The sequence below is a fragment of the Dermacentor albipictus genome, chromosome 1, assembly GCF_038994185.2.
Source record: "Dermacentor albipictus isolate Rhodes 1998 colony chromosome 1, USDA_Dalb.pri_finalv2, whole genome shotgun sequence".
Taxonomy (NCBI): Eukaryota; Metazoa; Arthropoda; class Arachnida; order Ixodida; family Ixodidae; genus Dermacentor; species Dermacentor albipictus.
This window is the reverse complement of record NC_091821.1, coordinates 503,601,901-503,741,348: the sequence shown is the minus strand read 5'-3', so window position 1 is coordinate 503,741,348 and position 139,448 is coordinate 503,601,901. Positions and strand designations below refer to the sequence as shown.

General features: G+C 46.6%; 1 protein-coding gene, 1 long non-coding RNA gene and 1 pseudogene across 3 annotated transcripts; 2 read left to right on the top strand and 1 right to left on the bottom strand.

The window, feature by feature from the left end:
- The first annotated feature begins 36,460 nt into the window (after window positions 1–36,460).
- Window positions 36,461–119,027, top strand: LOC139054887 (uncharacterized). 2 transcript variants are annotated; one of them, XM_070532584.1, is made up of 3 exons: window positions 36,461–36,698; window positions 82,126–82,403; window positions 118,804–119,027. In XM_070532584.1, the coding sequence occupies exons 1-3, from the start codon at window positions 36,486–36,488 to the stop codon at window positions 118,934–118,936; spliced, it is 624 nt and encodes a 207-aa protein (XP_070388685.1). In that variant the 5' UTR covers window positions 36,461–36,485; the 3' UTR covers window positions 118,937–119,027. The 2 variants fall into 2 exon arrangements, with proteins under 2 accessions (XP_070388685.1, XP_070388684.1); XM_070532583.1 differs by having other exon boundaries at window positions 82,126–82,428.
- Window positions 53,580–55,998, top strand: LOC139054888 (uncharacterized). The gene is made up of 3 exons (XR_011511588.1): window positions 53,580–53,857; window positions 54,456–54,641; window positions 55,642–55,998. It is a non-coding gene; the product is annotated as an uncharacterized lncRNA (long non-coding RNA).
- On the bottom strand, window positions 94,544–95,343 carry LOC139055022 (uncharacterized; annotated as a pseudogene).
- Window positions 119,028–139,448: the final 20,421 nt, after the last annotated feature.

The window sequence follows — 139,448 nt, the reverse complement described above, 5'->3', positions numbered from 1 at the left end:
TCCCAAAATGCCATTATTCTCTGTCCATGCTTGAAGCTTTAATTTGATTGCCTGCATTGCTAGCCTGTATATTACCGATGTAATGGTCAACGGTCTATACGAGTGAATTCTGTCTTTCTCCCCCTTTCCTTTATAAATCAAATTCATTCTACTTTGTCGCCAACTGTCTGGTATTCGGCTATCTTTTAAAGTTCTTTCCATTGCTTTCACCAGAGCTTCCTTACTTTTTGGTCCTAGTTCATTTATCAGCCTAATGGGAACCTCGTCTAGCCCTGTGGCTGTACGCTTAGGTATTTTCTCTTCCGCTTTCTTCCAGTTTAAATTTGTTAGCACCAGGTGCTTTTCCCTTTGGGTCTCTTTCATGCTCTTTTTTTCAACAAGTACAACCTCGTCATTGCCTTGTAAAGATTCGGCTGTTGCTTTTCGGATGTAATTTATTGCCGCTTCTCCTTCGAGTCTGTTTTCATCTTCGTCTAGGATATGTTGTTGTATTGTTGTTGACTTCCTGCCTAATAATTTTATGTGGTTCCAAAATATTCTAGGTGCGGCCTTCTGTTTCTCACGTATTTCTGACAACCAACGCTCACTTTCACCTTTTAATTTCGCTTGCACCAGTATTTGAACCATGGACTTTTTCTCCCGGTATATTTCCCATTTACTAGTTACTTCATCATGTGGCAACTGCGCCTTCTTTGCCTGCCTGTGCTCTCGAGATGCTTTCTGTCGTTCGGCGATCGCTTCTCGTATCTCCTTGTTCCACCAGCTTTTCGGTTTCTTTTTTCCTTTCCAACGAACATGTTGGTTCCCTTTCCGTATTTCTGTCTTTATTACACTTATAAGCTAACCGTATTCCCACTCTTGGCCATTTGACAAGTTCTTCCTCAACTCTAGTGACTGCATTTGCTATTTGTTCAGCGTTCAAATTTGGACTGGCCATTTTGCTCTCCTTGCTCTCTTTCCCAACTACATATCCCATTTTCAATATGATGCGTTTATGGTCACTCCCTATGCTGTTAAACCCTTCCTCATCGATGACCATTCCTCTAAACTTGTCATGAATTCCTTCTGTCATCAGACAGTAATCAATGGTCGATTGCCGGTTTCCCACTTCCCACGTGATCTGTCCTTCACACTTAGGCCCTGTATTCATGATCACGAGGGTATTTTGCTCACAAAGGTCCAGCATTTACTTACCGTTATTGTCGGTATAGCCATCTAAATCCTGTATGTGGGCATTCATGTTACCTAACAGGACAATTTCAGCACCCCTCCCGAAACCCTTAATATCAGCGCTTATGCATTCCACTAACTCTTTATTTTTCTCTGTGCAATTTTTTCCGGTCCACAAATACGTAACGCCCAGCCAAGTTTCTTTCCCACTTATTGTACCTGATAACCAAAGATGCTCTTGACATTGTGAATTTACTCTTTTCCATTTGGCTCCCTGATGGATGAGCGTTCCGACTCCCCCTCCCTTTCTTTCCGACTTAGTTCTGTTGCTCCCTTCCCAAACATAATTGTCAATAACTGGTGGTTCTTCTGAGTCTCTAAGGTGCGTTTCTGTAACCGCATACACCCCTATTTGTTCTCTGTGTAACTGCTCCTCAATCTCTGCCCACTTTTCCTTTCTTCTGCCTCCCTGCATGTTTATGTAACCTATTGCATGGCGAGCTCGTTTTCTTGTTTTCCTCCTTTTTCTATTATCGACGGCGATGCTCTTCTGATGTTCCCCTAGGGGACCTTCTTCATTACTATCTACTCCCACCTCCTGAGTGCCCGCGGGCCCCCTAAATAAGCAACAGCGCGACCACCAAGTCGCCACCCCACTTCTCGTGCTAACCTGTAATTGAAGTGGATCCCGTCTCGTTTAAAACCACCGCAACTTCTCACTTCCCTGTTTACTTCGACAACCTCGAAGCTTTTCTCTCGGCTCATTTTCCATATTGCCTCATTAGCAGCCACTACGGCTCTTTGTACGTGACTGTCACGCACAGGCACCTCCGGCACCGTGCACACCACGATCTGCACCTGAGAGGATAGATAGCTCACGCAAGTCGTCCACCCCCTTCGCCAAGCGCTGGGGTAGTCCTGGCCCTTTTCTGTTTAGGACGTCATTTAGCCCACCTGCTACTATGACGAGGTTGCGCACGTTGGCATTTTCCGCGAGCTTTTCTTTTGCTCGCTCCATGACAGAACCCAGTGTGCGCCCTGGAAATGTCCCTACCGCCACTCTTTTGTCCCCTTTCACCCTCTTCACAATTGCTTTTGAGCACCCAGCCAGGTTTGAATCGCCTGCAATAATCACCCTTTCACTCTCTCCTACCTCTGCCAGCTTCCCTTTGTCATTTTCCGTGTGATTCGGGCTCGACAAGGGGCATTGTCCCCTCGGCTCCTGCTTTTTCCACGTAGCGGCCTCAAGGTAGTTGCTGCTCTTTCCAGCTAACCCATCATCGCCCTGCCTGCGTTCCGCGTATTTTTCTGACCCTCCCGCGCCTGTCGCGTTGGGTGTCTGCGTTCCATTGTCACGCACATTCTCGGTCACAATGGCGGTCCTGTTCAGCTTTTCTTCGGCTGCTTCCAGTCTCTTTTCAACAACCTTCCGTGCCTCACGCTCCGTGTTTAGATCATTTTTGAGCTCTTGCACCTGTTTGAGAAGCTCTTCCTGGAAACTCTCCATTTTCTGAATCCTAGTATCGACATCACATTGTGTGCCGGTTGATTCGACGCCCTCTCCATTCTCACCCGTCTCCTCATCTGCCTTGAGGGTCGCCCCCCGTACTGCCTGCTTTACCGGCTTTCTCGCCATGTATTGCACGGCTTTTTGCAAATACTATAATACTATATCAATGCAGAGCACGTGCCTTCTAGAAAAAACCGATACGCACAGGATCCAAATCCTCAAAATGCCGCAAAGCAACTCTCACCACTGTTTCAAAAACAATCAATGCCGCGGAGACCAAAGGTATGACGCGCTCAACCACGCGGTCACGCTCTCACTTTTCTACCAAACACGCACAGTAAAACCACTAATAGCTATTTCTCTTGCCACTTACAAGCTACTACTTAAAGACTACAAACACTCAACGTCCCAATAGGCTGCACATGTTGGAACACGTGGCACGAAAGGACGCTCTAATCATCCTGCAAACAAACGTACACGAAGCACACCCGCGCACCCGAAATACGAGAGACAAATAAAAAAAGGAAAGAAACGGAAAAACCCCCAATTACTAATTAAATGCAAAAAAACAGCAAATAAAAACAGAAGCAAGCTCAAAGCATGCACAAAAACATGATTTCGTCGTCGCCACGGAGCCCCGAAAAGCACATCCATTCGCCACAAAATCCAAACCAACTCCGCTGCGCACACGCAGAGCCATCTAGCGGCAAACACAGAACACTCCCTCCACGCAATGTACGGCGCTGCCCCGACATGTGGCGCGCCACTCGCTCCATGATATACCCATGATCGCGTCCGCCTTCATGGCGCGTCGCGGCCCGGCTGTCCTTGCCGATCGCGACGTTTGGCTCGCGTAGATCGTTAGAGTGGGCGGTGCGAACGGGGTGCGATAATGCTATCGCGTTCCACTCTTGAAGGCGAAGCTTAAACGTCCTGCAATTTTTTTTGCAGATGCTTTATTTGATCCACACACATATTTCTTCGCATACCGATTTGCCATAGCGGTTCCCCCGTATCCGTGAGTTTGGTCTCGGCAGCATTTGTAGGGCTGCGTGCACAATTTGGCGCCGCCCATAAATGTCTCTTGTAACGCTTCTGAACGCTTCCATACGCTATTCCAAGGAACGCAATTAACCCAAACACTTTCAACTTTGTCTATGGATAACCCTTGAAATGCCTCTTACTTTGACGAAATATAAACTTCGTGTGACGTAGTTTCCTCGGGTCATTGGAAAACAGGGGAAAATGGTCATATAATGGTTTCAAGCGCTTGCCAAATAACTTTTTTTAGAAAGGCTATTTTATCTACACATATTTATCTTTGCATGCAAATATTCTATGGAGTTTCCCTGCATGTTCGTCGAGTTTGATCTCAGTGGCATTTGTTTAGTCAGCCGGGAGCGGGCTTTATTTGGCAGGGCTCGTGAAACACGCATAAGTGCTCCACCAGGGCTCCTTCATTTGTAATTTGTTCCAGAGGTTGTGATGAAACCAAGTACCTTGAACTATGCGTACACATAACCCACATCGCTTCCTTTAATTTCAGCCGTTATAAACTTGGTATAACATTGAGTTCCCTCGGGACAGTTGGAAACATAACGTAATATGACCAAATAGCGCTTTGAAGCACTTGTTAAAAATTTCTTTTATTTTCGAAAGGCTCTATTTGAAGCGCGCGCATTTTTCTCAGCATAGCGATGTGCTGTACATTTCCTCACATTTTGGCTGTTTGATCTCATTGGCATGATTAGTTATGTCAGGGGGGCGGAATAAATTTAACAGCGTCCTGATAAGCTCTGTAGATTATCTATGCGTCAGCAGGCCGTCTGTGGCATTATCATCTACAGAGCTTGAATTCATGGCATGACGGCATGTGGCGTTTTTCGTCAAGCTTTTATGTCCTTCTTTCCCTTAGTAGAATCCGTTGCGTATATATGCTTCTGTTCCACAATAAACGCTGAGTTGAAAGTTAGCGCTTGTCCTGTCTGACCTTTGTGGATCGTTCTTTGCGCGCTATGCTTCCAGGGTAACTATTTCTATCAAGTGATAGCAAGCTCATCGGCATGAGGCACGAACTTTGTCACAAGTTAGATTATATCTCAACAGCTGGTAAGTCAACCTCAACTGCCCTGACACACTCTCAGCCCACGCACAACGCTTCAGTGTTGCGTTTCACTGATTTAAAGAGTTTATTTTGGTGTGGGTGAGGCACCTGCATCTCGGCCTCAGCCAACACCGTTTTTTCAGCTCAAGCTCCTTCAAAGCGGTGGCGGCACGCTTCCTTTCCGCTCATTCCTCAATGTGTAGGTCCTTTCTGTTCTTGTACTCCTTCCACCGCGCGTTTGCCCAACGGACCGGTCCATTTGAAACATCCCCTTGGTCAGTTGTACAGCCAACGTCCAATTTTTCGGACTCCCCAGGGGCCGCGGAAACGTCAGGAAAATCGGGCAGCTCGGAAAAATCAATGCATGTTTTTCAATGAAGAATAAGAAGCCGGAGGAAGCGGGTGCACATCATGTCGGCTCCGTATTCCACGAATGTTTTTGTAGTGTAAATTGCCAAAAATCCACCCGCTATTGCACACCAATGGACTCGGCTCGTTCCCAGGAACAAGTGGATGCTGAAAACCAGGTGGGATTCCCATTTTTCAAGCCTCTACGACAATTTTTTGGCCGGCCCTCGTGGAGGGAGAGCCGCGAGGCCGCGCGCCGGAGCCGGCTTCCTCAACAATCGCCGATCATTTTCACAGTAATGGAAGTCCCCGTAGAGGGGCGCAGCGTATCCCAGGAAGAAACGGATACAAGCAAGGGATGGAAGGAGGTCAGGCACAGATCAGACCGGCAAACCTCCCAACATCGCGAGCGCGCCTTGTCGCCGACGCGGCTCGACAAGCGCAACTATAACCCGAGGAGAGGCAGGCTAGAGCAAGTACACACGGCAAGCAGAATGCCACATTTACCAAGAGGGGTTACAAGATTCTGATCAGACAACGTGGAGGACTCAAAATATCCGAGCACGGTATAGTTCACCTCCCAGCGGCAGTACAAGATGCGGCAGGCATCCCTCGAGATGAAAGGCATGAGGATATCGTCTGCCCCAACAATTATCAAAATATCCTGATTGTCAGTACATCGGATCAAGACCTTGCAAACAAATATCAGGAAGTAGCCCGTATCATGATTCAAGACACATTTTACGGGACAGCGCCGGACATGACGGCCAAGGAAGTCATCAGAGGAATCCCACTCGACCAAAGAGACATCACAGCAGCGGCGGTTACGAGCAAAAGCCCAATGGGTGATAGCAGCAGAGACTCATTAATACTACCACAGTGATTGAGCTCCTTGAAGGACACAAAGTGCCCACGTACGTCCGATACAGGGCAGCGCTACTCGGATGCTCCCTGTGCAGGAAACGAGTAGATTTCTGTCGCCAATGCAACAGACTTGGACACAGATGAGATGTATGTCTTAAACCCGACAACAAGATTCCTGCGGGATGTGGAACACCAAACCCAGATAAAGACCATAGGTGCCACCCTAAATGTCACTTATGCGGCGAGGACCATCCGACCGCAGACAAGACGTGCAAAGCCAAATTCAAGAAGCCCTTCATCGTTAAACAGAGACAATGGCACAGACTGTAACGCGAACGACAAAGAGAACATGAAGACGCTACCTCAAGAGAAGACAGGGCAAAGCCTCGTGGAACGCCTGGCTCCAGATCGAGAACGACGCTCCAGATCGAGAACAAGGTCTCCATCCACCACCAGATCCTTATCCCGGTCCGGCTCCAGGACACCGGGGACACGACCCGCATCCAGATCAAGGTCCAGAACTAGGCCATCCTCTTCAGCAAACCAGACAATCACGGTGAGCTGGGCAGACGTGGTCGATGGCGTGCGCCCGGGGACTGGCGGCGACACTGCCGTTAATAACGGGATAAAGCAGCTAAAACACGAGAACGCGCAGTTGAGGATTGTGCTAGCACGTATGAGCAATGAAATAAAAATTCTCAAGGAAGGACAAATCCAAATAAATCAGGTAACTCCCGCTCGACACGCGAGCACGAAAGAGCCTTCTGAAATCAAGGACAATAAGATGGACGAAGCGGATGACCCCCCTCCATCTCAAACGCAAGGCCCTAGCCAGAAGTGATAAACAAGATAACACATTGGCATATAAAGCATTAGTGGATATTCAAAAGACCCTAGTAGATATATACAAGTCAAGTGAAACGTGGGACGGAATGATGAACCAAATGACTAAGGCAATAGCAGCAGTTGTGAGTAGATAAAACATCCTACAGGCAAAACAGTCACCAGGTAATGGACTCCCCTCCGTTGCATCAAACGCACCACAATCCTTACCCACTTCACAACCACATAATTATATAAGATCAGCTTCTCTCCAACCTTCCGCCTCCCTCCCATGGTCGCACCCGAAATGAAGCGCGCTAAAAAAGGGTTCAGGATATGTAAATGGAATTGTAGAAGTTAAGAAAACAGAAAGTCAGTTTTGCAGCAGTATTTAAAAGGCAAGGATACACCGGACGTCATAATTCTGCAGGAATCACACGGGATCGCAAAGCTAGCAGCATACAGATCTTTTGGCTATGCCGAAGGGGAGACCAGGACATTAACCACGCTGGTAAAAAAATATATAACGTGCATGCAACACAACACAGGCATAACGCACATTGACAATATTCTATTGGAACTCATTCCGCAAAAGAAGACAGGACGTAGCTTATTTATTATGAACATTTGTAACAACCCCACGCTACATAAACACAAATTCAAGAACCTATTCCAGGAAAAACTCAAACTTGCTGGAGAAAATCCGGTAGTTGTAGGAGGAGACTAACGCCCCACACATCCACGTGGGGATATTTATATAACAGAGCAAAACGAAAAGACTTATGGAACGACTCGCAATAATTAGGCCTCACGCTCGTCATACATCCCGCCATGCATTCCAACCAGAGTAGGAACCATGTTAAACAGGGACACAACCCCACACCTAACCTTTACAAAAATATTGAAAAGGCGACGTGGCACAACACACTGGAAGATTTGGGTAGCGACCACCGCACATCGGAGTGACACGTCAGATAAGGGCGACAGATCAAAGTAGTAGACTGGGAACTATTTCGTAGAACGCTAGAGACAACACAGCAACGATGCATCAAAGACATAGAACAATGCACTGAGAATCTCAGCGATGACGTCAAAGCTGCCACAAAAATAGCACCACCTGAATCTAACTTGTAGAAATGCGACAGCAGACTTCTCTACATGGGAAAAGCAAAGCAGTCGCTTCCGAACAGACTTAGAGGTCAGAAGCATAACAGAAAGTTAAGAAAGCACATAGCGCTCGAGAACAAAAAAATAGAAGCGCATGCTAAGCAATTGACCAAACAACAATGGAACGAGACACGTAATTTCTTGGACGGGCAATTAACCATTTACTGCACAATTTTTAGTTTCCTCAAAATATTATTCATGGAGTTGTAGGAAAGCATAACAGTATAGCTGTGCTCCCATGGAAACTTAATTTAGCGAATTTCTGTGGTTTGAATTTGCAGAAAACGAATATGTTGCGTATTTGCAACAATGTGCAAATAAAGAAGTTGAAAGGCAAAGATAGACTTATTGCGATTCATACTCAGATGCTTATTTGCACGTAACAATCATTGGTGCACGTGTTTGCTTGTGCGCGACAGGTGGTTCGCACACTTCGTGCAATATGTCATGCAGATTCCCGTGCAGCCAGGAAACAATGCAGAGTTTTCGCATTATGGTCAACATTTAGAACATAGAAGCACAGCCGTAAGGCTGTGCACTTGACGACGCGACACGGCAATGGGCGAATGCACAGCATCCTTTTGAAAAGAAAAAAGGAAATTCAACCAGAAAACATCTTGCCCACATGTTGAATCGAAACGGACTTACACTCGTGGTTGTCGTGACTAACTGAAAGGTCGCTGCCTTCACTATCACGAGGAATTGCTTGGCCATACCAGCGTTTGGGAGCCATTTCACTTTTCCAAAGAAAATAAACCATGTACAGGCTGTTGCATTTGCGCAACATAGCAACGTTCCGTCGCGAAGAACAAACTATTCCAAGATAACAATGTTTTTTTTTTTAATCTGCAGGGTCAGGAGGATGTAGAGCTTAGCGCAAGACATTTTTTTCGGTTTGTCTTATGGATAAATACATTTACAATTGGCAAAACTTACCTGTATCACTGCTCGCGGGTGCGCGCAGCCTCCGCTGCGTTTGTTTTGGTAGAAGACGCGAAGGATGAGCACAAGGGGGCGCGCTTTACAGACCAATGTTGCGGAAATGCAACAACGTGTACAGGGAGCCCCAAACAGACTTTGCTTCAGGTTTTAACGCGGTTCATCAGAATGTTGCGTAAAAGCGACAAGGTGCAGTAAAGGGTTAAGCACTGGCAAAACCTGCACATGCTTGACCCGGAGAATAGCAAGAAAACCCACAGGCAAGCCATTAATAAGTTAATACAGGCACATGAGGGCACAGAAGAGGAATTTCTCAATAAAATAAAGCAGAAATACGCAGCGCAGGTACCCCCTTGCAGCTATCCTAGCTACAATGGAAATATAAACGCAAAATTAGACGAGGAGCTCACGGAGGCAGAAATCCGTGCGGCCTTACAAAGGGTAAATATCAAATCGGCCGACTACGAGCAACACTAAGGTCAGTAAACAAGGAAATAGAATGATATTCCAGACAACTAGTCCTAGCAACAGTGGGACGAGACATGCAACGAAACAGACTGTCGCATGAGAAGAGGTAGTAAGTGGAATCTGCTTAAAAGCCTCCTCAACGACAAACAGTCCAGGAATGCGTTAAATCTCGCTGTCCATAGGCTCATACATAAACAGGTCACCTCGGGCCTCACAGACGAAGTAATTGTCAACGACCTGGCTAGAAGTTACCTGCCCGTCAAGGAAGGAGATTCGCAAGGCATAAGCGCGAGAGCGGGTTACACGGGGCTACACAGGCCAGAATTAGACGAACCTTTCACAATTTCAGAAATCAGACAACGTACTCTTCAACTTCAATGGAAGATCGGCGCCGGGGCCAGACGGGGCCACCAACAAGCTCCTCCGGAACCTGGACGACAAGGCCATCGAAATCCTAACGACAGAGATAAACGAGGTGTGCAGCTCGGGGCAGGTCCCGTCGCAATGGCGCACCGCCAAGGTGGTGCTCATCCCCAAACCGGGGAAATCTCCGCACATAAATATATCCTGCGTCCCATCTCTCCAACATCGTGCATTTGCAAAGTGGCCGAACATGCAGTACACAACCGAATCCTCGAACACATAGAAAACCACGAACTATTTAGGCATAATCTAATAGGTTTGAGAAAGGGACTCTCTACACAGGAAGCAATCATCCTCCTGAAAAGATCCATATTCGAGAACGAGACGCGAGACGTACAAGGTATCATTGTACTCGACCTCGCTAAGGCCTTTTATAAGGTGGCTCACGAACACATCTTGAACAAAATTTCCTATCTAAACATAGGGAGGAAATTCTTTAATTTCACTCTCTCGTTCCTATCGGAAAGGAAAGCGTTCCTTTCCGAAAACTGGGCAACTGCGGAACCCCTTAAGACTCGGTCCTATACCCGCTACTGTTTAATATCGCCATGCATAAACTCTCCGAAAGGCTGGCCGAACTCCCGAAAATAGGCCACGCAATCTATGCAGACGATATCACAATCTGTTCCCCGGGGGAATCTCTGGCCGATCTAGAGCAATCTCTCCAGGCGGCTGTAGATGTAACGGAAGAATTTCTTACATGCATGGGTTTCAAGCTTTCACCGACCAAATCCGAACTCCTCTACAGACAGTTGAGGCAGGGCGTTAGGAACCTCGAGCTTCTGGAAACGCTGCCAGTCGAAATTACGACACAAGAAGGGCACCCCATTCCGAGGGTGAACTCCAATAAAATTTTAGGACTTTTAATCAACGCCAAAGGCTGTAATGCAGAAGCTCTAAACAAGCTAGGCGCGCAGGCGAAAAATATACTGACTCATCACTAGAATCACAAGCAAAAGGGGGCGACTCAAGGAGGACAACCTACCCAGGGTCTTCCAAGTTTTTTAATCAGTCATACTACTTACACGGCACCGTACATCAAATGAAGCAAAATCGAAAAGAACAAATTCGACACGCTCATCAGGTCCGGCGTCAAAAGAATACTTCGTATTCCACAGTCCGCTAGCACGGTAAAACTACTTAAACTCTGAATTCACAATACCGTAGACGAATTAATCTAAGCACAGTTTATTGCACAGATCTCCAGGTATTCGTCAACAGCCGGGAATTCAGATTCTTGATGAAGCTGGTATACTCCGTATACAGGCACCACTCGACAGCCACCCCCTATCTAAATTAGCCCGGGAAGGTGTAAAGGTTGAGCCCGTACCGAGGAACATCCACCCAATATATAACGAAGGTGGTAGAAGAGCGCAGGCTAGAACCATCCTTCAATGAATCGATCCTTAAGGGGCAGATGCATTCTTCGTCGACGCCGCCAAATATGGCAGTGAAGATAGGTTGACAATCTCGGTCGTTTACGCGCACGGAACACTTATCAGCGCCGGGTAAATCTACGCTAAACACGCGAACGAGGCAGAGAAAACCGCGATAGCCTTGGCTCTTCGAGCCACAAAAGGCCCGACGGCTACTCTTTCCGACTCGCGCACGGCGGTCAGGGCTTTCTCGTTTGCTCTAGTTTCTAAACACGCAGCCGACATCGTCAATAGATCCTTTCGGATTACTACGGGCGAAGAAATTGGAGGTCATACCATAATGTGGTCCCCGGCCCACGTGAACGATGTAACTAACCAAGCGGGTTGCAACCTTAACGAGCGGGGCAACTGCCTGGCGCGTGAATTCACGAATCGCAGCCCGAGCTAACGGTCCGGCTCTCCCACAGGATTGCCCTTTCAGAGAGCCCCTTACCACCTTTCATGAAATTACGTCGCATTGCAGACACAGCAGTAGGAAATTCCCTCCTCCCAGCCCGAAACTGAACAGGGCTCAGGCCGTTACTTTCAGGCTCTTACAGACTAGGTCCTAGCTCACCCTCAGAGCGCTTAGTTGGATAGACCCCAACTTCCCGCAGTCGTGCTCCAAATGCGGTCACGCGTGCTGCTCCGTCGATCACATGCTCTGGCTGTGCCCGCACAATGCGGGATACGACCTTCAATACAAGTCCAAGTGTGACGCCTTGCTGAAGAGCTCGGATTTCACGAACCAACTACAGGTCGTCCAAAGGGCCCGCGACGTCGCGGTGAGTCATCACCTCCCTTTGCCGTCGTTGGCGGGGTGGAGCCACCAACTTGATTGGGGAGCCTTCGGTTCCCCCCAATCAAGTTCCTCAGGGCACTGCAACAAAGTTCTTGTCATGTCAGCAAATCAGCCCCATGCCCGGATGGTATAACCAGCAAGACTTTCAGGAACCTCGATGATCAATCGATCGCCAAACTAACAGAATACATAAACGATCGAGTGCCCGGCACGCCGCAAAGCGCTGTCATCTCTCCGATGCTGTTTAATCTCGTCTTGATGAGACCCCACGAAAAATTAAATCACGTAGAGTCCCTGAATCACACAATCTACGCGGACAATATTACTATATGGATCTGTAATGGCAGCGATAATCAACAGAACGACTCCAGACTGCAATAAACGCAGTAGAGGAACACCTAATTGGAACAGGCCTTACATGATCTGCAGTGAAATCTGAAATTCTCTTATAGCGCCCCAGTCTTAGGGGCAGGCCTCGCAAATGATATGGCAGAAACGAGGCTCTTGAGGAAATCAAGCTAAACCAAGAACGGGCGGAATATCCCAATAGTCGACCAGCTCAAGGTGCTGGATCTAGTAATCGAGAACAAAGGCACAAATGGGGAAACCATAAAGAAGTTAGAGACGAAAGTAACAAACTCCATGAGATTAATCAAATGAATTACTAACAAACACTAGGGTATGGAGGAGGAAAGTATCATACGGCTGATACAGTCATTCGTAATCAATCAGATCACATACATATAGCCTTCCACACATTTGGTTTGCAGCTGAAAAGACTAAATTTAACAACCTGATAAAAAGGCATACAATCTAGCGCTAGTAATTTCAATTAGCACGTGCATGGATCTCTTGGAAAAGTTAGGACTCCACAACACACTGGACGAACTCATAGAAGCACAACAAACATCTCAGGCAGAACGACTAACCAAAACCAAAACGGGATGGCATATACTACACAAGCTTGGAATGAATTACCACAATCTATACGGGGAAAAAAGGACGACAACGAGAGAAATTCGTGATAAACTCCTATTACCAAATATACCCAAGATTATGCATCCAGGTTACAAAATGATACGAAGCTTGAGTCAGACTACAGAGCAACCTTCGTAAACGCGGCTGCATACCCACGCAGGAAGAGCTACGTGGCCGTAGTCATAGATCACACCCAGAAACTCCTTACAAGCGTGTCATTTAATACCAAACATTCCGAGACAGCAGAGGAGGTAGCTATTGCACTAGCATTGGTCTCTACGAATGCTCAATACATCATTAGCGATTCTCAGGCGGCCAATAGAAATTATGCAAAAGGTAGGATCTCTCCTCAGGCCTGGCACTTCATGAGAGTCAATGACGCAAAATTCTCCAACGCGAAGAAAAACGGCAGGCAATTGCCCTGGTTCCCAGCGCATACGACTCCAGGCATAATTCCCGCATTCAACCCCAACTAGGTAGCACACCGCGAAGCTCGAGTTCTTACTCGCCGAGCTGAGCGAAGAGCGACTTCCATCGGTCAGGAGAACGCGGAGGAGGAGATCTGGAGAGAAAAAGATAGATTAACAAGATTTGGCAATATTACCAAATTCTATCAAAATCGGAGGCGAGTATTACCACCGCCTCACACTAAACCGAATAGAGCTGAGTTCGTTACTTGGAGGCTATTGCAAACAAACTTATACGAATCCCCGTGCAACTAAAACCTTTCTACCTCGATATATACGAGAGCGATATATGCAAGCTATGCAAGTCTGCTAGGGCCACCCTTCAACACCATGTTGTGGGGATATAAAATATATCAAGATAAAATGGCAGTCTCCCCGGAACATCTACGGGCGTGGTGGTCGGCCGCGCTCCTCAGCTTTGGGCCTTTCAGCGAGCCATGGAGGGCGCACGGGAGCAGCAGCTACCAGTCGCCCTCTAGGCAGCCCCAGGCCCGGGCCTCCTAATCGCCGGGTTCCAAGTATAGTTATCTCGCTCGCTCATTTTTCACTTCCCTTAAGGGCTCAAATCGCCACAGGCACATACAAAAACGCCTACCAGTACACTTATTAGGCATATCGGTGCTCGTACTGTGACAGGAGATGGCGAGTGGGCACGTGTATAATTAAGGAATACGCAGTGCGTCCCGTGACAATTGCCCCTTCTCACGCTTGTTATGCTTCACCGCAATACTTTTGTGTATCGCTCACTGCGTAACATCGTTGTATTGAGGCGACACTGACTTTCGGTAATCGGCATTATGCAACGCGCCGTGCTTTCCGAGCTTCAAAGTCAATTGCGAGGATTATAAAGACAGGCGGAGTTGGCGCCATTGCTGACTGCAGCGAGTTTTTTCAATGAAAAACATGGCACCGAAGGGCAAGAAGCTTAACAACGAACGCTGAAGCAGCTAGACCTAGCGTTTGCCGCGGTTGTGGCCATGGCTGCCAGCGTGCGAGAGCGCCGGTTCGAGGCTGCGAGGTAATCGAAACGGTGGCGGCGGTGGCTTTGATTAATGCCGTTTCGGACCTTCGGTCCGGGCAAAAAGTACGGAAAATTGATCGGCTAAGGGCACTTGCGTCGGGAAATTCAGACGTCTTGTGGAGTACGTGGTGGTGTCTCCAAACCGTCCGAATTATCTGGCGTCCAGAAAGTCGGTCGTTGACTGTGCAGTGGTGGCGTAGAGGTAGAGTATCCGCCTCGCATGCAAAAGGACCGTGGTTTGAATCGCAGTGCCGCGCAATTTTCTACCGGATAAAAAAAAAAATCCGCGTATTGATTAAATTGCATAAACAGGTTTGGAGTGCGGCCTGATTCAGGTGACCAGAACCGGTAATGCACTCCCTCACCAGAGCAGGATTGGCCACCCTGGTGCAGTACTTGGCCACAACCTCCTATATGAATACAACAATCAAACCCCGGCGCTCAGTCCCCAGCAGCTGCAAAGCAACTGACCACGGCGGTGGTCAGACCTGTGACTCAGCAGAGGGGGCTAAGAATCTCTGGATCTGGACAGGCCGCTATTGTAATCTGAACCTGGCAACGTTTAACGCTAGAACGTTATGTATTGAGGCGAGTCTAGCAGTGCTATTGGAGGAATTAGAGTGCAATAAATGGGGTATAATTGGGCTCAGTGAAGTTAGAAGGACAAAATAAGCACATACAGTGCTCAAAAAAGGGCACGTCCTGTGCTACCGGGGCGTAGAGGAGAGACGAGAACTAGGAGTCGGATTCCTGATTAATAAGGATATAGCTGGTAACATACAGGAATTCTATAGCATTAACGAGAGGGTGGCAGGGCTTGTTCTAAAACATAAGAGGTACAAATTACAGGTCGTACAGGTCTACGCCCCTACATCCCGTCATGACGACCAAGAGGTGCAAAGCTTCTATGAAGACGTGGAATCGGCGATGGGTAAAGCCAAAACAAAATACACTATACTGATGGGTGACTTCAATGCCAGGGTAGGCAAGAAGCAGGCTGGAGACAAGTCAGTGGGGGAATATGGCATAGGTTCTAGGAATACCAGGGGAGAGTTATTAGTAGAATTTGCAGAACAGAATAATATGCGGATAATGAGCACCTTCTTCCGCAAGTGGGATAACCGAAAGTAGACGTGGAGGAGCTCGAATGGCGAGACTAGAAATGAAATAAACCTTATACTCTGCGCTAACCCTGGTATCATACAAGATGTGGAAGTGCTCGGCAAGGTGCGCTGCAGTGACCATAGGATGATAAGAACTCGAATTAGCCTAGACTTGAGGAGGAAACGGAAGAAACTGGTACATAAGAAGCCGATCAATGAGTTAGCGGTTAGAGGGAAAATAGAAAAATTCCGGATCAAGCTACTAAACAGGTATTCGGCTTTAACTCAGGAAGAGGACCTTAGTGTTGAAGCAATAAACGACAATCTTATGGGCATCATTAAGGAGTGTGCAATAGAAGTCGGTGGTAACTTCATTACACAGGATACCAGTCAGCTATCGCAGGAGACGGAAGATCTGATCAAGAAACGCCAATGTATGAAAGCCTCTAACCCTACAGCTAGAATAGAACTGGCAGAAGCTCCCAAGTAAATCAACTCGCGTAAGACAGTTGACATAAAACAGTATAATATGGATAGAATTGGACATGCTCTCAGGAACGGAGGAAGCCTAAAAGCAGTGAAGAATAAACAAGGAATAGGCAAGAATCAGATGTATGCGTTAAGAGACAAAACCGGCAGTATCAATACTAATATAGATGAGATAATTCAAGTGGCTGAGGAGTTCTATAAAGATTTATACAGTACCAGTGGCACCCACGGCGATAATGGAAGCGAGAATAGTCTAGAGGAATTTGAAATCCCACAAGTAACGTCGGAAGAAGTAAAGAAAGCCTTCGGAGCTATGCAAAGGGGAAAGGCAGCTGGAGAGGACCAGGTAACAGCAGATTTGTTGAAGGATGGTGGGCAGATCGTTCAAGAGAAACTCTCCACCCTGTATACGCCATGCCTCATGACCTCGGGCGTACCGGAATCTTGGAAGAACGCTAACATAATCCTAATCTATAAGAAAGGGGATGCCAAAGACTTGAAAAATTAGAGACCGATCAGCTTACTGTCCGTTGCCTACAAAGTATTACCTAAGGTAATTGCAAATAGAATCAGGAACAACTTAGACTTCTGTCAACCAAAGGACCAGGCAGGATTCCGTAAAAGCTACTGAACAATAAGCCATATTCACACTATCAATCAGGTGATAGTGAAATGTGCGGAAAATAAGCAACCCTTTAAATAGGTTTCGTTGATTACAAGAAAGCGTTTGATTCAGTCGAAACCTCAGCAGTCATGGAGGCATTACGGAATCAGGGTGTAGACGAGCCGTACGTAAAAATACTGAAAGATATCTATAGCGGCTCCACAGCCACCGTAGTTCTCCATAAAGAAAGCAACAAAATCCCAATAAAGAAAGGCGTCAGACAGAGAGATACGATCTCTCCCATGCTATTGACAGCGTGTTTACAGGATGTATTCAAAGACCTGGGTTGGGAAGAATTGGGGATAAGAGGTAATGGAGAATACCTTATTAACTTGCGATTCGCTGATGATATTACCTTCCTTAGTAACTCAGGGGATCAGTTGCAATGCATGCTCACTGACCTGGAGAGGCACAGAAGAAGGGTGGGTCTAAAAATTAATCTGCAGAAAACTAAGGTAATGTTTAACAGTCTCGGAAGAGAACAGCAGTTTATGATATGTAGCAAGGCACTGGAAGTGGAAGGGAATACATCTACTTATGGCAGGTAGTGACCGCGGATCCGGGTCGTGAGACAGAAATAATCAGAAGAATAAGAATGGGCTGGGGTGCGTTTGGCAGGCATTCTCAGATCATGAACAGCAGGTCGCCATTATCCCTCAAGAGAAAAGTATATAATAGCTGTGTCTTACCAATACTCACGTACGGGGCAAAAACATGGAGGCTTACGAAAAGGTTTCTACTTAAATTGAGGACGACGCAACGAGCTATGGAAAGAAGAATGATTTGTGTGACGTTAAGGGATAAGAAAAGACCAGATTGGTGGAGGGAAAAAACGCGAGTTAACGATATCTTAGTCGAGAAGGACCAATGAAGTAGAGTTCTATTGTAGCGAAAAACTCTCTCTGATCTCTAGACCGGGTTGGAGCATAAACATTAACAATTCGAAAGCCACAATTAAGATCCACCGACAAGACACGGCCTTTGGCATCCCTGGCATGACGAATAACAAGGCCGTCGAAATTCGGCATCAAAACTATGACCCTACCTCCGCTGCCCGTATCGCCATAACTCCAGAAAGACCTGGTGCGGAAAATCCTGTCAAATTGGCTGATCTTGCTTAGCCTATGGACATAACTATCTTGGGGTACGAGAACATTTACCTTTGTGGATTTAGCCAAGTTGACAACCTCTAACTGTTTGGAAGCTCGGGACAAACCTCGACAATTCAAAGTAGCTATAGTGAGAGAAGGAGCCATATTGGCGGAGAGAAAATTCAACGGAAAGATAGGTAAAGCAATGGAAACAAGAAAAAGCTAGAGAAAGAAAGATCAGGCTATATTACGTAATACTATCCGCGGAAGACATATAAATTAGAACTACTTATGAGAGTCTCCGAAAATGGAGACCCCTCAATGGTAGAATCATATCTTTCTGACAGTTCGCAGTAGTCGTACCGAATCCCTTTGCATTGCAGACAAGGAGTGGAATCCTCCGTGTCCGAAGGGACCTCAGTATCGGAATGTGAAGGTTCCACGGCAGTGCGCTTAGATTCAGGAGTGCCAGGCTCCGAATCATGGGACCCACCGTCGTCCAAGCTCGACGCGCGCTCCGCGCGGCCGCTGCCCTGGAGGCAGAGCCAGCGAGGTGACCGCGCTGTTTATTACGCTTGCTGCTCGTCCGACGAACAACGCAGGTCGTGGCAGCCAGCAGCTTCGACACGCCAGAAACCGCGGACGGCGCAACGGGCGGCGCAACAGCCACGGAGGCGGCAACGACCACCACGTCAACCCCCTCGACCACTCCCCCATCGCACGTTGCCGTGACAGACGAGTGTTCGCCGCCGTCGGTGGCGTCGACCACGCTCAAAGAAGCCCGGCTGTTCTCGTTGTCCGAGGCAGCTACCGTGCTAGCTACCGGCGAAGCAACCGCGTCCTGTAAGGCAGGTTCCTGCTGCTCTGGCGTCGCGGTTACTGACGAGTAGGTGCGGACACTACACGCCGAGACCGCGTGATCTCCGCCACATCGTAAGCACGTCGCATCGCAGGCCACGTGGCCGAACTGCTCGTAGCGCGCGCACTTCGGCGTGTCGCACACGGCCGCGTGATGTCCTGCCAGGTTACACCTACGGCACAACCAAACGATTCCCTCGTACTCGCACTGGACGACACGCTCCCCTACACGAAGATGGTTACGAACGGGCCGCGCCATCTCTATCCGGATGCGCCGGTTCCCTGTGCCAATGGCAGGGAACCCGGGCACGCACTCTTCGGAGATACCGTGGACCTTTCCAAAGACCTCTAGCTCGGAGACAAGAGCTTGGTCTGGAAGATCCGCGGGGTAGCCAAATACCCTGACCATCTTCACACGAACACCTCGATACTCAAACCGAACCTCGATATCTCGAACCTTCAAAGCGGGATCACCTGAGAAGCGATCAACCGCTGCCTTATGCCTGTTTCACATGATGCGATTTTAGTCGCACCGGAAGTGTGATTTCCGTCGTTTTCGATGAAAATCGCAGTCGCAGTGCCGCCCCCCCCCCCCCCCCCCCCCGATTTTCGGCTGCGACCAACCGGTTGGTCGCACAGTCGCAGCAATCGCTGCGATTTTCCGTCGAAATAGCGCGGAGAGCTGTCAAGGAGCTCTTTCGCCGGTTTGTTTTGGAAAATGGCGTCTCGCACGACAAGTGCAATGCATGGAGACGTGGATTGTCGAACTCGGTACGTACGTGAAGGCAGAATAAAAAACTTGTACCGCACATTACAATCTCCCATTTCTATGCATTTGTTGACACGCTACGCAGCAAATAAAGTGCATTTTCACGTTTCCTTCGTACGCCTTTGCGAGTTGCCGCTAGACGACATGGCCTTTTGGGGTCTTGACAATTTTCTTTTGTTAAATAGCATACAAGATCGCGCGTACGGAGCAGCCTAAATAATTTCAAACTCGGCAAGGGCAAATGACAGGACAGCAAAGTACCCGATGTTTCAACGTTGTGCTGAACGCGGTACCGTTCAGTTGCATTTTCTTGTCGATTTTCAAGCGTGAAGTTTCCGATGCATCTTTAAACAGGTTATCTTACCTCACTTATTAAATTTGACAGAGCAAAAGTGTAAGCTATCGCAATGAATTTTCTACGATAGCATTAAATCCGTGGCTTGAATAAATAGCGTAGTTAATTTGTTTTCGAATATTACATGCACGTTAAGTAGCACCTCTTCTCTTGTTAATTTTTGTTCTTGCACAGAAACCAATAAATATTGAATATGTTGCGGACTTTGTATCCTTACTGCACCTGTATTAACATTTGCTTTGAAAGGTAATTACGCTACAGCTAGTAAATTAGGTAAATTATTCGCTTGCTAGATTTACAGTGACAACGTACTCTCCTGCACCATCATGTAAAACTCGTGCAACAGTGCGAAAAGCAAGCATGCAGCCTGTTCTTGTGGGGATAAAACAGTAGAAAACGACACGTTAAAGAAAAGTAAGCCAAAATTGTCCAGTGAAGTCAGCCAGTTGCATCCCTTCCTGGGAAACATTGAATATTTTAAATACAAGCACTTCTTGCACGTTCACAGCTGATCAAGTGTGCAGAAACATTCATACCTTACATGTTTCTAATAAGTTTGTGATCACATACATTAGTGTGTAAACCCATATAATGATATCCGCTGTGATTACTATATTTATAAGTAATGAAATATCATGCTACTTGCAAGAACATATCGCCCGGAGATTTTAGAACAAATTTCAGCATTTCAACTATACACAATATGTGGTTTATTCATTAAAGGACAACAAACTGCTTTTTTGCAATGACACACTTATTGTAAGTTTTACCTACATACAGGCAAGAAAAAAAAATCTGCAGACAAATTGTTCAATTTATTCACCTGCCACTGTGGCTATAGCGTTCTGCTGCTGACACAAGACGAGGGGCTGAATTGCCAGCCATAGAAGTCGCGTTTCGATGGGAGTCATAAGTAAAAAAAGCTCTTGCAATTGATTTAGTTCATCTTTTATTGAACCCTTAAGCTTCCAAATACTATTGCATAGGGGGGGGGGGATGCTTACGCATAATCTAACACCAATCGAATGCAAAGGACACAATTGAAAAACAACCATCTTTCGCTATAATTCGAGTGTGTAAACATTCATTGCATCAATATGTATTGTTCAACAGCACTGCACAAATAAGCATAATCAGGTATAGCAAGTACCCTGTCAGAAAGCTGGTTCTACAGATGTATAAATGTCAAGACATGAATGCTCATACTACGTCGCACAGATAGCACAAAGAAAACCTTTTTCAAGAGTTGTACGTCCCTTCTGGCAGATATGAGTGGGCCATAAGCAGCAGAAACTTTATTGCAGGGCATTGTGTAATACCGCTTATGAAAGAATGAAGAGAGTAAAGAGGCTTTTAACTTCAGTACCTCATGCTACTCTAATAAGAGGAACAACGTGCAAAAAAAATTTCTGGTAGAGCACTTAAGTTAAACAGTAACTTTTTGAAAGACATAAAATTCCAGGTAAAAGTTGGAGGTACATTTCGCCCACCCACACCAACAACACAGACATACTACAAGTACTACAGCCTATGGTGAACTACTGCCTATGGGAACATACAGAAATCAAGAATGATGCAACAAGCCCTCAACAACACTGCAGACTTTATTGGCCAGTCTGGCTTGTCGCTTTCTGATAAGTTAGCTTACATCGACGTCGGAAAAAAGACTAGAATCAAGAACTACTCCAGATTGCATATTGTGCTCCCAATAGCTGGAGAAACATACCTGCAAGTCAACATCCACAAATCCTCAGCTTGTGTAATACCATGACAGCAGAGCCAGCACGTGGGTGAAACAGTTATGCCATGCCTGGACCCAAATTCTACACCTGGTGAAAAGAATAATCTTGAAATAATGGGGGGCGGACGAGTGGATACTATGGAAAATCGCAAGTGCTGTGCTTGTGTCCAAGGTATGGTACGGTATGAATTACCAGCAGCGCACAAAAAAAGACAACTCATCGAATACAGGCATCGGATAATAACAGGTCTTTCCGACTTTACCGTGCTTGAAGACCTCAATGAAAAAGAGAAAATGAAAAAGCATCTAGACAGAGTAGAGCTGCAGCCTGCAGCACTAATTCTTTGTCTCAAGAGCTCAGAACCTGGCCCCCAGATACTATGCCAGCTAGCATATGAGATGCAAAGACGGCTACCCTTCCCTTCAGAAACAACCTCGGGAGAACCTGAACTTGTAACACAACAGGCCCATACCGTCCAATATGGGGGCAAAGAATCAGGCCAGGAGAATATATGCAACTGCCAAACGCGTACAAGAGGTTGCTAATCATGAAGATGCAAGGAAACTTCAGGCACTTATAGTACACTGATGTGGCAACAGCAGTGTAACAGTAGTATGACACTACATAAAACTAAACCTCATTAGGTGAGTGCCATTCCAGGTCATCCTACACCTAGAAAAGCTGAACTGAAAGCAATCAAAGCAGCACTTGTAGTGCAAATTACACCCTGCACACCTGCATGGATTCACCAGAAACTGTCTGGGCCTGCACATCACATGAGATTGTCAGGAAAATCAGGAGATTGACACGCAACTTGAAAGCACATGGCCAAGAAATAAATTACAGGATACATAGCCATGCAGATATTGCAGGACACAAGCAGGCTTATAATCACGACATAAGAACTGAAAACTGGACGAGTTAGTGTGTATTTATTATTAACTAAAGTGCAATAGGTAGACAACAAACAAGAACAAAGCGCTCTGTGTGTTCACTTCGTTCTTGTCCATCGTATTTCTGTTGCACTATAGTTAATGAATTCATGAGGCTGCACAGTAGAAGAATTATGCCTCAGCCCAAGGGCCTGATTTCACATCCAAATAAATGCGTGCACACACACAAAAACACAAATGTTGCAAGGGTGCGAAGCATGAAGCAGTATTAACAGGATGACACTAGATGGATGAGGGCTAACTTTCAACTAAGGTTCATTGTAAAAATTTGGCGAGTTATACAAATTACCAGAAAAAAAGACATCTTCGAAGGCTAGATAAAAATTGGTGCTTGATGCAGCCAAACATAAATAAAAATGCTACAGAAAGAAAATACAGAAAAATCCCAAGTGCAGGAAAAAGATCACTACAATTGCCAATCCTGCATGCCAGCACCTATCAAGAAATGCTGTTATTTTTCCAATAACAGACTGACAGCTTGCTTATGCAAGCACACTCTTCCAGTTCTACGCCATTGAAAAAAAAAAAAGTTTCTTGGAAGGTAGCCACATGCGCACTTGGCGATCACAATGTCCTTTTTTCCCTGGACTTGTATATTTATATGTATTTTTCCCTTTTCCATTTTTCTGCTTGGTTTCATCTAGTACTAGTTTTTATCAGGTTTTATTGCTGTACTATTTTCTGGTAACCTTTATAAATCACTGCATTTTCACAATAAGCCTTTTAAATAGAAGTTAGCATACCCTGTTCTTACTGCTTCGCACTATACATTCTTGCTACATTGACCAAATAAAAGATTTTATAAGGTACACGAAGCATCATAAGGGCCACTAAAGTGACTTGTTGCAATCTAAAGAAATAAAGAATAGCCTGGCTGCAAACTGCACTAGAGAACACATAGGGCGAACAAGAAAACCGAGATGATCTAACAACCAAAAGTTTGATGTACACGCCGAATAAATGCTGGCTGACAAGCAATAAACCGAACATACACAAAAACGAGAAGCAAAAATTAATGCGTGTTTCCTGACAGGAAATGCATCCATTTCTAACGGAGGTCATGTTGACAAGATTCTCCCAGCGTTTTTAGATCTACAGCGTCCACAATTTCTCTGTGCAGCCGATCTGCACAGAATGCTGGCTTCCTCCTTTACAATGCATGCTCAGATGTCGAGAGTGCATTGTAGAGGAAGAAGCTAGCATTCTGTGGAGATCGGCTGCCTAGAGAAATTATGGAAGCTGTAGATCAAAAAACGCTGGGAGAATCTTGTCAGCATGGCCTCTGTTAGAAATAGATGCATTTCCTGTGAAGACAATGAGGCAGAAATTGGAGGACGCTTAAGCTTCACCTTCAAGAGTGGAACGCGATAGCGTTATCGCACCCCGTTCGCACCGCCCACTCATTCATTCGGCATGCTCTTGAGTCACACAAAGACATAGTTTGCATATACAACACTTCTAAGTCCACAGCACAACTTACGAGGTGCCCCGCATCGCACATTGCACCCACCAATCACGCTGTGAGCGCCGAGCGACGCAGCATTCGATGCGGCAACGAAACGTGCGCTAGCAAGCGGAACGAACCAAAGAACTCGGTATCTCGGAGAGAGAAACGATCTACGCGAGCCAAGCGTCGTGATCGGCACGGACGTCTCGATGGGAGCGTCCTCAATCTCGCCTGGGAGCGCCACGCAAACACATGACTCCTCGCCAGCAGCCCGTAACACATCGCAGGGGACGCTAAGTTACAGCTTGAAACATAACCAACATGAACTTAAATAAAACTAACATACAGTGAAACAAAGGCTTAGGCGCTCATCATCGCAATATGTAAACAGCGGCGCGAGCGCCTGCATGAAGTCACACGATGATGCATGCAACGTTACTGGTCAAACACACATAAAAAATTCGAAAATGAAGTCTTGGCCTCAGAGACTAGGTGATGCGTGGCAGCCATCTCGGAGTTGGGTGCGTTTCACCTAATCCGCTAGCTGCGCTGAGAACCAAAGTCCGCAAAAAAGTCGGCCGCAGTGGCCTACGGGAGTGTCCGTTCTTATCGTTTACTATATTGGCGGCGAGGAGTTACGGAGTCGCCATCTATCGGAAGCGCCTCGCTGGCGTAGTATGAGGGATCACGCGGTGCGCTCCTCATAGGTTTTGCTGTTAGCGCTCACCGAAAACACCACGCGCGGGCTCTCCCGGACATTTCTGTAAGTACTTTCGAAACGAGAGAAGTTTTTACTGTCTAAATAATAATCTTGGGCAAACTGAAAGCACAGAATCGTTTACAGACGCTATCTTTTTACCGAATACGTACAGTGAATGCCACTACGCGCGGTCGCCGCGATGGAGTCTCCCGAACCGGCTTCTTGCGTGAAAGGTAGGTAAACGCTGAAAGCAAACTATGTGAAATATGTTCTTATAGTGTTTGTATAACTAAATGGAGCGTAATGGAATGAAGCCTCAATGCAGTGATCGCGCAGATTCGCAGCGACCGACTGGGCGTCAATTCAGGTTTATTTGCATCTATACATGTACAGATGACTGAAGTACAGACAAAAAACCAAATGAATTCGGCTTGACGGGGTCTGTATCCCCTACAGAAATGGCACTGTGCACAATAAAGAGAACACAAGAGAACACGTCTGCATGCTAGTGCGCGCGCTGTTTCGCTTTCGCCGCGTGCGCGTTTTCGCACCGTGCCATGAGCTTTAGGCCGCAGAATAATGAGCATTTGACAGTATACAAGCAACCATTGTTGCGTGGGCGCTATCAGAGCTCTTCAAAAATAATTTTCATTGTAGAGACTTCGACGCCTACGGGGACTGTGATGTGCCGTCGCGAAGATTCAATCTTCTTTTTTTCTTCTAAATTCTTGGACATTTCAATATTATTTCTCGAGTTGCGGCGCACTGTATGCTTATCGCGGTGTTCTCAGCGTGCGATTTCCCGCTGCTTCTTTTTTGTGATCCAGTGCGTTAATTCATAAGACAAACATGACCATATGTCATACTTTTTATAATGTGCTTCTTACCGCTCCCTTTCCACTCCAGTGAACCTGCCAGTATCTATAGCATCGACAAGTTCATAGACCAAACCGTCATGACATTAGTTGGGCAGCGGACTCGGGCGAGCGTCTCAGTGCGCGTTTTCAGAAGATCGCAGACCCGGCGCCGTAGCAGAAATCTTCCCCGTGCCTGTGCTTGCTGCATACCCGAGTTGTGGCCGATGGCTGTTTGCCGGTTTTATGTTTCGTGAGCCAAGCTTCACGCGGCTTGTCCTGCGGCTACGTGCGAATAAGGCTGACACCGGGCTCCGTTGCGTACGTCCGGCATTGCGGCACCGAGCAGTAGCCTACCATGTGGCGCGCCTTCAAAGGCAGCCACTACCTATTATAGTGTTTTCAAGCGTTGTAACGGTGAGACTCGAAGCGGGAAAATCTCGCCACTAAATGAGGACCGCAGCGTACGAGGGAATTTAAACCCTCGTTTTCAGCTCGCTTCGGCGCTCCCGAAGCAGCCGACGCGGCCGCTATGTCCACGTGATCCCTATAATAGCACGTCACGCCGACGGTGGCACCAGCTTTTCCAGTGGTGGAGTTCGAAGCCAATACTCTACGGTGATACTTGCTGGCTTCTAAACAACCAAAATCGGACAATTACCAGCCGCACCTGTGCCAATATTGCTATGATAGCACGTACGCTGCTGATTTATAACCAACTTATAGCCAAATCCATCGCGGCTGGACTTTATAATAGATTCAAAGCGCCATTTGGTTTCGAGCACTTCGAGCTGATCTCGACGCCTCAGGCAGGACGGAGTCGCAGCTTTCTGTAGAGTCGCGCACGCATTTGCGGAAGTTAGGCGGGCACTGAAAGTTGAGTTCTTGCAACGCTGAGCTCTTGCAAGCTCACCGGTTGCAGTTGGTAAAATGCAATATGTGCCGTAATGTACCTACTTAAAAAGGTTATTCGTAAGTTTTTGTTAATTAGTTGAATATGTGTTCCGATATCTCGTGCTAGTAATGTGTGCCTCTTACCCAGCTCATCGATAAGAATTACAAATGTTATCTGCCACGCGAGCGATTTTTAAACATTCCAAATAAATGAAAGAATGATCAGTCCATATAGGTTCTTAAGAGCGGTCCTGCGCTGCTACGGGGATTTGTTCTATACTTTAAAATCTACGTACAAGCGTTAAACGTTATACGAAGGACCCTGGTTATACGCATGATTTTTCCGTGCCTTGGAAGAACAAAATGTAGCAGCATGCTTGAATTTCTCTGAAACAAGGGCCGCGTTTTTATATATAGACAATTTTTCATACTGTGTAGTTTAATTTCAGTGTTTGCAGTGAATTACTTATTCTACCGCTGGAACGCACTATACATGCATCGTATGCATCTTTGGCCGTTATTCTTTAGAACGCAATGTGACATCAACTTTAAGTATGCACCAAAAGGAAGGCATGCTAAGGTTCACGTGCGTACGATTTTTAATATGCGTGGTTTATTGCAGGATCTAAAAAGATTCCTAATACAACTCATAAAAATTCAGCAGCACTGGAATTTTCTTGTACTCCTGCAAGGTTGCTCAAGCATGCGCTTTGTCCTTTCTTTTGCCACACAATGCCAGCGGCAGAATGAGGGCATACTTGTGCTGAGCATACCTTTTTGTAGGTAACGCCGGCGGTTCCGCAAGCGCATCGTAGACTGAGAAAACGTCACTATACCTGTTTACTTTGTGGCTTTTCACAGTGCTTGTATGAGATGGGCTTCACGTTCGAATCGACAAATGCTACTGCGGTCCACTGACCGCATCTTAGCGTTTTTTTTTAGTGTTAACAAAATAAAAAAATAACAACCTGCGGCATATAGCACAGATCTACTCATCGATCCGTATTACTCGAAAGGCGGTCATAATTGCAGTGTAAATCAAAACGCATAATTGTCTATCCACAAAATAAGCTACTCAGCTTTTTAACTAATTGCTTTAGCCCACGTATTGTAATTAACAAATTAAAGCCCGTGATTTCACACGGTACTTTCGCTAAGAACGAATTTTAAAAATAACACAAGTGATGAGATAAGCGCCTGTGTTCTGAAATGCATCGGAAATTCTGGAAATTGGAATGTTCAAATGAAATCATAATCAGATTTTATTTATAATATCGTACTGTTAGATAGTTCCTAAGAGCTCGAAGGAGGCGTCTAGGTAACTTAACAAGGTTTGCTACTCGGCTAGTCGGTTCATGGTATTAGTAAAATAAAACACGCGAAAAAGGACACAGACAAGACTGAAAATTGAGCCTTTGTGCTTTTCAGTATTGTCCGTTTCCTTTCATTGCAATCTTTTATTTTCTATTTTGTCTATGTCCGCATTTCTGACACTTACTTTGCTTAGCTCAACCACAGCATTCGCTATTTCATGGAATCGGCCAGGTCTCATTTTATCCCTACTGTGCATAACTTTGCTCTCATTTTTGTTGAAGGGGCCGGTAGGCACGAACTAATGAGAAAACCATGCGATTCCAACAATTGCTTTTTGTTGCTATCTTGCAACGTGCAACCTTAAGGAATGGTTAAGTTTACGCATAACATGGGGACAACCTTAATTTCGTGCAGTGCTTCCATGCAGGCATTACAGCGGTCACAAGCTATGCCAAAATCCGAACGCGAACTCAGGTGAATTCGCACTGTGAAATGCTGAAGCAGCGATGTTTCATGTTTGTCGAGGGAAAAATGGTGAGGATAGGTGTATGGACAGAGAACTACTACACCTTACATAAATGCATTTGGGGCTTTTAAACTAGTCGTGTCACTGAGCCGCACAGCCACTGCTGAACCATGGGCCTGCAGGGGCTCAAACCCGGTGGCTCGAGAGTGGGGCAACCCAAAGAAACTACCGAAATTCAAAAGAACCATGGAATATGATACGCCATTTCATTAAGATGATTGTGCGTTTTTAGATTGCCTAGGGTTACATTATAGGCACATGTGATTTACTTGGAACAGAGGTGACCTTAGTGGCGCTCCATTATTAATAACAATTCTGCAGCGCCCTGCTAGGCATCGCCTACCCAGCAACCTCGGGAGAGGCCGGAGGGTGGTGGGGACTGAGGCAAAGGAAGCTGAGCTTTAGCTTTGTTTTGGTGGAAGGCTGAAGCATGACGCTTTCTTGTGTGTGAGGTACGAATGTGCATGTCTCTTTCATTGTAATTCACCTTACGAAATGCGACATGCTTGCACATGCCTAGTTCCCTCAGATCCCCCCCCCCGCATCTAGGTAGAGAAATTTAACGTAGTTCAAACGTGTAGAAAGATTGATTGAAATTTATTTGCATAAACTACTTAATTATAAACTTTTTTTAATTTGAAAACCATATCTTCTTGGTACGCCACACTCTGGAAGATCTTGTGCACCATGCTATCTATATTTTTCCTTCCTTTGTGTGTCATGATGGCGGATGCTCTGTATTCTGTGTAATACGCTGTGAGAACTAAAAACAGTCGTATTTTCTGTTTTACTCAACCTACCATGTGTATCGGCAGCGTGGTAGGCTTTTGTCGATACGGAGGGCTAGTTCATACTGGCAGTCACATGACCTCAAATTATACTATTGTTATGCCATTTCCTAAACATTTAATAATTGCCTAAATGAGTATTTAGGTCGCTGATGATGAAGCTGTTGCTACTTTAATGTAAGCGCTGAGAGTACTGCTTCAGACCGAGAAAACGAGAACAAAGGAAATACAACGGAACATTTCTCATTTTTGTGGAGCGCTTCAGTTTTGACCGAAAAGAGTGAGTGAACGCAAATTTGCAATAAAGCTAATGCGACAATCTGCACGCAGCCGCAAACTCCCACATGCGCTCCGATGAAAGCATCCTGACCAAGTTAGGGCCACGTGTTCGCTAGCGGCTCGAGCAATCTTTACTTGTTTTTTTCTCATCTGCGTCCGTTCTGCCTCCGTCTGCGAGCTAAACGAGAAGCAGGGAGGCAAGTAAATCGAAGGTGCGGGGGAGGAGTGGTACCAAATGCACAACTTCTGCAGTGGCTCGAATCGCGGTGGCGGTCGTGGTGCGCCGACTGGTGAAGCTTAGAATTAGGCCCTGACGACAACGGTTGGCGTAACAGAAAAGGCGGATGGGCAACCAAGCTTTTAGCACTTGACTGTGTAAAGCACTGCAGCGGCCAGTGTGGCTGATGTGGCATGGGCAAACCTACGTATTTCTCACTGCTAACCCAGACTGTGATGCGCAGCAAAATCTGACGTTTACGAATACCTGTCGTCACCGCGATTATCAAAATATCAACCTGTAAATGTACGTCTACGTAAGAGTTTTCTGACGTCTCTTTCTTCCTGGGGGTATAGGTCGTTTAGATAAAACGGGAGTGTGGAAGATTTGGCTGCAGTTGGACAGAAAAGTAATCCGTCGATATAATTTGTCTACATTTCCGATGACTTTGACCAACGCGCAAGTAAAAAATAATCGTATTTTTCAGAAAAAAATTGTAACCTTGCAATGTAGTTTGCACTTTTGTTTTACAAGGGCTGCTCTATGCTGTCAACCTTTCTAGCTAAGGTTGCAATTGCTTCGCCCAGCTTCTTAATGTACAGGTCAAGTTGACCATTCCCAAGCTTCTATTTCAACTTGCGTCATTAAATACTGTGCAGTTTTCTTCACCCCAGCAGGTCTTCCAAAATTATATAGGTTGTCTCATTCAACACACTACGCCAATCCTTGACTAGGCGGTATTTCTTTCATACATTATACGCACTCCGACATGTTTGTATCACTGACACGACAGTCCAGCGGCCACGCAAAAGTAATGCGAACAGTGCGAGGCTCCCCGCTGGTGTCACGTCTATAGCGGAGAGGGCTTCGGGAAAGCAAAGGCTTTCCCGATGTCGTGAGCTCTCCGGATGGCCAGGAGTTGATCTTGGAGGACTTCGCTGGATATGCGCCGACTCCAGTCCTCCTCACTGTTGAGATCCGAAGCCCTTTGGTTGGGGCACAGCCAGAACATATGATCAAATAGACACGGAGTGTGTCCACAACTTTTACATTTCGCGGGAAAATTCCGGTCAATTTTGTTAAGCGCATAAGATTTAGTTTGAATCATTCTTAATGTGACTGCCTGAGCTCGGTTGGGTTTCTGATGGGGGGGAGGAAAAAACCTCCTGCCGTCCCTATAGTGTGAGGTGATCTCGTGAAAAGTAGTAAGTGGGTCTTTGTAGGAGCCGCAGTCATCCTGGAGCAGTTCCTGATCTGATGCGCGGCATGTGAGATCTCGCACAGAAGAGTGAGCTTGCTCGTTAGGATTGCAGCCATTGGGGCTGACCGAGTGGCCCTGATGAGCTGGAAACCAGACTAGGTGTGAGCTATCCAGTTGGTCGTAATTATGAGTATTAATACTCTGTATAAGTAACTTGTGTGCTTCCACTGAGACGAAGCCGGCTGAGTAATTCCTAATAGCTGTACGGGAATCGGAGAAAATCGAGGAGCCTCTCCTCACTGTAATTGCAAGCAATCGTGCGGGCAATATTGAATTTTTTTTTTTACATCCGCTAGGCATAGACCTCCGCTAGGCATAGACAATAGGCATAGACCTCGAAATTGAGTTTGGCCACCTACTTCCAAACCATGATAAACTATTGCCAAGCAGACAATTAGTTGATATATTACAAGGCCACCTAAGCCAGCTAGCTACTGACAACGTTATAGCTACTGACGCTTTACTGTGCAATGCGAAAATAGGAGTGGAGATTTCATAATCTTTTTATGGCCGCCTTCACATTCCAGACTTTACGCCAATATTTCAGGCAGGCTTACTAGCGATTGTGTTGGCATTACGAAAACTCCCTAAAATGCATCGTTAGTTATTATTGGGACCGGCTCGCTTTCTGTATACACAGCAATTACTGCAACCTCAAATTCTAGAATTTGACGAGTATTTTGGTGAATCGTTCCTCCGTTCTTTCGGCAAGTTCAACTGCTTTGGCTGCGGGGTCATGCACCGTGGGTTGTACTTGAATGAAATTGCGCATTCACCTAAACGAGCATCCCTCAATGGCCCCCATCATCTCTGTCCTGCGAACATCGCTTTATGTAACCGTGGCTAGATACACAAATTTCGCCATATTGCGAAATCGCGCAAAACTCACTATGACATTGTCTACTGACTTTCAACGTATGTGTTTTCGATGGAAAAAATAATTGGTGCCTTTCAACAAAATTTGAAGTTTCCTTTACGACACTGGGATGCCGTATTCCGCAGTTAAATATTTACTTACGCAGGTTTGGTCTGGCTTTGTCGCCTGTATGTTGTTGTCGTTGTTTTCTTTTTTGCAATGAATCTGATCATACTAAGCATTTTCTCCTCTTCTGCCGCAAATATTTGAAACAAAAAAAAAAAAACACTTTTTTAATGATTTCGCCAACTTGGGCTTTCACTAACTTCGCCAGCCATTCTCTCGCTTCGGACGTTTCTCTGGGATTCAACTGCAAGAATACTTTTCTCGCAATTCAAAATTTTATTTGCGGCGCAATACGATTACCCTGGTAAATTAATAACATTATCATCCATTTTTGATTTTGTATGGACGTTAAATTATTTTAGCTCAAAATTATTTGCCGTTTTCTAATACCATTTCAGCAATCATGTTACCTTAACCTACGCTCTGATACGCCAAATTATATTTTGGTTACAATCCTCATTAAATAAAACTAGGAGGATGCTTAAGCTTTGCCTTTAGGAGCGGAACGCGATAGCATTCAATGATCCGTGTCAGCTTCTCACGATTCTCAGCAACTGTCACTGGCGTAGAGACAGGGGGGCCGTGTCCGGGGGGCCATAGGCCCCGGGTGCCAGGTTCCCGGTGGGGGGGAGATCATATATGTCTGAAGAACCCCCCCCCCTTTCTTTTTAGGCCGGCTTGACTGGGCGTAAATGTTAAAGAATGATCCGGTATCCAACAGCACAAGCTCTGTACCAGGTGTGTAGTGCCGCACAGTTGTCAGTTGCCGCATTATTAACATCCTACGTATTAATTAACTGCACGAATGCGTGGGCTAAAAGCTCGATTCGCCAAGTGGTCGATAAACTATTCGCCTTAGCGGAACGTTTCATGAGAGGTGCGCTCATGTCCTACGATGGTTTGTGTGTCGTGAGTATGTATATACAGTGTTCCATTTATCAATTTTGTATCGTTTGTATTAGTTTTGTATCAGTTTCGCGGTTCTGAATAAAAACACGTCTCCTAGTCATTGCTATCGTTTCCTTATCATTTTTGTTATTGTTGTCATGGTGGCGTCCCACAGGGCGGGGTATTGAGTCCTATCGTCTTTAACCGAACTATGGTGCGCCTTGCTGAAATATTACCCAAGACAATTCACCAATGTACGCTAATACGAATGTACCAATACCAATGTACGCTGATTATATTTGTCTTTGGTATTCTGCGATGACTCGTTTTCAAGTACGCGCAAGAATTTATCGGGCAGCCACCCGAACTTGTTCGTATCTCCGCAAACGAGGCCTGAGCGTGTCCATCGAAAAATGCGCGTTAATCGTGTTTATGCGCAAACCTATGGCACTATAGCTTGTTTGTCTCAATGGCCAGGGTATCAAATACCACAATTTCACCGCTTCTTGGGCGTGATTATTAACAAGGACCTTTCATAGAGCCCCACTGAAACTACCTGAAGCGCACACTAATTTCGTTTGTACATATAATCAGGTTCCTGTGTGGAAAAACCTGGGACACGTCGGTACGGTCCATGCCACAGCTGTACAGAGCACTGTTTCTGGGCTTCTTGCGGTACAGCTTGCCGGTTTTGGAGAACAGATGCAAAACAAACATTCCTACCCTCGAAAGTTTGCAACGTCAGGCTCTACGGACTACCACGATGTGCCTCGACTCATGCAACAATCATGAATGTTAGGCTACTTGGTTTCAACATATATAACGATTGACACCCTTAGAGCATACATTCGACATCTCTGTCGCGTACCCTGCCACTATATTGCTGCTCTGCCAGAACAAAAACCTCAAGCCACATTCTCTAAATGTTGCGACACATCAAGGCTACCTTCTGTCGGATTTTACACCAGCAGCAATAGCACTGTTACTCCTCTGGTGCCTACGACGCCCACAAGTACGCCTCACGATTCCGGGAATTACGAAGAAGACCCGTTAATCAACAGTGGCTCTACGTCAGTTCATACTGTCATTACTGAACGAGGCATAGGAACGAAGAACGCACATTTACACTGATGGATCTGACACAGCCACCAGCTCCACAGGCATTGTTATTAATCCGGCCCTACAAGTCACAATTACGTTCAATGTGGCCCATATAACAACCTCTACGGCAACAGAACTTGATTATCTACGTGTCGCTGTTAATTACATCGGACAAGCCAAACCTCGAAAGTGGGTCGTTTTCTTTTGTGACTCCAAGGCAGCCCTTCAGAGTCTGCAGTCAGCCTTACGACGCAAGACCCATGAACAAGTGGCATTTTACACCAGAGAGGTTCTCAATCAAGCCCTCATAAACGGACAAGACATCATCTTCCAATGGATTCCGGGACACTGTGGCGTCGTCGGAAATAACCTTGCGGATGATGCCGTCCAGTCACTATATAAAGAAACCGTGACACTTCCTACACCCTTATCGAAGACAGACGCTGAGAGGGGTCGTATACTTGCTCAAACCAAGGCTAAAACTTTGTGGGACACCCCGATTTTCCCCAACTGCCGTCTCCACCGGCTGGATCCTACATTGATGCAGCAGATTTCATCGAACTTCTCCCGCCGTGATTCAACTTTAATGTGCTGCCTCTGGTTAGGGGTGGATAGTACAAAAGCCTGCTCATTCCTTGTTGGAATGACCGACACACCGATTTGTTACTCGTGCAAATGTGAAGAGACGATCGAGCAGGTGTTGCGTTTTTGTAATCTCTATGAGATCGAACGCGAGGTTCTTCAGAGGTTGTTAAAGTGATTCGATAGCAGACCATTTTCACACACTAAGATTCTTGGACCATGGCACCACGCGTCGCGGGCTCACAGAGCGACGCGGGCACTGCTATGTTTCATGAAAGCGACTGGGCTCAGTGACCGATCATAGGCGCGAAGTTATGGACATGCGCACGGGCTCACACTGACAGTACCTTCTTCCCTCCTTCTCCTTCCCTTTTTTCCCTTACACACCGTTGCCTGTCTAGGGTAGCAAACTGGACGTGCGTCTGTTTGACCTTCCTTACTACCTTTCCGTCCTGTTTTTCCTCCTCCACCACTTCCTTCTGTTGTTGTTGCGTGACTTCATGTCACAAATACAGCGTCCTGTTTCAGCTACACGGAATTTACAAAAATTTTAATTTTGTGAGGATATCTCCCGATGTTTTGTGAGGTTGTGTGTCTTTGTGGCCACTAGGAACACGGTATCGTACAAAGTATGGCAGATAATTAATAAAGATATCTTAAATAAGCGCTTAATTAGTAATTATAGAGGAAACATTGCAATTCGGGAATTGAGGACCCAAAGTCGTATTATCCATTCGGCAAGAAGTTATCTAAACGAAATCTTCTTGGGTGCTAGAGCTCGCAGTACTTTGGCACTGCGGGCGACCCAGTATGGCAGTACCGAAAGAAATAGGAAATAGTGCACCAGTGACCTCGATCTCTCTAGCCTCTCCATTGCGTGTGCAGACGAACTGTTGCGCAAGCTTTCGCTGCCACGGGCTTCATCGCGGCCTTCTCGTTTTTTTCCATAGCGACGCCAGGAATCGACGCGGAGCGTGCTCTATTCCGTTCCCACTCTTGCGGCGGTACCGCAGCTCGGATGATCACGTTTGCCAATAGCAGCAAATAAAGAAAGTCTTTATGGATGAGAATGAAGAGAACTCGTAAGTCATAGCACTGGCGCCCGCGCAGCAAGGAAGCAGGTGGCATTTCGTGATAGGGTGGAGAGATCGGAGTCACTGACGCGCTATTTAATTTTCGTTTCAATTCCGGGCTGGAGACAGCCAAAATACTGCATGCCGTAGTACCTACGACGATTTTCGTGAAGTTATTGTTGGGCAACATATAACTGTCGGGCTTCAATATCTGACAGCAGATGGGGCAATGCGTTTATCACAAGTTATCAATGCAGCACCATGTGTTAGTGTTACATGGTGCGGAAAATAAAACAGCCTGTATACCTGCTACATTAGCGATCTCTGGGAACGAAAGTGAAGGGGGGGTCCAAGGCGGCTGTGCTGGTGCTTAAACATCACTCCCCTCATATTTCCCGGAAATTTGTGATATTCTTGCATTCGTGACTACATACGGGGGGAGGGGGGTTGACAGAAGACCTATGAGCCCTGGGTGCCAGACGACCTAGCTGCGCCACTGGTAACTGCAGCTTATGTAACCGCAATGTTTACTGGGAAACGTTCGCAACGAGCGCTATGCACGAGGGCGAGCTTTCTGATACAAATGGGGCCTCTTGCGTCGGCCGATCCCGGAGGTTGTGCGCAGCCGCTTAAAAAAAAAATCATACCATTTTCAAGTTTCTGTTATTGTTTCGCACTTCTTAATGTTTAAGTCTGAAAATATTTAACACAAAAGGCAGGCACCGTCGGTGTGTTGTTTCGTGACATTTTTTGTGCGCTGTCATTCTCTAAATTTCGAAGAATAGCTTCGTCAAGAATGTAAGACTAGGTATAATCAACTGTAGGGATGTAATGATTGGGCAATATAACCAGCATATACACCGCATGTCTTATAACAAGGTGTGATATATACATACACATAAATATATACGAAAATTTTCGCTCACGGACAACAATGCCAACACCGGATTTTCTGCGACACTGGGGGCCCTTAACGCTGTCGCGTTAACACGTGTCAAATCGTGTTCTCCTTGGCCGTAGTGGGCACGAGCCACTGACTTGGGACAGGAACATCGTCATGCCTCCTTGTGCCCACAATGGTTCTGGAACGGTGCCCCCGGCACCCGCAGCCAGCAGCACCGCGATGGCGTCCAAGGTGTCTGGCGGCTTCCTCGGCTGGACGCGACCCGTGCCGCCCGAGCAGTGGGACGCCCAGAGCCCCATCCTGCTGCAAGCGGCGCAAGCCTACCGGGAGGTCGAAGAGGCCATCAACTATACCTTCCGCGACAAGGTGACTTTCCCCGTACCCTTTCTCTGGCGAAAGTCAGTTAGCGTCGCATTATGGCACTGCCTTAGCCAGATTAGGCTTTTCGGGCCAGCGTTCTCCTTCTCCTCTTCTCTTTTACTTTCTTGATTTTTCTGTTTCCTCCGAAGCACTGGAAATACATAAGTTGATACGCCGGTTGCTTAGTGGATGTGGTGTTGCACTGCGAAGCACGAGGTCGCGGGATCAAATCTTGGTCACGGCGGCCCCATTTCGATGGGGGCGAAATTCAAAAACAACCGTATACGTCGATTTAGGTGGACGTCATTCAACCCCAGGTTGTCGAATTTAATCCAAAGACCCTCACAACGGCGAGCATCTTACTCAGATCGTAGTTTTGGCACGTAAAACTTAAGAATTTAATCTAAAATGCATCACTTACAAGACAATACTGCACTGCATTACTGTTTTAGAGCGCAGCTCCTAGGTGCGCGTTCATGGGGTGAGCATTGGCGTCGTACATTGCAACCGAGCGAACGAGTACAGCGAACGATGAAGGCGAACGCGGACTGCAGCCGGAGATGAAAGACGGCGATAGTGAAGAGAGCGTGGAGGATAGCGGGGAAGGAGGGTTCAGCGGAACCACGATGCCGAAAGCGGAGGAGGAGGGTATGGCGAACGCGTCAGAAGAAAAGTATGGTGCTGCACAAGACCGGATTTGCGACGACGATGGCTACGAGATGGCACCAGAGTAGCGCGCGTAGTTTGTATGGAAAGAAAGCACTGCATGACTGGAGGTCGTACTGCGGATGCTGCTGTTATTCACGCCCACGCGTCACCCACGTGCTGCTTCTCGCGATCTCCCGCCGAGGCAGTCGTGACAGAGTTCGCTCCGTTTGCAACGTGTTGCACACGACAGATTGTCCGCGCCAGACGATCAGTATATCGCGAAATGAAAACACATATAGAGCTGCGCTCAAATTTATTATTAAGGAGTATCGTAATCGTCGGTGAAATTTTACGCGCAAGCGTAATTGACCAGCTTGTGGAATCGGTGAATATATGTTTGAAGGCGCGAAGGAAGTGATGGAGAAAGGCGCCTGAAGGTGAAGAAACCTCCCGCCGGGAAAAGTACGAAGGAGCGCGCCGAGGATGGATGGATGGATGGATGTATGGATGGACGTTATGAGCGTCCCCTTTGGAACGGGGTGGGGGTTTGCGCCACCAAGATCTTCCTATTATACTGCCTAATGCCCTACTTCGGTTAAGCAAGAAAAAAAAAAAAACGTGAACTCCCACAACAAAATTTTCCGATCCCCTGCTGAAAACTGTGCTTTTGTACGTCCCGGTTTTTTGTCGTTTCCCTACTTTTCTTCAACCAATCCTCCAATCGCCTCTTACCAATGCCTATTGCGGACATGTTTAATTTTCCACTGCTCTCGCTGAACTCAAGGGCTTCAAGGAGGCCAGTGGTGCTAAATCGACCGCTGGATAGACGTCTTCATATTCTAATAAAACATGCTCCATAGTTTACCTAGCTTTACCGTAGCAAGTACACGCTTCTTCTTCCTTCTCATATCTCGCTTTATAGGTGCGTGTTCTAAGGCATTCCGATCTCGATTCGAAAACTCACCAGCTTCCCTTCAAATTATCATAAATTGTTTCTTTCCTGATATAGTTTTTTAATGTTAAGTAGTTACTCATGGCAGGTTTTTTTTCCATTGCCGCCACCCGTGAGATTATTTCAGCTTCTCTGACTTTCCGCTTGACCTTTTTATTGCTGTGCTGCCCACCCTAGAGGCCGCATACTTCCTGGTAAGCTTCCTTGTTCTTTTCCTCCACAGTGAATCAATATTTTTCCTGTACAGATACCTCAAAACTCTCCCAGCCCATTTACTTTCTTCCATATTCCTCAGCCGTTCTTCATAATGAATTTTAGTGCGAACTTCCCCCGTTTCATAACTTGTCCAGCCCATATTACCCTGCACAGCTTCATTTGTTGTCTTCCCGTGAGCGCCCAGTGCGAGGCGACCCACTGACCTTTGGTTCCCGTCGAGTCCTGATTGTACCGCTGATTTAAAGGAAACAACCGCATTTCCAAAAGTAAGTCCTGGAACCATTACACCTTTCCACATACCTCGGAGGACCTCGTACCTATTGTATCCCCATAGCGCTCTGTGCTTCATTATGGCTGAATTTCTCTTCCCCTTCACTGTTATTGTTTTTTCCTGTGTTTCCATATACCTATTGCCTTCGTTTATCCATATATCAAGGTATTTATATTCTGTTACCGAGGTATTTCCTGGCCCTGTATCTCCACTGTCTGTTCACTGCTTTCATTGAATACCATAACATCTGATTTTCTAACACTAAATTTGAAACCTAAATTGTTGCTGTCCTGTCTACAGATAGGTGCCAGACGTTGCAAATCGAGGATGGATGGGTGGATGTTATGAGCGTCCCCTTTGGAACAGGGCGGTGGGTTGTGCCACCAAGCTCTTGCTACTATAGGCACCGTGTACGCCGACGGACGCGCCACTGGTGGCGGCCTTGCGCAGAACACGCGGTAGCGGAGCCTGGCGCGCGCCGTAGTTTGTTGTGTCGTTGATCGTGCTTCTCTGTCTTATTCCCGTTTTCAGAGCAAGATAGGCAACACCATTCGCACCTGTGGGGTGGCCAAAGCTTCAGGGAATGTCGAAGAAGAATTGTTGCAGGGTGGGGGGCTCAAATACCGGTGAAAACGTGCCGGTGATACGGTTCTAATCATTCCCGGCAAAGCCCCATCAGCGGGAGCAACGGTAGCAAAAATTTATCGTCGCTTCGAGGGGAAATTTCTTGTTCTCATCCTTTCGTTTCCCACGAAACACAGAACCTCTTAAAAACTTCTTGAAACGGCTACAAACGGCTATAGACGTCTTGGTCTATAATAAGACTGAAAATAGAATTTCTTCTAAACAAAACCTCAGCACTTGGACTATGCTAGTGTATATTCTATCTGCGGCAAAACCCACTACTGGTGTCACTAGAGTCTGTTTTGGTAAATGCATTCAGAATGTCTTACTCAAGAACTTTTCTAGATCTTTTTGTCTAAAAGTGCATAAAATGCTAAACGACGTGTTAAATGCGCGGTTACCGTCGGCCGTCGGCGTTAGCGAATAAAAGACGCCACAGGCAAATCGAACTCGTTGGAAGCAACATAAGTTAATTGGCTTTAACATTAAATAATTTCACACCAGAACTTCAACAATCAAAGACGCCTGGAAACCATTCTATGCTCGCGCAGCCGGTGTTGCACAGCGGTGTCACAGAGCCACCGCGCTGCGATCATTTCGGCGGTGTAATCCAAATTTGTCAGAGATCTCATTCTGTGCTGGAAACACTGGGAGGCAGGAAGTTTGAAAAAAACGGCCACTGCCGCTCGCAATGTCTCGGTCGTGGGTTCGTTATCCTGTTGTGCGTCATTCTAAAAGCCGTTCTGTACGTTTATACTGGATATTAACTGGAGTCGTTTAGGTGTGCTGATGCTGTGTGCCGTGTGTTTTGCGTCAGTGCTTCGTGACATCGGCTGTATCGCGTGTTTTCGCGACGGCTTACTACCACAATGGCGGGATCTGCGTTCGCCGCCTTCGTGTCTCGGTGCGTCTTTTTACGTACGTCGCACGTTCGGATAACACTTTTTCCGGTAAGTGAAATGCATTGCGCTTCGTTTTTCGTCAACAATGTGAACATATTTAGGTGTTACCCGCGACAATTCTTGATGTATGGGCTCTTCTGCCCTGCGAGTTTTCGTCATTACTTTTATACGAGGGTTCTGCTTGTGTTCAGCCGTTCAGCACTACCGCGCTCCACGACTTCCGCAACAACAGTCAGAACTTTGCCCTGCTTGTTGGTCTTTGTGGTTAACGTAGCACCAACCGAAAGGAGTCCATTCGAAGACGACGCGCTGGCTGTAATGCTGAACCAGACTGAACTCGCCCTATTTTGTGTCCTTTTGTTCTTACGTGTGCGCGTGTGTGTCAGTGACTATGCAGTTTGTAGCGTTCCCACTTTATAGCAAAACAAAAAATATAACTGCAGTGTTTACTTCATCTATACAATTCCAAATTAAATCGTCTGCTGATGTACAAATTTCACTTGTGTTTTGTTCTAAATAAGCAGCAAAACCTTTAACCTAGTAGGTGCTTCATCTGAGAGTGAAATCACAACAGCTTGGCATTTATTAATGAATGACTGTGACTGGGTCACCTTATTTGTAATTGCAAATCTGCTTTCAACTGACTTGATGCTATCTTATGTTGTCCCTTTCACTCTATAGACGGCTGGACATCCTTCTTGTACCTTGGCACTAGCTGGATGACGGGACCTCATCATGATCAGTGTAAGCCAATGTACTGTACCCTCTCTGGTCCTCCCAGTGCTTTTTATATGGCTTAAGGCCAGGGAGCGCTTCGTGGTAAGATAGTTAGTTGGTGTCTCACAAACGGCCATTTTTTTTTCACTGATCCATTATAAGCTGCCACTATTATAACCAATTTCTCAGTGCCAGTGTACATACACAGTTCTACTAATAATTAGTTTCCCTAAGCCTTACAAAATTTACGTGTAGGTAGTCATTGCTATATATGTAAGAACTCACAAATTAACTCTGCTGTGTCATAGAAGTATTCCATACATGAGTAAAAATTTTGTACAACAGTGTACATTACACCTTGCTTCCCTAATGCACAAATGTATTCAAGCCAGTATTTGATTAGTTTGGTATTCTAAATGTTTTCTGTGTGATTTAGTTTCTTTACAGGAACTTACTGTACAGCATCAGCAAGCAGTCTAATTTAAGATTTATGTGTGCTGTAAAAGGTGTTCTTTGCCGCTAGAATTGACAAAACATGGGTCAAGGCTTCCATACAAGGACAAACTTCAATTTCGCTCTACCACCATCAGCACTTGGCTGGCGCTTGCAAAATGGATCACATCAAGTAGCTTGTGCCAGACTGTTTTTGAACCTTATTGTGAGGAGATCACAAAGAGATCTGTGGAGGCTCCTGCGTCTGAGATATAGATTGCGCTGCAACATATGTGCGTGTAGAACAGGCATGATGCTGAGGGTTCCAGCAGTTTGCAGAGGTGCTTTTAAAATTTTGTCATGACTGCAATTTTACCTGTGCTGTTTTTTATCACCTATTTCAATAATATCATTGGAGGTGTTATCAGAATTTATCAATCTCTTTGCTCTGGCCTGCCACATTTGCCTTTTCACTAGGTGGGCAATATTCTGCATGGACCATTACTTGGATACACCTTTTTGTGTGCAGTGGCTTCTCAGTTGCAAGTCAGCATAGATGCTCAGAATTACCTGAGGCTATAGATACACTGATGAATTTGCCACCTATACGAATCACTTTGCACTTTCTCACGCAAACAGCATGTTAACACTTCCAAGTCAGTGGGCAATGTTATCGTTCGATCACATCATGAGATACTTTCAACTTTGTATGACGCATCATCCAAGGTGTTGTGTCATTTGTGTGAGGTATTGCCCGAAGCCAATTAGGGTCACATGAAAATATATCAACAAAAGTGATTGATCCAGCTAGGAGTGTTGCTTTGGAACACTACTTTATCACCAGTCCTCCTTTGCATGCTACCTGCTTACTCTGTACTGTGTCATGTTTAAGTTTGAAAGAAAGGCAACAGCTAGGCAGCGCAAAATGCCAAACTTGCTTTTAGTTCAACAATATAAAACGCTATTTAACTTTTTAATTAAGTTAGTACATCATTTACCTGCAGAGTGAATTACTGTGTTAAACTGATTATATTTTGCAGGAAGCTTCTCAGACTTGCTTGACAGGTTGATAAGTGGCTTTTTAGCCACAATACACCATACAATAAAATAAAGGCTGACTTTGACTCTGCTATGCAACTCAATGACTATATGCCAGGAACAAGGGGTGCGATCTTGTACGCGTTCCAAAATAGAACGGAGGCGGTTCGTTCCACCGAGCCAAATACGGTTCGTCAATTTGAACCGTGCCGAACGCCATGACGTCGATTGTGACGTGATATCTGCTGTCAACCATTCCGTGTCGTCTGCTATCGGACGAACGGAACGGAACATACCGCCTATTTCGTGACGTAAAGAACGAACCGCCTCCGTTCTATTTTGGAACGCGTACAAGATCGCACCCGAGGTCTCTGAGTTGTGGCGCTGGCTAACACTCCCAGCGTTCTACTAGGACACACAAATACCCAAGAAAGTGAATGGGAAGACGACGCCGCTGTAGCTCAATTGGTAGAGCATAGCACGCGAAATGCGAAGGTTGTGGGTTCAGTTCCCACCTGCAGCAAGGTGTTTTTTCATCCACTTTAATTTCCATTAATTTATCGTTTCTTTATTTAATTTATTAAGCACAAGTAATTTCCCCTATGTTGTCCTTGGTGTCGGTGTTTGTTGGCTTCTTATGATAGGAAATATACTAGTCATTTTAAACATCATTGCATACATACCTTAAAATACCCGTAGTTTAAGAGAAAGGAGTGCTTAAATTTATTTTCAATGTGAGCCAAACTTCTTACTTAGCACATATTGCTAATTGAAGTTCCAACTTCAACATTCCCATTTCTTCCCTTGCCCTTTTTTTCCTGTTCTGTGCAGGTATTGCTTTCCTATGTCTACAAGAACCATCATGCGTGGCCTGTGACAGCAAGCTTTTGTGGGCAGCCAGTGCTCTCCTACGAAGGCTGGCCTACTCTGGCAGCGGCGGCAATCATCTTCAAGATTTATCCATGATCACCCTTGCTGCTATTTGTCACTCTTGTTAATTACACTTTCTGCATCTTTTCTAATTTATTAGGTAATAAAGTATGAGTATGTGACATGGGGTGAAGTTGATGCTTTGCTGCATTTTCGCTTGCAATCACCTTTTATGCATGAAAAGCTCATCATACAGTTTATGAAAAAAAATAACAGCATATTATGATTTATCTTTCAGTTCTTGTAACATGCAACGTACAAGGAATTCACTAATGGATGGTATGCCGAAGAACTCGCCATTATTTCTGCGTGATGCTGTGCAAGCATGTCGCGTTACCTTACAAGAGGCACCCACAAAGTAAGTTACAATTTACTTTTAAATGAAGCATGGACATCAGAAAAAATATATTTATATTGCTAGTTAGAGTGGTTCGCAGAGTGCTTTTTCAGATGCGTACTATCCTTTATTTCTTAACTCATTGCAGCACAGTGGCTATTGTGCCCCCTGTAGCTGAAACCAGGATGTAATTTTTGCCCGAACTGCAGCATCACTGACAAAATTTTTCTTTGATAGAAACTATTTCTATTTGGTGGAGACCCAGCAGGGCGAAGTTTTGGCAATAATGACGTGTTTCACGCAGAAATGTTCTTGTTTAGGTCAATGAGTGAACATTGGAATTATATCAGCATACAATACAGATCTTGTTTTATTTGCAAAATAATTCTGACAGGTGGCATTCAATTGGTTGGTCTAATTAAAAATTACAAATTGACCAATGAGGCTGTACTACACTATTCCCATGGTTCACATCTGGAAAAACTACCTCTGCATCACTCTATCCGACAATATAAACTTTTTTTTTCTGATGTCCATGCCTCATTTAAAATAAACTGTAACTGTGGGTAAACGTCGTGTTACTGTAACAGCTGCCACAAAAATTTGAGGGAATGTCTAATAAAAGTATTCAGTTGGTCTTGTAAAGCTGTCCATTAGCCAACTTTTAGCGTAACGTTAGCAGGGCTTACTGAAGTACTTCTAGATGTCCATGGCTACAAAATGTCTTGATCAAGACAGCTACTAGGCTTTTGAATTAGCCGTTCAAGACATCTTTTAGACATCAAATAGCTGCTTGCGTGTTTCATGGGTTGTCTCGTCGGTGTTTTTTTCCACTCGCTCATAGTTAGACGCGTGAGCAACGAAGTTCGTCTGCATTGAAGCATGAGGTGTAAAGGCATTTCGCTAAAGTTCGGAATGCTGTTTGCCGCTTATATTGTTTTCCGCTTCTTTACTGCGTTGCGCTAGCTAGGCAGCACGACGGCACGAGCGCATTGCGTTGTATGTTAAAGCTACAGAAGTTTGCAATAACTGAAATTGTTAGTTTTATGTGTCTCGGTAAATCCTCGCACCAGCTGTCGCGCACTTCATGTTTTTACGTCTATTTTATGCGTGGCTTCGCACATGTTTAACTGTTGCTAGTTGCTCCATGCATAACTCTTGTCGATTCTTCTGAGATGCGAAGCTTTCACCCTGCCTTGTTTGTAAAGGGTATAAATCACGCTGTGTCTTATCGGAATGATACCAAGGAAGTGCTTCTTTAACAGCTTTATTCTTTTCGCCCGAGGGCATCTTAGATATTGTTTGTGTTTTTGGAAATGTGTTTAGAAAATAGGTAGTTGAGGGCGAGAATTGCTAATAGCTGCTGCATATGGTATTTTTGTTCCATTTCTCGCTGAAAAGCTTGCGTCACGTTTGGAAAGTCATCACACCTCGATGCTGCCTGAGCAAACTTAACATGCCGAGTGATTTGTTTGTTTCACTACGTAGTCCTTTCTTGCATGTGAGTTTTGTACTCAACTGAATTATTTATAATACTTATGCTGCACGCGACTAAACCGGACCTTACCGCCAGCGCCCATCTACTTTGACTGGCGCTGCTCTGCCTTTAAATATATCACGTGACACCTCGCTCTAGTAATATAAATAAGTACTGAAAAGCTAGCCAGTCTTTAGCTTTGTACGTTTCCAAGCAGCTTCCTTGGGCAATTTAAAATTGCACAAACTGCAGTGGGAACGGTAGTTCATCGGCATATGCAGTAGAATTGCATCGGCGGTACAGCACTAACACGCACTTTTATTAACCCGTGTGTTTGGTGACTTCGTTGGCTAGTGTACGCATTTCCATCAATAAATTGGCAATTACTCTTCTTGAGGCGAGTTCGACTGCAGTTATTCGGCGATGTCACATGTATTCATCGGCGAAAAATCACAACGGCATATGCAGAGTATATGCCGTTGCAAAGTATATGCAGAGTATATGCAGGGTGCATATGCATATGCACCCTGCGGATTTGTTTGATATAAGTCTGCACTAACGACGGGAGCTTAGTATTGAGGTACACAAGCAGCATTGTGGCAAGCGTAGAATAAAAAAGAAACCATCGAGAGATCGCATCACTCAACAAAATTTATCGGCTAGTCAACGTGAGCTCCACGTCATGTAAATGGGGTTCATGGCGTTTGTCTGTGGGACACACCTTCTACGTATGTGAACCATGTTTTCCCAAACACCGGTAACATCGTGTTCATACCCGCTCGCACAGAGGTCAGCATCTTCCCTACAGCTGTCACCGCAGAAGAAGCAGCCCAGAAAAAGCCTCCGCTAGGTGGCTTTCAGTGGTGCCTCTATAGGCGGTGCACGAGGCGTATTGGCCTCGAGCTCCACCACTGGAAAAGCTGGCGCCACCGTCGGCGTGACGTGCTAGGAGGGATCACGTGGACATAGCGGCCGCGTCGGCTGCTTCGGGCGCGCCGAAGCGAGCTGAAAACGAGTTTAAATTCCCTTGTGCGCTGCGGTCCTCATTTAGTGGCGAAATTTTCCCGCTTCGAGTGTCTCCTTTACAACGCTTGAAAGTACTAAAATAGGTAGTGGCTGCATTTGAAGGCGCGCAACATGGTAGGCTACTGCTCGGTGCCGCAGGGCCGGACGCACGTAACGGAGGCCGGTGTCAGCCTTATTTACACGTAGCCGCAGGACAAGAAGCTGCGTGAAGCTTGGCTCGCGAAACATAAAACCGGCAAACAGTCATCGGCCACAACAGACGCGAGGACGATTTCTGCTACGGCGCCCGGTCTGCGATGTTCTGAAAACACGCACATAGACGCTCGCCCGAGTCCGCTGCCCGACTAATGTCATGACGGTTTGGTTTATGAACTTGTCGATGCTATAGATACTGGCAAGTTCAGTGGAGTGGAAAGGCAGTGGTAAGAAGCACATTTTAAAAAAAGCATGGCATATGGTCATGTTTCTGTTATGAATTAATGCACTGGATTACAAAAAAGGAGCAGCGGGAAATGGCACGCTGAGAACACCGATAAACATAGAGTGCGACGCTACTCGAGAAATAGTATTGAAAGATCAAAGCATTTAGAAGAAAAAAAAAGATTGAATCGTCGCGACGTCACATCCCCGTAGACGTCGAAGTCTCTACAATGAAATTATTTTTGAACAGCTCTGATAGCGCCCACGCAACAATGATTGCTTGTATACTGTCAAATGCTCATATTCTGCGGCCATCTGCGGCTCATGGCATGGAGCGACAACGCGCACGCGGCGAAAGCGAAACAGTTCGCAGACAAGCATGCAGACGTGCAGTCGGTCGCTGCGAATCTGCGCGATCGCTGCGTTGAGGCTTCGTTCTATTACACTCCATTTAGTTATACAAACACTATAAGAACATATTTTACATAGTTTGCTCCCAGCGTTTACCTACCTTTCACGCAAGAAGCGGGTTGGGGAGACACCATCGCGGCGACCGCGCGCAGTGGCGTTCACTGTACGTATTCGGTAAAGAGATAGCGTCCGTAAATGATTGTGTGCTTTCAATTTGCCCATGATTATTATTTACATAGTAAGAAACTTCTCTCGTTTCGAAAGTACTTACAGAAATGTCTGGGAGAGCTCGCGCATGGTGTTTTCAGTGAGCGCTGACAGCAAAACCTATGAGGAGCGCGCCACGTGATCCCTCATACTACGGCAGCGAGGCGCTTCCGATAGATGGCGACTCCGTAACTCCTCGCCGCCAATACTGCTTAAGATCCTACCTAGGTTAAACAATAAGCGCACGGTAAAGTAACGCCACCTAGAGGAAAGTGTAGGTAACGTTCAACGAAAGGGGGACTGAGAAATGAGGCGAAGCGTCGTGGAGGAGCAAGGTAGGCGGAGCCGCGCTGGGTTGACCTCCTCTAGCAATTGCTACAGGTTGTGTGAGCGCTTTGGGGGTAACGGGTTCGTCTCGTGATCGAGTGGCCGAGCGAGGACGGAGTAGCGACGCAAGCGGTGGCAGGCCCATCGTGAGTCGATCGACTGACCAACCGAACAATTCCGGCAAAAGGCGTGGACTTCGCGTGTTCAGGAGGCTCCCGAGGAACGTCGTTAGCGGCTTGCGTAATGCAGGTGCATCAGGCAAGACGCCGTATCTTAGAAATTCCCCAGCTATGTCAAGCCCGCTTAGGAACCTAGCGCAGTGTCTTGCGCGAAGAACGGAAGCGCAACACTGAGCAGGATGTATCGATCCCACTGAACGCACACTGGTCGATTAGCCGTCTACAAGACGCCTTGGCAAGATCAACAAGACGTCTTAAAAATCATAATAAACGTTTACAAGACGTCTTACCAAAACTTTGTCGGATGTCTTAAAACGCCTTGTAGTCGTCGTGAAGACCATTGTTACGAACGGCCGGCAAGGGTACTGGCTACAAAATTTTCCCAGCCAGCTGCAGCTGCGAGGGTGACGAGTTTCCGAGAACCGACCATGGAACCCTTCCCCACCTGCCGCAGCGACTCGTTTTGTAGGGACGATGGTGTGCCGCATCAACTCGGCTATAGCTCGGCGCCGCTATGACTAAACGCAGTCGGTGGACCAAGTACTGTTCGTGGATTCGCCGTGGCCGCCACGGGCTCTTTGAAGCAGGGGAGCCCCTGGAAGGTGTTTTGCGCTGCCGTCTCATGCAGCTATAGTAGCTGTGTAGCATGTAGTAGCGAAATGCAGCATTTTTTGTTTCTGCACTTCTGTTTTTTTTTGGAGCCTGGCGGGTCTAAAGTGAGATCCCAGATACGTTATCTCGGCGCAGAGCTGTGTTGTGGGGTTCGTTTTGCAGTTGCCTGTCCTTGTTGGATGTTTTGGGGTGGTGTCATCATTTCACAGTTGGTCGCTGTAAGCCAAGGCATCCCTTCCCTTGCCACCAGCTATTCTCTTCCTGCCCAGCGGTTATCAGCACTGGCCAGTCGAGATTTTCCGGTCCATGGGGGAGCTGTTACGAACGGCCTGCAAGGGTACCGACCTAACAAAGTTTCCCAGCCAGCCGCAGCTGCGAGGGTGGCGAGTTTCCGAGAAGCGACCATGGAACCCTTCCCCACGTGCCGCGGCGACTCGTTTTGTAGGGACGACGGTGTGCCGCATCAACTTACTCAAATTTACCCCCTTGGCGCCGCTGTGACTAAACGCGGTCGGCGGACCAAGGAATCCACTAGTTCGTGGATTCGCCATGGCCGCCACAGGCTGTTTGAAGCAGGGGAGCCCCTGGAAGGTATTTTGCGCTGCCGTCTCACGCAGTTTAGAAGTCATGGATAGACGCGGCGGCCATTGTCTGCGGGGTCAGCACTGGGATGAAGAGGCGCCTGCTCGGGTCAAGCACCATGTCTGCGCGAACCCACTCACCTCGGCGTGGTCAGTGAAGCCTGTGCGGAAGTATGTGTGTAACCCCCCCCCCCCTCTCAAAGGATGACGATGACGTTGAACGCTCCGAATTGGTAGCAGGTTGAACGGCCGTTTTTTCCTCACCTAGGAATCTAGGGAGGACAGAGTGCTTATAAGCAGCTGTTGTGCGGCTGCTGAAGGTGGATTCCACTTTCAGTCATGTTATACTGATGAACTGTAACGTTCTCATGTAGTTACTGTAAATAAATCCCATATTCCTCAATCTATATGAGAACAAGTATCTCCCTTCAACAACGTCCTCAACGTGGATAAGTTGGACGACGGCATGGGCCAGCTCCCATCTATTTCATGCCCGACCCCAACCATTACACCGCCTAATGCACCGCCAAATAAGGGATATAACACGTTTTGCGACACGTTGTTTAGCTGTTTTAGAAATGGCCAGATGTTTGCGAGACGTTTTGTAGCAGTCTTAAAAATGTTTTCACAGGACTTTTTAAGAGCAAGGTACGATAATTGCTAGTCAATATTTGTAACGTAGCCCTATGAATTCGTAAAGCAATTCATTGAGATTTATAAATTTGTTGAGTGACAGGTCATTGAGGCCCAAGGTAATATACGTACAAACTATTCAAAGCTCTTTTAAAATATAGCGGAACTTCTAGTCAGGAATGTAACATTCATTGCAAGCATCAGACCCTTAAAACTGTATCGAAAAGCAGTGGTTCATAGGGCTAGGGAGTAACAAAAATGACAGCATGAAGTACCAAACCTGTCGATTTAGTGGTAACACTGTTGCCAGGGGCATCACTAGCACATATTACATTTTAAGTGGGCTCTAGACGCTAAAATTAACTCATACCATTGCAATTCAGGGTGCCTCCTTCGAGATCAACTGTCCAACGAAATGTCACTGAGCTTGAGTGATCCGGGTAGAAACGGCGTACACTGCACATATGGGATGGTCTGCGGAAACCCACGATAATTTTCCTTACCTGCTCAATATTGTTCGAGATTTACGTATGGAATAATGTCAAGCACTCCTGCAACATTATCACGAACGTTCTTCTTACGTGAATATTTGGCACACATTAATTTATGAACACAATACACCCTTCCACTATAGCATTACCACTAAAGGAATTGTCTCCTGATACTTCCTGAATGGACAAATGAATGAAAATGTTCCTAATCCTCACAATATTGAAACAAGTTTGGCTGTACTGGCAGCACCAATGCCTATGGCTCATTTCTTACAACCCTGCACAGGATCACTGAAGTATTGGCAAGGCCACAAAAGTGAAAACGCATGTTGAAGCCATGCTTAACACAAACAATGATTAATCACATAAATGAAGCGCTAAAGTGGCCAAGTGTTTCAAAGAATTTTTAATAAATCAAATCAATAACACCACAACATAAGCAAACTGTTTCTAAAGCACCTTCTGGGAGTTTGCTTTGTGACTGCGTTATCAAACATTGGTCACTTCGGTTTTCAGGGAGCTGGCTTAGACAGTTACACAGACTGATGCACCCGCAGACAATGTAGCTTGTTCCTAATGTTGCTTCAGCTCAGATTTGTCAACTGTAATTAGAAGGGATGACACGATATTAAGAAATACAAGTTAGAGTGAAACGTAGTTATAACGAAACGGGACATAACGATTATTGTATTTAACAAAGTGAAATCCCCCTTGAAATCATCGTAGATATCCAGGTTTTAATATCTAGTTTCAACGAAGCAAAATTGTCCTGCCAATAGATTTGTCGAACTTGATTTGTCTCCGAAATACAAACATGGTTTATCTCCGAAACGAGAAATTCCCTACCTTTGCAGGCTCCATCGCATTCCGTCGGGTTCAGCACCCATGCGGTGCCAAAACTTGGGTACTTGCGTTAATGCGCCAATGAGCACTGGTCGTTTTCACCACTGCGCGTGGCTGCGCATAAGCAGAGGTTCATTATCGCCACCGCAATTTCTCCGACTGTGGCACCGCGAAGGGTTGTACAGCTACGCGTGGCCTCAGAGATTGTACCGGTGCAATCTCGGAGACCACGCCCCTCTGTGTGGCACGTGCTGCTGGAACACGAGAAAAAACGTTGGCGTCGCAGCGTGCAACCTATTCAACCGCGTCGCCATTTTGTGATATTAGAGACAAGCCAACTGAAAGCGAAAACGAACGACCATCACAATGAAACAGAAGGCTGCTATTGCAAACGCAATCGTATCAAATGCTAAGTTGTGTGTTGAGGACGTCGAAATTTATTTGTTTTTGTTCAGTGCACATGGTCATGTAGCGTTTCTACTGGCCGCAAGGCCGTCTTCTATGCAAGTTCAAAATTGTGCACTTCATTAAGCATGCATAACAGCGAAGGGCAGTAATGAATATAATTAATTTCGGTTCCCCTTCAGCGTCGTTATAAAGAGAATTGATAGCATATGACTGATAAGAGCTTCCAATCATTTGTACGGAAACTTTGTTTGCAAACAGTAAGTACTATAAATTCGACCAAGTCATCTTGCATACGCATACGGCATAATGTCATCGCTGCGATTCAGCCTTTTGTGTAGTCTGATAGGAACCACCCGGGATACTGACGTGAAATCCAGATTCTTGGCGATAACAAAAGCTTTATCCAAGGCCAATATCATGTTTAGAGGCTGCCACGACCTCCGCAAGTGCGTCGCAAGCGATATTTTTTGTTTTCGCATCACTCACATGCTGCTTCAATCACTTTTCGAAAATGCATCTTTTGTTCAGGTAAACGTGACAATTCGCGCACGATATATCTATACCAGGCCAAAAAAAAACATTTTACAGCATGTTCTTTACATGTACCAGTACATGCTGCAACGTGCAGGCAGCTACTACATGATATGCGTCATATTGACTTCATACGCTTTCAGAAAACGCATCGCGCTTATGAGCGCTCTGCCATTAAGGTATGTGGGCCATAATAACGGGTTGTGCGTAGTTTAGGATGTTCTGTCGGGCCTAGTAGTGCGTGCTCGGTCCATTATTCGTTGGTGGCGCGTCATGCATTCCTACTTCGTACTGGCGACGTGGCCTTGGTGGGAGCGCTGTTCGTTAACCAAGGACGTGCACATCGCACGTTCGGCACGGCAGCTGTATCATGGTGCACTCAGCAAACAAACTTCCTGGCTTGTTATCAGTTGTTTTGCTGTGTCGCATTTATCCGTGTGCGCTCATAACGATGCATACTTGTGGCTCGGCCACTTTACTAGCCGAACGACTTTGGGACGAAAGTGAAATTACTTCATTGACTGTTAGTATTCCACGTGTCTATGCCGCGTGCTTCTTTTTTTTGGGGGGGGAGGGGGGGGGGAACTTTATGTGTCTCGCTTTACTGCTCTGGAAGCGCAGTATTCTTTTTTCCGGGTGCGCTGGTTGACTCAGTGTGGCCGCGGATGGTAGTAATTTGTTCTAGAGTGGTCGCGTGCGACGGTTAACCTCCTCGATAATAACATCAATGGTGCGCGCCGATACTCTACAACCATTTTTGATGCTCATGAATAGCGTCCGGCCGATAACCATTCGAAATTATTGTTGACTGCTACAAAATCAGCTGCAAAGTTTGTGGCAATCCCCACCAGTGCACATAGAAGGCAGCTTAATAACGTAGCGGTTTGAAGTGATACGACTGACCCATTGCGCATGTCCACATTTAGTCTCAATTTAACTGAGTGCTCTTACCGGCAAGCTAAATCTACCGCTAAGTAGGCTGAGCTTACCATTGAGGCGAGGATACCAGGCGAAGGTAAGTACGTCATTGCGGCCTCGATGTATGTTTTTTTCCAGGACGTACATGTAGACGCTATGATGGGGTATCAAGAAGTGCACGTGTTTATGCGAGGTATAGTCATTTTGTGATATGCAACAGCCGTGTAAGACGATAAAAGCACCGACAATTCTCTTTACACATATCCAAAAGCAGATTATCAAGCATCTTCCATACGTTTACGTAAAACGTTCTCAAGCCGCTTTCTGACAACGCTTTGAAAACGCCTTAGGAAGATGTAAACAGAAGAAGTCTTAACAAGATGTCTCCTTGCCGTCTTTTGCAGAACGTCTTTTGCAGTATGGAAAAGAAGACGTCTTGTAGCTGTCTTAAATAGTTTCAGACTTTTAGTTCATTTTGGCTTGCCCAAGACGTCTTCAAAACGTCTTGCGATCACTGGGGTTGTGATAGCAAAATAGTAAACAGCTGTACGAAGTAAGGAGTGTAGCAGTGGGTGGACAGGGGACTAGTTTCGTTATTGGCAATAAATCATCACCATGACCCTAGTAGCAAAATGAAAAATCAGTAACCCTTCCATAATGGATCTATCTTTTCCAACTACACAACAGTAAAGTGAAGTGATGTAATTAGTGTAGAAATGAAATGTACTTTTGGGTTTTTTCTTTTTGGGCGTCTCACACATTCATTTGGTCGCTTCATTCATTGCGCCATCGGGCGGCGCTTTCACTCTTACGCTTCCCCTGCCACTCTCTTCGTCTGCTCCCGGCGCTTTCCATGCAGGTGCACATTTTTTTCGTGTGCTCTGCACTTTAACACTTTCTTTCTGTGCTACGAATGTTCCGGCAATGTCGGAAAAAGTAAGGAAAGGATACAAGGCTTGCTGCAAGGTTGTGTGATGTGGCAACGCGGGGAGCAACACAAGGGCGAAATTTTTCCGTTTCCCAGCGCACGAGAGGTAAGCACAATTTTACTGCAGTCGTTATGAAGTAACAAGCGCTCTGCTCATTAAAACAGATATAGGACGAAACGAAAGATCTTGCACGCTAGTTTTCAAGTCAATCTCTTTTTGGTTTGGCGCGGCGCATTTTTTTTGCTGAGTGGTAAGAAATTTAAACTACTTGGCCGATTGATGCTAGCTGGCGCGCAGACGGAAATTTCGCTTCGGCATATGTTAGCGGTTGCCCTTCCTTTTTTCCACGATTAGAAAACTTGCAATTTATATCTGCCGAAGGTATTTGAATGCTTGCTGCACAAACTGGTTACGCTGGAGAGTATTCCGGTGACCATGTTTTTTTGTGATTACATTATCACCTTTGAATGGCCATGAACACCGTAGAAGTAAAAGAAAGATAATACCAATTAAGTAGCAGTTATGCTTCGGTTTTCAATTACAAGAAGTTCGAGTTTCCCGTGTAACGACACAGGTTCGCTTCACTCTTCACCCTATGCCTAGATCGGCAGAATTTTTTAGTCCCTTCTTCGAACTGTGCATCTTGGTTTCGCTTTTAAGCGTTTTTAAATCATGACCACGCGTTATTTTGCCCATTTTTCAGATGTGACATATGGCGAAATGACGCTAAATGGGAAGTCCTAGCGGGGCTCACATGGCAGCAGATGTACAACGGCTACGGCCTCTGCTCGGACCACTTCAGAGGAAGGGACTGCTCCGACCCTGTCGTGGTCGGCTGTGCCCACTGCTGGGGGCGGAGGAGCGGTCCCTGATCGACGAAGGAAAACAGGTTACTAGGGGCTGCCAATCCGTGCTTCTGTAGCTCTTTATTTTCGTAGAGAAACCACTTTGAAAGGGCACGGCGCAAGTGCCAGGAGCACGGCGAGAGCTGTCTTTTTCTCGTCATTTGCTACGGCGCCGGGTGAGGTTACGGAGCGAAATTCGCCCCGCGTGCGCCAGGAAACCGCGTGCTTGTCAGTTTCTCGTTATCGCTAGCGCGTCTACGGCTCGCGCTGATCCCGATTATAGGCCTAACTTAACTCACGTTCGTAAAATGTCGCGCCTCTCTTGGTGCTAGAGCATACATCACGGCGAAGTCAGTTCTTGCCGCACGCTGCCGTCGTCTCCCTAAGCTCGTTTCGCCATTTTATAGCAGAAATTCTTCCGGTGCAAGAATTCCAATACTTAGTGCCCAGCAGCTTTAAGCTATTCGTCGTTTTCTCTTATGGGTATCTTGCAGAAAAATCAAGCCAAAGTAAATAAAACGCTCAATTTCCTAATCCTTAACAAGATGATTCAAGACTTGATCGTCATCGATCAAGAAAACTAGCTCTAAAAACTGATGCTTAGTAATCTCAGCCAAATATTCAGAAACCAGCAATGCTTAACATCTCACATGAATATATAGGAGCACTGAAACTCATAACATTGCTTAATAAATTTTGGGGGTGTATTTCTACTTGCAATCCTGCAGTCAAATATAATCAGAACTAGCCTGCATTGATTAAAAGTACTACTTTACGAAAACAGTTCCGTTTGTTTTGTCACATGCACTAGAAATTTTATAATGAACGGGCTTTTCATGTCGAATTTCCATAAATGTGATGCGATGTTATATGGTGCACACGAGTTACCAATGGGATTCTCTTTACAGTGGACCATGGCATTCAAGCATGGACAGGACGCTGGGCTTGTCCTGTGTGTAGTGTTCCTTGTTATAACGTGCAACATCGGCGAAAATTTGCCAACTAGCGCGACAAGGTGTTGTGATCATGTATTTATCGTTACAGGTTCTTCATCGCCGCAGTGAGACCAAAAGCGGAAAATATACTCGCCAGAGACCGCAGGCGTTATCAACCGACTGAAAGACGATAAACAAAAATTTCGCAAGTCAGCGAAGTTAAAGAGCTGCCGAAAGGTTACCACGACGGAAGCACTAGAGAAGTTGATACATCATGTGAGCCCAGACTTCTACCAACCCTTGCTGTGCCAGGTGACGCTTCATTATCACAAGAAGAAGGGAAGGACATGGAGAAATGTTTCCGGTGCACGTCGGTGTGGTCACTCAGTTGTGTGGTGTATCCACTGTACTGGAAGATATTAAGCTACACAGCAGTGTGCCATAAGAAGTATTTTGTTCTAGTAAGTGTCGCCTAGTTCTGTTATGCGTGGCATATGCTGCACATAAATGGCATCAATCTGGGTTTTAAAGCAGCGCAAGAGAAAACCCACTGCAAAAAAGAAAGCTCCAAAAGCTTGAAAATTCAGGAAAATTTTCTTACTGATATTCTTTTTGTAATTTCCATAGCTGTTAGGGCGGTCTCCCGATTGGCCTATTTTTGAAATTATTACGGCATATTTCAATATAGGCATAAACATCGTGCAACGGATTCTTTCTGCAGGCAGTGATTGCTCGCACACTTGCACCCTCCTCTTCACAGATTATTACATAGCTACCGTACATGGATCCTGAGATGCTAGAATCTTCTCCAGCTTACTTCAGTAAAGTTGTGCAATTACTAATGTTGTTCAGCACTCTTGGCTTCAGTGGTTTCATTAATATGGCCAAAGTGGGAGGGGGAGTGTGACTCATTTCTACACGAATAATGTTAATAAGCAAAGAAAGCATGCTGTTCCAGAAAAGAGTGTTTTAGAAAAGTTTAATAAATATTTTTTCCTTGCTATTCCGTCGACACCGATATTCTCGTTACGGATGACCTCTAGCCAATGATGAAACTCTTACCATAGCTCTAACACCCGGCCTATGCTTCAAACGAGTCGCATGAAACTGAGCCTCTAGGCTCTGTTAAAGAAAGTGCTTAATGTACATTTATTTATTTATTTATTTATTTATTTATTTATTTATTTATTTATTTATTTGTCTTTTATTTTTTCATACCGTCAACCCTCTGCAGCGGGTTCTTACAGGGAGGGTTTTAAATACTGGCAAACCATATATACAGGTCCATCAAGCGGCAGCGGAATCACAGAAATACACGTTTAAAGTTTTTTTTTCAAATTCACAAACATCACTACACCACAAACATCACGAATTCTTTATACATTACAAATTAATATTGCAGGGAAGCCTACTAAAGCACATTCGCCATTCTAGAACGTGTTATTCACCTTCAATGCAAGAGCACAATGCGGATTCATGCCCATGTTTTTGGCTGGACTGCAGATGCTCTTTGAGAATTAATTCGTTGTTCATAAGTGCACTGGTACTTTACTCTAAACTGGAGGGCTGAAGTTGATATGGAAGCACAATTTTTATTAAGGGGACAAGATGTTGCCAAGATGGTTGCAGCACAGCTTATTTTTTTCTTCCAGGTATTTTTTCTACTAGAAGCTTCCATTGCCGTGTTTTGAGCCTCTTTGAGCCAGCACATAGTGTATGTAAAGATCGGACACTGATTGGACATCACCTCTACTCTCTGCAATAAGCTGTGCACAGGAGAGGTTCATAGTAAATAAATGTGGCGCGACGAGACAAAATAAAAGAAGGGGGTGGGCTGCAGCAGTACTAAGTGTTAAATGGTGCTTTATGCTTTACCTTGAGTTTTCTGTTTTTGTGCTTTTCATTATGGACCTTCCACAGTAACCACACGAGTGCCGAACTTGAGCTTGATGGTTTCAGGTCCCTTGTTTGTTACTAACCGAACAGTGTGATAAACGAACAAGGACTTGGAGGCATCAAGTCACCTTGCTTGTCTCATTGTGTCGCTTCATGGGCACCATGAGCCTCCAGACTAACTAGGAAGGGAGGTTTGTTGCAATCGCTTCTGAACTGTATTGCCACCAAACCAACAATGCTCTCAACGACAACTTTTGAACAGTAGAATGCTTCAACCCAGTAAAGTCCTAAGATAGAAGCTTTCAGGATGTGCAAAGGGGGCCTTTTGAAGCTTGCAGCATTGCTGAAGAGGCTTTGCCTGTCTTCCCTCTTTATGGATACACTAAGATGACTTTCTCTTTGAGAGGGATTGTTTCAGAGGTTGTTACATGGCAACAGTGCTGGGTGTTTAGTAGCAGAGAAGCTTGTCTTTGCCCACGGTCAATAATCTGTTTCTTCCCCAGTGCTCCTGTGAAGTGCCTACCTTTTGGATGCAATGTGCTCTTCATGCATGCATCCATTTTTAGTTTGTAAAGACGTCTGTTACCCCTTGCCTCAATTGATCCTTGCTGATGTCACCCAAGAAGATATTGGGGAGTATGGCAATGCATACTTACAAATCACTCTTGATAGCAGTGAGATCAGATTAATGGAGCTGCTGTTTTGTTGTCCACTCCATCCTCCTTAGTTACAATGAGCAGTTCTTTGTCTGAGCAGAAGGCATGTGTAGTTGGTTGTGCATACCTTGCGCACTAAGACTTGTTGGCGTGTTATGTCAGAGACTTGCCTGAGAGCCTTAGCACAGTGTCTATATGTAAAAACCTTCTGATATGTTGATGACTTCCTTCTCTTTATCACACTTTCCCTGGTGAAGCCAGCAACTTGCTCAACCAGATGTTCAACAGGCCTCCCACTACAGGTTTTCCCGCTCGGTTTAATCCAAACGCCATTGAAAATATTCCAGGTTCCAGCCAATTTAATCTGAGTGCCAGCATTTTTAATCTGAGTGCCAATAATTTAATCCAGGTGCCACCACATTTAATCCCAGTGCCATCCGAATTATTCCGCGTGCCAACTCATTTAATCCTTGCGCCAGCCATTTTAATCCAAGTGCCACACATTTTAATCCCAATGACAGTCAATTTAATCCTGTTGGAAATTGATTGAGAAACGAGTAATTCTTGCAGAAGAGCTCGCAACAGGCGTCATGAATGCCGTATATTCGTTGATGTGATCACTATATTGGCGTCAGCACTATAGGAGCACAGTTTCCACGCTACCGGTGTTGTTATGGTTTCTTCAGAAACACTTCCGTTTGTTATACCGCTCGCTCATTTCCTCCTTTTCAAGTCGCATTTCCGAGTGACAAGAGACTCAGATAAGTGAGGCAGAATCGTGACGGATATTACGCGACTTGGGTTGCGATCATGACATGCGATTTCCTTCCCTATCATCTTGCATATCGATCGACATTGTTCGCAAAGGTAAAAACTTGCTCACCATTGCTCAGGCACTTGGCACAATCACTAGGCGATTCAATATAGCTCACTAATCTTGTATTTTGCATGCACTCTTATGCTTCCGTCATGCATACCAAATGAAATGGTTCTGAGCATGTAACAGCTTATCCTTGAGTGACATGATTAGCTCACTTGTGACTCGCTCGACGCCACCACGGTCGCACCTCTCCTAACCTGCCTACAAAAATATCAAAGGAAATCGCTTTCAAACATCAAAAACATGCTCCCTATCAATGACTCAAGTGACGTGATCACTAGTGAATGGCGTGACGTCACCACGCTTCTCACGCATGCACTATCCTAAACTGCCGGCATGCATATCAAACGAAGTGGCTTATTAAAGGTAATAACCGGCTCACTATCACGCACCAATGATGTGATCACTAGTGACTCCCATGACGTCATCATGGTTCTCACCCAACCATGCACTCTCCTAACCTGCCGACATGCATATCAAACGAAATGGCTTTTGAAGAGTAACAACCTGCTCACTATCACAAAGTCAAATGAGGTGATCACTAGTGAACCACGTGACGTCACTACATTCGCACGCGAGCGTCAACTCCCCTTACCTGCCGGCACGTATATCAAAAGAAATTGTTTTCAAAGGGCAGGTAACTGCTTACTATCGCTCATTAACATGACGTGATCACTAGTGACTTACAATGCGCTGTTCCGAGGAACTCGCTCAAGATATCGTGTTAGAGAAGAGACGCATTAACACGCGCAAACCGTGTTATGATGGTGACTCACATGACGTCACCATGAAGACTATTTAGCACGCACTCTTCATTAAGGGCTGCAATGATATAAAAATATTTTTAAAAGGCGAAATATGCGAATTGAGTCACACCTTTTTAAGAGGGCCTCTGTATCCGGCGTTCCTCAGAGTCAACCTGGGCGGAATCGTCGGCGAGAAAGTCATTGGATACGATCCAATGGACTCTTTCGACAATTCGCCAGTGCAGCACACCGTTTGCCGACATGCAGGCGATGATGTTGACGTTCGCGTCTTTCGTCGAAGTCGTCGTCTGGAGCGCTGCCGTGCCCTCTTTTGCGCGGCCGAAATTTCTTGAACACTTATATTGTCATTCATTTCGTCGACGTAAAAGCGGCAAACCCGGGGCCCATTGGTTTGTAACCATTGCGCATACTCTTTTCGCTTCTTCACGTCGCAGCGGTTGCGGTCCACCGGCCTCTGGGTCGCTAATTTGATGGAGTAGGTGTGTGCGTCGAGGAGGCGGCCAACAGAACTGGTGCTGATTGTGAGGCCAGGTATTTCTTGTTCAACGGTTCACTTTGTCTGTTTCAGCGTGAACGCTGGGTTCTCGTCGACAGTTCTTGTTACGACGGTGACAACGTCAGTACCAAACGCTCTGATGGAGCCCCCCGTTTTCTGAGACACTTCACGGTCTGTCGCTGCAATCGACCTTAGAGTTTTTAGATCTACGCCCAGCGTCTCGGCGAGTTGTCTCAAATCTCCGCTGCGCCTTGAGGCATCGACGATTCTTGATCGGTCGACGTCAGACACCTTGTTGTTTTTCCTTCGTGCACTGCCAATTTTTTGATCGTATGTTTGAATCCTCGCAGCACAATGAGAACTTTATTTGCAATATTCTAGCAAGAAATTTGGGCATTCCAGTGACAACACCAGTAGACATCAAAACAACCAGGCGAGTTAGCCCATAGCAGCTATTGCTGTAAAAAAGAAGACTGGCATAAGCACAAAAATTGAGATGGGCCCACTAGATGCCTTTTTCTAGTAGTGGTCCACTACTTTGGTGCTACAGTTATTGATCTCGAATGAGTTCAAGGAGCAAGAATTTAGCCCAGAAAAATATTACACTTAACAGGTGTATCTAGTTGTATCATTTTGCCTATGCAGCTTTATATAACCCTGTCCACACTTGCCTAAAGCATATGAGTGGCATTCTGAAAAAAAATTTGCTTTTGATATTGCTTTGGAGAAAATTCTTCTGTTTCGGCCTAACAGTACATACACATATTACACATACTTACATTTGGTATCTTATCCCCAACTATTCAGTCACCCTCTTACCTCATCAGCTAATCACTCCTGCAACCGAGTGTGCTGGTCTGGGTTTTACCTGCATTTCCACCTGTGCAGTTGGTAAAAGTCTTTGGCTGTTTACTGTAACTTCATATTTCAAACATTTGTTTGCATAAGAGGCTTTGGAAACACTGGCAACCCTAATGCCTGGGCAGGCTTCACGAAAGGCCACCAGTACCTCCTCGTTGAAGACTGTGATCAACATTTTTCTTGGTTCGACTGTAATTAAAAACACATATATCTTTCCTCCGAAGTGGCTGGTATTGACAATGCTTTGATCCAGAAAGAGGCTATTGTCACACGTGTCAACCTTAGGCCAGAAACCAATCTGGCACAGGTGCAAATAGTCTTGTCTTTCCCATATGGTGGTTCAGCCTCGCGAGGCACATTCCTTCAGTCAATTTGCACACTGTCAATGTGAGTGAGACTGATCAAAGGTTGGCTATGGTGTCGGGTTTTTTGCCTGGTTTCGGAAGTGTTTCCACTCTGTGGGGAATTCCAATATTCCAGATTTCATTGATTACAAGGAATAGTGCTTGCTTCCTCGTTTCGGCAAGATTCCTCAACATCTGAAAAATGACTCCATCTTTGCATTGTGTGTTTTAAGTGTTGACATGTTCGAGAGCTACAACAGGTTCTGCCATCGTAAAGAGGCTTTCGATTCCTTCCTTGGCATGTGGTCATTAAGGTGCGTACAACTCTGGCGACGGTCAGTCAATGTGAGGTGGTCGGGGTAAGCATCTCCAGCTTGTTCCTCAAATTCCTTAGATGTACACTGAAGATCGAGCAGCGTGTTTTCAATAGTATTGCACTATTTGGTTCATCCTGTTATAGCCGAGAATGTGTTGCATCTTACTGATACGTATACGTTCAAATGACGCGCAGTTTCTGGCAAGTTTCTTAGCGTGACATCTTGCCTGCTCAGTCTTGTGCAGAACATTGATCAGGGTTTGTTGCGTGCAGCCACAATTTAAGTATGCAGTATACAGCTTGCCTTGCTCACCCCAAAGTGGCAGTACTGCTTGTCAGGGCTGAATGTTGCCCCAATAAGCTCTAGTTCGCATGTCGCTCTTTGCAGTGTGCAAAAGATGCGTGTTGCTAGCGATTCTTCAACACCTTCACATTCTGCAGACTCAAGTGCATCACAGAAATGGTCCCAGCCTGAAACCCTGATTTAGTGAATGTGGTACATTTTCACCCCTACATCAAGTGTTATACTGGATAATGGTCGCTGCCTCTTGGGGCAGAGTTGCACTGACACTCTGGTTGAAGGCCCCAGTTGCCCATGCTAGGTAAGTGTACTGCCCTTCTGGTTTTAATGGAAGGTGTGGTAGTTGGAATAATTGGTACCATTCGTTAATTTGAGGTCTGTGGTGTGTGCTTCGTCAAGGTGGCATCCTCTTGGCCACCTTTGCATTCACAGTTTTTGCATCCCCAATGTGGATAATGTGCATTGAGCTCACCTTGACTGAGTATTCTGTGCTCGGGAAAGCGAACTTGAAGATGTCAAAGCCAAGTGAAGTCGCCTCGGCTGTGGTACTGGATCTTGGGACAGATGTAGACCAATGCCAAAACGGCTTCTTTTCACTGTATTAGCCTGCAGCACACACTGATGAGACATATGTTTATTCAAGCTGCTCTTTCTTTCCCCTAATTCAATAATAGCTAATTTTAGGAGCTGCAATTAAATCAAGCGGAGCTCAGAAGACTGCCGATTTTTAGCTACTTCTAGGGGCTTATTGCGTGGTTAGTTTTCTAGTTGGGCATGACATGCTTCGTGCTTAAAAATGAACTGTTTAAAGAATTATTGGATTATTATTAGGGCAGGCAACTCTGAATGATGACTGCTTCTGTCGCAAAGTGTGGCAATGAGCTAGGCAGATGCTGTCACGACAGCGTAGTGTTCAGGTTGTATGAGTACAGAAGAAACAAAATTCGAGTTGTGAAGTTCAAAGCCTTATTTTTACAGCCTCTCTTTATACTGCTGGCATTAGAAAGCTTTACATTAGTAGATGCAAGCAGCATGCATAAGCAAGAACCCTGTTTGTCTATTTCTGGGACCCGTGTGGTTTGAATAACCCAGCACCACACGAGTCGCTTGCATCCTCTTATCCAATACTATTATTTTCATTGTAAAGCAACCAACATCGTAGTAAGTCTGATCAACCTGCATCAATATGCTAGAAATGTTTAAGCACTTAAGGTGTGTCGGTTGAGTGTTTAAAGCAATTCACCGCACCCTTGGCCACTAGACTTGTGCTTTCCCGTATTACTTGCTAATCAACTCTTGAGGTGTTTACATTGTTTTTCTGTCCTGTGAGATTAGTTTAACAGTCCCAATACAATTGCTAAAGTGAAGGTCTGGGCTGTTGTATTGGCCATGTCACTCTAAAACTGTTAGGTCTGACACTGTCAAAGCATTTGGCAACATTATTAAGCTTCACCTCGCTACATATATGTATTGCGGTGGGACCATTCAGCATGTGAAAATAAATTTACCGGCAAATAGAGAGTTCAAGAGCACCTGAGATTATAGTAAAGCGGGCGGGGCAGTATTTCAGGGTAACGGGGACATCAAAGCTGGAACTAGGGCTGCCATACATCCCGTCACCGCAATATACTGTTTGCTTCATCGCATTACACAAATGTGTTGCGGTGAAGTTATTGCAGACGCACATATACACATTCATTCGTCCCAACTTTACACAGAATTCTGCTTTCCCATTGCTAAAACTAAGAGCGCAAAAAACGGGCAGAGATGCAGCTGAACATAACAGGGCACAGTATTAAGCTCCACCTCAGCGTGTTTATCGCGCCCTTAGTACAAATAATATTAAACATGTACTCTGCATTTTAGTTCGTGGAATTCTGGCAGACCAGGTGATGTCACTACGCGATAATTGTCGTAAAGCCCACAATAAAAGTAAATCACATGAAGTCGCGGACGGCTCACTAGCGCTGAACACGACTGAAAACATGCGCTGCCCCATTTCCAGGTCGCGTGAACAGTTGTGAGCAAACACCATTTTAAGCATTATATTACTTACGTAACGTAAGTCGTGGCGAAGAACACGTACAATACGTCCGCCTGCGACGCCCGTCAAGTAAAGGTGCATGTGCGATGGGATGACGCTGCCTAAAAAGGCGAACACGGCGACGCTGCTGCACAGCGCCGGTTCGCAAATTGCATTGCCGAGGCACTACGCCACTTGAATATTTCGACCGTCAACACCGCTGAATTCTTCAGACATACGGGTCTCACACCACCAGACTTCACCGAGACCAAAAGCTGACATGCCACACCACTACTAATGCACGACTTTTCGCCAACAAATACTCAACCCACTGCGGAGACATCATACGGACAGCGGTCGGCGTGGGCCGGAGATTCAACGCGTCACATGGCGCCACGACATCACTTGGCGTCATCATCGCGCCTTCTCAAAAGGCCCTAAACAATCCTGTCCCTAGGCACCTAGGATGAGGTCACATGAGGGATTTTTGTACAACATTTAAACGCACGCGTCTCTAACCCCCCCTCTCTCCCCCTTCTTCCCCCAGAGTAGACAACCAGAACGAGAACATCCCTTCCTTCTCAATCTCTCTCAATCATCCAGTCGCCATTTTTTTCAAGCAAGGCACATGAATAAAGACGGCCATGTTAGCAATGTAATTAGCTGCCTAATGGAGCCGACACAATGACGATGAAGGCAGGGTAGAGTCGCCGGTGGCGTCAGGGTAACACTGACGGTAACGCTGACGTTAGCCTTGCGCCAATAACGAAGACGACACGACTGTGCCGGCGATAAAGCTACGACATCAGGACGCTTCTTCGACTGACGTGCAAGACAGCGCTCACGTGGTGTCGTCAAAATCACGTACGAGTCTGTAAACGTATTGTGTGAATCTTTACTGACATTCAGCCATTGAGGCAAGGGAACAAAGAGTCCGTAGTCTCAGAATTCTTTTTCTACATGCTTAGATTGGGAACAAATGCATCTTTTCAGCTTATTTGCATAGTTTCGTAACTTCTTTATTGCCCGCACCTCAATCTTGCACATGTTTAGCGACCACAGAAGTCATATTAAATCCCATTACATTGTGCTGTATGCATTTCACCGTAGTCCGCAAGAAATAAGCGTGAACGATAATGACATAGAAAGCTTGCACAATGTTCAAAGTTCACAGACCTTCACATGAAGTTCGATATGGAGCTACGCGCGCCGCTGATGACAGGCTTGCAAAAAGCCATCTCACTTTAGCCTTGTCTCCATTGAAAGAAGAAACAGAAAAAGTATGTGCCATCCAAGATAGCATGCCGACTTTACTTAGCCATGCGGAGTTTCGAAACAGGGACCTTCATAAAACATCTTACGGCACGTTAAAGATGAACTGGCCGATCGCCCGCACTAGTACAGTGTACTAGAATGCGTAGCATTAAGGCTGTTTAACATGCTGCGACTGGAACGACGAAAATCGGTGCAGTCGCACGCGTCGCAATGCAATATTTAGAATGCCCATTTCACATGATTGCGATTTCAACAACGCGGCTGGTGCGACGCCCAGGGTTGCTTACTGCCAGGTTTCGTAACACACGCTGCATCATTTCTTTATTGTAATGAACAAAACTTTACATTATAATACTATTGACTTTTCTTGATTAGGAGCAAAGAATATGCACGGTTAGTAATTTAGAAACGTGTTATTTAAGATTTGTTTGGAGTGCGCAACAGCGGTTTCTGAAATTCAGTGCGACATGGCGCACGTAAACAGCTGTTCGCAGGTGGTTCAGCCCTTTATTCTAGGGTTCAGCGCTGTGTGTTGTCTAATCTGCCTTTTATGACCGTTTCGTTCTGCCTGCACTCCAACCATCTACAAGATGACCAATCGACAAGTTCATATAGCTACTCTCACTGCATATGCAGTATTCGGAATTCGGCTGCGCCGAAGTCGTCGTGTCAGCCCAACAAGATCCTCGCGCTACCCATGCTCAGCGTCAGGTTCAGGAGAAATGATGCGTGAATATTGCCCGTGATTGCGCATATGCGGTGCCTACTCCTAGCCATATTCTTGCGCCAAACGCAACAACCACCAATCCGAAAGTCCGCGTGTGCCCTTGAACAAAGCCGCAAATGATCTTTCATTTTTCATTTCATTTATTGAACCCTCAGGGCCAAAGGCATTAAAGAGGGGAGTGGTTACACAACAGAAATACATAAATAAATACAATGCATATTACAGAACAAGTATTATCATCTTCCTGTTATACAATGTTAGCCAGCGCAGAACGAAAATGCTGGTTATCAATGATGTCGACGATATCTGCGGGAAGGCGGTTCCATTCGCGTGATGTGCGAGGCAAGAAAGACTGAAATGCAGTTTTAGTGTTGCATGTTTCAATGCCAACTTTGTGACGATGGTCAATGCGATTCGACACGTATCTGGGGGACGAAATGAGGGAATCGCGTAGCATGGGGTGATGGTATAGTTTATGAAAAAGGCTCAAACGAATTGTATGCCGGCGGGATGCTAGAAGAGGTAAAAAAAGATTAGCTTTCATGCTTGTTACGCTTGCGGTACGGTTAAAGTTGGACAGGATAAAACGAGCAGCGTTATTTTGAACCAGTTCAAGTAAAGTTATCAGTTTTTCATGATGCGTATATCATATCGCGGCGGCATATTCCAAATTAGAACGTATTAGTGTTTTATAAAGCAGTAATTTCAAAGAAGATGGAGTTATCAAAAAGTTACGGCGCACGTAGCCCAACGTGCGGTTAGCTTTGTTAGTAACGTATTCAATATGGTGCGTCCAGTTAAGGTCAGTAGAAATATGAACACCCAGGTATTTATATGAAGTAACCGCTTCTAACGCAACGTTATTTAGGTAGTATACAGGCGGAGAGTTGGCACTTCTTGATATTCGCATAATTTTGCACTTATTAGTATTAAGTTCCATAAGCCATTCATTACTCCAAAGAGAAATGTTAGAGAGGTCACGCTAAAGAATGTTAGCATCGTTGGGGGATTTTATTTCGCGGAAAACAACACAGTCATCAGCAAACAAAAGAATGTTAGATGATACAATGGAAGGGAGATCATTGATGTAAATAAGAAATAAAAGGGGTCCAAGCACTGACCCTTGTGGCACGCCCGAGTAAACTTCGCTGAAAGGGGAGTTAAAATTATTAGCGTAAACGAACTGCGATCGGTTAAGAAGAAAGTATTCAATCAATTTCAGAACATTGTAGTCGATATTCAGTTGGGTTAGCTTTAAAAATAATAAGCGGTGACATACCTTGTCGAATGCTTTCGAGTAATCTAGGAAAATGCAGTCAGCTTCTGATGCGCGATCTAAAATATGGTGAAGTTGGATAGTGAAACTGGCAAGTTGTGTTTCGCAAGAAAATGACCTACGAAAACCATGCTGTGCGGGTGTAAAAAATGAATTAGACTCGAGAAAGTTCACAAGGTTAGTGAAGATTACATGTTCTAATAGTTTGCAACAAGTACTAGTGAGCGAGATGGGGCGATAATTTATGGGGGATGTTCTACTTCCTGACTTGAATAATGGAACCACCTGCCCGACTTTCCATTGTGTTGGCAGAGTGGAACTATCGGGACTCTGCTGAAATAACTTTGTTAGTATTAAGGACCTGTAGACAATTGTATTTTTAAAAAATTTAGCATGAATGCAGTCAAAACCGGGCGATGAATGAAATTTTAGGGCATCAATAAGTTTAGCAACGCCAGATGAATCGATGAAAATTTGAGTCATAATTGGGAAATTATACCAGAGTGGAACGGGATGTTTGGTGTTTGATGTGCGCGAGAAGTTGAGAACAAAGGTTTCGTTAAGCTCTGATGCACATAAATGAGCCGGAATAGGGTCACCCGACGCGTCAGTTAATAGATTCCTCGGTATGCGGGTTGATGACGCACCAAAATTCTTTAATGTTGGTAGATAGCATCGATGGTAAAGTGTTAGAGAGGAAGTTATCTTTTGCTTGCTTAAGCGCAGTTACATACGCATCAGCGGCAGTCTTGTATGCGTCCCAGTGTGCGTTACATTGTGATAGCCTCGCTGTACGATAACGGCGCTTTTTTTCTGTTAGATAGGCGTCTTATATGGGCGGTATACCATGGGGCTTGAGGATTAGAAGTGATGGTGCGTCTTGGAACATATTTTTGAGTTAGTTCGTGAACTTTGGCCGTGAACATATCCCAGTTAGCTTGCACAGAGCGTTCGTTAAAGGTTCTGAAGAAGTTTTGAGTAAAAGCTGATAATTCATTGTTAATGGTATCGAAGTCTGCTCTAATATAATCTAGTATGGTCTTTTTTCTTTCTTGCAGGTTTAGGACAGGCAGTGTTAATGTTGAAAATGAGCAAAGAGTGATCACTTATGTTAGGTAAATAGGTGATGGCTGAAGCAAAGTCGGCTCAATTGGTTAGGATCAAATCTAAAGTGTTGGCTGTGTTGATAGAGATTCTGGTAGCGTTATCTGTGTGATTACTGAACGTGGAACTAAAATTGTGTTGTGAAATTCAACCTTAGCGCTAGCCTGGTTCGTCTATCGCCGTGCGTGTGCTGCTGATATATATATATATATATATATATATATATATATATATATATATATATATATATATATATATATATATATATATATATATGTATATATATATATATATATATATATATATATATATATATATATATATATGAGGGAGTCCACTTTAAATATTTCTAAAGGCGTCAAAGCCGACGCACAAATTTTTTGAGCAGTTACCGTCAATTTTGTAGAGACCTGTACGTTGTAACATAGCATTCTAAAGGACACGCTTCTCGTCCACTTTGCTGTCCCGTGTCTCGCGCTGGCAGTATACTCGGAACTTCTAACAAGAAAACCATACCAATACGCGCTATTCATAATGCAGGATCGTAGGCCCACGGCAGGCGCCCTTGCCGTAGGGTTTTTCAGCTTTCTGCTCAGCCTCGCACGCCGCTCACGGTTGGCCTGTTTTGTGGAAATTAATATTATTATTAATGTTATTAGATATTATTGTTTCTTCACTGCAATTTATAGTAATCATGCAGATTTCTTAAGCTAGTAATGCATTGTTACATGCTTATGGGAGTCATTTCAAACTGGATTGCTCAGCCAGAGAAAGTACGAATGAATGCCTCAACGTTTATTCCTATCTGGTATTCCTAAACAGATTATATTTGCAGAATTTTATGCCTGCTTGCATTTCCTGCAATTCAATGTTCAGAGCTGGAAATACTGATCCCTTTTCCAGCTGTTGAAAGGCTGCTTCAATGTCGATAGCAAGCTTGAATTATTCATTTGGAAAGTCTTAAGCAAGGACTATACCTCTAAGCTTATCAATGTCTCAATGCATCAATGTGCCACGAACACAATTAGGTTTTCCCTCTCCCTCTCATTGACAGCCGTGGAATGGAACTGTTCACTTTGATAAGTATCAGGATGCAAACGTTCTGGAGTGTGTCCTGAGCTTTTGTCCGCATCCTATAATGTGCATGTTTGTATCAACTTCTGGTGTTGCAATTGCAGTGATCTACGCATATTTTTATATTGCAACAAACGAAATTATTGAACTTCATTTGCAAATCTACAATGTAGCCATGCAGTAACGACCACATTAATAAGCAAAAAAAAGTAGATTCAACGTACGTGTTGGAATCTATGCGAAGTGAAGTTTTTGTCAAGTGGTCAATTAAATGCTGTTAAAGTAACTGTGATATATACAATTTGTCTTATGTTAACACTAGAACATGTAATCTTGTTCAAAGTTTGCTTCTAGTGAGGTTGTCACATTAAGGTCACAGCCTTAATGTCATGTAATCTTTATGCACTACACTGTTCACAAGCTATGCCGAAATGCAAGCGCCAGTTAAAGCAGACGCACACTGCGAGACAACAACACAGTGACGTTTGTTGAGCAAGGAATGGTGCGAGGTGTATGCAGATGAATAAATGACATGTGCTTATGTACTTTTTTATTTATATACCTCGCAGGCTGCAAGGTTGGAGTATTAGGTGAGGGGGATAAAAAAAGTGGTTACAAAAGGAAGAAGGAAACAGCATTAAGAAAAAAAACAGCAAAAAAAAACAGCACCAATACAATGCACCAACTCGCTGAACGTGTTTTACAGGTACAACATTACACAATACTTAACAAATAATAACAGAAAAAATTACTGCCGATGAACCCTGTACAGATGGTAAACCAGCGAAGCTGAAATGTGCGGCCCCTGTGTTTATCCCTGGCTTAATTTCGACGGTTTATTCGAGCCTTTCTATATTACTGCTTATGTCTGTGTATCTTAATGAGGTTACGCACACGTTTGGCCTGGGTTTATCACATTGTTTACTTGTAATGCCACACATCGCGCTTCGCAAGATCACCATCTTGGAAAGTGCGATGAGTGGTTCATTGTGTTAATCCAGTGGGTCCATCAAAGTATTTCTGAATTATGTTACGCATTTGTGGCAACGCCGTACATTGCGAGGAGGGGGTCTTCTGTGTTTGCCGCAAGATGGCTCTGCGTGTGCGCCAAGCCCAGAAGAAATGTAGTGGAAACGTACTTCGCTACTCGTTTAACTGCGACTTCTGTAATTTACATGCTCATAATTACCGATATACACTGCAGTAGAACTTTCTACGGCTCGTTTCTAAGGCAACACGGCATTCACTAGAGGTGCTTTTGTCCCGCTTTGAACCATCGAACTCATTACTGAGTGGTAGCATCTCCATCTCACACTCTGGGGACCCTGGTTCGATTCCCACCCAGCCCATCTTGCAAGTTGTTTTTATTTATGAATTGCCTTCCGGGATTTTTTCACTCACGACCAACGCCGCCGACGACACCGGTTTTTCTGCGAAACGAGCTTCTTAACGCTAGCGCGTTAAAAGCGGAGGAGGACAGTATGACGAAAGTGTGAGAAGCGTAGCGCTGCGCAAGACGGGCTCGGCGGCGATGATAGCTAGGAGGTGGCGCCAGAGTAGCACGCGTCGTCTGTTCGCCGATGACGCAACCATTACCACAAATGGAAACAAAGCGTTGCATTAGCAGAGGTCCCTCTGCAGCTGCTGTGAATCGCGCTTACGCGTCACCCACTCGCTACCTCTCGCGATCTACCGGTTAGCGAGGCAGTCGCGCCACACTTCGCTCCCTTTGCAACGTGCCCCACTGGACAGATTGTCCGCGCCAGCCTATATCCTGAAATGAATACATGCATTCAGCTTGGCTCAACTTTCGCATTATGGAGTATCGTAATCGTCGGTGAATTTTTTTCGGCCGCGCAAAAACTGTCAGGAACCTGCCAGACGTGAATACATGGCAAGGGCGCTTGTGTGAGAAAGCATACGACACGTATGCCATGTGGGTGCGTTATGGTGCTGTATGGTGTATGTGGGTGCCATGTGGTTATGCCATGTGGGTGCTGAATTTATGTGATTCGCCTGTCGTGTGTGGGAATTGTGATATTATTTATTTATTTATTTATTTATTTATTTATTTATTTATTTATTTATTTATTTATTTAGTACATACCACAGACCTTTCGGTCGAAGCAGAGGGGCAATAGAATGCATGCAAACAAAAGAGGACAAATTAGGAACAAGCCAATGCAAATTTATACAATTTTTAATCACACTGTGTCTTTAGACTGTCCTTCCAGTTTTATATTGTTCTGGGAAAAAAAGAAAATTTAAACGTGTCAGTTCGAGCATAAGAGGGTGTTAGTGAGTCCGGGTGATGCTGTCTTGTGTGCCGTGTTATTGCAGGCGTTATGTAAGTAAATTGTTTAATTTCAAGCCTGTTTTTGAGAAGAAGGGAAAGGAATAAGCGGGTCGGTGTTTTAACGATCGCTTGAGGGAACGCTGGGAATCGGTGAGCGCCTCCGCGGCTGGTGGCCACCTGGCTGATCGTTGCCGTAAGTGCTTGTGCACCGGGCAGTTTCAAAGCACTTTGTGCTCCGACAGCTCCAGAGGCAGGTTCATTGAAAAATATTCGAAGTGTTTTGTATCAAAAAAGCGGGTGATAGGTGCGTGAGCGCCCCGACTCTGGCTCTCACCAACAAAGAGTGTTGCTAGCTAGAAAATAACTGTTATGTAATTGCTAGCGCCTCCTATGTATCCCTACGCTACTTCTGTAAAAATTTAGTGCCCTTCCACTCCCTGAAGAAGGATAACCAGTGAAGCTGTATTGGGATATATTGACAACTATATTGACACGTGTATTTATATTTATCGGGCGACCAGGTTTCACCGCCTAAGAAATCGTATCGCACAGCGCGGGACGCGCTTGAATGTATCCGAAGTTTCTGGAAAGTTATCGATGCTTCTATCCGCAGTCTGTTGTTGCCGAACCTTGTGTTATCTGATTTATTCGCCTGACGCGAATGATGTAGAACTTTATGGAAGGCACGCGGGTGCCAACGATTAGTCTGGAACATTCGACGATTGTGTATAAAAGCCGACGCGCTTGAACCGCTGATCAGATTTTCGACGATCGCCGACCGTGTTCGCCGCTATCGTTGTGCTATAAGTGTAGCCTGTTTTGTGGGCACAGGTTCGCCCAATAAAGGTTAGTTTTGTCTATCACAGTATTGCTACTGTGTTCTTAACGTCACCACCACGTGACATCTGGTGGAGGTGCTTTTGGTCCATGTACCGGACGCCCCCGACAAGCCGTGATCCAAGCCCGGAACGCAAAGACAACACCAACGCAGTCCCGGACCATCGAGCAAGCCGCCGTCTTCAACAACTGCCCCCGGAGCACGGACTTTTGCCTGAGACGACCAGAAAGATTGCCACCAAGTCCACCCCAATGGCAGCCCCGGCATCGCCCATCGTGCTACAGCAGCCCAGGGAGCCTCCGACGTTCCGTGGTTCAACTTTCGAGGACCCGGAAGGCTGGCTTGAGACGTACGAGAGAGTCGCTACGTTTAACAACTGGAACAGCGACGACAAACTGCGATATGTCTTCTTCGCATTGGAAGACGCGGCCAGGACGTGGTTCGAGAACCGAGAAGCCACCCTAACGACCTGGGAACTTTTCCGAAGCAGCTTCCTGAAGACATTCGCAAGCGTCGTACGCCGAGAACGAGCCCAAGCGCTATTGGAAACCCGGGTGCAGCTACCTAATGAGACGACCGCGATCTACACGGAAGAAATGAGCCGTCTCTTCCGCCACGCCGACCCTGAAATGCCCGAGGAGAAGAAAGTGCGCCTGCTGATGCGTGGTGTGAAGGAGGAACTTTTTGCCGGAATGGTACGAAGCCCACCGAAGACCGTCGACGAGTTTCTTCACGAGGCCACCAGCATCGAGAAGACACTCGAGATGCGAAACCGGCAATTCGATCGCCGCACGACCTCGACAAACATCGCCGGAGTTCAGTCACTGGCCGCCGACGACCTACGCGAGACTATCCGAGCTGTCGTGCGGGAGGAGCTACAAAAGCTGTTCCCATCATCACAGCCTCAAGTGGCTTCGATTGCCGACGCCGTGCGTGAGGAACTCCAACAACAACTTGGAGTAGCCCCTGAATCGCCGCAGCGTGAACCGCAAGCGATGACCTACGCCGCCGTCGCACGCCGTCAAGGACCCCCTCCGCGACCACGCCAGGGCCCTGTCACGCCACAGTTTCGTCGTCCGCCGCCGCCGCCGCCAGCACGACCACCCGTCGCCCAGCGCAACTACGCGAGGAAGACGGACATCTGGCGTGCTCCTGACCACCGCCCGCTCTGCTACCACTGCGGAGAAGCGGGTCACGTCTACCGACGATGTCCGTACCGGGAGATGGGACTGCGAGGTTTCGCCGTCAACGCGCCGCGTCCACAGCTTGGCGAGCGCCCACGTGACATCGCCGATTACCTCGCCGCTACTCAGTGGAGCCCTCGACGGCCGTCCCGTTCGCCATCACCAGGCCGCTACCTGTCGCCGCAGCGCCGACCATACACTGGCCCAGCCCGGGGCCGGTCAGCGAGCCCATATCCGGAAAACTAAAAGCAGCAACCGATGGAGGTGCGGTTGCTGTTCGTCGAACTGACGAAGATCCTCCGCCGCCGACGAAGACAACGACGAAACGATCTCGACGACATAACAACGACACGCCGCCGTCCCGACGAAGTCAGGAAGGCAAGACTACACCGACGAACGACGACTTGACGACGCGACGTTCCAACTTCAGTTCAACACGACGCAGCCGTGATCCGACGCCACGACCTAACTGCAACGCCAGACAAAGAACCACCGACCTCGACGTGCTTCTCGACGGACACGCAGTCACTGCCTTAGTCGACACAGGGGCTGATTACTCCGTCATGAGCGGACACATCGCCGCCCAGTTGAAGAAAGTTAAGACTACGTGGGAAGGCCCTCAAATTCGAACCGCTGGAGGACACCTCATCACGCCGTCTGGAGTCTGCACGGCAAGAATTACCGTTCATGACCAGACTTACCCTGCCACCTTCGTTATCCTCCAACAGTGTTCACGAGACGTCATTCTCGGCATGGACTTCCTGAACCAACACGGCGCAATCATCGACCTGAAGTCGAAGTCAATAACGCTGTCGGAAGATCAAGCGATACCGCCGGAGAGCCCTCGTAGTCACCACGCCTTGAGGGTGCTCGAAGATCAAGTGAGCATCCCACCTCGCTCCAGCATTGTCATTTCTGTCGGCCCCGAAACACCCGTTGACGTAGAAGGCGTCATCGAAGGCGACCAACGTCTACTGCTCGAGCGTGAAATTTGCGTCGCAAGAGGGATCGCTCGACTGCACGGAGGAAACACGAAGGTGTTGCTGACAAACTTCAGCCAGGAATTCAAGCACATCAACAAGGGCACGACGATCGCATACATCGAGGAATTTCAGGAAACCAGCGATGCGTTTGTCCTCTCGGATTCTGTTGCATCTACCCCGACGACCGTAGTTCCCGAGCCAGACTTCGACATAAATCCAAGTCTCCCCGTGATTAAGAAGCAACAGCTCAGAAGTCTGCTTCGACGATACAAAGACTGCTTTTCGACGTCATCGAGGATTCGACAAACCCCAGTCGCAAAGCATCGCATAATAACCGAAGAGTGCGCTCGACCACTCCGCCAGAGCCCTTACCGAGTTTCGACGCGAGAACGCGAAGCTATAAGACACCAAGTCGACGAAATGCTGCGCGACGACATCATCCAGCCGTCGAAAAGCCCGTGGGCGTCTCCAGTTGTTTTAGTGAAGAAAAAGGACGGAACCCTACGTTTCTGCGTCGATTATCGTCGATTGAACAAAATCACGAAGAAAGACTTATACCCCCTCCCACGGATAGACGACGCATTGGATCGGCTGTGCAATGCTAAATACTTCTCATCGATGGACCTCAAGTCTGGCTACTGGCAAATAGAAGTCGACGAAAGGGATCGCGAAAAGACCGCCTTCATCACGCCAGACGGCCTCTACGAGTTCAAGGTTATGCCATTCGGACTGTGTTCGGCACCTGCAACGTTCCAGCGCGTCATGGACACAGTATTAGCAGGACTGAAGTGGCAGACCTGTCTCGTTTACTTGGATGACGTCGTCGTCTTCGCCGGGAATTTCGACGATCACCTCAAGCGGCTTGCCACAGTACTAGAAGCCATCAAGTCGTCAGGGCTTACTCTGAAGCCGGAAAAATGCCGCTTCGCTTACGATGAGCTTCTGTTCCTAGGCCACGTAATCAGCAAATCTGGTGTCCGTCCAGACCCGCAAAAGACAGCTGCAATCGCACAGTTCCCGCAACCCATCAACAAGAAGGCAGTGCGTAGGTTCCTTGGCATGTGTGCCTACTATAGGCGCTTTGTCAAAGACTTTTCACGCATCGCGGAGCCGCTAACACATCTAACGAAATGTGATGTCGAGTTCAAGTGGGAAACACCGCAGGCCGACGCATTTGAAGAACTGAAACGACGCATGCAGTCGCCGCCGGTACTTGCGCACTTCGACGAGTACGCCTATACAGAAATCCATACTGACGCCAGTAGCCTAGGCCTCGGTGCCGTTCTAGTCCAGAGGAGAAACGGAGTCGAACAGGTGATAGCTTACGCTAGCCGGTCGCTGTCAAAAGCGGAAGGCAACTATTCTACGACCGAAAAGGAATGCCTCGCCATCGTTTGGGCTACAGCTAAATTTCGCCCTTATCTTTATGGCAGGCCATTCAAAGTCGTCAGTGACCATCACGCGTTGTGTTGGCTAGCGAATATAAAGGATCCTTCAGGACGACTCGCGCGGTGGAGCCTCAGACTACAAGAATACGACATCACTGTCACCTACAAGTCCGGACGAAAACACTCCGATGCCGATTGCCTATCACGCGCCCCCATTGACCCGCCGCCGCAAGACGACGAGATTGACGACGCCTTCCTCGGAATGATAAGCGCGGAAGACTTCGCTGCACAGCAACGGGCAGACGCGGAGCTAAAAGGCCTCGTCGAATATTTGGAAGGGCACACCGACGTTGTCCCCAGGGCATTTAAGCGCGGATTATCTTCCTTCACGGTTCAAAACAATCTACTCGTGAAGAAGAACTTCTCCCCAGTCCGCGCCAACTACCTTCTTGTTGTCCCGTCAGGACTTCGTCCAGAAGTATTGCACGCCCTACATGACGATCCGACCGCTGGACACCTAGGATTTTCCCGGACACTATCAAGGATACAAGAAAAGTATTATTGGCCGCACCTGACCGCCGACGTCGCCCGTTATGTCAGAACATGCCGAGACTGTCAGCGACGCAAGACACCGCCGACAAGGCCAGCCGGAGTACTACAGCCAATCGAGCCTCCTTGCCGACCATTCCAGCAGATCGGGATGGACTTGTTGGGACCCTTTCCGACGTCAACAACCGGAAATAAATGGATCGTCGTGGCGACGGACTACCTCACCCGCTTCGCTGAAACTAAAGCACTGCCGAAAGGTAGCGCAGCCGAAGTGGCGAAATTCTTTGTCGAAAACATCCTGCTGCGACATGGTGCCCCAGAAGTCCTCATCACCGACAGAGGAACGGCCTTTACAGCGGAGCTCACCCAAGCCATTCTGAACTACAGTCAGACAAGGCACAGGAGGACAACGGCCTACCACCCGCAGACGAATGGTCTTACGGAGCGGCTGAATAAGACCCTCGCCGACATGCTAGCGATGTACGTGGACGTCGAACACAAGACGTGGGATGCGGTCCTGCCGTACGTAACATTCGCTTACAACACGGCGGTGCAAGAAACAACACAGATCACGCCGTTTAAGCTGGTTTACGGCAGGAATCCGACGACGACGCTCGACGCCATGCTGCCCCACGTCACTGACGAGGAAAATCTCGACGTCGCTAGCTATCTCCAGCGCGCCGAAGAAGCCCGACAGCTCGCCCGCCTGCGGATAAAGAACCAGCAGAGGACCGACAGCCGACACTACAACCTCCGACGACGCTTTGTTGAGTACCAGCCCGGTGACCGTGTTTGGGTTTGGACCCCTATACGCCGACGAGGACTGAGTGAGAAGCTTTTGCGTCGCTATTTTGGACCGTACAAGATCATCCGACGTATTGGTGCACTGGACTACGAGGTCGTGCCAGACGGCATTTCGCTGTCACAGCGGCGCCGCTCACGACCTGAAATTGTCCACGTTGTGCGGCTCAAGCCGTACCACCAGCGTTGACGAACTTTGGCACTTCGCGTAACTGACCTTTGGACTTTATTTCTTTTCGTACTTATGTTTAATAAGTGTCCCTTTGTGTTTCGCTCTCTTTGTAGCATCGGGACGATGCTTTTTAAGAGGGGGGTATTGACACGTGTATTTATATTTATCGGGCGACCAGGTTTCACCGCCTAAGAAATCGTATCGCACAGCGCGGGACGCGCTTGAATGTATCCGAAGTTTCTGGAAAGTTATCGATGCTTCTATCCGCAGTCTGTTGTTGCCGAACCTTGTGTTATCTGATTTATTCGCCTGACGCGAATGATGTAGAACTTTATGGAAGGCACGCGGGTGCCAACGATTAGTCTGGAACATTCGACGATTGTGTATAAAAGCCGACGCGCTTGAACCGCTGATCAGATTTTCGACGATCGCCGACCGTGTTCGCCGCTATCGTTGTGCTATAAGTGTAGCCTGTTTTGTGGGCACAGGTTCGCCCAATAAAGGTTAGTTTTGTCTATCACAGTATTGCTACTGTGTTCTTAACGTCACCACCACGTGACAATATAGATTTATGTGCATTGCTATAGGATTGCTATATTGATTGAATGAAGGCACATACACGTAACTTCGTGGTTTTTATCGTCTTTATTTTGACCACAGTGACCAAATCTTTGTGGTCACTGTGCCACACCGCGATCGGGTGTACTGCTCTGCGAGACGAGTTCTTGCCAAAGATTAAATCTGTACACGACCGGTGACGCATGGCTGGCACATTGACGTCCGTGCAGCAGTCAATTCCAAACCGTTCCAACAGGAAGGATACAATACACTTGCCGTCGGGGCGTGCTAGGTCGACGCTAAAGTTGACAACTTGTGGGTACACTATTGCGTTTTATTATGCTTTTCCGCCCTCGGATTGGCGCTAAGGAGCTCCGCCATCCCATGTTTTTTATATGGTCATTAAGGTCATCCATCTTAACGTACTCCCCCCATACTATGATAGCATTCAGAACGACCGCCACGACTGATAACATCACGCGGAAATGGTAATGCACTTTATATATAGACGGAAGATTATAACAGTCAGAGTGACCGCCGCGACTTCTTTTTTCCGCGCATGCGTATGGGGTTGCGCCGGAGGAGTTTTCGGCGTACAGGCAACACACGGGCGGACGGACGAATCGGCTAGCTATACACAGCTTCGCTGTAATGAACGTCATTCCCTACATATAGAAGGCCAGAACACGCAAACGGCTCAGCATGGCGCACGCTGTTTCTCGTCTCATCTTTCATAATACGTGACCATTCAGATATAACGTGGTGTCAGAAGTCAAATAACGCAGCTTAGCAGCCCTTCGGCACCTCAGTGACGAGTCACCACGGTAGTCGGCATGGTACTGGGCTCCTAAAATGTCAGGTGCATTCAACGAGACCAAGTATAAGCTGACAATAGCCCCAGCATTGCAATACTTCAACCCTGCGTAGTCTATTGCCATATCCACAGATGCAAGTCCCTATGGATTCGGCAGCGTCCTCCTTCAGAACGGACACCCATTAGTGCATGCATCTGCCTTACTAGCTCACGCCAGCACATCAGTGTTATGCACAAATTGGGAAGGAACTGTTAGCTGTTTATGCTTGTGAATAGTTTCACTACTATATCTGTGGTCGCAGCATTGTGGTTGAGACTGATGTCAAAACTTTCATCGGTCTTCACTATAGAGACTTCCACGAAGACTTCCTCAGGTTACAGAGCCTACTACTTTGACTCCAGCGCTGCACTGTGAAGTTGGTGTACGTGCCTGCTAAACACATGACAGTTGTAGACACTTTCTCTCGAGTGCCTGATACAGCAGAGACCATTACAACTTCGGACCAAGAGTATCAGGTTCTAGCCTGTACATTGGTGCAAGCTTCAACTCCGAAGCTAGCTGAAATAGGAAACTGCACAGCTAATGACAGCAGACTAAAACTTGTAGCCTCGCACATCCAGAAAAGCTGGCCTGACAAGATCTCAAAAGTTCCCCCAACAGTGAAGCCCTACTATTCAATCATAAGCGAACTATACATAACTGATTGATCTCTGTGTTATGGCGAACGACTTGTACCCTAGGCATGCCAAAAGGAAGTGCTCTCAAGGCTCCACGTGGCCCGTCGAGGCATCGGTTCATGTAAGAATACAGCACGCCAGATGTATTATGGCGAGTTGTATTCGGTGTTGACATCGTGGCCCAGAATGAGCCACGACATCGAGCAGATTATATTTAATTGCCAGGTCTGCCAATGCCATCAGCAACCTAACCAGCGAGAACCACTCCTTGGCAGAAAACAACCGACGCGCCCTTGGGAGAAAGTGGCAGTGTACTTTTTCCACCACAGTGGTTCTACTTACGGGCTTTCAGTGTACTAGTATTCTAAGTTTGTGGTGGTCAAGAAAATGCCAAAAACCTCAGATTTATATCTCATCACAGTGCTCAAGGATATGTATGCACGTTTTGACACACCTTCAGAAGTCGTGAGTGATCAAGACCCTCCTTTATATTCCACTGAGTTCAGAAAGTTCAACAAGGCATGGGACATCGTCCACAAACCCACATCATCTCTTTTCCCTCGCTCGAATGGACAACTTGAGAGAACTGTCCAGACCATATCAGAGCAACAATAACACAAGTGCTGTCCGAAGGCCAGGAACTCTCAGTGATGCTGATGAGCTACAGAGCAACTCCGATGAATGGCCCCCTGTACCCACCAGAGATGCTTATGGGAAGAGGAATAAAAACGTTTATTCCAGCCCATCCCAGTACTTTGTTACCGCACTACCCGCATGAGGCTATCCAGAGAAAACTTCAAATAAGGCAGCAGGCACAGCACAAGCATACTTACCAGCTTGCTCGAGACCTGTCTCCGTTAAGGAAGAACCTGCCGGTAAGGTTTTCGCATGGAAATAAACGGGAGAAAGCAGTCATAACGCAGGTAAGCCCAGAGCCACGGAGGTGTACTGCTACAGCAGCCAATGGTCAAGCGTACATGCGTAACTGGCACCACCTACGAGTACGACGATACTCAAGGGATCCCCAGGCAACACCTGAACACATGTTGAGTCAACGAAAGAAAATGAATTACGACATACCTCACACCCAAGAGCTCTGTCTGACCGTCCCTGAAAACCGAGAACGCTGCCACCGCAAGCACTCCCGAAGAAGACACGCTCGGGAAGGCCAGTGAGAATTCCTTGATATTCCTCATGTGATAATCTTTTTGTCTCTGTGTTTTGTCAGTTCTTGCGTGGCGGCGTGTTACGTAATTTCTAGCGCCCCTGCATATCCCTTCGCTACACACATAATAGACGCCACTCCCAAAATGGAGTACGCAAGAACACGCAAACCACCCAGCATGGCGTCCTCTGTCTCTCGTCTCATCTTTCATAATCCATGGTCATCGCGATATAACAATAAGCTGCTCGTCCATTTCTTCTAAAAGCTTCTGTCTTACAGGAGCAAGGAGAAACAAAAGATGAATGTTCCTTATTTGCGTCGACGTTCTGCCCACCCCATGAATCCTACGTTTCGTTGTAGTAGAAATTCAGTTGAAGTCTAGCGTTTTGTCCCGTTTACTTCTCACTCTAATCCGATGTCTTTTTCTTTTATGCGAAGCATATTACGAGGGCTCAACCCAGCTCCTCAGGCGCGGCGGTGACCATGAAATCACGTGACACCGTGACGTCACGACAGAGGAGAAGTGGCTTTGGCTCAACTCTTGCAAGACGGGCTGGGTGGGAATCGAACCAGGGTCTCCGGAGTGTGGGACGGAGACGCTACCACTGAGCCACGAGTACAACGCTTCAAAGCGGTACAAAAGCGCCTCTAGTGAATGCGGTGTTGCCTTAGAAACGCGCTGTTTCTAAGGCGTGCGTCTCTTGCTCAGGCGCACATTTCGTTGCCGCGCCGAACGCTGCTTTGCTCGAAGCTCACCGCGTCCAATGCGGGGCGCGTAGTCGCTGCCCTGTAGCCCATTGTCTTACACCCCTTGGCGGGTCGACGGGAACGCTGTCGCGTTCCACTCTTGAAGGCGAAGAAGTAATGCATGAGTTGTTTCTTCGTCTAGCCGAACCAAATATAGCCAAGCAACAGCAGTTCACCAGGCTAAACAGTGGTTCAACAACTAAAATAAAGGCTAGTATGCTTCGCATCCTGGGCTTAACCTTACCTAAGCCACAGCCATTTTTTTTTGCTCTAGTTAATGATGTTCCAAGGCGGATAATCGCTTGGCTTCTATCTACATTTTTGCATAAGCCGCATCACGGGCGCTTCCTTCTGCGTCTGTTGAAAATGCTGAGGTGCCGCATGTGGAATCTACAGCCGCGTCGGGTCCTGCCCTTCCTTGCAGGGCTTCCTGGTGCAGGCGTTCACACACTCCTCGTACCCTACGAGCAGCCGCGTGGTGCCGGGCTATATGCGGCCCATGGACTTCCTGGGCGACGCGATGATCAAGAGCCTCCTGACGACGCAGCTGTACGGCTGCCTGCACCCGCTCGGCCCAGGCACGCTCACGAAGGCGCGCGCGAGCCTGGAGTGCAACCGGCGCTTCGGTTTCGTCGTGGCCCGGCACGGCTGGCAGCGGCTCTTCCGCGTCGGCTCACCGGCGCTCAGCGAGGCCATCGTCGAGTACGTCAAGGGCGTCGGCGACGGGGTGCGTCGAAGCCAAATGCGCGCTCGCCATTCGTGTCGCGGGGAGGGGCATCGTCTCCGAATGATTCACTATTTAACGAAAGTTGAAGGCTTTTGCTACCTCCAACGTATCTTTGCTGACTGTTTACTCCATGCTCCATGCAGGTGCATTATTAAAGAATGGGGTGGCTTGCACGAACATTTATTAACGAAAACAATAATGAATTTAACAACGCGTTCTTAAATTCGTTAGTATTTTCGTTATTAACTCTTCGTGCAAGTCGGCCCTGGTCTTCGCCGTTGTGTATTATGACATGTGGTGACTGTTTCATGCAAAATATTGATATGCTATTTGCATTTTGTTGGATTAACAATTATGTGCTACGCCGTCACACACATTTATGCGGAATATACGCAACAGGAAACTTCATTTGTTTTATTTCTTTATTTCGAATCGTTTTATATACAAAGAGGGTAGTGGGGGTCCCGGATGACAAGGCTTAACGCAGAAATGCTCTGCCTGACGTAAGCCAGCTATGTCGGTTCATAACATTGATCATTCATCCCATAAAGGAGGTTTATTACGCGAAGGGCCGATTCCAGGCAAAGCGCTTCACCGAGCACAGTCTCCAAGCTCGAACCTCTGCGGCACGCGTTCCTGTTGGCAATACTGCTGCCTACGTCCAGGCGTTCTTCTTCATTACAATGGCCCCATCCGAAAAAAAGAGTCATTCTGGCGACTAAAAGATGAGACCACACAATCGTGATACGGCTGGAGCTGCTTCACGTGGGCGACTTCGTGGACACGACGACGCATGTCAGGCGGCGGTGGGAGTGGCCCTATGAGGTAGTTGACGGGAGAAGTTCGCTGCAGAATGCGGTGTGGTCCATCCTATTTAGGAAGACGTTTTGAAGTGTGTCCTCGTGTGCGGTTCGGTACGGACAGCCAAACGAGGGTTACCTGTAGAAAAATTAGAGTCTATGGCAGAGATCACTCACGTAGCTGGGTAAAATTAGGCTAATTAGTGTTGAAACATATTCGCTTAATGCTAATACGCACTCAGTGGCATGCATTGGACTTTACGTCCAGTGCGGACTTTAGTATAGTTGCGGGCATCATGTTTTGATTTTTGTTAGAAGCACAGTGTGAAAACCAGCGCATACCAATCTATGCTCAGAATTGCGAGCGCAAGCATGTCGCGAGCCACACCCATCCAATCTAGAGGAATGAGGAGAGGGAGCGGTCCCTCGTGGTGTTACGCGAAACGTAATAAATTACAAATTAGTCTAATGCACATTCAGTGTATATCTAGAAAACTTTAAAATGCTTATAAACCACACTAAAGTGACTAATAACATCGCACTAAATGCATTCATTTTATAACTTGCGTGCGCATGTAATGCACTTGGTGAAACGAGAAATAAGTCAAAGAAGCACCGACCATGCACCGACGGTATGATCATGTGAGCCTCAGTTTGTCGACCAACCATGAGGCAACGCTCAAGGGATGATGGCCACCCAGAGTGAATCTAGATAAACCAGTGAAACTGGAGGCTTGTCAAGGGACAAACGATGTCTTGGTGCCATTAGTTCTTCCATCTTGGGACGTCGCCAGAGTTCGTGAAGATCCCGAGTTCCGCCAAACTCGGCTCATCGTGCATAGCACCCGTCGTCTCGTCCCTTAAAGACCCGACTATAGGCGACTTGGTCGCTGGGCATTAAAGCTTAAAGAATACTACTTTGATGTCGTCTACAAGTCTGGCGTCAGGCACCAAGACGCCGATTGCCTATCGCGTTATCCCGTGGACCCTGCCGACTCCACTGCCCATGATTCCGGCACCTGCGTCCTCGACATCTCCGACTTGAGCGATATACGCAAACAACAGCTCAACGATGCAAACTTGCGGTCCATCACCGATCGTCCATCATTTCGACCCGTCACTTCATCTGTTTGTGTTCTGTGACAACATTCTCTACCGTCGCAATGGCCACTCCGACGGTCTCGAGCTTCTTCTCGCAATACCTATTACACTCCGTTCTACTCTTCTCCACCGCTCCACCATGCCCCAACAGCCGGCCACCTCGGATTATCCCGCACACAGGACCGCGTGCGGCGTTGGTTCTTCTAGTCAGGCCTTCATTTATTTATTTATTTATTTATTTATTTATTTATTTATTTATTTATTTATTCATACTGCAGCCCCTTTATGGGGATATTGCAGGAGTGCGTTAGACAAAAAAAAGTCATACAAAGAACAAGTAAACAATAACATATTAAAAATTCACAAGAAATAAGGCAGGTGACACAAATGAAACTCAAGATAACAGCAACACTGAGAGTCAGTACAAAATGAGAATGACTCAATACTCTGTAACAGCAAGAAAATACATAAAATCAGGTGCAGTTAACTTTTAACATGAAATCGTTTAGTGGCAGTGACCTAATTGTTCCGGGAATTAAGTTCCGGAATTCAATAGCACGTGGGAAAAAGCTCTATTTAAATTTATTAGTTCGAGAAAGTAAGGCTTAATAGTAAGGCTATGGTGACTCCTACTTGACCGAGGAATGTCTGAAGGAATATATATGGGATGTGAGACACGATAAGAAAAATTGACGATGCCAAGCAGAAACTTCAATGACTCAGCGTGACGGCGTATGGATAAAGGGGTTAGGTTCAAAGAAGATAAGGCACGAGAAGGTGAGAAATAGTGATCATAGCGACGATATATGAACCTAATAGATTTTTGTTGTATGCTCTCAATGGAGTTAATGTCGCACTGCTTATGAGGGTTCCAGACAGGGCAGCATAATCTAGGATTGAGCGAATTAAAGTTTTATACATTAGTAACTTAGTTTCCTTTGGAGAATTGCTGAAATTGCGCCTCAAATACCCGAGCTTCCGGATTGCTTTAGTGCAAACGAAATGAATGTTTTGACCAGGACATGTTAGTGGTAAATATGACGCCAAGATACTTGTATTCCGAGACCCTATGTAAGGATAAAGCGTTGAAAGTGTAATTGATCAATGAAGGAGAGGCATTATTAGAAAATGGCATTATCACAGTTTTAGTAAAATTTATTTTCATTTGCCAAGTGTTGCACCAGGTGCAGAGGCTGACAAATGAGGAATATAGTTCAAGATGATCTTCTGGTGTGGTAATCACTTTATACAAAACACAGTCATCCGCATAAAGAAAGGCGTATGTGTGAAGTGACGTTTCGAGGTAAGTCATTAATGTATAGTAGAAATAGTAAAGGACCAACAACCGAGCCTTGGGGTACACCAGATGACACGTCAACAGAAGAATTAGTTGCATTATAACATACGAATTGGGACCGATGAGAAAGGAAACTGGCAATCCAGCTAACCAAGTGAGAATTTTTCAAGATCATGTTAAGCTTTATTAAGAGATTAGAATGCAGTACAGTATCGAAAGCCTTGGAAAAATCTATAAATATAGCTCGACATGTGTGCCAATATCAAGAGCGCAGAGAATGTCGTGTGAGAATTCAACTAGTTGTGTTAAGGTGCTGAATTCTTTCCTAAAACCGTGCTGAAAGTTAGGAAGCATGTCATTAGATTTCAGAAAATCCATTATGTTTGTTAATTATGTGCTCCAGCATCTTACATGAATATGATGTTAATGAAATAGGTCTATAATTAGATAACGGCTGTTTATTACCAGATTTGAATAATGGATGCACTTTGGTCAGCTTCCATGTGTCGTTCCGCATTCCGTGTGTCGGTACGTTGCCGATCGTGAGTCCTGCCAACGCCGCAAGCCTTCGTACTTACAGCCTGGCGACTCACTTCAGCATATAGACTTTCTACTGCAGTCCGTCGGCCTTGGTCTCCTTGGACCATTCCCGACGTCTCTTTCAAAGAACAGGCGGATCGCCGTAGTTATTACTGACTATGCGAAACGATGCACCATCACACGGGCGGTGCCGACCAGTTGTACTACTGACGTTGCAGACTTTCTGCTTCACGACGTCATCCTCCACCACGCTGCTCCACGGCAGCTGCTGACAGATCGCGGTCGGCCTTTTCTTTCACAAGTTGTCGGTGATATTCTTCGCTCGTGTTCCCCACGTCACAAGCCAACCACCGCCTCCTACCCGCAGTCAAATGGACTTACAGAACGCCTAAACCGCACGCACATCATGATGCTATCCATTTACGTTTGAGCAGATAACCTTGATTGGGACAAAAGATTGCCTCATATGACATTCGCATACAACTCGTCCCCCCACTCCACCTTTTACTCGTTTGGCCACCCCCCCCCCATCTTTCGCCTTGAGACACTACTTCCATCAGCTGCGCACACTTGTACAGAATTTGCCCCAGGGCCGAATTAAGAAAAATGGGGGCCCTGGGCTAATGCGAATGCAGGCCCCCTTTCCCTACACTGACACTCCCCCCCCCCCCCTGTCGCCTGCCACGCTACTGGAAATGTGCCATGTTTCATTTTAATTCCACCAAATTAAAAAAACGAAGAGCGATCAACGGGATTATTATTATTATTACTATAAGGAAAACAACGCTTGAAACGCGTGCTGTTGTAAACACCAACACATACGTTCACTTTGTGATTAATCTGCGTTCTGTTTTCAGCAAAAGTTAGGCTTTAAGGAAAAGTTTAGTGTACTCAAGACGAACAAGAACGTAGAAAAGACAACACAGTTCAGATGTCGATCCTTCTGAAGCTAGGCTTTGTTTGCATAACTAAGTTTGATACCGAGAGGAGACGCATGGTTGCATCCAAAACATTCTTTATTAAAATTCAAGCATCAGACTGCAGTAATCGTTATACACGTTACTCTATAAATATGCAACAGATATATACAATACTTAAGGCAATACAGACACCATAAAAATGCACTAGAATACAGGTGAAAATTACCAACTGTAATTACAAGACATTATTTCAAAATATTTTCGTTAATGGTAAGACAAGCGAAAACAACACCAAATAAACGTGGCACTATCAAAAACAACAAACATACAGTTCTTTATAAGCACGCTAAATATCACAAGAAGAACAAACAAGAGACGAACAACGAAATTTGCATATCTTGAATTACACTGCTCAGCGTTTCATTGGCAACGTGGAGGCTCGGAGGCAAAACAACGAACTTATTGGAACTATTCATGTATAGCGCAAACATTCCTCTTTTAAAATGGCACATTTCGCGCCTTCGCTTTGGCGAAATCAATAATAATAATATATGGGGTTTTACGTGCCAAAACCACTTTCTGATTATGAGGCACGCCGTAGTGGGGGACTCCGGAAATTTTGACCACCTGGGGTTCTTTAACGTGCACCTAAATCTAAGTACACGGGTGTTTTCGCATTTCGCCCCCATCGAAATGCGGCCGCCGTGGCCGGGATTCGATCCCGCGACCTCGTGCTCAGCAGCCTAACACCATAGCCACTGAGCAGCCACGGTGGGTTTGGCGAAATCAGCTATACTATGTTCGAAGGATAGATCGCGGAGGAGGTCACTTTCAATGGACATGATAGCAAGCGAGTACACCTTGTCGTCCAGGAGGCTCAAACGAAGGCAATTGTTTATCAGCGACAACTTGGAAAACGATCGTTCGGTCTCACAGTTTGCCACGGGTATGCTTAAGTACATTCGCAAAGCAATAGGAAGGTTCGTAAACACATCAATAAGCTTTCTTTTGTGCAGCAACTTCATTATTCCCAGGGCACTCGTGTCCTGGCACACAGAGTTGTGCAGAAAGTTCGCTAACTGAACTATTTCAGCGGAAAATGCTGGCTCCAAATCATTTTTGTAGGTTTTCGCCAACTTCTCAGCCTGCTGTGCCAGAGAGGCCTCGCTCTCAACTTCTCTCAGCAATTTTAGGGATCCGAACCTTTCGCAGAGTTCAGACTAGGCAGCCTTTCGCACTCGCAAAGCAGAGCCTAGGCTACCAAGTACAACATTGTAGGTCTCTACAATAAACTTTTTTCTACCTTGTAGCGCACTATCGCTTTTTCCGTCCGGGTGCTTGCGTAAAACGATGCGTTTGCCCTCATCCTGATAACATTGATTGGTACTTAACGTGGGTGCTCTCTCTTTGAAGGTATCAAAGAGAGGTCGCAAAGAATTAACAAAGCCTTCTAGAGAGCTCAGCAGGTCTACAGCAGCTGAAATGTCTAGGCCTGGTTTCTGAAGTGCTACGCTCGTTTTGTCAAAGCGCTCCAAGATTTCACTCCAGAAAATCGCCATGAATGCAGTCTGTAGTTTTGTCATTTTCTTGAAGAGAGAGTGCGCTTCATTCCTAGCGTCACCGTTTTCTTCCTCGTTCTTTGATATAGCTTCAAGGCAACACAAGACTACATTGAAATTTTTCAGAATGGCCTTAAATGATTCAGCAAGTCTTGACCACCTGGTCTCAGAGAGACTTTTCAAAACGTGCTGCTGGTCAGTTCCACCCATGCTGTCCAAAAAATACCTCCGTCGCTTAGGTGAGGCAGCAAAGTACGCATACAGTCTTTGAATTACAGTGAAAAATTTGAATATGCAATTTGCAATATAAAAATATGCGTAGATCACTGCGATTGCGACACCAGAACTTGATACAAACATGCACACTAGAGGATGCAGACAAATGCTGAGGACAAACTCCAGAATGTTTGCATATTGACACTTATGAAAGTGAACGGTTTCATTCCATGGCCGTCAATGAGAGGGAGAAAGGAAACTTAATTGTGTTCGCGGAACAAAAACGCATTCATAAGCTTAGAGATATAGTCATTGCTTAACACTTTCGAAATGAATAATTATACCTTGCTATCGACATTGAAGCAGCCTATGAACAGCTGCAAAAGGGATCAGTATTTCCAGCTCTGAACATTGAATCGCAGGAAATGCAAACAGGCATAAAATTCTGCAAATATAATCTGTTTAGGAATACCAGATAGGAATAAACGTTTAGGCATTCATTTGTACTTTCTCTGGCTTAGCAATCTAGTTTTAAATGACTCCAATAAGCATGTCGTAACAATGTTGATCTAATACAGATTAAATGCATGACTAGCTTAAGAAACCTGGATGATTACTATAAATTGCAGTGAAGAAACAATAATATCTAATAACATTAATAATAATATTTATTTCCACAAAAGAGGCTAACTGTGAGCGGCGTGCGAGGCTGAGCAGAAAGCTGAAAAACCCTACGGCAGGTGCGCCTGCCGTGGGCCTACGATCCTGCATTATGGATAGCGCGTATTGGTATGGTTTTTTTGTTAGAAGTTCCGAGTATACTGCCAGCGCGAGACACAGGACAGCAAAGTGGACGAGAAGCGTGTCCTTTAGAATGCTATGTTACAACGTACAGGTTTCTACAAAAGTGCCGGTAACTGCTCGAAACATTTGATGCGTCGGCTTTTGCGCCTTTAGAAATATTTAGAGAGGACTCCCATGTATATATCCACAGCGCACGCAATTTTCATTCCACGTTCAGTAATCACACAGATCATTTGCGGCTTTCTTGAGGGGCACACGCGGGCTTTCGGATTCGCGGGCACCGGTCGCATTGTTGAAATCGCAATCATGTGAAATTGGCCCTGTAAATATCGCATTGCGACGCGTGCGATTGGACCGATTTTCGTCGTTCCAGTCTCAGCATGTGAAACAGCCTTAAGCGTCGAAATTCGTCGGCAGTGCAGCATGAGGTTTAAAGGCATTTCGCTAAAGTTCCGAATGCTGTTTGCCGCTTCTACTGTTTGCCGCTTCTTCACCGCGTTTCGCTAGCTAGGCGGCATGACTGCACGAGCGCATTGTGTCGTATGTTAAAGCTACTGAAGCTTGCAAGAACCGAAATTGTTAGTTTTATGCGGCCCGGTAAAGCCTTGCACCAGCTGCCACGGACTTCATGTTTTGGATATATATTATGTGTGGCTTCGTGCATACCTGTTGTTGATTTCTTTAGGTGCGAGGTTTTCACCCTGCATCGTTTGTAGAGGGTCTATATTAAGCTGTGTTTTATCGGTATGATACAAAGCAAGTACTTCTTTAACAGCTTTATTCGTTTTATCCGAACGCATCTTAGATATTGTGTTTTTTGGGGAAATGTGTTCAGAAAATAGGTAGTTCCGGGTGATCATTGCTAATGGTTGCTGCATATGTTACTTTCGCTGAAAAGTTTGCGTCACGTTTGGAAAGTCATCACACCTTGATGCTGTCTCAGCAGACTTAACACGCCGAGTGATTTGTTTGTTTCACAACGTAGTTTCTTTCTGCATGTGAATTTTGTACTCAACTGAATTATTATTATGCTTACGCCGCAGAGGACTAAACCCGGCCTTGCCGCCAGCGCTCATCTACTTTGACTGGCGCTGATCTGCCATTAAATTTATCATGTGGCATCTCCCTCTAGTAACATTAAAAAGGAACTACTGAAAAGTTGGTCAGATTTTAGCTTTGTACGTTTCCAAGCAGCTTCCTTGGGGAACTTAAGATTGCAAAAACTGCAGCGGGAACGGGAGTTCATCTGCGTATGCAGCGGAATCGCATCGGCGGTACAGCTCTTATTAACCCTTGCGTTTGATGACTTCGTTGACAAGTGTTTAGTGTTCCCGTAGACCGGGATGCGGTCTGATTTATTAGATTGGAGTGACACGGTGATACTCACTCATTGCTCAAACTCCCATGCTTTATTCCAGGTTGCCCACCGAGTACTCACGTTTGGCTAAATGCTGTTAATAGAAACTACACTACCCATCTTGGGGCAAGTGAAATGATTGTGAACTTAACCTGATTAGGGAAACCATAAACGGAAAACAGTTCACTGCTGAAAAGTCGTGAATGTCTCCTACCAACAAACAGTCACAATGTCAGGTTGCGAAATCAGAAAGATGGTGTGGAGGCTTTCTGATTCTCTTGGTAGCGCTCTGTTGGAGAACTCTGGTGCAATACAGGTGGTGCAGGATCTGGCACTGAGGTGGGTCGAGAATATATGATGTCATCACATTAAAATGATGTTTTGGCTGGTGCTTGTCTAAGGCCAGAGGCATCTTTGAAAAAACTTGAGTTGCGCGTTATCACTCTTATTTCCTCTCGATGCCTTGATGTGTGATCCATAAACACTGACAGTGATATAAGGATCTGGATCAAAGTATGCAGTGAACTTGTCGTGTCTGTCTTGCTTGCACATGGCGCGTTGACCAACTCAGAAGTGATGTGGTTGAGTAAGCCTTCGTGCTTCAGCATGTTGTTTGTTGTATGCCCTTTTCTTGAGTACAGCTGTTTTCAACTTTGTTACGTCTTCCGTTTCCGAAGCAGCTTCAGTGTAGCAAGGCCGGAGATTCTCATCGGTCTGCCAAACAGCAGTTCATGCAGTGATCTTCCTGTAGTCAAGTGTTTTGAAGACCTGTATGACATCAGGAAAGTGTCGAGCTCTACTTTCCAATCTGTGTTTCCAAGCTGACTAGTGTGAACATGCTTCTTCAATGTTCTCATGAACCGTTCAGCCTCACCATTAGCTTTAGGCCACAAAGGTGTGATTCGATGACGCCGAAATTCTTTCTTTTGCGAATGCAGCAAACCCTTTGCCTTGGAATGGGGGCCCGTTGTCACTTTTTTACCTGTGCAGAGATTCCAAACTGGCAAAACACTTGTCGCAGTGAGGGAAGGAAATGGTTTCACTTAGGGAGCGTATGACTTGCACCACTGTGTATCATGAGAAGTCATTTAACACCACCATAGCGTATTTTCCATATGAGAGGGGACCACAAAAGTCAACTGGTGCTTCTTCCCAGGGACCACTTAGTAGTTCCGTCATGGCAAGTGGTTCTTGCTTTGCTTGGGGAAGAGCTGCTCGACATGGTAGACAGCTTTTAATCAAAGTGTGCACGAGCTTATCCATGCCTGGGAACCACACGTTTTCTCTCAACATTTGTTTTGTTTTCACAATCCCTTGATTGCCCTTGTGGGCAAGCAGCGCTGCTTGTTTCTGTAGGGTAGTGGGAAGAACTAGGCGTGTTCCTCGAAGGACGATGCCCTCAGGCGCTGTTGTTAGTTCTGTCTTTATAGATGCAAATGGCTTCAGTTCAGCTGAGACCCAGCTGGTGAGTGTGGGGTGCTGGACAGCACTGATAAAAGACTGTAGCTACTGGTCTGTTTTCGTTGCATCAGTGACTTCTTTAACCGAGAAGGTCTTTGGGATTTTGTGGCGCTAGATAAAGTTGACATACTCGTTAGGTACCTTGTCGATGAGGGCACACATTTTCGTCTCAGAAACTGGATGCCTGGAAAGGTAATCGGAAGGGTTACTACTACCTGCAGTGTTTTGTACAACAAACTTGTACTATTGAATGCGTAGAGCAAGGCATTCAATGCGGGTAGATGGTGATGATCTTGGGTTTCCCAGTATGCTCACTGAAGGCTTGCAATCAGTCAGCAAAAGGAAGTTGACTACGCAAAGGTAAAGGCGGAAGTCTTCCATGGCCCATACAGCTGTGAGCATCTCACGTTCACTTTGGGAGTAGCGACTTCCAACTGGCATAAGTGCTCTACTTGCATAAGCTATCACTACAATGTCTTCACTGTCACACTGTGTGAGGATAGCACCCAGTCTACGTGGACTTGCATCTACCACCAATTCTGTCGGTTTGGATGGGTCAAAGTAAGCAAGGGGGAAGTCATCGGACATGGCTTGCTTTAGGCTCTCAGGAGCATTTTGCTGTCGTTCTGTCCACTCTCATACAACATCCTTCAATGTCAGTTCCCGTAAAGGCCGTGTGAGGTCAGCAAGATTTCTCAGAAATCTGCCTGAGTAGTTGATCATTCCTAGCAGGCTCTTCACTTCTTGTGGTGATTCCGGTGTTTTATTTTCTAGGAAATCTATCTTCTTGTGACCAGGATGAACGCCATCAGCTGAAAAATTAGGTCCGAGGAAGTTCAGTTCACGTTGATGAAAGTGACACTTCTTTTCATTCAGTTTCAATCCAGCTGCTTGGAGTCGCTGCAGAACGGCTTCCAAGGACAGGTCGCGCTCCTGTTTTGTTTTTCCAAAAACAAGAATATCATCACTAACATTCAGGACATTGGGGATGCCATTGAGCACTTGGCATATGGTGTTCTGATAGATTTCAGCTGCACTGCTGATGCCGAAGTTCAATCGTTGGTAGCAAAACAAGCCAACATGTGTCGAGAACGTGGTGAGTTGCCTTGAGGAAGGGTCAAGTTCCAATTGATGATATCCATTCTTTAAGTCAAGATTGGAGAACAATGATATCATCCACTGTTGAGCGCAAATGTCGTTCACGTTGAATGGCAGTGTTCACAACACGTATGTCAATTCAGATTCGAATTTCATCAGGCTCATGTTATTTATGCGCAATAAACCACACGGGACACCCACGTTGTATGTCCTATGGCTTGCTCAATGATGTCTTCTGACAGGAGGCGTTCAAGTTCTTTCTCTGTGGCGTCACGTAAGGCAAACGAAATACGCCTGTGTGGTTGTGCAACAGGTGGGATAGTGTCGTCCACAAAAAAATGAATGGACTGGCTTTTGAGTTTTCCAACTCCACTAAACAACTTGGGGAATGCTTCCATGATTGACTTGTCACCTGGATGCTCATTAACTTGGTATGTGATCTGGACAAGCCCCAGGTTGGATGCTGCTGTGAAGCTTAAGAGTGGTGCACACTTTCTTCGAATGACAAAGATGTCTTCTTCAATGAAGTTATCTTTTAGCTCATTGTGACAGAGACTTTGCCTAGAAGTTCAAATGGAGATGTTGCTTTGTATGGGAACACTCTGATGGATGTTTCCTGGATTTTCACTTTTAGGCGATAACTCTTAAAGTCATTTCCCTAACAATTGACACTGTTGCACCTGTGTCGATTATGAAAGTGACCGTCACATTGTTGACAGTGACTATAACTTTTGGAGATGGGCCTGTCTGAGGGGAAGTCATGGCAACGAAAACATACTTGTCACAGATTGAACTGGTGTCACGGGTGGCTGCACATTCTTTGGTACTTGAACTCTTCTTACTGCAGACTGTCTGTGAATTCCCGTTTGGACCATTGTCACAGTCCACTGCTATTGTCACAGTCCACTGCTTGTATCATTAGTCTCGTTGAACGACAGAATCTTGCAAAGTGACCAACCTTGTTACGTGCCTTGCATGTCTTTCCCCATGCAGCACAACTTGATCGTCCGCCTTGGTGAGGCCACTTGACGCCGCAGTTGCGACAATCTGCTGATGAGACCCGAGGTCGTTGCTGGGCATAGGTATGTCGTGGCATCTGTCGGCCATTTCTTTGGTGTTGACCATGGTGCTGTCCTTCCTTGTCCACTACGAGCACCGCCGCATCGCTATCGACGTTCTTTTTGATTTCTGATACATCCCGTTCAACATCCCCGAGAATTCTTCCCTGTTTAAGTAAGTCTGGTAAAGTTAGGGAATGAAGCATTGCATATATTCGAAGGCGAGACTATGTTGAGGCGAGGATGTTTTGGTTCTGGACTTAAGCGTCGACGTTCTCGAAGTTATAGTGGCGAGAGAGCTGCTGGAGGCGCGCGTAGAAGGCGTCCAGTGTCTCACCAACATTTTGCTGTGCTTGGCGAAATTTGTAGATCGCAAACGTAGAGTTCACTCGCGGGGCGAAGTATTCTCTCAGTTTCGCTCGTGCGGCATCGTATTCTGGCGTCGATGCGCTCTGCGTGGTCTGGGTCGTACTTGTAGCTGTTGCGGCTTGTGTAGCGCTGTCGGTGAAGAAGCGAAATATGTCGTAGACTTCCTCGCCGACGTAGTGCAGGAGGAGCGCTTTCTTGTGTGCATCTGCCGTGATATCACACGCTAAAAGAAATTTCCCGAACCTTTCTATCCACTAGGTCCATTCGGGACGAATATTGTTGGCGTCTGCGGCGCGAAGGTCGAAACTTGGAAACGGGGGGAGCGCGTGTGCCATGGCTGCGATTGCCGGTTACCGCTTGCTGCTGAGGGATGATACGACCAAATGACTGTTGGTTTGGCACTCACACGAGACCAGCTAACACCCGGCCTAGGAAACTCGGCCGCTCCGGTGGCAGGTGCTATCCATCGGGAGGGCGGGAAAGCAAGTCCGCTTCCCTTGTACGACCTCCTCGATCGGCGCGCGCCCGCGCTCGCCGATCCAGGAAGCCGTGCCCTTTCGCCCCTCCTCTCAACTCCTCCCCTTTCCTTCTCTCGCAACGCCCTCACCGTCGACTGTCTCCGCGCGCGCCCGGCGGCCCGCCGCCAGCTTAGCCCGCTGCATGACGTTTCACGTTTCGTTATGTGCTGCTATCGGGAAGCGTGCGCTGCTGTGCGTTGACCGGCGTGGGTCGTTCGTCAGTTTCGTAGTCCTCGATAGCGGTGTGCTTGTGCTCCGCGATGTTTCACCCGTTTCACGACTCCTACTGCTCGTGCATCGTGTAGTGGTGCTCGAATACCTCAAAAACAAGCCCTGCAAGGTTGTTCCGGTTTTGTGCCTAAAGACAACAGGTGAGCGCGCAAACTCAAGGACATCAGAAGGCGCATGCACACGAACACAGCCCTGTCCATGTGTGTGCTCCATGCGCCTCCGGACGTCATTGCGCCTTGATATTTGTGCTACACTTCCCTCTTACCGGTAGAGAAATCTGAAAATAGATGTTCATCCTCATTGTCACCTGGTCTATGACATGTGTTTTTCGGTGCCAAGTCTCATTCTGCAACTTCAGTAACTTGCTCAGCTTTCCATTCCGCCCTCAGTGCTTTTTCTGTGTCACGTTCTACAAACGCACTAACAGCTGAAAAATTACTGTTCGTGTTTGTTTATTATCTCAGTAATCGACGATGGGAAAACCGCGCAAACAACCTCCATGTGTAGGCATGATACGCTTTTTTTTTCTGGAAAGCATGAGTGTTGCAACTGTCCTAAATGCAGATTTTTGCAATTCGTGTTTATTAAACAAAGGATCGAATGCCCAGTAGGTACGACTTAGTGCCTTAAGTGACGTAATTTTACTGCTAAGCATTGCATTCGAAATGAAAGAAAAGTCGTGTCGGGGGGGGGGGAGGGGGGTTGGCTTATTTTACGTGGTCTTTGATTGAGAAGTAGGCCTTTCTGCGAATGTTTTCTATGTGCTGCTGCAAAATCCGACTACCTTCTGTTCCCTTTTGCCACCATTACTCAAGTTGTGGCCAAGTGCAAAATAATGTGATAATGTGTATTTCAGTTTTTAGTACAATGTTATTTTTGTTCTGCCATGTCTTTTTCATTTTGTTCAGTAGTAATGAACATGTCACGCATTTCATATACTTTCGTGCAGGTTTATAAGCACGCTCTTGTTTTTTTTTTTGTATGGCTGTCAATCAAAGAACCTTAGCATTTTATTCTATTTTTAGGTATTTTGCATGTCATTGTTTTTGCCATTACCCTTTTTTTAGTTTTCATGACTATGTCATACACGTCGTCGAGTTTTGTGCAATATCTTAGTGCATATATCAGAAGCTTGTCTACATATCGGTCTTGAGGGCGTTATATAAAAATCTTTCTTTAAATGTGCGTGTACATGTAAGGGCCTCCGCGTTTTCTGGCGTTTTTTTTATTTCACTGTCTGTGAACTATTATGTTTAGTTCTCACGTTTATGTCATGCACCTTTCACTATTGTTCATTTTTTGAGCATGTATCACACCACGTTATAAAAAAAACCTTTGTTTTCGGAAACGAGGTCATAAAGCGAGACCAAAGATCTGTTGTGTTGGAAGTGGAATTTTTTTTATGTCCCGACACATGGTCGTATAAGTATGGGCAAGACTGCGTGCGTGCCAACGCAGAGCCCACGGCGCATTACGCGCCACCTCGTAGTGCGCCTAGCGCGCGCGCGCAATAAGAAAAAAAAAACTTCGCGTCGAGTACAGGCAAAAACAAAAGTAATCGGCGCGCGTGGCATGGGGGTAAGGGGGAAAGGATCGGAGCGGGTCGGCATAATAAAAACAAAAAGAAAAAAACGCTGGGGAAAGGAGGCACCGCATGGCTGCTGTTCCTGTTGCCATGACAACGTAAACAATCGCGTGCGCCGCCATTTTGCTAGTGCATCGCCCTCCTGTTAGGGCCGTAACTGAAGGGGACCTTGGCACTAGCGTCGATAGAGCGTCTGCTCGAAAACAGCCAATGGCAGCCATGCGGAGATTCACCCCTGGGGTAACACTTCTGACACCATTTTAGTGTTCCCGTAGACAGGGATGCGGTCTGATTGATTAGGTTTGAGTGACATGGTGATACGCACTTATTGCTAAAGCTCCCATGCTTTATTCCGGGTTGCCAACCGAGTACTCACATTTCGCTAAATGCTCTTAATAGACACTATAAGGTGTACGCGTTTCCACCAATAAATTTGCAATTACTCTTGAGGCCACCTTGACTGCACTTATTCGGCGATGTCACATGTATCAATCGGCATAAAGATCACAACGGCATGTGCAGACATCGTACCGTGCGGATTTGTTTGAACGACGGGTGCTTATTGTTGAGGCACAGAAGCAGCATTACGGCAAGGGTAGAATTTAAAAAATACAATCGAGACATCGCATTACTCAGCAAAATTTAGCGGCTAGTTAACATGAGCTTCCCTTCATGTAAATGGGGTTCATGGCGTTTGTCTGCGGGACGCACCTGGCACGTATGTAGACTGGGTTGTCCCAAACACCGGTAACATCGTGTTCATTCCCGCTCCAACAGAAGCCAGTGTCTTCCCTACAGCTGTCACTGCAGAAGAAGCACTCTGGCACCCGAACAAAGGATAAATCGCAGCCGAGAACTTCAGTCATCCTTGCTGCAAAGGGCTATCGTGTGCTACTGCTTCCGAGCGTACTGTTAGAAGCGCCCGCGAGGTGGCTATCAGCGGCGCCTCTATAGACAGTGCACTACGCGTATAGGTAAGGGTGAACTTACAGGGTAGCCCAAATTATGTCAAGGCATTCCTTCTTAGAATAGTTGGCCTCCGCTTTCGACAGCCACCGGCTAGCGTATCATAACCCTTTCAAGTCTTTGTTTCCTCTATAGACTAGCACGGCGCCGAGGCCTTCGCGACATGAGACGGTGTGTATTTTTGGTATCGACATCTTCGTTGATACCAACAAAAATTGACAAATTGACTTTAAATAGCAATAAGACAAAATATGTAGTTTTTCGATCGAGGAGAAACAATGCTGACACCAGTCAAATAAATATCACGTTAAATAAAAGCCCCATCCAAGAAGTTGATTCGTTTAAATATCTGGGCGTCATATTTGACCAGCATATACATTGGGAAGCACACATTCATAGTGTATGCAAGAAGGTCGCATATGGTTGTTACTCCCTAATTAAAGCGCAGCAATATTTCCCCCACGATGTACTCAAATCCCTTTACTGTGCGTTTTGCCATAGCCATATTAGTTATTGTTTAGAATCATGGGGTGTGACTTACATGGCATACTTACAACCTATCCAAAAACTACCGAAAAGGGCCCTGAAAATAATTGGCCCTTCAAAATATGCCAGTGATATATTCAATGATGTTTTCGAAACACAACATATGTTATCCGGTAATCACAAGATCTCAATTTCAGTTAATAATATCTTATGCACTAACTTTCCTATTCCTCGAAACGTCTTTTCATTTCCAACTCGCAGTACAAGGCATGCTTTAAAAGGTAACCTCACCTTACCAAAGTGTTACAATGTATACGGTGAAAGGTTAATTGAATTGATTGGTGCAAAAATCTGGAATATTTTACCCCTAGAAGTTAAAACCGCACGTAATTTCAAGCAATGTAGCAAATTCTTTTTTCTTGATAACCAGAATCTCTAACCTACTTTCATTATGTACGAGTATTTTCAAAATGTTTCTTGTCTGTATAACTCATGACATGTTCCGGAATACTGTGCTGTTCGAAACTGCGTCTGACCTGTCTTTTGTAATTTGTCACTGGACCGCAAACTAGCCTTCCCTGGCTATCGGTCCAGATATCTGTATAACCAAGATTATGTAAAGAAACATAAAGCACTTGCACTTGCAAAAAAAAAAATGGGAGAGTACTGGAGGTGACTGCAGGCGTCGCTTAAGCTCTTGGAATACATTAGCTTGAGGCACCTTCCACCTAAACCTGACGTTTGATTTCTTGAGATGAGCCAGTGGCTCGGCAATATCTGAAAAAGTCCTTGACAAAATGCCTATAGAAGGCAGAGAAGCCACGGAATCAGCGCACAGCTTTCTTGTCGATGGGCTGCGGAAATATTGTTATGGCAGCTGTCTTCTCTGGGTCAGGATGGACTGCGGATTTACTGATAAAGCGGCTAGGGACAAGAACTCTTCGTACGCGAAGCGGCACTTTTCCCGCTTCAGTGTTAGCCCCGGATGACTTGATCGCTTCTAGTGCAGTTACAAGTCGGCTGAGGTGACCGTCAAAATTAGCCGAAAAGACGACGACGTGATCCAAATAGACGAGACGTCTCTGCCATTTCAACCTCGCTAAAACCGGGTTTACCACGCGCTGGAACATTGCAGCTGCCAAGCACAACCGCAATGCCATGACCTTGAAGTCGTAGAGGCCATACGGTATAATGCAGGCAATCTTTTCTTGGTCTTTCTCGGTCCAGTTTATCGCCTATATGTGGGGAGGGGGAGGGGTGTATGTCCTTTTTAGAGCTTTCCTTGAGACGGTGATAACTACACAAGAACGCAAAGTTCCAACCTTTTTCAAGAAGACTACAATAGTCACCGACGAGCTTTCCGGCGACTTGATGATTTCGTCGCGCAGCATTTGGTTGAGTTCCTGCTTCATATTTGGTGCGAATAAGAAAGTCTTCACCCCTACTTTTATTACGAAAGTAAGATACATACCGGTACTTATAACTATATGTACTATTCAACGTATCTTATTTTTCCACATAGTCTCCACACCGCTTCAGACATTTGTCCCATCGCAAAAATAAACTTGAGATGCTGTTGTCGTCAGCCAGCGACGCGCGTGGCCTCCCCGAACGCTCATTGTCACGCAAGTCTTCTTGGCCTTTCGCGAACTCACAACACCACCACCTCACACTTCTCAAAGCGACACATATTTACCCATACATGGGCTGCACGTATGTGTGGATTTCGATGGGCGTTCGTCCCTTGCTCCATAGAAAACGAATCGCAATTCGTTGCTCGTACGCCGTGTACGTGTGAAGCACAACTGTCGTCTTCGGATGGTGGATGGATGTTATGAGTGTCCCCTTTGGAACGGGGCGGTAGGCTGCGCCACCAAGCTCTAGCTATTATACTGCCTAATGTCCTACCTAGGTTAAAAAAGAAGAAAAAAACACTATGAATTCCCACGACCAAGCTTTCTGATCCCCTATTTGCGAACTGTGCTTTTGTACGTCTCCGTTTTTGTCGTTTCCCTACTTCCACCAATCCTCAAGTCACCTCTTACTAATACCTATTCCGGACATGTTTTCTTTTCCACTGCCCTCGCTGAACCTAAGGGCTTCAAGGAGGCCAGTGGTGCCTAAATCGAAAACTGGGCCGACGTCTTCACATTCTCATAATAAATGCTCCATAGTTTTCCTAGCTTTACCGCAGCAAGCACATGCTTTTTCTTCCTTCTATCTCGCTTTATGGCTGCGTGTTCTAAGGCATTCCGACCTCCCTTCAAAAAGTAATGAGCTCCCCTTTGAGTTATCATAAATTGTTTCTTGCCTGATTTCGTTTTTTCCTCTTGAGTAGTTTCTCATGGCAGGTTTATTTTCAATTGCCGCCACCTATGAGATTACTTCAGCCTCCTTGACTTTCCGCTTGACGTTATTGATTGCTGTGTTGCCCACCCCACAGGCCGCATACTTGCTGGTAAGCTTCCTAGTTCATTTCCTCCACTGTGAATCAGTGTTTTTCCTGTACAGATACATCAGTACTCTCCCAGCCCAATTACTTTCTTCCATATTCCTCAGTCGTTCTTCACACTTAAAGGGACACTAAAGGTTAATATTGTCAAGTGAAGCTGAAGCCGAATACTATTTACAATTTATTTACAGGTAAGCTCACGGAGGCCAAAATGGCGACGCTATATCAAGCCGGCGCACACGTCGTCTTCGTCCTCCTCAGTGCAGCCACACTGTGGCGGCTGTTCCGTAGCATCACCCCCGGCTGTAGAAGCACCGTCCCGGTGCTTAATTTACACATCCGCGGTGAAGGGTGCGTGGTATGGTTTTAGTCTTGCCACGTGAACGATGTCACTTGCAGCTGATGATGACGCTGGGAGATCGGCGGGGATGATTTCATACGTGGCATCGGTCACTTGTTGTACCACATGGTAAGGGCCAGTGTAGCGTGACAGTAGCTTTTCGGAAAGGCCCACACGGCGAACGGGTGACTAGAGAAGCACCAGAGAACCCGGAGAAAAGTGCACGTCACGATGGTGGCAATCATAGAGGCATCTCTGATGCTCCTGTGAGGCCTCGTGACGGGAGCGGGCGAGCTGGCGCGCGTGGTCGGCGAGTGCGATCGCGTCGCGGATGTATTCAGTGGCGGACGTGTGGCCGAGGGCAGCAAAGTGTTCAAGGGCAACACGGGTTCTCGGCCATATAGGAGATAGAACGGTGAATAGCCGGCGGTGTTGTGACGCGATGGATTATATGCGAACGTCACATATGGTAAGTGAAGATCCCAGTCCTGGTGGTCGGTCGCAACGTACTTGGAAAGCATGTCAGTGATGGTCCGGTTGAGGCGCTCCGTGAGGCCGTTGGTCTGTGGGTGGTAGGACGTGCTGAACTTGTGCTTTGTCGAGCAGGAGTGGAGAATGTCCTCAACGACTGCCGACAGAAAGCTGCGGCCATGGTCAGTGAGTAATTGGCCCGGAGCACCGTGCACTAAAATGATGTCATAGAGCAGAAAGTCAGCAACGTCAGCAGCGCAATTTGTCGGGAAAGCTCTGGTGATTGCGTACCGCGTAGCATAATCGGTAGCGACAGCGACCCATTTATTTCCGGAGCCCGAGAGAGGAAATGGTCCAAGAAGGTCTAGAGCAACACGGAAAAAGGGTTCGGGTGGGATGTCGATCGGCTGGAGACATCCAGCTGGAGGTATGGAGGGCTTAATTCTTCCGGCGCTGACAGGGCTCACAAGCGGCAACGTAGCGCCGCACGGAGCGGGCGAGACCTGGCCAAAAGAATCGATGGTGTACACGGTCGTATGTGCGCGAGACGCCCAAGTGTCCAGCCAAGGGAGCATCGTGAAGTTGCTGGAGGACAGTCGAACGCAGGTGCGATGGAATGACGAGCAGACGGTCAAGGCCGTGTGGATCGAGATTGCGGCGGTATAATGTCCCCTCCTTTAGGAGAAACATGCAGAAAGAGGCGTCGCCAGGAGTTGACTCCAGACGGTCGATGAGGGCGCGTAATGAACGATCGCGCCGTTGCTCATTGCCGATTTGAAGCAACTGGGACACAGAGAAAACGCAAGCGATGGCGTCCGCATCAGCCAGTTTGTCGACGGAGTTGCGGGACAAACAATCGGCATCCTGGTGCAAGCGTCCCGTCTTATATACCACAGAGAAGGTATATTCTTGCAGGCGTAACGCCCAGCGAGCGAGTCGTCCCGTGGGGTCCTCGAGCGAGGATAGCCAGCAGAGAGCGTGGTGATCAGTGATGACACAGAAAGGGCGTCCGTACAAGTATGGACGAAATTTCGCAACAGCCCACGCAAGAGCGAGGCACTCGCGCTCTGTGATTGAATAATTGCGCTCGGCGGGTGATAGAAGTCGGCTGGCGTAGGCTATAACTCGATCATGTCCACGCTGGCGCTGTGCTAACACTGGTCCTATGCCGTGACCACTGGCATCAGTTCGAACTTCCGTTGAGGCAGACGGGTCAAAGTGGGCCAAAATTGGAGTAGTCAGCTGCGAGAGTAGTCAGCTGCGAGAAAGATGCGGCATGCACAGTAAAAGGTTTTACACCCTTAAGGGTGTTTGCTTGTCCCATGAGTAACACCCCTACCACTATGGCGTTTAAAATTTATAGAGGACGTCAAATACACTCTAGCTAGACGTGCGACGAGAAAAGACGCAATTGAAAACTATGTAAGCATTCTTACAGCCTTGGGCGCACGGAGAAACGCGACAGGAGAATTTGATAGCGGCATATTTGAAACTTAGTTTAATGCACTTTTATGTCGCCTGTCACAGCTGTCATCCATTTTACTTCCAAGGAAAAGTCGGCAAACAAGATACCATCATTGGTTCCCACCAACAATTTGATCTTAACCCTTAAACGTGAGGGTGTTTGCCATGGGACAACCGAACACCCTTTATACACTCATAAAGGTGTAAAAATTTTTAGAGTGTGGTCAGGACCCCCAAGAAGAAGGGGCGTCTTTCTTCAAGAGGTCGCTAAGGGGACGTGCGATGGTCGCAAAATCCTTCACAAAGCGTCGGAAATAAGAGCACTGCCCTACGAAACTACGAACGTCCTTGGTAGACTTCGGAACAGGAACATTCGTAACAGCTCAAATTTTGTCCGGATCGGGTCGCACGCCTCTGGCGTCTACGAGGTGTCCAAAGACAACGATTTGGCGGCGAGTGAAATTACATTTTGACGAGTTCAACTGGAGACCGGCGCTGCGGAAGACGTCAAGAATCGTTGAAAGACGGTGTAGATGCGTGTCGAATGTGGGCGAATAAACAATGACGTCGTCCAGATAGCACAAACAGGTGGACCACTTGAACCCCTGACGCAAAGAGTTCATCATTCGTTCGAAGGTGGCGGGCGCGTTACAGAGACCGAAAGGCCGCACCTTGAACTGATAAAGGCCGTCAGGGGTAACAAATGCAGTCTCCTCTCGGTCCATGTCATCGACGGATATCTACCAGTAGTAAGTCGATAGAAGAAAAATAGGTGGCACCGTACAGGCAGTCTAGAGCGTCATCCATACGTGGCAAAGGGTACACGTTCTTTTTTGTGATTTTGTTCAGGTGGCGATAATCTACACAAAAGCGCCAAGTTCCATCCTTCTTTTTGACAAGTACGACAGGAGATACCCAGGGACTACAGGAAGGCTCGATAAGGTCCTTTGCAAGCATCTCTGTGACTTCCTGTTGGATAACAGCGCGTTCCGATGCAGAAACACGGTATGGACGTCGGTGAATAGGGTTCGCATCGCCAGTATTCATGCGATGGGTCACGACGGACGTTTCACTTAAGGGTCTATTGTCAAGATGAAAAATGTCGCGATAGCCTTCAAGAACGTGGCAAAGAGCTTCAGCTTGAGCAGGTATAAGGTCAGAGGAGACCATCTTCTTAATGTCGACGTCAGTACCGTGCGATGAGGTCATGGTATGGGCTGAGCTGTAACGATCTTCCACTGTGAATGGCTCGACCTCATCATCCTGCAAAGTGCTAATTATAGCCGAGGAGATCCCCTGAGGCAGAACTTGCGCGGTTAGCGCGAAATTGACAAGTGGAAGGCAGATGCGGTTGCCAGTAATTTTCAGCACAGTGTGCGGCACGGTAACACCATGTGTAAGCATAACGGCCGGAATTGGTGCGGCCACGTAATTGCCGTCAGGTACAGCTGGTGAGGACAACAAGTCGACGTGTGTCACAGAGTGAGGTGGTAGGCGAATAAAATCTATGCAGCTCAGAAGGCTTGGAGGCGGGTCCACAGGGTCGGCGGGAAGAGGCAAGTCAAGGCGAAGTGAGCCGGCCGAACAGCCAATGAGGGCAGAATGATGGGCAAGAAAATCCAGACCGAGAATGAGTTCGCGAGGGCAATGCTCGATGACGGTGAAGAGAACGACGGTGTGTCTCTCTGCAATGGTGAGTCGGGCAGAACACATGCCAACAATAGCGACAGTCCCTCCGTTGGCGACTTGTACAACTCGGTTCGGGGCAGGCGTCAGAACTTTCTTGAGCCGACGGCGAAGAGCAGCACTCATAATGGACACATGCGCCCCGGTGTCAATCAACGCGCACACAGGAACATTGTCGACGAGAACGTCCAAAAGATTCTTGTTCATAGGTAAGGTGAAGAGAGGATCTCGTGCCAATGTCGTCAATGCAGCTTCACCTCCAGAAGCTGCACTGTCTAGTTTTCTGGTCGGGGGTGAGGCGAGTAGGTCGGAGAAGGAGCACGGCGTGACGGGGGCGAGCGAGATTGGCGGCGGGAGGGAGAAGGCGAGCGGGAGTAGCGGGGTCGTGTCAAAGGTGTCGCAGGGTCAGATGATGGAGCGGGCATAGAAGGGGCGAAGGAAAAGGATGCGCTAGAGGGGCTAGGGGGGTAATCAGGATAATAGCGCGTCGGAGAAGTCCAGCGGCTACGGCAGTGGCGAGCGACATGTCCAATGCGTCGGCAGTTAAAACAGATCGGCTTGTCGTCCACGGTTCGCCATTCGGAGGGGTTGCGCTGTCCATAAGAGAAGTAAGAAGAGCGCGGTGGGTACGTGTGTGGAGACAAAGGTTCCGAGCGTACGGAACGAATGGATTGCATGCCGACGTTGGACAACTCTTGACGGACGACGGCCTGGATCAAGGAGATTGTCACCGGAGAACGATCAGGTAACGGGGATGAAGGGGCCACCGGTTGTGCCGCTTCGACCTCATGACGAATGATGCGGGTCAAGTTGTCACATCACGACGGCTGGTGGAAGAGGTCGTCACAGGATGACGTAGCAGCTGGGTTGGGAAGTCGCGTGATGTGCTGGGATACTCGGCGGCTTTTAGCATGCTCGAGACGGCGGCACTCCTTGATGATGGTGTCGATGCTGGTGACGTTCGTAAACACCAGTAAATTGAAGGCATCGTCAGCAATGCCTTTGAGGACGTGATTAACTTTATCGTCCTCAGTCATGTTCGGGTCACCCTTGGCACAAAGGGCCAACACGTCGAGAATGTACGACACGTAGGACTCGGTCGACGTCTGTACACGTGTGGCAAGGGCTTTCTTGGCGTTGACTTGTCGACCAAACGGATTGCCAAAAAGGTCGCGTAGCTTGTCATTGAAGAGATCCCAGCTCGAGATCTCCTCTTCGTGAGTCTGGAACCACGCCAATGGAGATCCGTCGAGGTAGAAAAGTACGTTGGCAAGCATAATAGTCGGATCCCACCTGTGACTGGTGCTGACACGTTCGTATAAGCGGAGCCAGTCGTCAGCATCAGGACTGCCGACTCCGTTGAAAACACCAGGATATCGAGGTGGGGAAACAGCGACGTAGGTCGGGGCTGCAGGCGGTGACGCTTGCGTAGATGAAGTGCCGCCAGCAGGAGCCGAAGTTGCATTGTCGCCGTTGCGACCGCTGCGAAGCTCCATGACGGGTACGGGGAACATCCACCTCCACCAAATTAATGTTACGTGAAGCTGAAGCCGAATACTATTTACAATTTATTTACAGGTGAGCTTATGGAGGCCAAAATGGCGACGCTATATCAAGCCGGCACACACGTCGTCTTCGTCCTCGTCAGTGCAGTCACACTGTGGTGGCTGTTCCGTAGCTATATCAAGTCAACGTGGACTGTTGAAATACCATCCGAGAAATCCCGAAACGCTCGTTTCATGCGAAGAAGAGACTTATTTTAAGAGAAAATGCGTTCTGAAGCGTCTGCGCACCTCTAGCGCAGTTCGAATCTCCCGCCCTCCGTTCGAGGAGGGGTGACGTCGTGGTCTCATAGTGACGTTGCGCCGTCGGTGAGTAAAACGGCGCCCGCAGACGGCGCCAAGGCTTTTCTGCACACAACGCAAACGCGCGGCCAGAAACAGAGCCAAGACAGAGCCGACACCAGCGCGAAAGCGGAACTATGGTGGCTAGCGGAAGGGAAAGCGCGCGACGATAAGCTGGTTCTTTATTTTATGGCGCCAACTTTGACGCTCGTTGCAATGGACGACCCTGACAACGACACATTGGCTCGCGATGCTGGGCTCGATTCAGCGATTTAAGCACTGATGAACGTGACCTACTACTGAGGGCTCGCGCTGCCGGCATCGTTGCGTACTACTACGATGGCAACTGTATGTCGTGGCTGTACATATTCGCACATTTGTAGCTTTTTCTTCGTGAAAACCAAATGCCGCACTCACCGCCCCTTCTTCGACCTGCAGTTGTTCTTGCGCTTCGGAGAATGCAGGCAAGACCGACGGAACAGCGCTACGGGAAAGCATTGCTTTGAAAGGCACTCCACATGACTTCAGTAAGTCGGCGTTGAACTCGTAATCCTCTGGACGAACGTCCAGCGAGCACACTATGCGATTTTTCGGCTCTTTGCCAACGCGCTGTGGCAAAGGTACGGCACTTCACCACTTCGAACGGAGAGGTTCACTCGTTGGCACACAGCGATAAGTAACGTTGGATTCGCCGCTGTAACTGCCCTTGGCCAAGCTCCGCGGACCGTTCGCGCATACAACGACATCACATGGACGTGGCATTCTCGCTGCTTGTTCTAAATGCTGGTTTCGCGAGCCAGCAGAACCAGTGTAGCACGACGCGATAACGAAACAACTGAAACTCCAAAGCGCGCGCGGCGCAGAGTCGAGCGCGCAGAGTCGAGCGAAAACGAAACCTTTTGACCACCCATACTACTGAAGGGTAACGTCAAGATGTTATTTTTTTCTTAGAATCGCACAGAAGTAGACAAGTAGCATTTTCTTCCCTCTTATAACCTAATGAAATGATATTTTTTTAATACGAGTGGTTGAGTACTAGTGACATATAAATTACGATGAGTGCCTTGGTCATCGGGCTATAGTACCGGAATGTCGCTGGTGGGTCTCAAATCGTGTCATACATTTACCTCAATTTCTCGGTTACTAAAGCTCTGTTCGCGATTATATTGACGCCTTAGACGTTCTAGAGCATTGTTTTATCACTTTAACTTGACTTCATAGTAACCTTTGTGTCCCTTTAATTTTACTGCCAGCTTCCCTCACTTGAAAACTAGTCCGGCCCATATCACCCCACACAGCTTCATTTGTTGTCTTCCCGCGAGCGCCCAATGCGAGGCTATCCACTGACCTTTCATTTCCATCGAGTCCTGATTGTACCCCTGATTTAAAGCAAACAACCGCATTTCCAAAAGTAAGTCCTGGAACCATTACACCTTTCCACATACCTCGGAGGGCCTCGTACCTATTGTATCCCCATATCGCTCTGTGCTTCTTTATGGATGCATTTCTCTTCCCCTTCACTGTTATTGTTTTTTCTTGTGTTTCCATATATCTATTGCCTTCGTTTATCTATACACCAAGATATTTATATTCTGTTACCCGAGGTATTTCTTGGCCCTGTATCTCCACTGTCTGTTCACTGTTTTCATTGAATACCATAACACCTGATTTTCTAACATTAAATTTCAAACCTAAATTGTTGCCTTCCTGTCCACAGATATTAGCCAGACGTTGCAAATCACTTTGCTTGTTAGCTAGCAACACTATGTCGTACGCATAAAATAAACCTGGGAGTTGCTGCTGTACCACTGTACCCGCCTGTTTGTATGAGAAATTAACCCGATATTACTTCCTTCTAGCGCCCTCTCTATCCTCACCATGTACAGTACATCATAAACAGTAGCGGGGATAAAGGGCACCCCTGCCTCAGTCCCTTGTTGATATGAACTTTCTCCTCGCTTCTCATTCCTTCCCATTCAACGCAAACGGTATTATTTAGGTAAATCTTTCTCAAAAGCTGTAGACAATCGTCCCCTAAGCCTTCCCCTTCCAGAATATCCCACGATATGTTGTGGTCTACGTGGTCATAGGCTCCTGTAATGCCTAAAAAGGCCGCATATAACGGTCTTTTTTCTACTTTTGATATTTCAATGCACTGAGTAAAAACAAATAAGTTATCATCTAAAGGCTTCTATTCTGAAGCGATTCTGAAGTTCCCCCAAAATGCTTGAGGTTTTAATTTGATTACCTGCATTGCTACTGTGTCTTTTACCGATGTTATGGTCAATGGTCTATACGAGTGAGTTCCATATGTTTCTCCCCCCTAACCTTTATAAATTAAATTCCTTCTACTTTGTCGCCAACTGTCTGGTATTCGTCTATCTTTTAAAGTTTTTTCCACTACTTTCACCAGAGCTTCGTTACTTTTCCGTCCTAGTTCATTAATCAGCCTTACGGGAACCTCGTCTAGCCTTGTGGTTGTGCTCTTAAGAATTTTCTCTTCGGCTTTCTTCCAGTTGGAATTGTCAGCACCAGCTCCTTTTCCACCTGGGTCTCTTTGAGGCTCTTTTATTCTTCAAATACAACCTCGTCCTTGCCTTGCAAAGATTCGGCTGTTATTTTGCGGATGTAATTTATTGCCGCTTCGCCTTCCAGTCTGTTTTCGTCTTCGTCTAGGATATGTTGTTGTATTGTTGACTTCCTGCCTAATAATTTTATGTGGTTCGAAAGTATTCTAGGTGTGGCCTTCTTTTTCTCACGTATTTCTGACAACCAACGTTCACTTTCACCTTTTAATTTTGCTTGCACCAGTATTTGAACCATACACTTTTTCTCCCGGTATATTTCGCATTTACTGGTTATTTCATCCTGCGGCAACTGCGCCTTCTTTGCCTGCCTGTGCTCTCGAGATGCTTTCTGTCGTTCGGCGATCGCTTCTCGTATCTCCCTGTTCCACCAGCTTTTCGGTTTCTTTTTTCCTTTCCAACGAACATGTTGTTTCTCTTTCCGTATTTCTGTCGTTATTACACGTACAAGCTCACTATATTCCTACTCTTTATTTGGCCATTTGCCAAGTTCTTCCTCGACTCTAGTGACTTTATTTGTTATCTGTACAGCGTTCAGATTTGGACTGGCCATTTTGCACTCGTTGCTCTCTTTCCCAACTGCATATCCTATTTTCAAAATGATGCGTTTATGATCACTCACTATGCTGCTATACCCTTCCTCCCCCCCCCATTAGTTACCATTTCTCTCAACTTACCATTAATTCCTTCTGTCATCAGTAATCAATGGTTGATTGCCGGTTTCTCACTTCCCACGTGATCTGCCCTTCACACTTAGGCCCTGTATTCAGGATAACAAGGTTATGTTGCTCACAAAGGTCTAGCATTGACTTCCCGTTGTTGTCGGTATAGCCATCTAAATCCTATATGTGGTCATTCATGTCGCCTAATAGGATATTTTCAGCACCATTCCCGAAACCCTTAATATCAGGGCTTATGCCTTCCACTAACTCTTTATTCTCTTATGTGCAATTAATTCCGGTCCACAAATACGTAACGCCCAGCCAAGTTTTTTTCCTAATCATTGTACCTGATAACCAAAGATGTTCTTGACATTTTGAATTGACTCTCTCCATTTGGCTCCCTGATGGATAAGCTTTCCGACTCCCCCTCCCTTCAAAAACTGACTGCAGCGCCGTCCCGCGGAGCTACAGCCAGATAAGGCCGGGCCGGTCCAAGAAAGGTCCACCGCTGCGAACGGATAAGCTGGTTTCGAATTTTCAGCTTTATTTTGGCTAAAGAAATAGGGGCAAAGACTTTCTGATTCGCTCTCGTAGCTTTTTTTTCTCGTGTTGAATCTCAGTAGGGGTTCTGACAAGGTATATGTAAACTGGTGGCGAAGCTTGCTTAGAAGCCCACACGTCAAGAAAATGGCTATTCGTCGCAACCATCGCAATCTACGTACCGGGGGAACAACTAACAGCAAGGAAAATATAAAAATATACCTGAAGTGACGTCACCACCGGAAATGGCAGTGACGTCAAGATCTTAAACTGCTTGGCGCGAATATTCGAATTTCTTTAGCGTCCGGCATTTCTACCACTGCGCAAGCAGTTATTTTTCTTTTGTGACTCAGGCGAGCTTGCAGCTTGCGTCAGCTGAAGCACCAGCGTGTCATTACGCTAGAGGAGTGGAGTATGGCTCATTCTTAACATATTTAGGCGTTCATTGACGGCAGTTGCTCTAATAGGCTCCTTAGGAAGGTGAGCGAATAGCATGGGGGTAAATGGTAGTGCCACATTGTTTCTGTTTCAAGAGCGATTTCACTTTCATTCGTTTAGAGTAATGCAACCAATATAATTTAGCAAACCAATAGGTTTCTATAGATGAAAAATACTATGTTCAGCACACAGTCGTAATGTATAACATATGCAAAACCTTTTCACGTAATCATTTGCAATTCCGCGCGACGCCCTGTATTCATATCCCATGTTATTAGACAAAACAACATTGCCCTACATTATCATTTAGAAAACATTAGACATCCTAATTTTGCTGACCGTCGGACACTCAGGGCCTGTGTTATGGATAGTGAACGAACATAGCGCGACGTTTCTTCGCAGAGCGGTCCGCATTTATCGTCTCGACGAGACACATCGCGTAAGCTGCCGCAGCGTGCATCTGCACGATAACAAAAGACCTGGATTCTCCAATGAATGCCGTGCGCTAGGTCACGCACAATCTGAAGTGAAGCGCACGCGACACTTTAAACGAGAAATGGTCATTGATGAGGAAAAGCATAGCGGCATAGGGAGTGACCACCAACGCATCATGTTGAAAATGGGGTATGTAGTTGGGAAACAGGGTGATGAGCGCAAAATGGCCAGTCCAAATTTGAACGCTGAACAAATAGCAAATATAGTTACTAGAGTCGAAGAAGAACTTGGCAAATGGCCAAGTAAAGAGTGGGAAAATGGTGAGCTTCTAAGTTAATATACGGAAACAGAAACAGCATGTTCGTTGGAAAGGAAGAAAGAAACCGAAAAGCTGGTGGAACAAGGAGATACGAGAAGCGATCGCCGAACGACAGAAAGCATCTCGAGAGCACAGGCAGAAAAAGAAGGCGCAGTTGCCGCAGGATGAAGTAACCAGTAAATGGGATATATACCGGGAGAAAAAGTATATGGTTCAAATACTGGTGCAAGCAAAATTAAAAGGTGAAAGTGAACGTTCGTTGTCAGAAACACGTGACAAAAAGAAGGCCGCACCTAGAATATTTTGGAACCACATCAAACTATTAGGCAGGAAGTCAACAACAATACAACAACATATCCTAGACGAAGATGAAAACAGATTGGAAGGAGAAGCGGCAATAAATTACATCTGAAAGATAACAGCCGAATCTTCACAAGCCAATGACGAGGTTGTATTTGAAGAAAAATAAGAGCATGAAAGAGACCCAAGTGGAAAAGAAGCTGGTGCTGACAAATTTTAACTGGAAGAAAGCCGAATAGAAAATTCCTAAGCGCACAGCCACAGGGCTAGACGAGGTTCCCGTTAGGCTGATAAATGAACTAGGACCAAAAAGTAAGGAAGCTCTGGTGAAAGTAGTGGAAAAAACTTTAAAAGATAGACGAATACCAGACAGTTGGCGACAAAGTAGAAGGAATTTAATTTATAAAGGTAAGGGGGGAGAAACATATGGAACTCACTCGTATAGACCATTGACCATAACATCGGTAATATACAGGGTAGCACTGCAGGCAATCAAGTTAAAGCTTCAAGCATGGGCAGAGAATAATGGCATTTTGGGAGAGCTTCATAATGGCTTCAGAATAGGTAGGCGTTTGGATGATAACTTCTTTGTTCTTACTCAGTGTATTGAAATATCAAAAGCAGAACGCAGACCGTTGTATGTGGCCTTTTTAGACATTACAGGAGCCTACGACAATGTAGACCGCAACATTTTATGGGATATTCTGGAAGGGGAAGGCTTAGGTAACCATTGTCTACAGCTTTTGAGAGAGATTTACCTAAAAAAATACCGTTTGCGTTGAACGGGAAGGGATGAGGAGCGAGGAGAAAGTTCATATCAACAAGGGACAGAGGCAGGGGTGCCCTTTATCCCCGCTACTGTTTATGATGTACTGTACATGGTGAGGATGGAGAGGGCGCTAGAAGGAAGTAATATCATGTTTAATTTCTCATACAAACAGGCGGGTACAGTAATAGAGCAGCAACTCCCAGGTTTATTTTATGCGGACGACATTGTGTTGCTCGCTAACAAGCAAAGTGATTTGCAACGTCTGGCTAATATCTGCGGCCCGGAAGGCAACGTTTAGGTTTGAAATTTAGTGTCAGAAAATGAGGTGTTTTGGTATCCAATGAAAACAGTGAACAGACAGTGGAGATACAGCGCCAGGAAATACCTCGGGTAACATAATATAAATACCTTGGCGTATGGATAAACGAAGGCAATAGATATATGGAAACACAGGAAAAAACAATAACAGTGAAGGAAAAGAGAAATGCAGCCATAATGAAGCACAGATCGCTATGGAGATACAATAGGTACGAGGCCCTCCGAGGCATGTGGAAAGGTGTAATGGTTCCAGGACTTACTTTTGGAAATCGCGGTTGTTTGCTTTAAATCAGGGGCACAATCAGGACTCGATGGGAACTAAAGGTCAGTGGGTCGCCTCGCATTGGGCGCTCATGGAAAGACTACAAATGAAGCTGTGCAGGGTAGTATGGGCTGGACAAGTTATGAAACGAGGGAAGTTCGCACTAAAATTGAGTATGAAGAACGGCTGAGGAGTATGGAAGAAAGTAAATGGGCTGGGAGAGTTTTGAGCTATCTGTACAGGAAAAATATTGATTCACAGTGGAGGAAAAGAACTAGGAAGCTTACGAGCAAGTATGCGGCCTGTATGGTGGGCAAAACAGCAACAATGAAGGTCAAACGGTTAGTCAGAGAGGATGAAATAATCTCATGGGTGGCGGCAATGGAAACGATACCTGCCATGAGTAACTACTTAAGAGGAAAAAACGAAATCAGGAAAGAAACAATTTATGATAACTCAAAGGGAAGCTCCTTACTTTTCTGAGAGAGATCGGGATGTTTTTGAAAACGCACATATAAAGCGAGGTATAAGACTGAAGAAGCATGTGCTTGCTGCGGTAAAGCTAGAGAGGCTATGGAGCACGTTTTGTTAAAATGTGAAGACGCCTACCCAGCGGTCGATTTAGGCACCACTGGCCTCCCTGAAGCCCTTCGGATCAGCGAGAGCAGTGGAAAAGTAAACATGTCCGCAATAGACATTAGTAAGAGGCGATTGGAGGATTGGTGGAAGAAAAGTAGGGAAACGACAAAAAACGCAGACGTACAACAGCGCAGTTCGAAGTATGGGATCAGAAAATTTCGGTATGGTAGTTCATTATGTTTTTTTTATTGTTTATCCTAGGTAGGACATTAGGCAGTATAATAGCAAGAGCTTGGTGGCGCAACCCACCGCCCCGTTTCAAGGGGACGCTCATAACATCCATCCATCCATCCATCCACCCACCCACCCACCCAACCACCCGTCCGTCCGTCCGTCCGTCCGTCCGTCCATCCATCCATCCATCCATCCATCCATCCATCCATCCATCCATCCATCCACCCGTCCGTCCGTCCGTCCGTCCGTCCGTCCGTCCGTCCGTCCGCCCGCCCGCCCGCCCGCCCGCCCGTCCGTCCGTCCGTCCGTCCGTCCGTCCGTCCGTCCGTCCGTCCGTCCGTCCATCCATCCATCCATCCATCCATCCATCCATCCATCCATCCATCCATCCACATGCACCACGGAACTGAATTTGCACCGCGGCGGTGCCAGTGGCACTTTTGCAGAAGTGGTGCTGTGAACCAGCACTGAATCGAATGCAGCTCCTGTATATTCTCTTATCACGCATACGCACGCATACCAAGTAAAGAAAGAACAGGCACATGCACATCAGTGGCGGTTGCACAAGAAGTCAAACATAGCATCAAGTAATGAGATAGAAGGCTCACTTATACACCTGTCTTCTTGGTTTCCAGTGCAAGTAGCTTTGCCGCTCCTGCCAAGAATGTACATAGGAAAAACCGAGCCTTGCGTCAATGACTGTTGAAGGGAACATGCCCAAAAAATAAAGAAAACGTGATAATAAGGGATCACACATGGTCGCTCATGTTACTGCGTGTGGGTGTGACGCTTATACCACCATTCTGGGCGGGAGCGGCAAAGCTTCTAGCCTTCCGTCTCATTACTTGATCCTGAATTTGACTTTTTGCGCAACCGTCTTTGATGTACACCCGTGAGCAAAAGTATACGGACCATAGAGTCGCCAAAAAAACAAAATTTCATGGTAATTAACAGGCATAAACGGAAACTGACAAGTGCACTAGACAATTCGTAATGCCAAGTTTAGACTGCAGTCTAATTTCAAGTTGCATTTCGCAGAAAGAGGAGAAGTTGAGTTTTATCGCGCAATCCCTGGTCCGTATACTTTTGCTCACGGGTGTACATATGCCTGTTCTTTTCTTGCTTGGTATGAGCATGCGCGATAGGAGGATATATATGTACAATTCTGTCCTACCATTAAACAATTGCGGGTATGTCTTTGTCCACCTTTCTTTTTTCTGAGGTTTTTATTGCGCTAAGTTACTAGTTAAATTATGAAAAACCAACTAGCCCAATAATCAACTCTTCTAGTCCACCTAGTGGACATGGCCATTTCGTCTGCTGATGAAATTCTGATTGGCTGGGTTGGTGTGCGCGTCAGAAGTAGATAGAAGCCCCCAACCTATCAGCACTGAAGCAGCAGACGAAATGGACATGCTCCCTAGGTGGACACTTACAGAATACCTCCCTCCCCCCTGGCATTCTCTAGTGGACATGGGCTGTCCTGCATGCGCCTAATCATTTTCGCCATTCGGTCTTACCCTAGCCTGGATCATGCACTATCACATACTGGTCCCTTCAGAAAACGCGTTGGAAATATTTCTGTGGAAATATTGGATATTATGCGAGAATGTTGTTGGGATTAAATTTAACACGGTAGCAGACATCTTAAATTGTCTAGAGGTAAAATTTCTAGAATTAGTTTTACTGGACTAACTGCCTAGCCGAAACATATGATCTGTCCTAAAGAGAAAGTATGCAGATTCAATGCATGTACACGTTTTAATATACGTGAGGCGGTTAATTGAACGCCATAACACTATATATATATATATATATATATATATATATATATATATATATATATATATATATATATATATATATATATATATATATATATATATATATTGTCGCGAAGCACGCGACTAGAACGTTGGAGCAGCGAGAGGTAGTGTAGCCGACCGAGCACCGAAACAAGGTTGTTCTTTCTCGTCGTCGTTGTCTCTCTCCTAGCCACAGCCCCACTGCTCCCTATTTTACAGTACAATATATATATATATATATATATATATATATACAGTGAAGTAGACGCGCGTGTGAAGCGGTTTATTGACGTTTCGGCCGGGGTCCGGCCTTCATCAGAATCATTCCGGCCTTCATCATTCTGATGAAGGCCGGACCCCGGCCGAAACGTCAATAAACCGCTTCATACGCGCGTCTACTTCACTGTGAATATTTACCCGGACCCAGAACTGCTTTTTTTTTTCTGGTGTGTGTTTATATATATATATATATATTTATATATATATATATATATATATATATATATATATATATATATATATATATATATATATATATATATGTATATCTATATTATATATATATATATATATATATATATATATATATATATATATATATATATATATATATATATATATATATATATATATATATGGTTACAAAATGGGTACCAAGAGAAGGGAAGCGCACTCGCGCACGGCAGAAGACTAGGTGGGGCGATGAAATTCAGAAATTCGCGGGCGCTAGTTGGAATCGGTTGGCGCAGGAGAGGGGTAATTGGAGGCTGCTGCTGCTGCTGCTGATGATGATGATGATGACGATGACAAAAGTAAATACGGCGCGTATCGCTGTCTTTATTGTCAGCCTATGCGACGTGAAATCTTACGCAATGTTTATGGTTAGGGACTTATGATTGTTCACAAGTATAAATGCAGAAATCCTTACAGCCGTTCATGCGAACGCACTGTTAATTGTGAACGGAGTAATTGTCACGAGGACGAAGGCGATGCTTGTCGTGGGAAGTAGAATGGGGGAGGGCAGCGCGCGGGGGCAGATTAGGAGTGCGGACACGAAAGACCGTGGTCAGGTTGACCATCGTTCGCCCGTGGCGATCTATAGCGTCCACGGCCGCACGAAATACTAACGCACGCGCACGTGCTTTCGCACGAACGCGCTCTCGCGCGCACTGTGACACGTGACGCGTTCTGCTATCGTGCGACAGCTACTTGGCGTAGGCACGCGAGGAGTATGCGTACGTCAGCAGCTTAACGGTTAGAGCATCGGGCGCTTCTGCAGGAAAGCAGAGGTTAGATCCAGCCTTCGGCAGATATTTTTTAGAGCGCAGCTCTTTGGCGTCCGTTCCTGGGTTTCGCGTCGTCGTCGGCGTTGTCGTCGGCCTCGTAACCAGCTCCGCCCCCCTTTCATCCCCCCAGCGCTAGCAGCGACCGACTGATACCGCTGGATGCCGCTGACGCCGCTAGAGAGTCAAGATAACGTGACTGCATAGAACACCGTCGCCGCCATGCAGAAAGAGGAGGAAAGGGTCACCCCCCCCCCCCTGTTCTTGTGTGGTGGATAGGGTGCTCTTCAGTTGCCGACGCGCCGGTTATTTCACGTAGGCCCCGGCACGTCGACGAATACGTGACCACCTTCCCACGGCTAGACCTGGTTCTTAGCGCTGCGGAAGCGAGGGTATCATATTGTTTGTATCGGCATCGGCGGCGTTGTCCCTGAAACCAACTCCGCAGCTGGGGTTGACTCACTATCGGCGTCAGCGGCATCAGTCAGTCGCTGCTATCTCTTCCCTCCTCCCTTTATCGTGTTGTCCGCTTGCTGCGCGCGCTTCTGCCCCCATCGTTTGCCGCTGGGTGTACACGCCGCCCCCCTCCCCCCTCTTCCTGCGAGTCTCCGGTTGTCAAAGCGCCGGCTCGAACTTAATTCCTTTCTTCGCTCCTCCTCCAATGCAACCCCTGTGCGGTGGCAATCAGAGAGCCAGATCGGTGGCGGCGGATCTGTATATGTGCACCGCCCGAGCCGAAATTGCCGCTGCCGTTCGCCCTGTGCGGTGGCAATCAGAGAGCCAGATCGGTGGCGGCGGATCTGTATATGTGCACCGCCCGAGCCGAAATCGCCCGAGCCATATATCAGTCTATTTCTCCGACTACAAAGCTTCCTTCATGACTGTCAAGAACTGTTAGTGGAGTCTTTGTTAGAGGAATACGTGTGAAAAATAAAAAAAAAATTCTGTGATAGCGCATACATGTGTTGCTCGATTTCTTTGCCTCAATCTATCGAAAAGGTGAAACAGCTTATTTGCTGCGCTCAAATTTCGCATTAGGAAGTAACGTAATCGTCGGTAATTTTTTTTTTTTTGAGTAAGCTACTCGGCAAAACGGCATCAGCCACGCACAGAAAGGTACTATCAATTTTCTTCGCTGTAGGACATCGCGTTGCGAACCTCGTGCCAACAGTAAACTTTGCGACATCTCGACATACGAACTCGTCTTTCTTCGCTCGCTGCAGGGTTACCCAGCCGAGAACGGGCCGTGCCCTCCGAAGCCGCTGGCCGACTTGTTCGAGTCTCTGGCGTGCGCCGTCTATCTGGACTCGAACCAAGACTTGGCCGCCGTGTGGCGCACCATGTACCCGCTGTTGAGGCCTCACGTCCACTGCGAGCTGTCTCGAACAGCCGCCAACAGCGCGCTGAATCTGTTCTGAATAAACGTGAATTTCTATTCCTCTCATCATTCTTGCCACCCATTATTATCTCTTTACTGCATTTCTTTTTATACCTTAGATAGTGCAGACTTAGTAAGCGCTGTCTTTATTATAAGCTGTCACCACGTTTCACAGACCGTTACTTTACTGTCGAATTACCAATTCAAGTGATCAGCAAATGCATGAAACTGTACTACTCCGACTAAACCGTGGTCCACCGTGCTGTCCTGCTCCATTCTCAATGCGTCGGCAGTCTAAAAAAAATCAACACGCGAAAGTAACAGTTCTGTAAAGAGTGGAGAAAAAAAACAATTTTTAATATCATCGACCTGTTATATGCATAAGCATCTGTATGCGTACCCAACATGGAAGCCCGCACGTCCGTCCCTCCGTCTGTCACGTAAGACGATCTCTTCAAAATAGGGCCCGCAGCAGCGAGTGAATAGATTTTCATGCTGCCCCTAGCTTCAACGCGAACTAAGCGGCGAGAGCACAGCGCACAACGAGCCATCAGCACTCGACGAGCTCTGTCCCCATCGCGGATCGCTTTCAGTATAGCGTCCGCGCGGCCGCACCGTACGCAGCCGCCGCGGGATGACGGTTGGTAATGGTCTGCATCGAGAGGAGGCAGACAACGTCTACGTACGAGGTCTATCAAACGTAACACTGTTCAATTACGTCACGTACTGCAGCACGCAGAGGGCAGCGCTTATCTTCCACGAAGCAGCGGCATCATCCGAACGCACCATTATATAGCGTGAGGATGATGATGACCTTAACTAGTTGACTCATAACATGAGTGAACATTGCCACTACACGCCTCTTCGTCGTCTCATGCTGGTCTCGGTTGACATTTCGGAGTTGCAGCCGCCCTTCTCCGTTTCACGATCCTTTCGCGGTGTTCCTCACATTTCTGCCAAACACAGCAGCATATGCGACGACCAAACAGCGGGTAATTCAGACACGTAACCAATTGCCCCCCCCCCTCCCTGCCCATGCCACCCCTTCTCACACAGCACCGCAAAGTCACTGTTGAAACTTGACAGCTATTCGGTGGTCAACATTTTGCTGCCTTTTTCACTTCTTTTGGATGGCGGTAGTTACCGGCGTCTCCTGGGATGTGAAGGCCAGTTTCCTCTTCAATTCGGTGCCCGCGCGATTAACTCGAGATGCATTCAGTTGTCATCGTCTATTCAACGGTCACGTGCATCGTTGTTGCTTCCTTAGTTCAATTTTCTTCGTTTAGACTGATCCAGGGACCAGGAAATGGATTCAGTTCGTGGTGAGCTGGTCTGTATGCACGTTGTCAAGAATGGCGAGCTGCGAAACAAGATTGCCACACAGTTACAACAGGGCGACACGACGCGCACCTCTCCCTCTCCGTCGCTGCAGCTGGGAGGCGTTCAAAGAAGCGGCCTTTGCGCTGGAATCCGCCGCCTTCCTCCAGCCCCTTCGACATTCTGACGGAACTAGTTCTGTGCGTGAACAATGATTCCGGAGTTCCCCAACGCGGAGCTGATTTGACACGCATGGACAAGCTGCCGCGGGAACTACGTATTTTTGTGCTTCTCACGCTTCGGAGTGGCGCAGAACAACGAGCGACCCTCGATCGGCTCCGATAGTTCCCGGAACGGCACCCCGCGCGGTTGCCTCTGTGTACAGAGCGCGGTTGCCTTTGTGTACGTAAACTGATCTGCAGTGCAGCGGCGAGTTGGTGATGAGTAAACGAACAGTCGCCGCGTCGTATGACCGGCGGATCGAGTGTATAAAAACTGTGGTTGTGCGAATGCTGAGGACACTTCTCTTGAGCAGTCATGTTAGACTGAGACACTTCTCTTGAGCAGTCATGTTAGACTGAGTCACTTCTCTCATGCAGTCCTGTTGGACTAATACTCTTTTTCTCAAGCAGTCATGTTAGACTGATTTAGTTTCTGTAAATAAACCCTTTTCCTCGTTCTCGATGAGAAACAGTTCTTCACTTCATCAACGATCTCAGCGTAAATAAGTTGGACGACGGCATGGGCCAGCTACCTTCGAATTCATGCCGTACTCCAATCTTGGCAAAGGACCACGGACGATGGGATTGAGCCCCCAATCCTGACAACTGGCTGACAGCGGTGAGATGGACTTTGCGACATGGCGCTGTATCTGCGGTGAGTGCTTGGTTTTTGCTTTGACTCTCTAGGCTTCATTTTGTGGTTGTTCTGTTTAGAACAGTAGGGAAGCTAGATTGTTGTGTGTTAGCTAGGTTGTGTTTTCCTAGCTAGATTTAGAGAGCAGAATCAAGGCAGTAAAGCAGCAGTCATGGAATTAAGGACACTGCTGAGAGACGAGTTGTTGATTGTTGGTGAGGAACTGGGCCTAGATGTACGTAAGGAAATGATAAAATCAGAATTATTGCATATCATTTCCGAACAGGCCAGTGAGGAAGAAGTTGAACTGGGGTTTGAACTTCTGAAAAAGAGAGAAGAACGAGAGAGAAAAGAAAGGGAGGAACGCGATAAAGAAAGGGAGGAACGCGATAAAGATCGCGAGTTAAGAAAAATGCAACTTGAACTTGAAAGCAAACGTTTGGAGTTGTCTCAAGGAAGTGAAGGCGCTCTGGGACGATCAAGTGAGGCAGAATCATACCGCATGGACAGGCTATTAAAGCCATTTGAGGTCGGGACCGACATAGGCTTGTTCCTAAGCAATTTTGAAAGGACTTGCGAAAAGATGAACTTCGGCCCGAGTACATGGCCACAGCGGTTGCTGTCTATGTTGCCGTGTGAGGCAGCGGAAGTAATCGCCAGATTGAGTGTGCAGGATGCATATGATTATGCAAAAGTTAAGGCTAGTCTCCTGAAGAAATACCGCCTTTCAGCCGAAGCTTTTCGGCAAAGGTTTAGGAGCACAGGCAAGAAAGATAGCGAGGGCTATCCGGAGTTTGCATATAGCTTAAAGGCCAACCTAATCGAGTGGCTTAAAAGCGCGGAAGCGTACGACAGCAGAGACATGATCATTGAATGCATGTGTCTAGAGCAGTTTTACAAAACCATCCCCCAAGCTGTGAAACTGTGGGTGCAAGACAGAGGTAATGTAAACACTGTGGAAAGAGCGGCTGAATTAGCCGAAGAGTACGCAACCCGTAGAAAGTTGAACGCCGAGGAGGGAAACTGGGACGGTCGAAATGGACCGCGGAAACCATTTCCGTTCAAAAAGGGTGCGCAAACTAGACGATCCGAGCCTGTAGACATGGCGGAAAAGCCCGCAGAAAAGAGCGAGGAGAAACTTAACGGAGAAACCGCACAAAAAGAACAGAAAAGAAAATTCGAATCTGTTAGACCAATTCGCTGTTACAAATGCCACAAACTGGGACGCATAGCTGTAAACTGCGAGAAGCCTAGCGTAGTTTTCTCCTACATGAATGGAAAGGACGAGAATATGGAACTTTTAAGCCCATATTCGGGTGCTGCGAGACAGTGCCGCCACGATGGACATTGTCCATCCGTCTTACGTGACGGTAGATGACTTCACCGGAGAAGTAGCATGGATCAAACAGGTTGTAGAAGAACACAGCATGTGTCTGCCCATGGCCAAAGTCAAAATCAGTGGACCATTCGGGGAGCTAGAGACTGAGGCTGCAGTTTCCAAATTTTTGTCACGGCAGTATCCCTACATCTTTTCGAATCGTTCGAATCAGTTACTGCGTGACAGAGGGCTCAAACTGGGAGAGGGCATAGTACAGGCATTGACCAGAGGCCAAGCTCGTAAGATCGCGGCGCTTTCGGCTGAAAATGCTCAAGCTCCTCCAGCTGAAGCAGAAAAGGGGATAGCTTCAATACCCGAATCCGAGCTAGGCCCGAGGGACAAAAGAACAGTTGAGGAGAGCCTGCCAGTTGACCAGCTCAATGAGAGCGTAGCACTAGAGTGTCAGAGTTCTAGCCTGCAGGAAGAGCAAGCAGACGCGCTCACAAGCGAGACAGGGTCGTTATTATCACCGGCCTCAAAGAACTTTGATCAACTCTTACGCGTGGATATAGAGAGTCACTGGCAGCTGAGCAAAAGAATGATGAGAGCTTAGCTAAATTACGTGACACAGCTAAAGAAGGCATTGCTAGGCGCAACGTAACGATACATGAGAGAGGAGGATTGTTGTATCGGCATTACAGAGATCGAAAGGGTAGGATTTTAGATCAGTTAGTCATACCTACTAAGTATAGGGAGGACCTTTTGAGTCTTTGTCATGGAAATGGGTGGTCCGGCCACCTAGGCATAAACAAATCAAAGGAAAGATTGCTTATGGAATACTACTGGCCTGGCTGTTTCAAAGATGTAGAAAACTTTGTAAGATCATGCGACGCCTGCCAGCGTTCTGGTAAACCAGGAGAGACTTGGAAAGCTCCACTGAAGGTAGTGCCCTTAATAACAGAGCCTTTCAGACGACTTGTAATAGACACGGTAGGGCCTCTTCCAAAAACAAAATCAGGCTACAGGTACTTGTTTACCATGCTGTGTCCGGCCACCAAGTTTCCAGAAGCAATCCCTTTGAAAGAGCTCAGCTCCACCGAAGTAGTAGACGCGCTTTTGACAGTGTTTGCACGAGTTGGGTTTCCAGCCGAAATTCAGGCAGATCAAGGGTCAGTATTCACGAGCGCACTGACTTCCACATTCTTGCAAAAGTGCGGGGTAAAGTTAATACACAGTTCTGTCTATCACCCTCAGTCAAACAGTGTAGAGAGGTGGCATTCGGTGCTTAAGCGAGTTTTGCGTGCGCTCTGTTACGAGCACAAGGAGGACTGGGAGAACTGTCTGCCGGCAACTTTGTTTGCTTTGCGAACGGTTCCACATGAAGCGACAGGGTTCTCACCAGCAGAACTAGTGTATGGGAGGACACTCCGTTCTCCACTGAGAATGTTAAGAGAGATGTGGGAGGAAAGAGGGGAGAGTCCAACCGTGGTTGAATACGTGCTAAATTTACTGGAACGGCTAAGCGCAACCCAAGAACTAGTCGGAAAGAACATGGCACTAGCTCAAAAGAACGCCAAATTCTATTACGACAAGAATGCGAGGCTTCGTACGTTTAACGCCGGAGACCAAGTAATGATCCTCAAACCTTCAAGAAAGAACAAGCTTGAAGTTCACTGGGACGGGCCCGTTAAAGTGTTGCACAAACTTTCAGAAACTAACTATGCTTTGAGAACGCCCGGTCGCAGGAAGGAAGTGAGGATATATCACTGTAATTTGATAAAGCCGTATGTAGAGCGGAGCGGCGTCGTTAACTATACCGTCAAAGAGCCGGATGGCATTGGTACCAAGTTTAAGGAGTATAGGGCAACCTCCAACTCTGAAATCGGCCTAGAAGAAGTAGTAGAACACTCGGTAAGCTCGCATGCTCTAAGACCCGAGCAGCTAGATGAGCTAAAAGGGGTGTTAGGGGAATATCTCGACAGATTCAGCGATCGGCCGGGTAGAACCGAACTGATAACGCAAGAAATTGAGCTGACCTCTACCGAACCAGTAAGATCAAAACCTTACAGGGTGTCTCCAAGACAGAGAGAGATTATGGAGGCAGAGATACAGCGCATGCTAGAGTTGGGAGTTATTGAGCCCGCTGAGAGTGACTACACGTCACCGCTAATACTCGTAGAAACCCCTAACAAGGACCCTCGTCCGTGTGTTGACTACAGGAAGTTAAATGCGATCACTAGGGATCAGCTGTACCCGATACCCAACATTGAGGAACGAATTGAAAGAGTTAGCGCTGCTAAATACATTTCAACTATAGATCTCGTGCGGGGGTACTGGCAAGTTCCCCTTTCAGAAAGTGCCAGCGGCTATGCCGCATTCATCTCGCCTGTAGGCACTTTTCGCCCTCTCGCACTCAGCTTCGGGCTGAAGAACGCGCCGTTTAGCTTCTCTAAGTTAATGGATATTGTCCTAAAAGACTTGCAGGAGTTCGCCTTACCTTATCTTGATGATGTAGCCATTTTTTCGGACAGCTGGGAACAACACGTATCGCACCTCAAACAGGTGTTCTCACGGTTGAGGGAAGCCGGCTTAACGATGAAAGCGGAAAAGTGTAGGTTTGGTTGTTCGCAGGTTACTTATCTGGGCCATGTTGTTGGTCAGGGCATGAGACGGCCGGCTGAGCTGAAAATAGCGACGATTGGAGATTTTTCTCAGCCGCGCACGAAAACGGACGTTCGTTCATTTTTGGGACTTGTGGGGTACTATCAACGGTACATTCCGAATTACTCGCAATTGGCAAATCCATTAACAGACGCCCTCCGAAAGGGAGCACTGAGTAACGTACACTGGGATAAGGACAAAGAGAACGCTTTCCAAAGTTTGAAAACGCTATTGGTTTCTCGCCCTGTGCTTCGCGCGCCAGACTACACAAAGGAATTCATAGTTCAATGCGACGCAAGCGACAGAGGTATGGGCGTGGTACTTAGTCAAGTCGGCGACGATAACGAGGAGCATCCTATCCTCTACGCCAGCCGTAAACTAAATGTAAGAGAGGAAGCCTACAGCGCTTCAGAGAAGGAATGCGCTTGTTTGGTTTGGGCCGCCCAGAAGTTGTCGTGTTACTTGTACGGAGCGAAGTTAATCTTCGAGACCGACCACTGTCCTCTGACGTGGCTCAATCAAATGTCACACAAAAACGGCCGCTTGCTCCGATGGAGCCTCACTCTCCAAGAGTACAACTTCTCCGTTAGATATAAGAAGGGAAAGTTGCATAGCAATGCGGATGGTTTGAGCAGGCTAATTTGAATTCTGCGTTTGAGGGTCCCGCCTAAATTTTAGGGTTACTAGTGTTAGCTTTTCTTTGGGCGAAGAAAATCCCCTCTCATTCAGCAGAATTCCCTCCATTAATTGCTGAATTTGTCAGCAGGAATTTGCTTCAGAAATTGGCATAGTGAAATGTAGCATTTTTTTTGTTTCTGCACTTATGTTGTTGTTGATTTTTTTTTGAAGCCTAGCGAGTCTAAAGTGAGAGCCAATGCACGTCATCTCGGCGCAGAGCCGTGTTGTGGGGTTCATTTTGCAGTTGCCTGTCCTTGTTGGATGTTTTGGGGCGGTGACATCAATGCACAAGTGGTCGCTGCGAGCCAAGACATCAATCCCCCCCTGACCAGCAGCCGTTCTCTTCCTGCCTAGCGGTTGTCAGCGCTAGACAGTCGAGACTTTCCGGGCCATGGAGGCGCTGTCAAGAATGGCGAGCTGCGAAACAAGATTGCCACACAGTTACGACAGGGCGACACGACGCGCACCTCTCCCTCTCCGTCGCTGCAGCTGGGAGGCGTTCAAAGAAGCGGCCTTTGCGCTGGAATCCGCCGCCTTCCTCCAGCCCCTTCGACATTGTGACGGAACTAGTTCGGTGCGTGAACAATGATTCCGGAGTTCCCCAACGCGGAGCTGATTTGACACGCATGGACAAGCTGCCGCGGGAACTACGTATTTTTGTGCTTCTCACGCTTCGGAGTGGCGCAGAACAACGAGCGACCCTCGATCGGCTCCGATAGTTCCCGGAACGGCACCCCGCGCGGTTGCCTCTGTGTACAGAGCGCGGTTGCCTTTGTGTACGTAAACTGATCTGCAGTGCAGCGGCGAGTTGGTGATGAGTAAACGAACAGTCGCCGCGTCGTATGACCGGCGGATCGAGTGTATAAAAACTGTGGTTGTGCGAATGCTGAGGACACTTCTCTTGAGCAGTCATGTTAGACTGAGACGCTTCTCTTGAGCAGTCATGTTAGACTGAGTCACTTCTCTCATGCAGTCCTGTTGGACTAATACTCTTTTTCTCAAGCAGTCATGTTAGACTGATTTAGTTTCTATAAATAAACCCTTTTCCTCGTTCTCGATGAGAAACAGTTCTTCACTTCATCAACGATCTCAGCGTAAATAAGTTGGACGACGGCATGGGCCAGCTACCTTCGAATTCATGCCGTACTCCAATCTTGGCAAAGGACCACGGACGATGGGATTGAGCCCCCAATCCTGACAACGTGGAACGAGTTGCGGCCAGAGAAAATGCCAATTACGGTTAACTTTTCTTTTTGTTTCATTATTTCCTCAAGTGACGACTCCCCGCGACGCTGACAGATCCTCGGAACCGTGTACCCGTGATATGGGTTAGATAAGGTGGAAATTTAAATGAAATTAAATTATGCGGTTTTACGTGCCAAAACCACTTTCTGATTATGAGGCACGCCGTAGTGGAGGACTCCGGAAATTTTGACCACCTGGGGATCTTTAACGTGCACCTAAATATAAGCACACGGGTGTTCTCGCATTTCGCCCCCATCAAGATAAGGCGGAAAATAAAATAATGCGAGACAGCGTCCATCATCAAACTCTGCAATAACCTTTAACTCATAGGCAATATGACTGTCACCCGTTCACTCGTCTGGTTTCCCAAGAATTGTACAGCTATTTTCGTGTAATATTGCCAACTGGAAACAAGAGTCGCAAGGATTTGAGAAATTAAGCGATCTAAGGGAGAGAGCCAAAGCAACAGCCAAGCAGGAAGAAAAAGCGAAAATTAACAAATTTAACCGTTGTTTATGAAAATATTTATGGATCAACATCTTTTTATTTAAAAAGGAAGTAGAGAAAACGCCGCCAGAAGTGGAGGACAATTCCTTGTGTTATGAAAGACGCGTCTACAGTTATCATTCGAGCCACCTAACGTAGCCACTTCTCTGCTGTGCTTATGTAGGTGTTTTTATAACCTTTCGCGGTGGGTGCAGTACGTACGTCTAAATCGCAGCTTCCTGCGCCATACGCGGTTGTACGCGACTGGAGGCCAAGCATCGTTACGTAACTTTCCAAATAAGAATACGAGTCGGTTGTGGCACTTGTTAGAGCAGTAAATGAGGGATCCAAAAGAACTGCGATTGTTCCGCAAAAATATATTTCTGTATAATTTTTCCAGAGCTAATTCAAAAAACGCTGCTGCAGTCGGATACATCTTAAGTCTGCAATGAAAACGCGCCCCCGCCCTCATAACCGCCAGCCACTGTTCCTCCGCGATGCTGCAAATAATTCTTACTTCAAACTTTTTCTGTGATCCAAATAAAGCGATAACCACAAAAACAAAATTATTAGCGCGTAATTTTATACCTTTTGCCGGGCCTATTATAGTGGAATGGCGAGTGCCTAATTCTTTATTGAACTGAAATAACATGCTTTCTACGCTACAAGTATTTGTTGTGAAGTTTCACTTCAGTTGGCAGTGAAGTTTCATGAGTGAAACGGGTTCAGCAGTGAAATGAACTGCACCGCAGGCTTTTGAAGAGTGAAATGCTCAGACTCCATACATCTTGTCCATGTCTGTTGCGCACCTCATTACTTCCGCCGATGAAAAGGCTCTTCAAGAACAGCAAACACTCCGGAGGTACCAAGTACGACGCCATATTGAAAAGGCCGCGCGACGACGATTTTGTGTGCTTCTGTGATTGGCTGGCGGAGTAACACAACCCCGCGCGGTCCGTGTGCCTTGGTGGCCAACTGCTGTTTTTATAAGTTCTATGCCACTAAAGTGATCTTTATTTTACACTTTCGCTTCTTAATTTGTTCTTGGCAGTGTTCTTCCTACGCTTCTTTCCTGCGCGAGTCCATTTGATGTAGTTCTTCGTTTGCCAAGTAAAGGGGATGTGTATCGCACAGGCGTACCTGTAAAATACACCTTATTTCATTTCTCTTTCGTGGGTTTACGCGTTTTTAAGGCGAATGATGGGCATTATTCACATTTGTACTAGTAAAGGTACCCCCCTCATTTGCATAGAAAAGTTACCTTGGGGTGCCCCGCCCTCCTCCCCCCCCCCCGGCAAGAACAAAAATCTTGGGTACGTGCCTGAAGTGATTAGTAGCAAATGCTGAAATATCATTGAGAGTGCACTCTTAGAAAATTTTACACCCTTTGCGGCTTATCTTGTCCCACAACAATAATTGTCATCTGTCCTGCCCGCGTTTCCTTTCTTTAACGCTGCGAGCACGGTACTTCCCAGTCACGAACGGCATGCGCGTTATCAGTGCGGCGCAGCATTCTCAACAGGAAAGTAGCGAGCGCCGAGTTTACAAGAAAAGAAACGCAAACAAGGCAGACGTTGGCCTGATGAGCACGAGGTCGTGGGATCAAATCCCGGCCATGCCGGCCGCATTTCGATGGGGGCTAAATGCGAAAACACCTGTGTACTCAGGTTTAGGTGCACGTTAAAGAATCCCAGGTGGTCGAAATTTGCGGAGTCCTCCACTACAACGTGCTTCATAATCAGAAAGTGGTTTAGGCACGTAAAATCCCATAATTCATAATTCAACACTCTTAAAACTGTTGCACCCTTTGGTGTGTATATTTGTCCCACAACAATAATCGTCATCTGCCTTGCTTGCGTTTCCTTTCCTGAAAACTCGGCGCTCGCTACTTTCCTGTCGAGAATACTGCGTCACACTGATAACGCGCATGCCCTTCGTGACTGGGAAGTACCGGGCTCGCAGCGTTAAAGAAAGGAAATGCGGGCAACACGGATGACGATTATTGTTGTGGGACAAGATAAGCCCCAAAGGGTGTAAATTTTTCTAAGAGTGAAGCAAGGCAGATGACGTTTATCGTTGTGGGACAAATATACACCCCAAAGGGTGCAACCGTTTTGAGAGTGTGCACTCTTCAAGAAATTTATAACCTTTGGGGCGTATCTTGCATCACAACAATAATCGTAATCCATGCTGCCCGCATTTCCTTCACTCTTAGAAAAATTTACACCCTTTGGGGCTTATCTTGTCCCACAACAATAATCGTCATCCGTGTTGCCCGCATTTCCTTTCTTTAACGCTGCGAGCCCGGTACTTCCCAGTCACGAACGACATGTGCGTTATCAGTGTGACGCAGCATTCTCGACAGGAAAGTAGCGAGCGCCGAATTTTCAGGAAAGGAAACGCAAGCAAGGCAGATGACGATTATTGTTGTGGGACAAATATACACCCCAAAGGGTGCAACCGTTTTAAGAGTGCTTCTTTAACGCTGCGAGCCCGGTACTTTCCAGTCACGAACGGCATGCGCCTTATCGGTATGACGCAGCATTCTCGACAGGAAAGTAGCGAGCGCCGAATTTTCAGGAAAGGAAACGCAAACAAGGCAGATGACGATTATTGTTGTGGGACAAATATACACCCCAAAGGGTGCAACCGTTTTAAGAGTGTGTTAGACAAAGGTGCACCCTTTGGGGTGTTTATCTGCCACACAACGATAATCGTCACTGCCTTGCTTGCGTTTCCTTTCTACGCCGCGCCCGCTACTTTCCTGTCGGGAATGCTTTGCCATGCTGATAACGCGCATGCCGTTCGTTACTGGGAAGTACCGGGCTCGCAGCGTTAAGGAAAGGATATGCGGACAAGACAGATGACGTTTATTGTTGCGTGGCAACATAGAACACAAAGGGCGTAATTTTGTTTTAGAGTTTAGCCAAAAAAAGACGGTGAATCACGAAACTACTGCCCTCAAAATAGGTTACACTCAAAGCACAATGATAGCGGCGAGCGCAGTCGGCGATAGTCGAAAATCTGATCAGCCGGTCAAGCGCATCGGCTTTTATACATGAGTCGTCGAAGTTTTCGGAGTAATCGCTTGTGCCCGCGTCTCTTCCAGAAATCACTACGCAACTCGCGTCGCGCATACAATCAGAGCACACAAGGTTCTTTGACGGCAGACTACGGATATAACCATCGATAACATTCTAGAAACTTCCCGTACACGCAGGCGCGTCCTGCGCTGAGCGATAACTTTTCACATTTGTTAGCAGGTGAACAGCGGTCATACCAGAAAGATAAACAAGTACGCGTGTCAATGCAATTCCCTTAAAGAGCACCGTCCCCATGCTACAAACATAGCAAGAGAGCGCAAAACAAAAGCACACTTAGAAAAAAAGAAGGAACAAAGCAACAAAGACACAGAAGGCGCACATGGACTATTTCAAGTCGTGATCGGCGCCGCTGTGATTGCGGAATGTCGTCTGCCACGACTTCGTAGTCCAGTGCGCCAATGCGCCGGATGATCTTGTAGAGTCCGAAATAGCGGCGTAAAAGCTTCTAAGTCCTCATCAGCATAGCCACGATGGTTCACCTGTTTCCAGGTGTTGACGTCGGAAAGGGCCCAAACAAATATATTTCGATCTGCTGAAATGGTCGGCAAGGTCTGTAGTGATACCGCCAGCCATGTCGGTAGTGTCTTGCTTTGCTGGCATTCTCGACGTATCACCCGACGGACACCCGAGGTGTCCGGCTGTCTGGTCGTCGTGCAGGGCGTGCAGGAGTACTGGCCGGAGTGCTGCGGGCACAACTAGATGGTAGCTTGCGCGGACTAGGGAGAAATTCTTTACGAGGACGTGGTTCTGTAGCGAAAATGAAGGCAATCCACGCCCGAACACCTTCAGGACAAAATCTGTCTGGCCTTCCAAGCACTCAGCAAGGCTTCTTAGTTCCGGGTCTCCTCGCTGCTGTTCAGCGAAGTCGTCGGCGCTTATAAAACCCAGGACGGTGTCCTCGTCTTGATCGCCTTGCGGTGGCGGATTGATGGGGGCGCGAGAAAGGCAGTCGGCATCAGGGTGTTTCAGTGCGGACTTGTACAGTACGGAGAGGTCAAATTCTTAAAATCTGTCTCCAGGACCATGCTAGGTGCCCTAAAGGGTCCTTTAAGTTTGCCAGCCAGCGCAATGCGTGGTGGTCGCTCACGATTTTCAAGGGCCTACCATACAGGTAAGGACGAAACTTTGCGGTAGCCCGAACGATGCCAAGGCATTCCTTTTCCGTCGTAGAGCATTTTCTATAGCGAGAGGCTTGCGTTCGCTATGGCTCCTTCAAGCCTGTCTTTTGTTTGGACTAGCACGGCACTGAGGCCTACGCTGCTTGCGTCGGTGTGGATTTCCGTATCGGCGTTTTCGTCGAAGTGGGGAAGTAGTAGTGGTGACTGTAGACGTCGTAAGCTGTTGAACCGCTTCGCATGGCAGCGCTTGCCACTTGAACTTCAGATTTCGTGAGATGGGTCAATGACCGTGGACGCGAGAAAAGCCCTTAACTAAGCGCCTATAGTAGGCCCAGAGGCCAAGGAATCTGCGCATTGCTTTCTTGTCGATGGGCTGCGGGAATTTCACTATCGCAGCTGTTTTCTGTGGGTGAGGAGGGACTCCGAACTTGCTAATGACCCGGTCGAGGAACATGAGTTCATCGTAGACGAAGCGCCCCTTTTCCAGCTTCAGGACGAACCCAGATGACTTAATTGCCTTAAGAACGATCCCAAGCCGCCTGGGTGATCGTCGAAGTTTCTGGCAGAGAATACGACGTCATCCCAGTGGACAAGACACGTGTGCCACTTTAGGCCTGCGAGGGCCATATCCATCATGCGCTAGAATGTTGCAGGCGCTGAGCAAAGTATGAACGGCTAAACCTTGAACTCGTAGAGCCCATCCAGCGCGATGAAGGCGGTCTTCTCGCGATTCCTCGCGTCGCCCTCTATTTGCCAGTAATCAGTCTTGAGATCCATCGACGAAAAGTACTTATCATTGCAAAGCCGGTCTAATGCGTCGCCTATCCGTTGGAAGGGGTATACGTCCTCATTCGTGATTCTGTACAAGCTGGGATAATCGACGCAGAAGCGCAGAGTTCCATCTTTATTCTTCACTAAGACCGCAGGAGACGCTCACGGACTTTTAGATGGCTATACAATTTCGTCGCGCAGCATTTGATTGACTTGCTGCTTTAGGGCTTCTCGTTCCCACGTAGAATCTCGGTACGGGCTCAGACGGCCCGGAGTGGCCGAGCGCATTATTCGGTGACTGCAATGCTTAGCAACTGGTGTTTGTCGAATGCGTGACGACGACGAAAAACAGTCCTTGTATTGCTGGAGTATACCCGTGAACTGTTTTTGCTTATCCAGACTCGGATTAATGTCGAAAGTTGGTTCAGGAACAAGCACCGTCGTTGCGGCTTCGGTATAGAATCGGAGAGGACAAGTGCATTGCTGAGAGCTGCGACTTCCTCAACGTATGCAATCTTCGTGCCCTTGTTCAGATGTTCATACTGAAGATAGTCACAATTACCTGCGCTTTTCTTCCGTGTAACTAGACGATACCCCTCACTATGCCGATTTCATGGCCGAGTAGCAGCTGTTGGTCGCTCTCGACGATGGCTTCCGTGTTTCGGCTGCTTCTGCCCCGAAGGCAATCACGATGCTGGCGTGAGGCGGAATGCTGACTTGTTCTTTAAGTACACTCAGGACACATTGACTGGAATTCCTCTCCGGCACTATCGCTTGGTCGGTGGACAGCGTTATTGTCTTCGACTTTAGGTCAATCACTGCGCCGCGTTGATTCAGAAAGTCCACACCGAGAAACACGTCGTGTGAGCACTCCTGCAGGATAACGAAGGTGGCATTGTAAGTCCGTCCATGCACTGTAACTCTTGCCGTGCAGATTACAGCCGGCGTTATAAGGTGTCCTCCAGCTGTACAGATATGAGGGCCTTCCCATGCAGTCTGAACTTCCTTTAACTTGGCGGCTAAGGATCCACTTAAGACGGAGCAGTGGGCTCCTGTGTTTACTAAAGCGGTGGCCGTCGAGAAGCACGTCGAGGTCGGTGGTTCTTTGTCTTAGGTTACCGTTATTTTGCGGCGTCAGACCACCGCTGCGTCGCATTCTGTCGTTGTTCTTACGTGTCATCGTCAGGTCTTCTCTAGGCGGCGTAGTCCTGGCTTCGAGGCTTCGCCTTTAGCTCGAGCGCTCCTATATCAATACATGTAAAAGGAGAATTCGTTTTTCTCAGCAACCACAGCACCAAATTTGACGAGGTTTGTTGCGTTTAAAAGGAAAACTTAAAATCTAGCGGCTGTTGGTTTCGAATTTTCGCTTTAGGTCGTAATATTTTATTAGAAATTGGCAAAAATGGCAAATATGGAGAAAACGAAACTCAGGAAGAAAAAATGATATCGCAATTCTGTGTACTGTACCTAATAGCACATCTAAAGCGGACAGATTTGACATCTTACACATGAATCTAAAAAAAATATTGATATGTAATTAGAACTTTTGCAGAACCCTCGTAAACAACGTCACACATTCACGTAACATGTAAATTTACATATGGAATTTGTCCGCTTTGAATGATCTCATGGATGCTGTTTACAAAACCACGATATCTGTTCTTGATGCAGAGCTATTAGTTTGTAAACGTCGTGCTTGTATTTTCTTCAAACTTCTGAATTTTTGAAAATCATTTTAACAATATAAAAGCCCTAAATCAAAATTCCGCTTCCAACAGTCACTAGAATTTAACTTTCTTTCTCAAATGCAACAAATTTCATTAAAATCGGTCCACGGGTTATCTCGGAAAAACGTTTTTGCGTTTGTACATGTATTTGAATAAGCCAAGTCGGAGTTGGGCCCGAGCCAAAGCTTCCTCTTAATGGCGGTCTAGTTTCGGTGTCAGCAAGTAAAGCGTCACCATGACTCTGGCAGCAAAAGAAAAGTTCAGTAACTTTTGCATATGTCGCTGTACCTTTTCGACCTACATAGCAATAAAGTAAAGTGATGCCATTATTTTGCAATTATGATGCAACTCGGCGAGCAACACAAGAGCGAAATTTTTCCGTTTCCCAGCGCACGAGAGGTAAGCACAATTTTACTGCAGTCGTTATGAAGTAACAAGCGCTCTGCTCATTAAAACAGATATAGGACGAAACGAAAAATCTTGCACGCTAGTTTTCAAGTCAATCTCTTTTTGGTTTGGCGCGGCGCATTTTTTTGCTGAGTGGTAAGAAATTTAAACTACTTGGCCGATTGATGCTAGCTGGCGCGCAGACGGAAATTTCGCTTCGGCATATGTTAGCGGTTGCTCTTCCTTTCTTCCACGATTAGAAAACTTGCAATTTATATCTGCCGAAGGTATTTGAATGCTTGCTGCACAAACTGGTTACGCTGGAGAGTATTCCGGTGACCATGTTTTTTTGTGATTAATTATCACCTTTGAATGGCCGTGAACACCGTAGAAGTAAAAGAAAGATAATAACAATTAAGTAGCAGTCATGCTTCGGTTTTCAATTACAAGAAGTTCGAGTTTCCCGTGTAACGACACAGGTTCGCTTCACTCTTCACCCTATGCCTAGATCGGCAGAATTTTTTAGTCCCTTCTTCGAACTGTGCATCTTGGTTTCGCTTTTAAGCATTTTTAAATCATGACCACGCGTTATTTTGCCCATTTTTCAGATGTGACATATGGCGAAATGACGCTAAATGGGAAGTCCTAGCGGGGCTCACATGGCAGCAGATGTACAACGGCTACGGCCTCTGCTCGGACCACTTCAGAGGAAGGGACTGCTCCGACCCTGTCGTGGTCGGCTGTGCCCACTGCTGGGGGCGGAGGAGCGGTCCCTGATCGACGAAGGAAAACAGGTTACTAGGGGCTGCCAATCCGTGCTTCTGTAGTTCTTTATTTTCGTAGAGAAACCACTTTGAAAGGGCACGGCGCAAGTGCCAGGAGCACGGCGAGAGCTGTCTTTTTCTCGTCATTTGCTACGGCGCCGGGTGAGGTTACGGAGCGAAATTCGCCCCGCGTGCGCCAGGAAACCGCGTGCTTGTCAGTTTCTCGTTATGGCTAGCGCGTCTACGGCTCGCGCTGATCCCGATTATAGGCCTAACTTAAAAGCCGAACAGCTTTCACTGACAACGAGTGAATTCACGTTCGTAAAAAGTCGCGCCTCTCTTGGCGCTACAGCATACATCACGGCGAAGTCAGTTCTTGCCGCACGCTGCCGTCTTATCCCTAAGCTCGTTTCGCCATTTTATAGCAGAAATTCTTCCGGTGCAAGAATTCCAATACTTAGTGCCCAGCAGCTTTAAGCTATTCGTAGTTTTTCTCTTATGGGTATTGTAAGGTCGCTCTGATTGTTCGTGTTCTTAAGTGTCACGAATCGGCCACGTGCTTTGTGTATGGAGAGGGGGTTCACTTCCCCCCATGTCAGTGGGGCAACAGTTGCTGTGTTATGTGGGGTCACAGGCACCGCGCGGTGTTGGGTGACGCGTCGTGGCAGGCGCCAGGAGGGCGAGCGCCGATTCCGGGAAGTCGGTATTGTGCGCATGGTGTCGGCAGTCCGCCGACGGTCACACGAGTCCACACAGACCAGCCTTGAAAGGGACCACAGTACACGGTATTGTGGATCTGGCTTCCGAGTGCCTGACTAATTGGAGGCGCCGCCGAGGTTAAGAAGGGCTTAGCAACTTTGACCCCGTGCCGCATGCACTGAGCATGGACCTAATCTTCTACGCGTCCGGAACGCAATCGCCAGCCTTGTTGTTGGGTGCGACTGCCTGTGTGGTGTCGAAGGCCAGCTTACAGTGCACGCTGTAGGGATGCGGTGCACACGTGAAGAGTGCACTCGGACGGCGGCGTCTTGGAAACACGCACTCGGAGAACTTTGTCTTGTAGACAATAAGTTTGAAGGACAAGGAGGGCCATCAGTCTCCCACACGGACAAACTTTGAGTACGGTCGCACTACGTGGTATCGATGCCCCTGCTTCCCAGACAGTTGCGGCCTAGAGACGCCCTTGGGATTTGAGGCGGCCTAGCGATAACTTGTTCGGGCCTGGCGTGTTTTGCTGAGCCCGTCACTAACTACGGAGAAATGAGAGGGCAACGGAGTTTTAGGGAAGAAGGAAAAGAGCTTTGTTTTCCAATATGTTTATCTTTAAGAGTAAGCCCATCCCTGTGGGTTGTGGCTTAACAAACGGTTGACTCTGATCGGCAACTGCACCTGTGGGACGGGCCAAGGGCCCTACCGCCTTTTTTTCTTTGTATATTTGGGCTATAAAATCGGGACGACATGCTGTCCCTGAGACTTGGCTGAAATCAGGATTGCTGATAGATCAGTGAGCCTCCGTACTATGTACGTTAAAACGAGTCTGGGCTCTAATAGTCATTGAGACAGTCGAAGAGTGAGACTTTGTTTCTCAATTGTTCAAATTTGTAATGTATTTGTTTTACCTGCCATGTATATAGAAAAGTTTACGTATAAATACTTCTTGTACATCTGATCTCATCATTTCCTGCCTGCGTTTGATCAACAACTGCCGATCATCGTCCGAGAAGCTTCAAGTTCCAACGGTGAAGCGAGGACAGAAAATGAACGAAACTTTACTGGTATTTTGCAGAAAAATCAAGCCAAAGTAAATAAAACGCTCAATTTCCTAATCCTTAACAAGATGATTCAAGACTTAATCGTCATCGATCAAGAAAACTAGCTCTCAAACTTTATGCTTACACTCTAAAACAAAATTGTACCCTTTGGGTTGAACCTTGCCACACAACAATAAACGTCATCTGTCTTGTGCACATTTCCTTTCTTTAACGTTGCGAGCCCGGTACCTCCCTGTAACGAACGACACGCGCGTTATTAGCATGACATAGCATTCCCGACCGAAAAGTAGCGGGTGCGGAATTTCAAGTCATCTGCCTTGCTTACAACGCAAATGTGGCATGTTCCTGTGGGTGGGCAGCGCTACCCGGACGAAAGACAACGATACGAGCGCAGACTAACAGCTAGTTTATTTTTTCAAACAAGGGACTAAGATATACAGAAAATGCACTGATGTTGCTCGACACACTTGACATCAGCGGTTTCGTTACTACAGCAAAAGTGGGAGGGGTGGGGCTCCTTTCGGCGAAGTCGCGAATAGTATTAATTACCAAAGAAAGCATGCTGTGCCAGAAACGAGTGTTCTAGAGAAGTTGAAATGCTTTTTGCCTCTCTGACATAGCTCTAACACCTGCCCTATGCTTCAAACAAGTCGCACGAAACTGAGCCTATAGGCTCTGCTAAAGAAAATGCTTAATGCACATTCATCATATTTATTTTTTAATTTTATTTTATTTTATTTTATTCATACTGTTAACCCTCTGCTGAGGGTTCTTACAGGGAGGGTTTTAAATACAGACAAACCATATATAAAGATTCATCAAGCGGCAGCGGAATCACAGAAATACATGTTTAATGATTTTGCAAATTCACAAACGTCACTGGCATTCGCCTGAAAGCTTGGTATCGCGTTCCAAAGTTCAGTCACGGCAGGGAAAAAAGGAACAGCGGAACACATCACTGTGAGCAAAGTATGGTCGTAAAAGAAATTGGTGATTAACACGACCAGGCTTCGTTTCCCTGGAAATTGCACGTACTCATCCTTGTTAATTTTTAAATGTCCATGTAGTATCCTAAAAAACATTTTGAGGCGATTCTTTTACAGTAAAATGTTTTATGGTTTTACTTGCTTTGGTGCGCCTCCGACTCTTGTCGGCCGGTACCAATTGTAGTTTTAGCGAGGTGAACTGCTATTTTTAACATTATTCTCTAAATGTAACAGGTAATTTTTGCCACAGAAGCCGCCTGTCTGCAACATGAAGCTAGGTAAGAAAATTTCATTGATATCGTGTCATGTTACGTGCGCTTTTGTTGTTGGAATATCGATCAGGGACATTGTTAAAAAAGAAAACACTATTATAGTGAAATAAACTAGGTTCACTAACTGCGCGGTGCGATGAGATGCAAATGACCAATGCACTTCCAGGTAAATCTAAGGGTACATAGAAATGTATATCCACGAAATGTATGTAAGAGAACAATTATCAAATATTATAACTGCACTGACTGAAAAAGTGAGAACTCCTGACCGGAACAAGCCTGTTTCTTAAAAGCTGCGCCTTCCCTACGTGAAACAATCGGCTTTCCAAAAAAAGGAATCAATGCAATTATTGGACGTTAATATGAACAACAGTATAAGGGACAAGATATTGCCGGTGTACTCAGACTGAAAGAAAGGCGTCAGGCAGAAAGGTACGATCTCTCCATTGCTATTCACAGCGTCTTTACAGGGGGTATTCAGAGAGCTGGATTGGGAAGAACTGGGCATAAGAGTTCACGGAGAATACCTTAGTAACTTGTGATTCGCTGATGATATTGCCTTGCTTAGTAACTCAGGGGACCAATTGCAATGCATGCTCACTGACCTGGAGAAGCAAAGCAGAAGGGTGGGTCTAAAAATTGACCTGCAGAAAACTAAAGTAATGTTGAACAATCTCGGAAGAAAACAGCAGTTTACGATAGGTAGCGAGGCACTAGAAATAGCAAGGGAATATATCTACTTAGGGCAGGTAGTGACCGCGGATCCAGATCATGAGACTGAAATAATCAGAAGAATAAAGATGGGCTTGGTTGCGTTTGGCAGGCATTCTCAGATCATGAACAGCAGGTTGTCATTGTCCTTCTAGAGAAAAGTGTATAACAGCTTTGTCTTACTCGTACTCACGTACCGGGCAAAAACCTGGAGGCTTACGAAAAGGGTTCTACTTAAATTGAGGACGACGCAACGAGCTATGGAAAGAAGAATGATGAGTGTAACGTTAAGAGAAAGCTTTAGCTCGGGCTTAACTC

Bases quoted from the DNA above. Each gene is read 5' to 3' on its own strand.
- LOC139054887 (XM_070532583.1), top strand. From the start codon at position 36,486: ATGCCTCCTTGTGCCCACAATGGTTCTGGAACGGTGCCCCCGGCACCC. The intron at 36,699-82,125 runs GTGACTTTCCCC...CCTTCCTTGCAG, and splicing joins ACTATACCTTCCGCGACAAG to GGCTTCCTGGTGCAGGCGTT. The intron at 82,429-118,803 runs GTGCGTCGAAGC...CGCTCGCTGCAG, and splicing joins TCAAGGGCGTCGGCGACGGG to GGTTACCCAGCCGAGAACGG.